The 136553-nt window shown below is 46.2% G+C and overlaps 1 protein-coding gene and 1 pseudogene across 4 annotated transcripts; one reads left to right on the top strand and one right to left on the bottom strand.

Moving 5' to 3' along the window:
* Positions 1–38564: 38564 nt before the first annotated feature.
* On the top strand, positions 38565–69982 carry LOC148043179 (uncharacterized; annotated as a pseudogene). Its single transcript, XR_015698269.1, has 5 exons — positions 38565–38738; positions 60624–60795; positions 61231–61607; positions 61651–61902; positions 69828–69982. The product of XR_015698269.1 is annotated as an uncharacterized LOC148043179 (transcript).
* Positions 69983–70522: 540 nt separating this feature from the next.
* OCRL (OCRL inositol polyphosphate-5-phosphatase) lies at positions 70523–103094 on the bottom strand. Of its 3 annotated transcripts, XM_087728143.1 has the most exons (25): positions 102898–103094; positions 99528–99598; positions 99088–99167; positions 98133–98171; positions 92095–92205; positions 91910–91999; positions 90811–90963; positions 88912–89032; positions 88664–88834; positions 87935–88036; positions 85338–85452; positions 85113–85229; positions 83644–83831; positions 82674–82785; positions 81538–81647; positions 80819–80954; positions 79074–79184; positions 77859–78024; positions 77189–77424; positions 76716–76739; positions 75027–75143; positions 74275–74359; positions 73132–73259; positions 71506–71617; positions 70523–71397 (listed from the first exon to the last, which is right to left on the bottom strand). In XM_087728143.1, exons 1-25 carry the CDS (start codon positions 102940–102942, stop codon positions 71273–71275), a joined length of 2865 nt encoding a protein of 954 aa, XP_087584269.1. In that variant the 5' UTR covers positions 102943–103094; the 3' UTR covers positions 70523–71272. The 3 variants fall into 3 exon arrangements, with proteins under 3 accessions (XP_087584269.1, XP_087584271.1, XP_087584270.1); XM_087728145.1 differs by lacking the exon at positions 98133–98171; XM_087728144.1 differs by lacking the exon at positions 76716–76739 and having other exon boundaries at positions 102898–103093.
* Positions 103095–136553: the final 33459 nt, after the last annotated feature.

Here is a 136553-nt window from a genome sequence, read left to right as displayed (position 1 = left end):
TCTCACAATGGTGCGAGGTTTAAGAACATAGCCCTTATAGGCAGCATCCTGAATAACGGGAAACGAGCTTCCTATAATCTTCTCCGCTGTTCTCACCACTCTCTGTAGGGACTTTCTATCTGAGGCCCTGCGGCCACCAAACCAAATGGCGATGCAGTTTGTTAAAACACTCTCAGTCATGCCTCGGTAAAATGTGGCCAGGACAGAAGGAGAAAGATGTGCTCCAATCATCGGACGCAGGAAATGCATCTTCTTAAAAACCTCCAACGTTGGAGCACCCCCAACTTCTGGAGAAAAGCCATTAATTGTTCCATCAGGAGATTTCTCCTGGCATTCCAGCAGGTGGTGTCTTTTCAGATGGGTAGGCACCAGACTGCTACCTCTCATCTGTCACCGTCCAGCAATCCCATTAGGGTTGTATTTTGGTCAAGCTGGATGCATTCTCTTCCTATTGGAGAAGAAGACAAAATCTGCAAGATATAATGTTTTTGTGAAGGCAGTTCAGTGGAGTCTTTAAAACCACATGCCCCACCTTTCTTCTTTCTATAGGGAACTAGTCGATAACCTGGTGTTGCCCAGGTATTTATTTTTAGGGGGAAAATGTCCAGACCAAATGTAATTTCTAATGTTGGATTTTCCCTCTTATCAAAGGGAGCCCCCTTGTGGAGTACCGTGAAGCCGTTACCATGTCAACTGCACTGCGCTGTACAGTAGAAATCATTTTATGGCAGAACAGTAGAAGCCATTTTAAGGCACAACAGGCTGTATCTTAACAGAACAACCCCCAAGGGGTGTTAGGGGTTTCTTACCCCACAGTATTTGTCTCCAGAGAGTAAGTCATCTGTGTACCAAGTTTGGTTGCAATTACTCAAGGCGTTCCAGAGTTATGCTGGAACGAACACACACACACACAGAGCCATTTTTATATAGATTCCAGATACCTTTTACATTTTCTCCTATCTTGAGGAATTTCCTGGTAGAGAGCATGACTTCATTGTCACCTCAGACACATCTTTCCAGCCCCCTCCCCCAATTTTATGTCTCTATAGGTTGTCCTCAACGTACGTCCACAACTGAGCCCCAAATTTATGTTGCTAAACGAGATGCAGTTTTGCCCCATTTTACACCTTTTCTTGCCACGGTTGGTAAGTGAATCGCTGCAGTATTGTTAAGCAAGGAACTCGGTTGTTAAGTAAAATAAAATGAAAGAAATAAAAATCATAAAAAGAGAAATAATAAAATAGTACCGGTAAAATGGCCACAAGTCGCTTATTTTTCAGTGATGTAACTTTGAATGGTCACTAAATGAACTGTTGTAAGTCAAGGACTACCTCTAGTTGTGTGGCATGGTTATCCTCAGTCCGTCTGAGCAAATATACTAATTTCTTTTCTTTATAATTCTTCATAATTTCATATAAGAGCCATGGTGGCACAGTGGTTAGAGTGCAGTATTGCAGGCCAATTCTGCTGACTGCCAACTACCAGGATTTTGGTAGTTCGATATTCACTGGCTCAAGGTCGACACAGCCTTCCAATCCTTCTGAGGTCAATAAAACGAGGACCAAGAGTGTTGGGGGGCAATACGCTGACTCTGTAAACCACTTAGAGAGGGCTGTAAAAGCTCTGTGAAGCGATATATAAATCTAAGAGCTATTGCTAGATTGCCCCCTCCCCATTAGCACTTCAATCGTCTTTCCCAATGTGAAAAACAAGCGATTCTTTTACTGATCTTATTAGGAGAAATAGGACGACATGCTCACCGCCTGCTGCACGATACAAAGGGGAGTTAATTAAAATCACATGTAAAAGAAACAAGATTAAACAATGTATTTATTTATACAAATTAGAGGCCCTCCACATAAAAATTCTGGGCAGCTAGGAGAAAGAGAGGAGAGCCACTATAACATATCTCCTTTTTTCCATATATATTTTTGAGCCAGGGATGGGGTGTTTTTCCTTTTAAATTTGTTTTTAACACCCTGTTTTCCCGAAAATAAGACCTCCCCAGATAATAAGCCCAATCAGGCTTTTGAGTGCATGCGCTAAAATAAGCCCTCCCCGAAAATATTGCAACATAGCAGCAGCCATGAGGTGACCACGCTTGCCGCCTCGTGCACCTCAAAAATAATAAAACCTCCCCGAAAATAAGGCCAATGGCTTATTTTGGGGGGTCAAAAGACCCTGTCTTAATTTTGGGGAAACGTGGTAGTTGTCGTATTTTCCCCTTCCACCTTCACTCTGGCCTAACTGTCTTTCGTTTACAATAATGTATTATTTTCCCTTTTTGTTGTTTTGCCTTTTCTTTTGGTTCTTGTTTTGTTTTACCTAATTAAAACAATAAAATCAGGGAGGGGGAAAAGACGGGGGCCAGCTTGCAACTTTAAAAGCCAAGAAGCAAGAGTAATTAAGAACACAGATCATATAAATGTTGGAAGAAAACAGAGGCCTCAGAGATTTTGTAAAACATTATACGGAGGCTCGACATCCATCCTAACCAAAATCTCAGACGACAGGACTCAGAATTTTAGCCACGTTTTTGACCTTAATTCAGGGAGAAAGATATGGATCTGTGGGGAGACCCTGTTCCAGAGGGCAGAGAAGCCAAGCATCCTACATCCCAATACATTAGATTGCAGGTAATCCTCGATTTACGGCCAAAACCGAGCCCAACATTTCTGTTGCTAAGTGAAACATTTCGTAAGAGAGGCTTGCCCCATTTCCCGATCTTTCTGGCCACAGTCGTTAAGTGAATCACTTAAGTTTTTAAGTTGGTAACCTGGTTGTTAAGTAAATCTGGCTTCGCTAGTGTCAGAAGGTCGCAAAGGAAATCATCTGACCTTGGGACATGGCAACCATCATAATCATGAGTCAGTTTCTAACCACCCAAATTTTGATCATGTGACCATGGGAAAGCTGCAATGATCATTTATATATATATAAACGTGTGTTTGTGTCTGTGTACGTGTGTGTGTGTGTTCCAGCATAACTCTGGAACGCCTTGAACAATTTCAACCAAACTTTGCACATGGATGACTTACTCTCTGGAGAAAAATACCGCCGGGGACAAGACACCCCTAACAGCTTGGAACCAGCAGCGACCCAGACCTGCCATGTCCCTGAACTGGTTTTCTTGGTGCCGCCGTCTTGTTTTTGCCTTCTGCGCAGAGCAATTTCTGTTGCACTGTGCATGCATGCATAGCACACATCAACCGCGTAGCACATCCCTGACTGAACAGGCAGTAGCAGCAGCCGGAACCTGGCTAACATCCCTCAGGGTGTGTATTCTGTTAAGATACGGCCTGTTGTGTCGTACTGCCATATTGGCTTCTACTGTACAGCACTGTGGAGTTGCCATAGGGGTGTGTGTGTGTGTGTGTGTGTGTGTGTGTGTGTGTGTGTTCCAGCATAACTCTGGAACACCTTGTGTAATTGCAACCAAACTTGGTACACAGATGACTTACTCTCTGGAGACAAATACTGTGGGGGGTAAGAAACCCCTAACACCCCTTGGTGGGGTTGTTCTGTTAAGATACAGCCTGTTGTGCCTTAAAATGGCTTCTACTGTACTGCCATAAAATGATTTCTACTGTACAGCGCAGTGCAGTTCCCATGGTAACGGCTTCACAGTATTCCACAAGGGGGCTCCCTTTGGTAAGTGGGAAAATCCAACATTAGAAATTACGTTTGGTCCGGACATTTCCCCGCTATGAATAAATACCTGCTAGTAATCAGCTAGTAATATATGAAAAATGGCCATAAGTTGCTTTTTTCAGTGATGTAAATGGTTTGATTGGTCACTAAATGAACTGTCGTAAGGCAAGGATTACCTGTAGATGCGCTACCCGTCTATCCTCAGCCAGTCTGAGCATATATACTCTTTAGCACTTCATATATTAGGAGAATAGCACTTCAATCGTCTTTCCCAATGTGAAAAACAAGCGATTCTTTTACTGATCTTATTAGGAGAAATAGAAAGACACACTTACCGCCTGTTGCACGATCAAAAGGGCAGTTAATTAAAATCACATGTAAAAGAAACAAGATTCAACATTTATTTATATAAATTAGAGGCCCTCAGACTCCCTAGAAAAATTCTTGGCTGCTACGAGGAAGAGAGGAAAGCCACTATATAACATTTCCCCCTTTTTCCCCTATTTTTTTCTACTGCAACCGTCGTAAATACGAGTCAGTGGCCAAACGGCTGAATTTTGATCATGTGACCGCAGGGCTGCTGTAGGTGTGAAAAACAGACATGTCACTTTTTTCAATGTTGTTACAACTTTGCTTAACTCTGCCAAAAGAAAGAGCATATAGCCAAGGCTGTGGTTTTCCCAGTTGCAATGGATGGCTGTGAAAGTTGGACCATAAGAAAGGCTGAGTGCCAAAGAATGGAGGCCTTTGAACTCTGGTGCTGGAGAAGACTCCTGTGAGTCCCTTGGGCTGCAAGGCGATCCAACCGGTCAGTCCTAGAGGAGATCAACCCTGACTGCTCTTTAGAAGGCCAGAGCCTGAAGAGGAAACTCAAAGACTTTGGCCACCTAATGAGAAGGAAGGACTCACTGGAGAAGAGCCTCATGCTGGGAACGATGGAGGGCAAAAGAAGAAGGGGATGACAGAGAATGAGGTGGCTGGATGGAGTCACTGAAGCAGTTGGCATGAGCTTAAATGGGCTCCAGAGGATGGTAGAGGACTGGAAGGCCTGGAGGAACATTGTCCATGGGGTCACAATAGATTGGACACGACTTTGCAACTAACAACAACAGTAACTTCAAACTGTTACTTAAATGCAGTTTTGTAAGTCGAAGATTATGTGAGGATGATGGTTGCAATGTTGGAAGATCTGAAGAGCCAGTTTTGGAACCCATCATCCTGGGTGAAAATCCATCAAAGTGTTTGCCAACCCTAAGAATATATTACAAAGATATCTTGTTGATAAGTAATTTTAATAAGGAAGTAATTAAAAATTGGTATGTGTATATATGTATGTATGTATGTATGTATGTATGTATGTATGTATGTATGTACGTACGTACGTACGTACGTACGTACGTACGTACGTACCAGGGGTGGGTTTCTCGCCCCGTTCCAACCGGTTCGGTTGGAACGAGGCCGGCGGCGTCCTTGCGCATGGCGGTGCGCGCCGCGCACATGCGTACTAGCATCTGTGCGATGCTCCAGCTGCTCTACATATGTATGTAGTAACTATTTAGAATATTTTGTTGAAAAATGAAGGAATAATATTTCTGTTTGAATGTATGATGTACAAGGAAAATAATGAACATAAGCATACTCGATAGTTGATTGGTAGAATTATGCATAATTGAAAACAGTGATATACAAATATAAATGGTTGGTAAATCTCTTTCATATTGGGATTTGTGATTATATAAAGGTATACTGTTAACAAATAGACAATCAAGAATGTAAGGGAAATAGGTTTATTGGAAACAAATAATACTAATTGTAATTGAACATATATTGTACAATGAAAGCGAGATATTTAGTTATACTAGATGAAAAATCTGTGATGGTAAATGCTATTTGAGAATGTGGATGCAAAAACACTTGTAACCAAATGACATGCTATATGTGATGATGGTTTTTTTTCTTTTTGTGTGTGTGTTGTTTGTTTAATAAAAATAAAAATTTATTTTAAAAAAAGTGTTTGCTAAGAATAAACACCAACTTGATGGCTCACAACTCTCCATCAATTTAAAATGGATTACGGTTTTTCAGTTCTGTCTGGGGGGTCGCTGTGGATTTATCGGTGTACTTTAATTGTGTTGCGAGGGTCCTGTTTGATCATTTTTGTATGTATACGTATATTTATAATATACTATATCTGTATCTCGCAGGATAGTGGGTGGCCCGTTTCTTTCTATTTACCGAGCGTAGCCTGCTTTCCTTCCGAATCCATTTTCAAGTCTGCACAAATGGCCTTTATCACGGAAGGCTTTTAGGGAGAACATTGCAGTGAAAAATCAAAAGAAAACAAAAGTCGAAAGAATATATTTTTTTAATGCAAATGAAAGAGTTGCTGAGAAAAATAAAATAAAGCGGCTGGGTTAAAAGGAAGCATGTGGCAATCTGCGCAACACACCCATAAAAACAGAGTGAATTTGCTGCTATATCTAATCCAGTGGTGGATTGCTGCAGGTACGGCCCGATATGGCCCTACCGGTAGCGGCCAGGAACAGCTGAGAGCGTTCCGGTACGGTGTCCTGTTTGGCCCAACAGGCTTGTGCACGGACGGGCCGCGATCAGTGTACTGGTAGTGACGGTAAGAGCAACCCATCACTGATCTAGTCCTTGACTTATAACAGTTCATTTTAGAGACCCTTCAAAGTTACAAAGGGCGCTAAAAAAGTGACTTATGACCATTTTTCACACTTACGACCTTGGCAGCATCCCCATGATCATGTGATCAAAATTCGGATGCCTGGCCACTGATTCATATTTATGACCGTTGCCGCGTCATGTGATCCCCTTTTGCGACCTTCTCACCAGTAAGGTCCACGGGGAAGCCAGATTCACTCAACAACCGTGTTACAAACTTAGCAAGTGCAGTCATTCACTTAACAACCGTGGCAAGACAGGTCCACAAAACGGGGCAAAATTTACTTAACGAATGTCTCGTTGAGCCACAGAAATGTTAGGCTCAATTGCATTGGTAAGTTGAGGACTTAGCTGTATGTCAATGACCGGGTTAAGCCTCGTGGGATGACAGTTTGATAACGCTTTATGGATGTGCTGATTGCTCTTCTTATCTCTTTTTCTGAAAAGGAAAAAAAAATTGGCAATTTCAGGGAGTTAAAAAAAAAGTAAGGGCAGAGTCCTTTCAAAGGGCAAATAATTACACAACAGTCAGCAAAGATTCTTCTTCTTCTTTTTAAAATAGGTTTTATTCAACATTTTTACCTTTAAAAACCTAGAAAAAAAACCACACACACAAAAAGAAAAAAGAAGACAAACATAACAATATAAAATAGCTGTACAGCCTTCTGTAACGGCGTTGATGTTTAGCCTTTGTAGTTCTCCATTCGGCATTGCCTTCCTATCGATTTTAAGTTCTGTAATAGTGTAACAACAGCTGTACTAACATTTGTAATAATATTACAATGTTCATATCACCATTATATTTACATTGTGGTCAATACTTTAAGTGTGATAGTAATTAGTAACATCGGCCCATTTTTAATCTTCTAATTTTATACGCGATGGTATGATTTTGTATCTTTTAATGTTTAATATTGGAAGTGGCAATATTACAGGGGATCAGAGGTGGTATTCAGCCAGTTCAGACTGGTTCGCCAAAACTGGTAATGGAAATTGGGTTCACCGACAAATGCGCGCATGACAAAAGCACGCCGACAAAACCGCGGCGAGAAAACAGCAAGGTCGAAATCGCGCCGACAACAGCGCGCCGACAAAAGCGTGCCATCAACAAACAACACGAAAACAAGGTAATAACCCCAACCCTAACCCTAACCCTAACCCTAACCCTAACCCTAACCCTAACCCTAACCCTAACCCTAACCCTAACCCTAACCCCAGCCCCAGCCCCAACCCTAACCCTAACCCTAACCCTAACCCTAACCCCAATCCCAACCCCAACCCCAACCCTAACCCTAATCCTAACCCTTACCTTAACCCTAATCATGCTTTTGTCGGCGCGCTGTTGTCGGTGTGCTGTTGTGGGTGCGATTTAGACCTCGCGGTTTTCTCGCCGGGGTTTTGTTGGCGCGGTTTTGTCGTGCGCGCATTTGTCGGGTCACGTGGAAATTGTGGGTGGGCCTGCCCACTTGCCCTGTCTCTATGCCATCCTACTAAGGCACATTTTTGAGGCCGGGCGCATGCGCTGAAGGCTCGAGCGCGAGCAAAGAACATGCACGGAAGGCCGGGCTCATGCGTGGAAGGGGCGCGTGCCCCCTCGAAGCGAGCAGGCGCGTGGGGAGAATCGTTGGTAACAAAATGTGAAACTCACCACTGCAGGGGACCGATGATTCTGCCACCCCCAAATGCTGTTCTTTTTTTGTCTTTTAAAAAAAAAAAAATACTTTAAAAAAAAAAAAAGAAGGATGGAAAGGGGCGTTCGCAAATGTTTTAAAAACAAAAATGTTAATAATAAACCAATGTGTAAGCTAAAAAGGTTATTAGGAGGCCAGATCGAATCCTCCCATGGGAGAATCCAGGTGTTGTCAGCTGCAATTGCAGGCTAGGAGGGTAAAATTGAGGGAGTGAAGGCCACATTAATTCCCTTACTGCTTGTCTGTTTTCTTAGAAAGCCTGAGTCAGCTTACACCAAGGGCCTTCCCTTCCTTTTATGCCCTGGGAAGGTGATTAGAGCAGAGGTGGCTCAGTGGTTAGAGTGCAGTACTGCAGGATGCTTCAGCTGACTGCTAGCCACAGTTCGGCAGTTCGAATCTCACCAGGCTCAAGGTTGACTCAGCCTCCCTTCCGAGGTGGGTCAAATGAGGACCCAGATTATTGGGGGCAAGAGGCTGACTCTGTAAAACTGCTTGGGCAGGGCTGTAAAACGCTGTGAAGCAGTATATAAGTCTAAGTGCTATTGCAGGTTAACTCTGCCCATTGTCAGGAGTTCAATCCTGACCAGCTGAAGCTTGACTCAGCCTCCCATCCTTCCGAGGTGGGTCAAATGAGGACCCAGATTATTGGGGGCAAGAGGCTGACTCTGTAAACCGCTTAGAGAGGGCTGTAAAAGCACTGTGAAGTGGTACACAAGTCTAAGTGCTATTGCTATTATTCTGGGTGAGAATAGTTGGCCCAGAATTATCCTGATAAATTGGGACTCGAGTGACTTGTAGACTGGGTGTCAACATTGATACAGTCACCGCATTGGTGACAGGAAGGGCATCCGGCCAGTAAACACTCAGCTCCAGATTCCACCCCGCAAGGGATTATGGGGTTCATTAAAAGAGGATGAGGAGAAAGTCCACTCAGGTTTGTGAGACCGGACTATCTTCAAAGCAATCCCTTAATCCAAGAGAGCCACCATTTCACTTGCTCAACCGCAGGCCTGAACTAGGCGAGCATCGTTACGTGCGTGGGCCACCTCTGGGAACAGCCTTCCTTCGGGTACCATCCGGGATGCGGTAACCATGAGAACAGGACACTCGGCTCCCTATTGGCTCCCGGGCTTGGCATCCTTAGCTCTGCGGCTTCCAAGCTCTAGATTTGCTTGGAGAACAGCCCAAGAGGGAGGGAGAAGGAAGGGCCAGCTCATGCTCCAGGTCTCTCCTGGGGTTTCCATGGCCTTGTTCCAGGTTTTGGGAGGCAGGGCCAAGATGCCGCCTCGATTATGTAAGAGCCTTCAACGCTCATCAAAGGGGAGCCGACCTATCTCGCCTGCAGGCCAGCGCCAACAACCTACCTCTCCCTTTTGAAATCTAGCAAAGTCAGCTGTTTTCCCCCCCGTTCCACAGGCTGTGCCAAGGCGCTGGCACTCAGGCAGACAGCTGCTGCGCTTCCCCCCCCCCTTCCAGGCATGGCAAGCCTTACTCAGAGGTTCCGCCTGGGATACTCTATCCTTCCCCCCCCCTTTCCTCCCCTCCCTCCCCTGAGGAAGGCTGTCGTGATTTTGCTAACGTGCAGGAATGCACGGACCCGCCGAGGAGTTTCTAACAGCCACATCCTGCCGTTAGCAACACATTTGTGGCCAGTGAGCTTGGTGTTTTCGCCGCAGTGGCTAGAAGCCATGTAGGGATCCGTGCCAAATATGTTTCTTTGCTCAGAACTTCCCGCTAGCCTGAGATAAGAACTGCTGGCAACTTTAAGAAGGTTATTTCAGGGACTTTCCCTTATGATCTCTCTCTGATCGTTTGCGGGTCATTATATTTTTGCTCCAGAGCCGTAAGTATCTGGCACCAGAAAGAACTATGATACCCACCGTTGTTTATTTATTTATTTAGTTTGTCAAACATGTACAGGATAGCAGGCATAAGTATAAACATGGACAGGAGCAAAGGAAGTGAGTAGAAATAAATGGGGACAGTAGGACAGGGATGGAAGGCACGCTGGTGCTCTTATGCACGCCCCCTTTACAGACCTCTTAGGAATGGGGTGAGGTCCCCAGTAGACAGTTTGAGGTTGAAGCTGTGGGGGCTCTCCTCCTCCTCTTCTTCTTTCTCCTCCTCCTCTTCTTCTTTCTCCTCCTCTTCTTCTTTCTCCTCCTCCTCTTCTTCTTTCTCCTCCTCTTCTTCTTTCTCCTCCTCCTCTTCTTCTTTCTCCTCCTCCTCCTCCTTGCAAACCTCCCTCCCTTCCATCACTGATAATGATTCCCTAGTTTGGTCATTAAACATCTGGAAGAAAACAAGCAAGTTCAGAGAGTGCAGAGTCATTGTTTCTTTTAATAAAGTTTTTTTATTTTTTATTTTCAAAACAAACACAACACATAAAATCTTCCTTTTTTACATACTGTAGAAAGTGTATCAATTGGTTACAAAAAGGCTTTCGTGCATCTCTTCCACAGTCATCAAGCATAATTCATATTAACTCAAGTATTTTAACTCAGATATTTATACATATTACCGTCATCATACCTCCATTTTCATTTGACTATAGTTGTTTAAACGTCCTTGATCATGAAATATACCAAGATTTAATACATAACCACATACTGGCATTTCATTTACTATTTCTAAAATCCTCCAATGACACTAAATCCTTATATCCTATTCTAGCAAAACATCCATAATATTTAATAACAAAGTTTTCTATCCTTCTTTCCAAATCACTGTTTACAATTTACATCTCATTTCTTTATATTGTACATATACATATATACATACATACACACACACACACATGTTATCATTATCCCTCCTTTATTTGACTATATCCTGCATCATATCATTTCCCCCCCTAGTAATCAAGGCTTAACTGAATCTAACTTAATTCTTTTTTTAAATTATTATTATTAACCTTTATATAAAATCCAAAAGGGATTCTAATCTTCCTTTCATGGGTGCCATTCAATATTCATATCCAGTTATTACTTATCATAACACTACACATTGTATACATTATTATCATCAATTATTTATTTAACTATATCTATTATCACTAAATTTCGCTAAGTTTAGCTAGTTTCAAATTATACTCTTCCATCTATCAACCAGTCCCATAGTCATTGTTGTTGTTGCCCTCCTCCTGCTCGGTTTCTCTATCATGATTACTTTCCACCATGGAGTCTTTACCTCTGGAGAAGATCTGGCCAGCATGTTAAGTAAGCTCCCTGTTGGGGAGAGCGAGTACGTTCAGAGAAGCGTTGTGAGAGTTGTGTTGGAGAACACACAAACCAGCATACAGAGACACTGCAGTTTAAATAGACTTTTACTTTCATGGAAATAGACGTATCAGAGTCCATCAAACAGTCCAAGTCATACACGGATAAGACAATCAGTCAGCAACGTCTTTCAGTTAAGGGATAATCCAAATAACATAGTCCAGTATCATATAATCAGTTCGGCATTCAAAGTTTGCTAGCAGTTGCAAAACTTACAATAGCTTATGGCACTTTCTAACAGCCAGTTTCCAAAACACTCAGATCAGATCAGCCCAGCATCTAGCGAAAAGAGAGCTAACAGTCGTTCTGGCTCCCTCTTATGGCCGATTGAGGAAAACAGCAACCAATCACATTTTACAGTATGATTGAAAGGAACAGGTACAACATTGTTACATGATTTATAGATTGCCAACCCAACCGTTAGATTATATTCCTAACATTGCCAATGAGAAACCCCAACAGCAACTGATTACCCATGCTCTACTTTTCCATGGGAGACGTCTCCCAACTCCGAAGAACCAACCAATTGTGCATGGCAGTTTCCCTTCCTCCCCGTCACTTCCCAGGCTTTGATGTCGATTACCTGGGCTACATCAAAGTAGCTGGAAAGGCACAGCAGGTATGAACATGAAACGTGATGCCGCTCAGGAGCTGTGGTGCATCAGAACTGGAGAAGTAGAGGGATAAAGAGGCCTTGCACACATTGTCTGACTACAAAACCCAATCTCCTGTGCAAGGATCAGGGAGAAGAGCAATAGGAAATACAGCCAAGAACATCTGGAGGCTACAAGTCTCACATGCTTTAGAAATGGGGTGAAATAACAAACTGGGAAACAAATACATTTTTTTTGTCTTTTAAAAAGAGCTCTTCCCTCACTGCAAGCATGGACTGATATAACCACATCCCGATTTCATTCCGTGCCAGTCCAGCAGGTGGCAGCACCCACCAAGCCTTGGCTGATCTTGAATCTAGCCCACTTGTCCTTGTTAGTATTTGGATGGGAGACAAACAAGCGATCTTAGTGTTGGAGAAAGTTCCAGGAAGTAAGGTAAAGGTTCCCCTTGCACATATGTCCTAGTCGTTCCTGACTGTAGGGGGCGGTGCTCATCTCCATTTCAAAGCTGAAGAGCCAGATATCTCTGTGGTAACGTGGCCGGCATGGCTAAATGCCGAAGAGGCACGGAACGCTGCTACCTTCCCACCAAAGGTGGTTCCTATTTTTCTACTTGCAATTTTAGATGCTTTCGAACTGCTAGGTTGGCAGAAGCTGGGACAAGTAACGGGAGCTCACTCGGTTATGCAGCGCTAGGGATTCGAACCACCAAACTGCTGACCTCTTTGATCAACAAGCTCAGTGTCTTAGCCACTGAGCCACCTCATCCCTCTACCAGGAAGTAGGCAAATACAAACCCCTCCCGAAACCTTCCCAAGAAATTAGGCGGTTATGTCCACCTTGCAGTAAAGACCTGGGTTTTAGTTCAAGGGACTTTGACTACGTCGGGATCGCTCTGGGCTGTTCAACACACCGTCTTAAGGCAAAATTGAGAATGCTGACACCATCCATCTGGAACCCCTTGAGCAAAAAATATAGGACACAGCTGATCTTGCTTGCTAAATTGTTGATCTGGCAAATTACAGATTAACAGAGTTGGAAGGGACCTTGTAGGTCATCTAGTCCAGCCCTCCTCTCCGCCCAAGCAGAAGACCCTAGATACACCACTTCTGACAGATGGCAGGCCAGTCTCTTCTTGAAAGCCTCCAGGGATGAAGCCCCCACGACTTCTGAAGGCAACTTCTGTTCCATGGGTGGATTGTTCTCACTGTCAGAAAAATTCTCCTTGTTTCCAGGTTGAATCTCTCCTAGGTCAGTTTCTATCCATTGTTCCTTGCCTAGCTTTCAGGTGCTTTGGAAAATAGCTTGACCCCCCCTCCTCTCTGTGGCAGCCCCTCAAATATTGGAAGACTGCTATCCTGTCTCCCCAAGTCCTTCTCTTCACTAGACTAGCCAGGCCCAGTTCCTGCAATCATTCATCGTAGGTTTTAGCCTCCAGTCCCTTAGTCATTTTAATTTGACAGATTAACCGAGTTGGAAGGGACCTTGTAGGTCCTCTAATCCAACCCCCCACCCCCGCCCAAGCAGGAGACCCTACACCATTTCTGACAGAGGGCAGTCCACTCTCTTCTTGAAAGCTTCCAGGGATGAAGCTCCCACAATGTCTGAAAGCAACTTTTCTTCCATTGTTTGACTGATCTCACTCTCAGAAAAGTTCTCCTTATTATTTCCAGGTTGAATCTCTTCTTGTTCAGTTTCCATCCATTCTTCCTTGTCCGGCCTTCATTAACTCGGTAGATTTCTGTAGTCTGCTAACGAGGCTGCTAGATTCAATCCGGGGGAAGAGTTTTGTAGAGCTGCAGAGTGGCTTGCTTCAAGGTCTCGCAAGGTTATCCTCCAGCGTCTTTCCTTAAGGCTGACATTGGGCCACCTGCTTTTGAGCTGAAGGGCTGGACTTGACAAGAGAGAGACAAGTCCAGCTGGAGGATGTGCGGCTCGACAATCTCGCCCTCCCCTAAGAACGGCGGCTGGCGTGCCACAGGGCCCTGCTGCAGCCAAATCGGCCCTTTGCAACATGTTGTGTCTATTTAAAAAAGTGGAAATGGATAAATTAACGATGGGACTAAGGGAGAGAGAGGAAACAAGAGTATTGCAAACATGGAATAGGTGGTATAATTGCCTAGAAAAGAGATTTAAAATTAATGCATAATGAATACATAGAAAGTATAACAGAAGGAAACGATGTATATTAACAGAGAGTAACAGAGGTGTAAATGTTGTATATATTATATAAATGAGTAACTATGAAATAAAGAGGTATACGTATAAAACAATAGAATGGAAAATTAGAGATTAGGAAAAAAAATAACCATAACGGAAAGGTGCAAAAGTGTCCCGGTGATTTTAATGTTTAAAAAATGTTGCATAAAAATTATTTTTTTTAAAAAAAGTTGCATTTTGCATCTATTGAATAGCTGCATCTCCCTGACGTCTCTGGAGTCCTGTCTGTTTGCAGGAGAGGGGAAAAAAAACACTCAGTCACTGCTGGAACTTTTTCCCCTTCTCCAAATTGTTTGGTATTCTGTTTTCCTAGAATCCCCGAAGCAGGAATGACATTGGCTCCGACGCGGAGTTTCTGGAGAAAGGAGCCAAGTTGTTCAGCAATCTGTGGAAGCTGAAGAAGAGCCAAGAAGGGATTTGCAAAGATTGCTGGAAAAGAAGAAGAAAGGACGAAGAAGAAGAAGAAGAAGAAGAAGAAGAAGAAGAAGAAGAAGAAGAAGAAGAAGAAGAAGAAGAAGAAGAAGAAGAGGAGGAGGGAGCAACAGCGTGGGGGCCCTGTCATCTTTCATCTTGAGATAGGCCAGAAGTGAAACTAAGTGCTTGGATCATTACAAAAGGAGGAGGCAAACCGTTTTGAACTAAAACTTAGTTTCTGTTTGCCATGATTTTGCTCTCGACGTGCCAGAATCTTTCTGGGTAGGGGAAATAATAAAGCCAGTGCCCCTCACCCCAGGAATACACGAGACAATTGGCCCCTCTCCCAATGCAGGTAGTCCTCAACTTATAACAACAGCGGAGCCCAACATTTATGTTGCTAAGTGAGACGCTCCTTAAGTGAGGTTTGCCCCATTTGACAACTTTCCTTGCTGCGGTTGTTAAGTGAATCACTGCAGTTACATGGTTAGGGGCCTCTGGCTTCCCCCTTGACTCTGCTTGTCAAAGGTCGCAACACTATTCACGACGGTCAAACAATGCGACCGTCATAAACAGGAGTCAATTCCCAACAGTGAAGTTATCATTGCAAAGGAACTTAATTTTGATTTTCGCCAAACACTTCCATTTCCTGGGCAAGTCGTGTGGATGCCTAAAGGCAGAGCTCTCGCCTCACCATCAGGAGGCTGTGAGTTCGAGCCTAAGTAGAGGCAGATATTTCTCTCTCTGGGAACAATGAACAACAAAACTCTGCATTGGCAACAGGACGGGCATCCGGCCAGTAAACACTTAGCTCCATCCAGTTGCTGGATGGGATGGAGCTAAGCAGGTGGAGGAAGAGGTTTTACCGGGTCAGCCTTTTGGCCCCAAACAATCTGGGTCCTCATTTGACCCATCTTGGAACGATGGAAGACTGAGTCAACCTCGAGCCAGTCAGGATTGAACTGCTGGCAGTGGACAGAATTAGCCTCCAATACTGCATTCTAACCACTGCAGGGGTGGGTTTCTCACCCCGTTCCAACCGGTTTGGTTGGAACGGGGCCGGCGGCGTCCTCGTGCACACGCGTAGTGCACGCATGCGTACTAGCGCCTGTGCGATGCTCCAGCTGCTCCTGGAGGATCGTGCAGGCGCTGTATGCGTTCTGCGCATGCGTGGAAGCGCAGAACTCGTCAAAACCGGGTAAGAAACACGGGCGGGCAGGTGGATCCTTCGGCGTTCCCGGAAGTTACTTACTTCCGGGTTCGCCGACCAACCGGTTCGTGGGGATCGCCGCGAACCACCTGAAACCCACCCCTGAACCACTGGAAGGAAGGAAGGAAGGAAAGGAAGGAAGGAAAGGAAGGAAGGAAAGGAAGGAAGGAAAGGAAGGAAGCTATAGCATTTAAGAATTATATACCACTTCATAGTGCTTTAAAGCCCTCTCTAAGCAGTTTACAGAGTCAACATATTGCCCCCAAACAATCTGGGTCCTCATTTTATCAACCTTGGAAGGAAGGAAGGCTGAGTCAACCTTGAGCCGGTCAGGATCAAACTCCTAGCAGTGAGCAGTGAGTTAACCTGCCAGTACTGCATTCTAACCACTGCACCACCAGAGCTCCTAAAGCTCTTAGACTTATGTACCGCTTCACAGTGATTTTCAGCCCTCTCTAAGTGGTTTACAGAGCCAGAATATTGTCGTCCGTCCCCCACATTTTGGGCCCTCATTTTACCCACCTCGGAATGGTGGAAAGCGGAGACAAATTTGAACCGGTCAAGATCGAACTGCTGAACTGCTGGCAGCTGGCAGTGGGCAGAATTAGCCTGCAATACTGCATTCCAACCACTGCGCCACCATGGCTGGTGGTTGCAAACAGAGGATTTGGCCGTGAAACGAGAACTATCGGTAAAATGGAAGGATGAAGCTGAGGGTTAGAATGGAAGCACATCCCTGAGACAGAGCAAGCTGCCAATGCTTGTTTGTGCAAGATAGCAGAGAAAGAGTTACTGGCATCCTGATGCTTGCATTTTAACATTTTCCATAGTCGCCGATCTCAGTAAATGACCGAAACCACTCTCTTTATTCCTTCAGGAGGCCTCGGATTCTGCGCCGATGCTAAGCAACATTTCCTTGCTAAAAAGGAACAGCAGACATATGCTAAAGAGATCGAACATATCAACAAGCGCAGAAAAGGGCATCTCCGAACAGCATTAGGCAAATGTTGCCATCAGAGAAAAACACATTTTGTTTTAATATAACGAACCATCAATGGTAATAACCTGACAACCTATCAGCAGGACCGACCACTAGGTGGCACTGCAATCACATTGGAGTCGTTCCCACAATCCTCCGACTTTACAGTGGTGGCTGCTTGATAAAATTGTGTGTGTGATTGTGTGTGTGTATGTATATATGTTTTTTTCTTTTGTCAAAGCATAAATGTGCATGCGTGTGTGTGTGTGTGTGTGTGTGTGTGTGTGTGTGTGTGTGTGTATGTTACATTTTTACTGATGAAGAAATAAAGGGACACTAGTATAGATCTGTTTCAAGCTATTTAGCTCTCATCAGCTAGCCGTACCCTTGCTGGGATTCGAACCTGGGCTGCTTACATATTAGACAGTTGTAGTAACCTCTAAGACACAAGTTCTCCTCACTTTATCAGCTGAACCAGGGGGGAGGTTAAGTGTTTTTTCATCTTCTGCCAGATCACCTGGTTTACCCAAATATATATGGCCATTGACCAACCTTCAGAAGGGTGGACTTCAACTCCCAGAATTCCCCAGCCAGCAAGGAGAAATCTTCTGAAAGTGATGAGAGCAGTCCACCCATGGAACAGAAATTGCCTTCCGAAGTTGTGGGAGCTTCATCACTGGAAGCTTTCAAGGAGAGGCTGGATTGACATCTGTCAGAAATTGTTGGGCTAGATGACCTACAAGGTAACAATAGCAATAGCAGTTAGACTTATATACCGCTTCATAGGGCTTTCAGCCCTCTCTAAGCGGTTTACAGAGTCAGCATATTGCCCCCAACACAATCCGGGTCCTCATTTTACCCACCTTGGAAGGATGGAAGGCTGAGTCAACCTTGAGCCGGTGAGATTTGAACAGCCGAACTGCAGAACTGCAGTCAGCTGAAGTAGCCTGCAGTGCTGTATTTAACCACTGCGCCACCTCGGCTCTATAAGGTCCCTTCCAACTCTGTTATTCTGTTATTATTCTATTATTCAGAATTTGTGGGCATTTCATCATGGAAACTTTCAAGAAGAGGGTGGGCTGCCATCTATCAGAAATGGTGTAGGGTCTCCTGCTTGGGCTAGATGACCTTTAAGGTCCCTTCCGACTCTGTTAATCTGCAATGTTGTGCGACAACCTTGCAAAACTGAGCAAGGCAACGATTGGCTACAATTCCTTCCTAACTTTCATGATGACGAAGCTGGAATTTGAATGGTATCTTCCTAACAGAGCTGACATCAGCACCTTGGCCAGCTGCCCTGAGAAAGACCCTTCCTGATATCCTTGGACCTCACTTTTCCTGGTCTAGACCCCCCCCCCGGCTGCTTTGCTTTCAAATTACCCACAATGCCTCTAAGATCAGATCTCCTTCCGTGGCATTGTGTGAAATTTAACAGGAGAGTAAATGTCTATAGAGGGACTCAGTGGCTCGGAGGCTAAGACGCTGAGCTTGTCGATCAGAAGGTTGGCAGTTGAGTAGTTCGAATCCCTAGCGCCGCGTAACGGAGTGAGCTCCCGTTACTTGCCCCAGCTTCAGCCAACCTAGCAGTTCGAAAGCAGGTAAAAATGCAAGTAGAAAAATAGGAACCGCCTTTAGTGGGAAGGTAACAGCGTTCCGTGCGCCTTCAGGCATTTAGTCATGCCAGCCACAGGACCACAGAGAAGTCTTCGGACAGCGCTGGCTCTTCAGCTTTGAAACGGAGATGAGCACTGCCCCCTAGAGGCGGGAACCACTAACACATATGTCTCTCTGCCCCACTGTAGAAATGGGCATGCATGAGCCATGTTGGTTTTTCAACTGCAAAAAACATCTCTCTTCTTTTTTTTTGGGGAGGGATGGAGAGAGAAGGCTGGGCAGTTGGCATTGCCATGGCAACACAAGCTCCAGGTTGGTAGGGACCAGCATCACCATAGCAACAGGGAGATAAATGTCTCTTTTCCTCCCTTGTCATAATTAAAAGAGCACCCTGAAACTGGTCATTTCCCAGGTTGCCATTGGATATATTAATGCTCCTGTTGCTAAACTGATCCCTTCTCTACCTTATCCTCCCTCCCTCTCTTTCTCCTTCCCTCCCTCCCTCCCCCTCTCCCCCTCTCTCTCTGACACACACACACACTTGTCCTTGCTTACTTGTCTCTGTGAAGAGGTGAAGCTTTCCTAGTGTTCATTTTATGCCAGTAAAGTGGATTGTGTTAAGTAGCAAATTCCGAACTGCATGAATAGCTCGGCCTAGGAGAGAGAAGCAGGCTGCCTTGCTCCAGGCGCTCAATTTATGTAATTACTGAGAAAATGCAGAAAAGGCCCTGGAGGTGGGGCAGGCTTCTGTCCAAAATAATCACTCAAATTAGGTCTATTTTAATTTTTGTGAGACACTTCAAAACCACTTCCAGAAGTCTTTTGAAGAGAAGCCGACCTCACTGTTTTCCTGCAAAAGTTATTTAGGGCAAAACTTTGCCTTTTTTCCATGTTCCCCTTTGGATACTCCCCCCCCCCCGCCCAAGCCCTTCACAGGCCCAACCATGTTGAATTGCTGTGTTTTATCCCACACAACAACCCCATCAGGTAGCCACTTGCCTTTTGAGTTGCTTAGGAAAAAAGCTATTTTTGGAACGAGCTCCCCGTGGAGATTTGGACCCTCACCACCCTCCAGGCCTTCCGCAAAGCCCTTAAAACCTGGCTGTTCCGACAGGCCTGGGGCTAATGAGTTTTTTGTCCCCCCCTCGAATGGTATGGTTGTTGAGTGTTTTAAATTGTGGTATTGTTTTGTTCGTGTTCTTTTTTCTTATTTGTACCCCCCCCCCCGACTTGGTTGTGAGCCGCCCTGAGTCCCCTCCGGGGAATAGGGCAGCATAGAAATATAATAAACTCAACTCAACTCAACTATTTTCACAGAATGGCCTCAGAACAAGGGCACAATCTTCCCTGCTTTTGTCCTTGAGATTGACAGATTCGAGCGTTTTTCTTTTTCTGTCCTCTATGATTTCTCTCCTTTCTTTTTTATTACCAGCTCAGAAAAAAAAAAGAATAGGAAGGAAAAGGGGGAAGGAAGAAGAGAGGAAGGGAGAAAAAAGTAAGCAAAGAAGGAAGAAAAGTAGAGAAAGAGAGAGGAAAGAAGGGAGAAAAACAGGAAGGAAGGAAGGAAAGAGAGGAAGGATGCAAGGAAGAACTGAAAGAAGAGAAAGAGGAATGAAGGGTGAAAAAGAGAAGGAAAGAAAGAAACAAGAGGAAAGAAGTTAGGAAGGAAGGAGACAGAAACGGAGGGAGGGAAAGAGGAGGAAGTAAGGAAATAGAGGAAGGAAGGAAGGAAGCAACCAAGGAAGAAAGAAATAAAAAGAGGAAGGAAGGGAGAAAAAGAGAAGCAAAGAAAGAAAGAAAGAAAGAAAGAAGGAAAGAAAGAAAGAAAGAGGAGAGGAAGGAGAGAAGTTAGGAAGGAAGGAAGGAGAGGGAAAGGGAAGAATGGAGGAGGAAGGAAGGAATGAAGAAAAAGAGGAAAAGAAGAAAGGAGGGAGGAATAATACAGACACTTGCTGGATATGGTAGGTTGCAAAGAAGCCTTCGGGTGTTATTATATTTTCAATCCAATCCTCGTGGTGAAAACATATATGTCCAAATCCCAGAAAAATCCTGCTGGAATTGAGTGAGGCCGTGTGCTTGGCCTAGCTCCTTCTATGAGATATGAATTCTATGACTACAAGCCTTTTCCTAGGTGGCCTCCGGGCCTTTCATACAGGAAACATTCAATTAAAGATGCAGGAGGGCCGCTGTCCTTTTGAATATGGGTGAAAGGATGGGATTAGTACTTGGAGGAAAGAACGCTATGAAAATAAGTCCTAATTAGAAGGTAGAACTTCATTTGTTAGTGAAAGAAAGAAAGAGAAAGAAAGAAAGAGAAAAAGAAAGAGAAAGAGAAAGAAAGAAAGCGAAAGAAAGAAAGAAAGAGGAAAGAGAAAGAGAAAGAGAAAGAGAAAGAGAAAGAAAGCGAAAGAAAGAAAGCGAAAGAAAGAAAGAAAGAAAGAAAGAAAGAAAGAAAGAAAGAAAGAAAGAAGAAGAATGCAGATAGGCCCATGAAGTTACCTTTCTCCCTATCACAAGATGAAGGAGAAACTGAGTTTGCGTATCATGTTTAATTTAAATACAGCTTAAATGAAATCCTAAATAGCTGCTTTATCCTTCAGGCTAAGCCAAACAGAAGCCCTACTGCATTAGCAATAAGAATCTGGTTTATTTCTCAGTCCTATCATGATGATTTATTTCACTATTGCCTGTCTTCTAGGGCTTAAAAGCCAGTGTAACCTTTTGCTTTTTAAAAGAATAAGGGGGGAAAAAAGGAACAGGCACAAACAAACTGTTGTAAATCGAGGATTACCTGTATATCCCAAACTACAAAGAAATAAACACCTGAGACTGTTTGAGAGGCTCTCTTCCAATTATGAAACTCTTTCCAACATCCGGACCTCCAGCTGATTTTTGTGCCTAGGCTAGGACTAGAACTCACAGTCTCCTGGTGATTGGCCCAAAGTCACCCAGAAGGCTTTTGCGCCTAGGCCAGGACTAGAACTCCCAGTCTCCTGATGATTGGCCCAAAGTCACCCAGATGGCTTTTGCGTCTAGGCCAGGACTAGAACTCACAGTCTGCTGGTGATTGGCCCAAAGTCACCCAGAAGGCTTTTGCGTCTAGGCCAGGACTAGAACTCACAGTCTCCTGGTGATTGGCCCAAAGTCACCCAGAAGGCTTTTGCGCCTAGGCCAGGACTAGAACTCCCAGTCTCCTGATGATTGGCCCAAAGTCACCCAGAAGGCTTTTGCGCCTAGGCCAGGACTAGAACTCCCAGTCTCCTGATGATTGGCCCAAAGTCACCCAGATGGCTTTTGCGTCTAGGCCAGGACTAGAACTCACAGTCTGCTGGTGATTGGCCCAAAGTCACCTAGATGGCTTTCATGCCTAGAACAGGACTAGAACTCCCAGTCTCCTAGTGACAGGCCCAAAGTCACCCAGATGGCTTTCATGCCTAGAACAGGACTAGAACTCACACTCTCCTAGTAACTGGCCCAAAGTCACCCAGATGGCTTTCACGCCTAGGCCAGGACTAGAACTCACACTGTCTTAGTGATTGGCCCAAAGTCACCCAGCTGGCTTTCGTGCCTAGGCCAGGACTAGAACTCACAGTCTCCTGGTACTGGAGCTCGTCCTTGGAGGGTGGGGGGAGAGAGATCAGGACTGCTCGTCTTTTACCTGGCTGGGATCGGAGCCATGAACCTGCCCCTCTGGGGTTGAACACAAATGTTTGCCTCCCCTACCCCCTCTGGGAGTGCGGTGAAAGTGACATAAATCGCCCGGAGGCTGGCAGCCTAAGTGGCGGTTTCATTCTATTCCCTCAGCAGGGGAATGTTATCAGATTTTCCAGTTACAACTCGGGGAGGGTTGCAAATAAGGATTCCCTAATGGGAGCCTGAGAATGACGTTGTGAGGCTCGGCTGCAGCCGTGTCGGCAACGCAAGGCGACGGGAGTTATTGTGCAGGGAGAACACAACCGAGGGTGTGTGCATTTCCCTGCCTGTCTACCTTAGTCTGCAAAGACTCATCGCTTGGAGCCAAGTCAGAGGTCGCAGCCAGCTGGGGCATAGGCCATGCTCAGACGGCCCACGTTGAGAACTAGCCTCTGGGAAACGGCCTTCTTAGAAACTTGGCTGGCTGCTGTTTAATCTCCATTTATCTCCAGTTGGTTTCTACGGTTGGGGTACCTCGGAGGGAAGAGCGGTGAGGGTTCAGAAAGGGGTTCATCACATAGGCACACTGTTGGAAAAACCCAGAAACCCCCGCAGAAGATACCACAATCAAAAAAATGCCTGGATTGTGATGAGAAAGTGATAAGGGAAATATTAGAATGTGCAGAAATGAACAGATTAACATTAGCATTTCAGGAGAAAGAGCAAAGTGAATATTACATGATTTGGGAAGCTTTTTAGCAATGGCGGGAGAAGAAAAAAGGAGTTTGGAAATGAAGAAAGCTAAAAAATAAGTTGACAATACACTTAGAGAAATAAATAAGATGAAAACAGAATGTGTATGATGAGAATAATGATGTTTAATGTTGATATGATATTATTACTAGAAGATATTAAGAAGAAAAATGGAGAGTTATATAACGTTTAAATGCTCAATATATTGTAATGCTAAACTTAGGGGAATAATGGTAATATGTATGTGAAAGATGTGGCAAAAGATGTTGCTCAGAGATGTTTGTGCCCAGAGCACACATTACATAAGGAAAGATGGAAGGTTTATTTTTGTAATTAAGAAATAATAAAACTCTTAAAAAAATTCTGCAATGTGCAGAGATGGATAGGTTAAACCTAAACATTAAAGAAAAAGAAGATTCGGGTTCTTTCATAACGTGGGAACTATTCTATAAATGGTTAAATGATAGACGTTGAGGTTAGAGGAGGAGAATTAGGTGAAGTATGGTTGAAAGGAGGAAGAAAAACAGATGAGTAAATATTTTTGACGGTTATATAATCAATACTATAATGGAGGGTAATATATGTTATAATGCCTTGTTTTCCCCAAAATAAGACCTCCATGGATAATAAGACCTCCACGGACAATTGGGCTTTTGAGCGCATGCACTAAAATAAGCCCTCCTGGATATCTATATCTATATCTATATCTATATCTATATCTATATCTATATCTATATCTATATCTATATCTATATCTATATCTATATCTATATCTATATCTATATCTATATCTATATCTATATATCTATATCTATATCTATATCTATATCTATATCTATCTATAATCTATATCTATATCTATATTATCTCTATTATCTCTCTCTCTCTCTCTCTCTCTCTCTCTCTCTCTCTCTCTCTCTCTGTCTATCTATCTATCTATCTATCTATCTATCTATCTATCTATCTATCTATCTATCTATCTATTTATTTATCTATCTATCATCTATATCTATCTATCTATCTATCTATCTATCTATCTATCTATCTATCTATCTATCTATCTATCTATCTATCTATCTATCTATCTACTTACCTACCTACCTACCTACCTACCTACCTACCTACCTACCTATCTATCTATCTATCTATCTATATTGCAACTTGGACACCTATGTTGACACTGTTCAACAGTAAGGAAATATATGATATAAAACAATAAATAAAAAAATAAAAAGGTGGAATCATTCACATTTCAAATCCCCCCCCCCCAACACCCCCGGATGTGCTGGCTGAGACTGGAACAGGAGAGTTTTTTACATACATTCTTGGCTTTGTTTTTCCATTGTCCCAAAATACAAAAATGCCAACAATGCTTCCCTGCAGCTTGACACGGGCCAAAAATCAAGCTGAGGACAGAGAAGACTGGGTCATTCTGTGAAGGGGTTCGGGCTAGGCTTGATTGATTTAACTAGGATTTGTCAAAGGAACGATCGTTCAACCATCAAGCTGAGAACAGGCACAACTGGGAAATTCTCGGAAGGAGTGTCACCAGCTAAGCTTGATTTTTTTTTTAACTGTGATTTTCCAAGTGGACTGTCATTTAGGGTTCTGTGAAAAGCCACCCAGCAGGGTCATAGCTACCAATAATTATTATTAATAATGTGAGAGGTCCTAGTGGACAACCATTTAAATATGAGCCAGCCGTGTGCAGCAGCTGCCAAAAAAAGCCAACACAGTTCTAGGCTGCATAAACAGACGGATAGAATCAAGATCACGTGAAATATTAATACCACTTTATAATGCCTTGGTAAGGCCACACTAGGAATACTGCATCCAGTTTTGGTCACCACGATGTAGAAAAGATGTTGAGACTCTAGAAAGAGTGCAGAGAAGAGCAACAAAGAGGATTAGGGGACTGGAGACTAAAACAGATGAAGAACGGTTGCAGGAACTGGGCATGGCTAGTTTAACCAAAAGAAGGACCAGGGGAGACATGATAGCAGTGTTCCGATATCTCAGGGGCTGCCACAAATAAGAGGGAGTCAAACTATTCTCCAAGGCACCTGAGTGTAGAACAAGAAGCAAATGGGTGGAAACTAATCAAGGAGAGAAGCAACTTAGAATTAAGGAGATATTCCCTGACAGTTAGAACAATTAATCAGTGGAACAGAAGTTGCCTCCAGAAGTTCTGAATGCTCCAACCCTGTAAGTCTTTAAGAAGATGTTGGATAGCCATTTGACTGAAATGGTATAGGGTTTTCTGTCTAGGCAGGGGGTTGGACTAGAAGACCTCCAAGGTCCCTTCCAACTCTGCTATTGTATTGTATTATTAGAAAATATTGGTATCGCTAGCCGTCGATTAATTCAGGGCAGCCTTCCTAATCAACTATATGCCCTCTCCACATGTTGGAAGAGCTTTATAGCTCCCGTTGCCTTAAGAAAGTTCAAAACTGCAGGCCCCTTCAGCTGACTGTTATCTGCAGTTCAGCGGTTCTAATCTCACCGGCTCAAGGTTGACTCAGCCTTCCATCCTTCCGAGGTGGGTGAAATGAGGACCCAGACTGTGGGGGCGATATGCTGACTCTGTAAACCGCTTAGAGAGGGCTGAAAGCCCTATGAAGCGGTATATAAGTCTAACTGCTATTGCTATTGCTAAAACATTCTTAAAGATCCATTTCATCCTGGGCACCCTTTTTTTTTTTAACTATTACCATCTGGCAGACGGTTCAGGATAATAAAAAAAAACAAGGACAAATAGGCTGAAAAACAGCTTCTATCCCAGGGCAGTAACTATATTGAATTCTTCTGTACAGTGTAATATTAATGCAATATCAGAGGTTTTCAATTCAATTGTATAGGATGTGAAGGATGTGTGTTTTTGTTTTATTTTTATAGTTTTCTTCGCGGCTGTATGTCAAATACCACCCGTACACAAAGCTAAATATGGATAGAGACATGCACCCTTGTGTTCTACTAAACGGTAACTCTTTCTGGATCCATCATGGACAGTCTGAGGTGTTGGATGTCACTTCCCATAATTCCCAGCCAGCTCCTCTGGGGTATAGTTTAGTTTAGTTTACTTTATTGTCATAGCCCCTCGTACAGCGAAATTAAATACTGTTAAGAATATAATCTAACGGTTGGGTTGGCAATCTATAAATCATGTAACAATGCTATATACCTGTTTCTTTAAATCATGCTGTAAAATGTGATTGGTTGCTGTTTCCCTCAATCGGCCATAAGAGGGAGCCAGAATGACTGTTAGCTCTCTGTTTGTTAGATGCTGGGCTGATCTGATCTGAGTGTTTTGGAAGCTGGCTGTTAGAAAGTGCGGTGAGCTATTGTAAGTGTTGAAACTGCTAGCAAACTTTGTGTACTGGACTGATTGTATGATACTGGACTATGTTATTTGGATTATCCCTTAATTGAAAGATATTGATGACTGACTGTCTTAACCATGTATAACTTGGACTGTTTGATGGACTCTGATACCTCTATTTCAACGAAAGTAAAAGCCTATTTAAATTGCAGTGTCTCTGTATGCTGGTCTGTGTGTTCTCCAACACAACTCTCACAATGCTTCTCTGAACGCACTCGCTCTCCCAACGGGGAGCTTACCTAACAAATACCATCATATTGAGAGCCTTCAATGCCAGAGGTCTCCAACCTTGGCAACATCATACTGAGTGCCTTCTATATCATACTGAGTGCCTTCTATGCCATCATACTGAGTACCTTCTATGCCAGAGGTCTCCAACCTTGGCAACTTTAAGACTTGTGGACGTCAACTCCCAGAATTGCTCAGCCATTCTGGGAGTTGACATCCTCAAGGCTTAAAGTTGCCAAGGTTGGAGACCCCTGTTCTATGTGACCCTGAATGGTCGTGCAGTTGTTTGTCAAGCTGGCTCCCTGTCCCTTTGCCAGCCATGACCATGCCGTCATAAAAAGAAACAAACCAGCGCATGAAGAAGAGCTGGAATGAATTGCTGGTAGCCTGGAGAATCCAAACTCCTTGCCAAGCACCTGTTCCCCAAAGCTGCCGTTTGGCCTCTGCCTCATCCTTCCCTCCCCTCCCAAACATTTACAAACAGGAAAACCAATTTCCTTGGAAAAAAAACATCTCGGTAGAGCTGTGGGGCTCATCTGGACATCGTTCTCCCTCGGATGGGAGTTTCTTCGAAGGCAAGCAGGATACTTCGCAGGTTGGCTCAAGGATCGTGCGCAAGTGACACATCCTCTCTTTGTTGGCTATTGTTGGCCTTCCGTCACCTGCCACAGCGGCTGAAGGCATGACTAAGGCCCTTGCTATGCATCTAGGAAACAGGATGCGCCGTGCATAGTCCATAGGGGGAAGGTAGGAATGTGGAAACCTGGAGGGGGGTGGGGGGGGTAGAAGCAGAGCTCCCCAGGACAGTGAAGAAAACCTCGTCTTGCAGAAGGAGGCAAAGCTAGATCAATCCCCTGCAGCAATGGAGAGTACAGATTGCAGACAATAGGATCTTCTGCAAGAGAGCCGGTGGTTAAGATACCAAACTGGAACATGAGAGACCATGAGTTCAAGTCCTGTTCTTAGACACGAAAGCTGTCTGGTTGACTTTAGGCCAATCACTAGGAGAATGTGAGTTCTAGTCCTGTTCTAGGCATGAAAGCCAGCTGGGTGATTTTGGGCTGATCACCAGGAGAATGTGAGTTCTAGTCCTGTTCTAGGCATGAAAGCCAGCTGGGTGACTTTGGGCCAATCACCAGGAGAATGTGAGTTCTAGTCCCATCCTGGGCACGGAAGCCAGCTGGGTGACATAAAGATTAATAGCAATATAGCAATAGCAGTTAGACTTGTATACCACTTCATAGGGCTTTCAGCCCTCTCTAAGCGGTTTACAGAGTCAGCATATTGCCCCCAACAACAATCCGGGTCCTCATTTTACCCACCTCGGAAGGATGGAAGGCTGAGTCAACCCTGAGCCGGTGAGATTTGACCAGCCGAACTGCAGAACTGCAGTCAGCTGAAGTAGCCTGCAGTGCTGCATTTAACCACTGCGCCACCTCGGCTCATAAACTAGAAACTTTTCTTTTGGGTTTCATGGAAAAATACTTGGGGAGAAAAATTGGAATTTTGAGGCTTTATAGGTTGACAGCAGCAAAACTACTTTATGCACAAAAATGGAAGGACATTTCAATCTCCACCATGGATGAATGGTTGCAAAAGTTGATGGAGTTTGCGGAGATGTTTCAATCTCTAATTACTTTTGTTTCTATTTGGAAATCGCGGCTCTGGAGCCACATGTGGCTCTTTCATCCCTCTGCTGTGGCTCCCTGTTGCCGGTTGGCACCACAATTTTGAGAGAAGCTCCCGGTTGGGAGCGGAGGGAAAGCACATCGTGCCAGGAGGAGACTATGGCAAGGGGCAGATTTTCCGGTCAGTTCCACAGTTGATAGCGCTTTCTGTTAGGACAGGTAGAGGAAAAAGGACGCTGTGCTACGTGGAGACTCTATGGTAGGGGTAATCGGACTTCCGGTCAGCTCCAGAATTAAACGGGAGGGGGCAGGCTTCCGGTTAGGACCTTTGTGGCTCTTTGAATGTTTAAGGTTGCTGATCCCTGCCTTAGACACCCCAGAAACTTTGGGGCGAGGTTCACCTTGTCCGTATTCTCCACTCCCCCAGATTTTAAAGCGGTGATGGATCGGGGAGAGGAATAAGTGTGGCTTTGATCCTTGTGTAATTAATGGTTGAAATGTTGACATCACAAACAATTTTAGGTGGGCTCTGTGTTCCCTGGGAGGTCTCAGCCATCTGAATCCAGCCTCTTGCGGTGGGGGGGTTGGTGTGGAAATACAAATTTGCTAAATGGCTGAAGAGTGGGAGTGGATCATATAGCTTGAGGCGGGAGAAGGAAAAGGTGATTGCTCACACTGCTGAGAAATGTGAGCAGGGTTAGTCTGCACTAGTAGTAGCAATGGCAATGGCAATAGCATTTAGACTTATATACAGCTTCACAGTGCTTTTACAGCCCTCTCTAAGCGGTTTACAGAGTGAGCCTATTTCCCCCCAACCATCTAGATCCTCATTTTATCGACTTCAGAAAGATGGAAGGTTGAGTCAATCTTGAGCCGGTCAGGATCAAACCACTAGCAGTAGGCAGAGTTAACTATAGCAATAGGATTTATACCTATATACCGCTTCACCGTGTTTTAAACCACTCTCTAAGCAGTTTATACAGAGTCAGCCTATTTCCCCCAACAATCTGGGTATTCATTTTACCCACCTCGGAAGGATGGAAGGCTGAGTCGATCTTAAACCGGTGAGACTCAAACTATCGAACTGCTTGCAGCTGGCAGTCAGCAGAATTAGCCTGCAGTACTTCATTCTAACCACTGCACCACCACGGCTCCTATAAAATAATAAGAAGGATTAAATAATAATAATAATACAGCCACACTACGTAGGTTAATATACATGGATATTGGAGAGAACTGCAAGAATCAGATGCTCAGGTGTCCCTCTGTCTAGTTGTCTTGGCATATAATGTCCTATGGCACCACGCTGAAGGAAAGAGCTGAAGTAGTTGATGTCCAGGATGTGAAAGTTCTGCAGATATCTTCTTAGACTCTTTCTGACCCATATAATGTACAGGTCTTCTATAGCGTACAATCAAACCGGTCAGTCCTAGAGGAGATCATCCCTGGCTGATCTTTAGAAGGCCAGATCCTGAAGAGGAAACTCAAAGACTTTGGCCACCTAATGAGAAGGAAGGACTCCCTGGAGAAGAGCCTCATGCTGGGAACGATGGAGGGCAAAAGAAAAAGGGGATGAGAGAGAATGAAGTGGTTGGATGGAGTCACAGAAGCAGTCAGTTTGAGTTTCAATGGACTCCAGTAGAAGACAGGGAAGACATCCAGTAGAAGACATCCATCTCAGGGTCATGAGATTCATCCCTCCTTCCTTGCTCCACCTTAGGTCCCCTCCTCTTTGGAAGAACTAACCAACACCCACAAATAAGCCCAATGTGGACCCACATGAGCTGGCTGGTTTCCAGCCATACTGTTGAAAACTCAGACACTGGACTCTCTCCTTGTCTTCTTAACCCAACAGCTGCTAAGCCCACCGGCTGAAGGCCACTTCCTCCAGCCTGAAAAAACCCTGGCCCCACTGCAGGGAAATTAAGGGAGTTATAGCCAGAACAGGAGGGAACTGCTGTGGATTATGGGTCCTTTGCCACCAACTCCCTGGTCACAATATCAAGCACCTATATCAAGCCTATTTAGGAAGGAGAAGAAAAATATTGTTTACAATTCTTTCGATCAGTCCTACAGGAGATCAACCCTGAAGGCCAGATCCTGAAGATGGAACTCAAATACTTTGGCCACCTAATGAGAAGGAAGGACTTCCTGGAGAAGAGCCTCATGCTGGGAAAGATGGAGGGCAAAAGAAGAAGGGGACGACAGAGAATGAGGTGGCTAGATGGAGTCACCGAAGCAGTCAGTGTGAGCTTAAATGGACCCCAGAGGATGGTAGAGGACAGGAAGGCCTGGAGGAACATTGTCCATGGGGTCGTGATGGGTCAGACATAACTTTGCAACTAACAAGAAGAAGAAGAAGAAGAAGAAGAAGAAGAAGAAGAAGAAGAAGAAGAAGAAGAAGAAGAAGAAGAAGAAGAAGAAGAAGAAGAATAGAATAGAATAGAATAGAATAGAATAGAATAGAATAGAATAGAATAATACTAGAGGAGATCAACCCTGACTGCTCTTTAGAAGGCCGGATCCTGAAGAGGAAACTCAAATACTTTGGCCACCTAATGAGAAGGAAGGACTCACTGGAGAAGAGCCTCATGCTGGGAATGATTGAGGGCAAAAGAAGAAGGGGACGACAGAGAAGGAGGTGGCTAGATGGAGTCACCGAAGCAGTCAGTGTGGGCTTAAATGGACCCCAGAGGATGGTAGAGGACAGGAAGGCCTGGAGGAACATTGTCCATGGGGTCGTGATGGGTCAGACATAACTTTGCAACTAACAAGAAGAAGAAGAAGAAGAAGAAGAAGAAGAAGAAGAAGAAGAAGAAGAAGAAGAAGAAGAAGAAGAAGAAGAAGAGAATAGAATAGAATAGAATAGAATAGAATAGAATAGAATAGAATAATACTAGAGGAGATCAACCCTGACTGCTCTTTAGAAGTCCAGATCCTGAAGATGGAACTCAAATACTTTGGCCACCTAATGAGAAGGAAGGACTCACTGGAGAAGAGCCTTATGCTGGGAACGATGGAGGGAAAAAGAAGAAGGGGACAGCAGAGAATGAGGTGGCTGGATGGAGTCACTGAAGCAGTCAGTGTAAGCTTAAATGGACTCCAGAGGATGGTAGAGGACAGAAAGGGCTGGAGGAACATTGTCCATGGGATCGCGATGGGTCGGACACGACTCCGCAACTAGCAACAACATAGTGTACGTGAAATATATTCTACATGAAACCCAACTAAAGGAACCCCCTCGTAGCTTAGCACCAGGTGGGGCTCACCCATCCCACCCCATGACTTCTGAAATTGGAGGAGGGTCACAGAGGCTCCATGGCAGATGTGCTGAGGGTCACACACCTCCCTCCCCCAAGAAGCAGCCGCTGCCCAGAGGTTGGGTCCCTTGGTCCTGACATTCCACAAGCATGATGCGCCTTGAGCCGGATTCCGTCTTGCATCCTTCCTCTTCAGAGTGTTTCCTTCTGGGTTTCCTGTTTATCCCCCAGATGCTAAGCCATTTGGAGAGGCCTCTTGAGGCCTTTAATGAGTCTATTTCTTCTCCCAACTTCTGCTGTCTTGGCTCTGGCCATCCTGCAGATGTTTGCATCACGGGAGGAATCTGCCAGCCGTTGCCAGCTAAGCTTGCAAAAATGCAACTCGCGACAATAACTTCTTTCCTCTCTTCGCGGCCGGCAGGTGTCCTGGTGCGCAGAAGTAACCCCCATCGACGTCGTTGTTTGAGGTCCCTTGTTGGGAACAATAGAAGGGCCAAAGCTGGGCATCAGCAAGTTTGTCAAAAGGAGAGGATTTCCTCATAAATTGGACCGAGTCATGATTTGTTCAGCCAGGTTGGTTTAAGGTAGACAGTAGTTACTGGCTGGGTTAATAGACTAATCAAAGTCCCATTTGGCTTTACGCAAGATGGAGATCGAGCCACTGGATTGCACCAAATGTTAGGCATCAATTCTGGATGAGTTCTTGATTTAGCAGAAGTTTCCACAAACAGAACAAGAAGTGTTGTTGTTGTTGTTGTTGTTGTTGTTGTTGTTGTTCTTCTTCTTCTTCTTCTTCTTCTTCTTCTTCTTCTTCTTCTTCTTCTTCTTCTTCTTCTTCTTCTTTCTTCTTCCTCCTCTTCCTCTTCCTCTCCTCCTCTTCCACCCATCTTCCTTCTCCTCTCTATATAAAACATATAAACAGTACTACTTCTTCCTTCTCCTTCTCCTCCCTTCTTACTCCTCCTTCTTTCTATATAAAGCTTTTATAAATTTTTCTTCTTCTTCTTCTTCTTCTTCTTCTTCTTCTTCTTCTTCTTCTTCTTCTCCTCCTCCTCCTCCTCCTCCTCCTCCTCCTCCTCTGTTTCTATAAACAGAACAAATAGTTTTCTTTTTCTTCTTCTTCTTTTTCTTCTTCTTCTTCTTCTTCTTCTTCTTCTTCTTCTTCTTCTCTTCCTCCTCCTCCACCTCCTCCTCTTCCTCCTCCTATGTTTCTATAAACAGAACAAATAGTCTTCTCCTCCTCCTCCTCCTCCTCCTCCTCCGTTTCAATAAACAGAACAAATAGTCTTCTTCTTCTTCTTCTTCTTCTTCTTCTTCTTCTTCTTCTTCTTCTTCTTCTTTCTTCTCTTCTCTTCCTCCTCCTCCTCCTCCTCCTCCTCCTCCTCCTTTCACTCCCCCCACTATTTTGGAGTGCCATTCACTGCATCATTAGTATTACTATTTATAAACTCCATGCTGCAAATCTTATACAAGGCATTCTTCCTTTCTCACACGTTTCATGATAAAAAATGAGTATTTCCCAATGCATCTGACTGGCTGCCAAATGGATGGACGAGCATAAACCAATGGCCGCAGGTCAAGGATTATTTATGTGCAAGATGCTACTTCTAAAAAGTTCAACAAGATATCTGGATGGAGCCAAGGGCTGTTTCAGAATCTTCACCATCTACCTTCCCCGTCTGGAAATACAATTGGAATACGTTCTGAGGCCTCCGCTTTCTTTGCTGTCACGTTGGCCAACAGATCCCATGGAGATGGGTGGCTTTCAGGGATCAGGCAGGGGGTTGGACTAGAAGACCTCCAAGGTCCCTTCCAACTCTGCTATTGTATGGTTTTTCTATCCGGCTCTTCGATCTCAACCTTCTTCCCTGCTGACTGCAGCTCTTTGGATGGAATTTAAAAATCAAGCACTGTGTTTTTTTATTTCTTTATTTTAACCTGGAGATAATCCGAGGCCGGCCTGATTCTGCTCTGGACTTCTTCACTCCAAGCTTGACAGTGCGACTTTGACGCCCAAGTAGTTCAATTCATTTCCATCTACCTTGGGATTCCAGCCGCATTCAGAGAAAGCACCAGATTAGCGTAAACATTTATGGAAGGCTCAATTTGCTGTTTATGAAAGCATTTCACGGGAGGTGGGGAAGCATTATGTCCAACAACAGTACCTCTGCTTTGCGGGGTCTGGAGCCTGCTTCATACGTTGGGCAATGCTAGTTTAGTGGCTAATCTAGTGAAGAGAAGGACCAGGGGAGACAGGAGAGCAGTCTTCCAATATTTGAGGGGCTGCCACAGAGAGGAGGGGGTCCAGCTATTTTCCAAGGCACCTGAAAGCCAGACTAGGAACAATGGATGGAAACTGAACAAGGAGAGATTCAACCTGGAAATAAGGAGAAAATTTTCTGACGGTAAGAACAATCGATCCATGGAATAGAAGTTGCCTTCGGAAGTTGTGGGAGCTTCATCCCTGGAAGCTTTCAAGGAGAGACTGGACTGCTATCTGTCAGAAATTGTGTAGGGTCTCCTGCTCGGGTGGGAGGTTGGCCTAGATGACCTACTAAGTCCCTTCCTGCTCTGTTAATCTGTTAATTAACCGATTAATCTGCCCATCATTCCAGACAGCACCACCCCGAATGGAACGAAGGGGCTTCTGCTGTAATCCATTCCAGGTTTTGCAAGCACTGAGCAATCCCACTTGCAGCGATTCACTTAACAACGGTGGCAAGACAGGTCGTGAGATGGGGGCAAAACTCACTTAGCAAATGTCTCGGTTAGCAGCAGAAATTTTGGGGCTCGAATGTATCCATAAATCAAGGACTAAAATGTCTCTTAAGAACAGAAACAGTAAATCGAGGACTACCTGTAATCAGTAAATGTGCTTGACCTCAGGAAGGGAAACTCAAAATGTTATTCTGGACCTTCATCATCATGAAGTTGAGAAACCACCTTTCTCGATCTGTATAGCCAACTTCAGCATTCCAAAATTAGCTCTAGTTTAGCGGTCAAAAACTGGTGGTCCATGGACCACTGGTGGCCTGCGAGAAAAAGTTGGTGGTCCTCAGAAAAATTATTTGCATTTTTTACATTGCACTAAATCAGGGGTCCTCAAACTATGCCCCCTGGGCCAGATATGTGCAATGAACGATTGTGTTGCTGCAGAGAGTCACCCCCTTCTGCGTCTTTTTGTGCGGGTTGGAGGGAGGCAGAAATTCTGACTTGGGGTCTGCGTCAGCCTCCTGGTGGGGGGCTTTGGGAGAAGGCTGGAGGGAAGTGCTGCTGGTGGCAAAGAGCCAGAGAGCCTCGTTCCAGTGGGACTGCATCATGGCTTGGAACTGGCTGACCATCTCAGCCTGCTGAGCCTCCAGGCGCCGGCACCTGGCCTTGCACTCCCGCAGGTCTTCCCTTTGCTTGGAAAGCCTATGCTCGTAGTCCTCAGTGAGGTGCTTCTACTGAGCCTCCTTCTCGGTCAGATCCAATTTGAACTGAGCTGTTTTGCCAACTCTTTCCCCTGGTGGCTGCTTAGCTCCAACAACTGCTTCCTGTTGGGGCCCTAAGGAGCCCGGGCGGGGCAGGCAAGGAGTGGCAAGTAGAGTCTGGCAAGACGCCCCTCAACATGAGTGACATTGAGTTGGCCACGCCCACCCAGTCACATGACCACCTAGCCACGCTCACCCAGTCTGTCATTAGGCAGATCATATTAGCGCTCCTTGGGATTTAAAATTACGGATTTAGTGGCCCCTGAGGTTCAAAATGTTGGGGACTCCTGCTCTAGATTGCCTTTTCACCTTCATCTCCAGAATGGAGGGATCATCCCTTTTCCAGCAGGAGATAAAACTGGCTCATCTATGAAAACAGAGGAGCCTCTTGTCAATTAGGTGGTATTTCACACGCGACTGGCTACACCAACTCCATGCGAGGTCAAAGCTGAGCTCCGTTGGGAAGGATGTGGTTTTGCAGCCTGCACGTACTCACGTCTTTTGTGGCGATGACACCAAATGCAGAGGCTTGTGGGGTGGGGGGGGGTGGGGGAGCAGAAGAAGACCTGTCTTTTGAAACCAAACATGTAGATTACCGAATGACTTGGCCTCCAAGTGTTCTTTCTTTGAGTTCAGCAACTTGAGTCAAGGGGCAAAATTCCTGGAAGCTGCCAAGTCGCGGATTGCAAAACGCTGGGAAGAGAAAGTTCAGGAACGGGGAAGATAGGAAGGATTCTGGAGAAGGGCCGATGAAATTTAAGATTTCTTTTCAGCCAATGGGAACTTTCTGGGATGTGCGAGGAGGGAAGAACAGATGTTTCTCCTGACGTTAAGGAGATCAAAGCCATATGGAAGTTTTTGAGATTCTTTTTTCCTCGTATATCAATATTTCTTTCCCCAAGATGATGAGAGCAACTTCTTCCTTTTTTTTTTGAAACAAAGTTTTTTATTTTTTATTACATATTTTAATTTCTTTTATAAACAAAGTGTTTTCCCGGGTTTTCCCACTTTACATCTTCTCTTATGTATAGTTCATTTTACATCATATTTTCATTTCACATTTCAGTCATCTTAATGTCTTTCCACGTTTTCCATATTAACTTTAATTTCTTCTTCATATATAAACAATAATTTTAATGCCTCTCCAAGTTAATCAGATTTAACACATCATTTCCATCTATTATTCTTTTTTGCTCTCAATGAACCTATATCCTCAAATTCAATTTTATATAGTTAATATTTCACTTAGTTAATTATCCACAATTAATAGCATTAATCTATTTCCCACACATCATATTAATTACATACCATTGGCTATATTATCAAATTTCATTCTATTCTACTAGTAAATCCTTTTCTTTCCTTTTCCTGGCTGCTGGGCTGAAAATAACGTGCCTTACTACTTTAAAAAAAAAAAAGACTTAGGAAGGATTGTGTTGTAAAGTTGCAAATTCTAAACCTAGTTCCTTGGAAGTAAATGCTGAATGAGCAACTGCTGAAAAGTATTGTTTGCATCTTCCTAAGAAAAGTGAAACCACGTAGAAGAAACACGGCTTTTAAAATAGTTCCTTCCCTCCACCTTATTCTTTTGCTAAAATGGCTTTGAAAATCTCTTATTGTTTTGCACAAAATGCAAGAATCACAAAAGTAGCTGGTTTCCCCCCCCCCCTTTGATCCCCAGATCAGGGCGGCTGGGTGTGGTTGCCTCTTATGCCCAATTGTAAAGGGGGCAGTTTGCACCCGTGTGCAAATCTTGAAACTTCCCCCAACAATGACACCCAATTATTGCAGCAAGGTAAGTGAAAACGAAAACTCTGGATTTTTGTCCTTCTGCAATGAACCCCTGGAAGTAAGAGTATAAATCCTAAAATAAGCTCAATATTTCTTCCCCATCCTTTCCTTCTTTATAATAATGGAGAGAAAGGAAATCTCAGCTTCATTGTTGGCAGCTTTCTCCCCCAACAGAACAGAACAGCAGAATTGGAAGGGACCTTGGAGGTCTTCTAGCCCAACCTCCCCCTCCCCGCTCAAGCAGGAGACCCTACACCATTTCTGACAGATGTCCTGTCCAGTCTCTTCTTGAAAGCTTCCAGTGATGAAGCTCCCCCAACTTCCAAAGGCAACTTCTGTTCCATTAGTTGATGGTTTCCACTGTCAGAAAATTTCTCCTTATTTCCAGGTTGAATCTCTCCTTGAACAGTTTCCATCCCTGATTCCTTGTCTGGCCTTCAGGTGCTTTGGAAAATAGTTTGATCCCCTCCTCTCTGTTGGCAGCCCATCAAATATTGGAAGGCTGCTCTCATGTCTCCCCTGGTCCTTCTCTTCACTAGACTAGCCAGGCCCAGTTCCTGCAACCGTTCATCGTAGGTTTTAGCTGATTCATCCCAGGAAAATAACCCCCCACATTTTGATCTGTCTGGCTCATCTTCGTTGAAAACAGCTTGTTTCTCCCATGTAGTGAGTTGTTGGCAGCACGTTTCTGCACTGGATTGCTGCACAAGACTCCTTTCATCTTTCCTCCAGTAACTCAAGGCAGGAGATATGCTTGTCGACTTCCCTTTTTACTTCCCAACAACCCTGTGAGGCAGGGTCATCCTGAGGGGACCAAAGTCTTGGCTGAAGTGAGTGTTGGGAGCGGATTGACGATTTCGATCTTGGGGTTTGTTAGAAACTGACAAGGAACCATGGATGGAAACTGAACAAGGAGAGATTCAACCTGGAAATAAGGAGGAATGTTTTCTCAATGAGAACAATCAACCCATGGAATAGAAATTGTCCTTGGAAGTTGTGGGAGCTTCATTACTGGAGGCTTTCAAGAAGAGACTGGACTGCCCTCTGTCAGAAATGGTGTAGGGTCTCCTGCTTGGGGGGGGGGGGGGGCTGGACTAGATGACCTACAAGGTCCCTTCCAACTCTGTTCATCTGTAATCCCAACTGGATACAGTGATAAGAAAACAGAACAGCTGCGGCATCTTGTTTTCCCAGGCTAGGGAAAAAGCTCCATTGTTTCTAGCTGGTGCTTGGCTTGACCCAACAATCTGCAAAGGCTTTCTCTGCCTGTGTTGTGATTTGTTTAAACAGCAGCAACAACCGCCACCAAATCACCACAACCTGTAGAGTGTGCCCTGCCCCTTTGGAGGTAAAGACAGAAGGCAGGTCTTTGCATGGGGCAAAGGGTCCATGCTTAAGCCCCTTACACCAGCCTGGGGGGGGGGTCTCCAGGGAAGCGGGGGGGGGGGTGTCTCCAGGGGAGGACGGAGGAGGCAAAGGAGACTGGCCCAGTCCACTGAGACCCTCTTGACCTGAAACTACCGTTGGGGGGACGACTCACCTCTCAACAGGTGAGAAGGTTCCTGGCATAGAGAGGCTCCACGAAGCGGGAGGGGGTGCGTGAAAAAAGGGGTAGGTGGGCATGGCTTGGGGAAGCAGCTTAGAGTTTGGAAAAACGGGCGACTAAAAATAATTGTCCCAAATCTTACGAAAACCAGAATTGTCTATCTGGAGCCAGGAAGCACCCCTCAATAGGCAGATCTAAAGAGCTGTGTGTGTGTGTGTGTGTGTGTGTGTGTGTGTGTGTGTCTGTCTGTCTGTCTGTCTTAGAAATGAGAAGGAGGGGGCGCGATTCTGGCGGGCACGATCCGATCCCTCTTGGCCGGGGTCCCGCTTCGGTGGGTGGTTGCCAGGGCCGGCGAGAGGGAACTCTCGCCTGGCGGGGGCGTCCCTGGCGGTGGCGGGAGGCGCCGCCGTGCGAGCGGGGGGCGGGTGGGCGGGAGGAGGGGTGGGGGGCGTGGAGGCAGCCACATGACCGGGCGGGCCGCCTCCAGGCTCCGCTCGGCTACAAATGCAGCCTGGCGGCGGCTGGAGCCACCAACCGACCGCCTTCGCTCGCTGCCTTGGCTTGGCTGGGCGCTGCAGCTGCTGCTGGCGCGGGCATTGCCGTGGCGGCCGCGTGGGCGCGATGGGCGTGCGGCGCTGGTTGCTGGCGCTGCTCCTGCTGCTGTGCTTGGCGCTCGGCTTGGCCTCCAGAGGTGGGTGGCTCGTGCCAGGCTGGTGTGAGAGAGACAGAGAGAGGGTGAGAGTGAGTGAGTGAGAGAGTGTGTGTATGTGTGTACTGTCGCGCTGCCGTCGGGGCCATCTGCCCAGGGATGGGGGATTGTGCCAGGCGCGCCTCCACTCCTCCTGGGGTCAACCTCTGACTGGCTGGGGCAGGGACGGGACGGTGGATGGGTGGGAGGAAGGGAGGGAGGGCAGCCTTACCAGCGCCTGATCCAACCGGCTTGCCCCCAGCGAGGGCAGCGCCGGACGACGCCTGCTAGCCCCAGCCCCGGCCGGCCGCTCGCTCCTCTCCTCCCCTCTCCCCGTCTCTCGAAGGGCAAAAGGGAGCCCGGGAGAGCCTGGCTGGGAGGGAAGGAAAGAGGGAGGGAGCCGCGCCGCCTCCAGCCTCTCTTTCATGGTCTAGCTCTAGGCTCTCCTGCTTGAGCCAGGGGGCTGGACTAGAAGACCTCTAAGGTCCCTTCCGTCCCGCGAAGGGCAAAAGGGAGCCCGGGAGAGCCTGGCTGGGAGGGAAGGAAAGAAGGAAGGAGCCGTCCCACTTCCAACACTCTCTTTGATGGTCTAGCTGTAGGGTCTCCTGCTTGAGCCAGGGGGGTGGACTAGAGGACCTCCAAGGTCCCTTCCAGCTCTATTCTCTAATAAGAAGTTGCTGGTTTCAAAAGGGCCCATTCCCTGGAGATCTCTCGCCTGGAGAGGAGGAGGAGGGGGAGGCTCGACCTGTTGAATGCCTGCCGTTCGCGGGATTCGGGAAGGGAGCGGGCGGGGACCGGTTTTTGGAAAGGGGAGAAAGAGCGGACTCCGAGCGGGCAGCGGGGACTCCAGCAAGGCACCTGCGGCGCAGCCAGGTAACGGGGGAAGACCTCTCTGGAGGGAGGCGCGGCGCCGGCCCATCGGAGCCGGACACGTCCCTCTCTTGGCGATGGGGCCAGGGAGAGGGCGGCTCTCCCCCCGCGGCTCTCCCCCGGGGGCCTTGCAGCTGGAGGACAGCTCCGCCGAGCCTACACAACAGATTGCGGGATATGGGGAAGGCCAGGCAGGCCTGGAGAATCGGGTGGGTGGGAAAGGGTGCCTCTGAGCCTATGCAGAGCGCGCTTGGCGCCTTCCATCCACGCGCGTGCTGTGGAGGGAGGCCGCGGGCGGGAGAAGAAAGCGCGGCTTCTCCTTCCCTGTTTCGCTTTTGTGACCTTCACGCCGCCGCCCGGCTCTCTTCTCCGACCTTTTCGATCCCTTCCTCTCCCGCCCATGCCATGTTTGGGATCCTCGGCGATCCTTTTTGCCAGGCGCTGCAACAGAAGCAGCAGCGGCAGCGATGGAGAGAAAGAAACACACCCCCCCCTCTTCCGAAGAGAAGAGCTGGAAAGTTTTTGGGGGGGGGGGGGTCACACACGCAACCCTTGCCGGGGAGGCCTTCGGTGTGTGTGTGTGTGTGTCTGTGTGTGCCCTTTTCCTCCGCTGGCTCCTGTCACTCAAGGTTGCGGATCGCAAGCTGGCATGCGGGACGCATCGCAATCCGTCACTGAATGTGCCCCCCTGTGTCCGATTTCAAATGTGCTGCGTAAAAACGCCGTTAGAATCTCACCCATTCCAGTGGATCACCGTGGATTTTTCGCGTTGACCCAGTTTGGACTGTCTGATGTTAGCTTTGTTAAAAAGGCAGCTAGGATTTCACCTGGGCAGGTGACTCTCTTTTCTCCTAACTCTATATGTTTCTCCACTCAGCCTGAATCCAAATCCATCTTCCATTGATTCATTGATTGATAGATAGATAGATAGATAGATAGATAGATAGATAGACAGACAGATAGATAGATAGGATAGATAGAAAGAGATAGATAGAAAGAGATAGACAGACAGATAGATAGAACAAGATAAAGACAGACAGATAGATAGATAGATGATAGATAGATAGATAGATAGATAGATAGATAGACAGACAGACAGATAAATAGATATAGAGACAGAGAGACAGAGAGATAGAAAGAATGAGATAGATAGATAGAAAGAGATAGACAGACAGACAGACAGACAGATAGAACAAGATAAAGACAGACAGATAGATAGATAGACAGACAGACAGATAAATAGATAGAGATAGAGACATACAGACAGATAGATAGAAAGAATGAGATAGATAGAAAGAGATAGACAGACAGACAGAACGAGATAAAGACAGATAGTTAGTTAGATAGTTAATTAGATAGATAGATAGATAGATAGATAGATAGATAGATAGATAGATAGATAGATAGATAGATAGATAATAGATAGATGATAGATGGAATTCTTTATTAGCCAAGTGTGATTGGTCACACAAGGAATTTGTCTTTGGTGCAGATGCTCTCAGTGTACATTTAAAAGACAAGATACATTCATCAAGAATCATAAGGTACAACACTTAATGATAGCCATCGGGTACAAATAAGCAATCAGGAAACAATCATTATCAATATAAATCCTAAGGATACAAGCAACAAAGTTACAGTCCTGCAGTCATAAGTGGGAGGAGATGGGTGATAGGAACGATGAGAAGAAGAATAGTAATAGTAATGCAGCCTTAGTGAATGGTTTGACAGTGGTGAGGGAATTAGTTTTTTTAGCAGAGTGATGGCATTCGGGGAAAAACTGTTCTTGTGTCTAGTCGTCTTGGTGTGCAGTGTCCTATAGTGTCATTTTGAGTGTAGGAATTGAAACAATTTATGTCCAGGATGCGAGGGCTCTGTAAATATTTTCACGGTCCTCTTTTTGACTCATGCAGTATACAGGTCCTCAATGGAAGGCAGGTTGGCAGTAATTGTTTTTTCTGCAGTTCTAATTATTCTCTGAAGTCCATATCTGTCTTGTTGGGTTGCAGAACCAAACTAGACAGTTATAGAGGTGCAGATGAGAGACTCAATCATTCCAGTTACAGTTTAGCATTGGGGGATGGGGGTGGGTGGGGGTTGAGCTTTGAGAAATTATCAGAATTGGCACACTTGGAGATTTCAAACCCTTGCTTGAAGTTGGCTTAAAGTCCCAGCCGGTTCCCAGTGGAACCCATTTTCTTAGAGTGGATGAGATATTATTCAATTAATATGGAATTCTTTATTGGCCAAGTGTGATTGGATACACAAGGAATTTGTCTTTGGTGCAAGTGCTCTCAGTGTACATAAGGAGAATAAAATACATTCATATGAATATCTCTATCTCTATCTCTATCTCTATCTCTATCTCTATCTCTATCTCTATCTCTATCTCTATCTCTATCTCTATCTCTATCTCTATCTCTATCTATCATCTATCTATCTATCTATCTATCTATCTATCTATCATCTATCTATCTATCTATCTATCTATCTATCTATCTATCTATCTATCTATCTATCTATCTATCTATCTATCTATCTATCTATTCACAACCCCTGGTACATAAGGAGAATAAAATACATTCATATGAATATATATATATATATTGGTATATATACTGGTAAGCCCCAATTATGGGAGGAAGCTAACTGCTTCCATCATCTGTCAATCGGCTCGTCACAAGAGTCCATCACGACAGAAACCCAATATTTTTACTGTTGCCTTTGTTATATTTGCAGTTGCAGTTAATTGGGGCTTACCAGGGGTTGTGACTCTAAATATATACCTTCTTCCCTGGCTTCAGCTGATAAGGAGGAGACCTGTGGCTTAATGGCTAAGACTTTTGCCTAAGATGCAATACAGCACAGGTTTGAATCCCAGTAAGGGTATGGCTAGCTGATGAGAGCTAAATAGCTTGAAATAGATCTATACTAGTCTCCCTTTATTTATTTATCAGCAAAAATAAAAACACACACACACACACACACACACACACACACACACACACATATTGTCATATGAATGTATTTTATTTTATTCTCCTTATGTATATATTAATGTATTTAATTAAAGATATCATTGGAGATTTCTGCCTTTCTCTGGCAGGGTCTTGCGATGGTAGGAAAGATTAACAATACAAGATTTATTTATTTATTTCTTAATGTTAAATTAAGACAAAATAATACAATCTGGGCTGCGCATGGGGGAAGGGGAAGGGCGAATTGTGTTAGAATTAAATAGCCCCATAGCTGATGTGTAATGGATTATTTAAGAATCTTTGTCCCAGCACTTTGCAGTAGGCTCAAAACAGACAGCCCTTGTTTAATGGCTGTCTTGTTTAATGACCATTCGCAGTTGTGATGGTGACCAAAAAAAACCCAAAAAACTTTAGGGCCAATCTTCTCATTGATAACTTCGTATGTCAGAGCTGGAATCAAATTGCAGTGTTTTAATTAGTGGGCTGCTTTGCTTAATGACCAAATGGCTGGTCTCAGTTGTCATTAAAGAAGAACTATCTGTATTACGACTCCTACATGGCAAACATGGAAGTGAATGAATAGTAGAAGTGAGAATTGAACTGGGGACCGGCCTGGTTGCTGTATTCCTGCAAGGGCTTTGTTGTTGTTAGTTGCGAAGTCGTGTCCGACCCATTGCAACCCCATGGACAACATTCCTCCAGGCCTTCCTGTCGTCTACCATCCTCTGGAGTCCATTGAAGCTCACACCTACTGCTTCAGTGACTCCATCCAGCCACCTCCTTCTCTGTCGTCCCCTTCTTCTTTTGCCCTCCATCTTTCCCAGCATTAGGCTCTTCTCCAGTGAATCCTTCCTTCTCAAGGGTTTACTTGGGTGTAAATCCCACCAGTTGTAGTAATTTGTTATTACTGTTTTCTATGTTCCCCCCCCCTCCAGGGATAGCATCCTTTCTGCAGGAGGGCCGACTGTCAGCCTCTATCTCGCTTGCTTGCTATCAGCTGGCATAGTAACGGGGAGGGAGGGGGTGCATGGTATTTGGGAGGGGAAGCCTGCTGGTGGAGAAATCTTGAAAAGGGGAGTTTTGTTCTCACCATCTTCTGCAAATGCTGAAGGTCCGTGTTTGGGTTTGACCAAGGCCAATCACCTCTGCATGCCAGCTGGATGAGGCTACTGAAGATGCACCCCACATGACACCCTTGGGGGTTGGAGATTGGACATTGGGCTTGGGTAATTGGGGGAGGGATTTGGGTAACTTTTGATATGTACAAGTTCGCGTCTTTTTGCCAAGGTGGCGCAGTGGTTAAATGCAGCACTGCAGGCTACTGCTAGATCAGCAGGTCAGCGGTTCAAATCTCACCGGCTCAGGGTTGACTCAGCCTTCCATCCTTCCGAGGTGGGTAAAATGAGGACCCAGATTGTTGGGGGCAATATGCTGACTCTCTGTAAACCGCTTAGAGAGGCCTGAAAGGCCTATGAAGCGGTATATAAGTCTACTGCTACTGCTATTGTCTCAGATCTTGCTTCACTTTTGCTGTTTTCATTTCATATCCAGTAAAAGTACCTTTTCTCTAACCAATTGGAGTTGGGGGTTGAATGAGGCACACCTGACAACAGATTTATTCCTCCAAAAATTCTTGATTGGCTCTTGATAGCTGGCTGCCCTGGTAGAAAGATGGCACTTTGGAATTTGGGCACAAAATGATTGGGAATTGTTGCAGCACTCAAACCGGGAGGCGCAGAATCCCTGCTGCCAGGAATCGCCCAGGATGAAGAAACAGGAGGAAGCATTTGAAGCAGAAGAGAAAAAGGATTGGATTTAATCCAGGGTTGTGGGGGGAAAAACGTGATGCTTAACAAGGAAAAACTGGATATTTTTTTGCATGTGGTGAGGCCAACAGTTTTACGTCTAAGCAAGTCCTTGCAACAGGCTTTCCAAACCTTTGTGGGTCAACCTGTGTGCAGAAAAAGGGCCTTGGCTTGTGCAAACCTGCTGGATTTCGTGCAGTGTGTTCCCCTTGGGGTGTGGTTGTGGGACTGCCCCTGTCTTTCATCAACGCTGCCCTATTGTAGCTCCGGGTTGTAAAGCCTCCTACAAGCAGGGGTAAGGGCCATTGGTATTTGTGACCTGGCTTGGAACAGGTCACGGCTGATTTCTCCCAGGCAGCCTTGCCTTCAGACCAAATAGCAGTCTTTTTGGTTGAAGATGTTTGAGATATAACTCCGATGGCGTCAAGGATGTAACAGAATGACAGAGTTGGAAGGGACCTTGGAGGTCTTCTAGTCCAACCCACTGCTCAGGCAGGAAACCCTATATAATTTCAGACAAATAGTTGCCCAATCTCTTTTTTAAAACTTCCAGGGTTGCGGCATTCATAACTTCTGGAGGCAGGTTGTTCCGCTGATTAATTGTTCTCACTGTCAGGTAATGTCTCCTTAGTTTTCTCTCCTTGATTAGTTTCCACCCATTGCTTCTTGTCCTGCCCTCAGGTGCTTTGGAGAATAGCTTGACTCCCTCTTCTTTGGAGCAACACCTGAGATATTGGAAGACTGCTATCATGTCTCCCCTAGTCCTTCTTTTCATTAAACTAGACATACCCAGTTCCTGCAACCGTTCTTCCTATGTTTCAGCCTCCAGTCCCCTAATCATCTTTGTTGCTTTTCTCTGCACTCTTTCCAGAGTCTCCACACCTTTTTTTACATCGTGGCGACCAAAACTAGATGCAGTGTTCCATTTTATATCTAAAAAGGGCCGGCATTGGGGGCTATTCATGATTCCAGCTTATTAATTAAAATGGGTCGATGATGTGCTGGATTAAGAGGCTCCCTCCTGTGGCTTCAGAGGGAGGTGAGTAGCCTCTGCACATGATGCACATTTGAACCGAGTGAATCAGGGCACAGGCGTCTGCAGGAGGCAAGGAAGGGCGAGTGATGTCCCACGACATCTCACAGCATTGCACAAGTGGCACACGTTATGTAATTTGCCTGACGTGACACGTGGGTGCCATCACTGGGACTTGCGCCAGACAGTTTGGGGCAAGAGAGAAGACATTCTGTGGGCTGTGAATTTGGAAGGGCAGCCTAGAATTTTTCCCAGACTGGGTTGCGTTTACAAAAACAATATAAGGAATCTAGAGTCCTTTGATAGGCTGGGAAGATGGTGGAATCTAATCCACATGAAGGCTTAATGCCTTCACAAACTGGTTAGTCTTTATGGCGTTGCAAGACTTGTTATTTTAAGCCGCTTTCGTCCCGGGAGCTTACAAGCATTAAAACCTTGGAGGTGTGCGTAATTGGAGTTGCACATTCTAATGCAGCTTAGCATGGAACAAGAGAGCGATGGGATTCTAGTGGATCAGGTTGGATTCACACGTCACGTTAACCTGCCCTCTTCGCCTTTCATAAAGCCTTTTGGGAGAACTCGGCTAATGGTGGCTTATTCAGCCAAACATGGCTAAGTCATTGCTTAATGTGGGTCTGTCACCATATACATGGTGACGCAGTTGCTTCCATGCTTCCTTCTGAGGTTGAGAGGCGATCACCAGTTCTCAGTAATAAGACCTTGATATGGCTTTCAAAACAATCATTTTAAAGCCATATTCCCCCATCCTAAAGTAGGTCTTTTGAATCTCAGACTTCAATCTCGGTAGGAAGTTTGTGTTACGGCCATCAACCCATCTAGGATTCTTCTGTGAAGCTCACAATCACAGTCCAGAGAAAAGAGATTTAGATTTAGATTTATTTTATTTGTATGCCGCCCTTTTCCGGGAGGGACTCAGGGTGGCGAACAACTCAAAGGGGGAAAAGAGGGAACATAGAACACAATACAAGTGATTAAAATAACCAAGAATCACACAGCCACACAGGTCGAGAGGGGAGGGGAACTCATCAACCCCAGTCCTGCCGGCACAGCCAGGTTTTGATGGCTTTCCAGGCCTGGAGAGAGGTGAGGGTCCGAATCCCTGCGGGGAGTTCGTTCCAAAGGGCCGGAGCTGCCACAGAGAAGGCCCTCCCCCGGGTGGTAACCAGATAACATTGGCTGGTGGACGGAACCCGGAGGAGGCCGACCCTGTGCGATCTAATGGGTCTTTGGGAGGTAATTGGCAGCAGGTGGTCTCTCAAGTACCTAGGTCCAATACCATGAAGGGCTTTATAAGTTACGACTAGCACCTTGAAGCGTATCCGGAGACTGATCGGTAACCAGTGCAGCTCGCGGAGGATAGGTGTAACGTGGGTGTACCGAGGTGCACCCACAATCGTTCGCGCGGCTGCATTCTGGACGAGTTGAAGTCTCCGAATACTCTTCAAGGGCTGCCCCATGTAGAGCGCATTGCAGTAGTCCAGTCTTGAGGTCACGAGGGCATGAGTGACTGTTGCGAGTGCCTCCCGGTTCAGGTAGGGACGCAACTGGTGCACCAGGCGAAGAGCAGAAAACCTTATATGCACAAATACGTTTCTGTGAAATAGAATAGAATAGAATCCTTCATTGGCCAAATGTGATTGGGCACACAAGAAATTTGTCTTTGGGGCAGATGGTCTCAGTGTACATAAAAAGACAAGATACATTCATCACAAATCATAAGGTACGAGACTTAATGATAGTCATAGGGTACAAATAAGCAATGAAATCATACTAGGAAACAATATAAATCGTAAGGATACAAGCAGCAAAGTTACAGTCATACAGTCATAAGTATGGGGAGATGGGTGATAGGGACGATGAGAAGATTGATAGTAATAATAATGCAGACTTAGTAAATAGTTTGATAGTGTTGGAATTATTTGTTTAGCAGAGGGATAGCATTGGTGAAAAAACAGTCCTTGTGTCTAGTTGTTCTGGTGTGCAGTGCCCTATAGCGTTGTTTTGAGGGTAGGAGTTGAAACTATTTATGTCCAGGATGTGAGGGGTGTGTAGATATTTTCACAGCCCTCTTTTTGACTTGTGCAGTGTGCAGGTCCTCAATGGAAGGCAGGTTGGTAGCCATTGTTTTTTTTTGCAGTTCTGATTCTCCTCTGAAGTCTGTGTCTGTCTTGTTGGGTTGCAGAGCCAAACCAGACAGTTATAGAGGTGGAGATGACAGACTCAATCATTCCTCTGAAAAACTGAATCAGCAGCTCCTAAGGAATCTTGTTCTGCAGTTCATCCCAAGAGTGGGACTAAACCAGGGGCCTCCGAACATGGCAACTGTGGGCTTCCCCTCCCAGAATTCCCCAGCCAGTCATTTCTCCCATGAATTGAAAGAAGGAAGGGGTTCACCACGTCCCACCCACCCACCCCCCGAAAGAAAACAGAAATTCGATTCCAGAAACAAAAAGCACCTTTTTGTCCTGTGGAAATTAAGCGCCGTTTCCCTGCAACTTCCCTGCAAGTAACCAATTTCATTGCATTTAAGTACAACGACAATAAAGATTATACTTATAAGTTGCATCAAAGGTTACATGGGCCATTGATGAAGCAAGACAATATTTAATGTTCAAAAGTTTTATTTCTTTTAAAACAAACATTTCATCATTCCTCAATCAGTAAGACATCGAAGTACAATTTTTTGTATGTCAAAATAATTCTAGTTTAACACCAAATTCTTGTCTAGCCTAATGCATACCCCTCCCTCCCTCCACCCTCCCCCCAACCTCCCTCCTCCTTCCCTCCCCCCGACTTCCCAGAACCCGTACACGGTATGGATTTTTAACAAACACAGTCTAAAATCTATTGAGAAAAAAGAAATAAAGAAATTAATGACATTCTGCATTGACCTTAGCTTCTTCTTGCTGAACTAACTTTAAACAATTTAAATCATTTTAGATCTTAAGCATAGGCTAACTGGAATTTCTTGGTCCCATATTTATTTTGTATATAGTCAATCCATTTTTTCCAGTCTCGTTTATATCTCTCATTTGAGTGATCTTTAAGATATGCCGATATTTTAGCCATCTCGGCTAAGTTTGTAACTTTCAATGCGTGACCCGTCAAAACCGCGGAGGACAAAATCGCGCTCGACGAAAGTGCGCATTTGACGTCATCATAGCGCGACGAAAAAAATTAAAAATTGAAATAAAAATAAAATTAAAGCAAGCCGATTCACATAAAGGTAAGGGTTAGGTTTAGGGTTAGGGTAAGGGTTAGGTTAAGGGTTAGGGTTAGGTTAAGGGTTAACGTTAGGTTTAGCGTTAGGTTAAGGGTTACGTTTAGGGTTAGGTTTGGGGGGGTTAGGGTAAGGTTTTCGCTTTATTTTTACATTTTTCGATCACAGCGCGATGTTTTCGTCGCGCTGTGATGACGTCAAATGCGCGCTTTCGTCGAGCGCGATTTTGTCCTCCGCGGTTTTGTGGTGGAACCCTTTCAATGTCCATTCTTGAGTTGTAGGCAAGTCTTCCTTCTTCCAGTATTGCGCCACCAACAGTCTTGGATGAAGCAAGACAATATTGTCGCATTGTTGTCCCCCTCATTTCCCCCCCCCGTCAGCTCGGGTTCAGCTCAGATTTCTCCTGCTGGTCCTTTGCTTTTAAAAAAAAAGAGCCACTGAGGATGCTGTCAGCAACATCTTGAGTGGGGCTGCGTGTCAGGCGGATGTTTGCCGCTACGGGGGTCTTGCCCGTTGGCGCCTGTTGACAGGAACATGATTCTCTTCCTCCTCTCCCCCCCGCCACCAATAACCGCTTGGACAAAGCGCTTTTCATGCCCGGAACAAACCCCGTGCTGTCAAGGCTGGAGGGCCGGAGGAGCAGAGCCAACCGAAGTGCCATCTCCGCCGTAGGGTACCCACCAGCCTCTCATGCCAGGGTAGCAGTTGCTAGGAAGGGTTTCTTGGGGTCCCCGCATGCGTTAAGATAGCTGGGTTGGAGAGGTTGCCCCACTAGAATTAAAGGGATCAATAAAGGGGAATATATGTAGCTTGGGGTTGGATGGAGGGGTCCTTGGCGCTCTCGGAGCTTGGTGGTTTTCTTGCAGACGTTTCATTACCCATCTAAGTAACATCATCAGTGCTAGAAGGGGGTGGGTTGTGGTGTAAAAAAGCAGAAAGGGAGGAGGAGGAAGAAGAGAAAGAGCAATAAGGGAGAGGAGGAGGAAGAGGAGGAGGAGGAGGAGGAGGAAAAGGACTGTAGGGTCCTTGGTGTTCTCTGAGCTTGCTGGTTTTCTTGCAGATGTTTCATTACCCATCTAAGTAACATCATCAGTGCTAGAAGAGGGTGGGTTGTGTTGTAAAAAAGCCGAAAGGGAGGAGGAGGAAGAAGAGCAAGAACAATAAGGGAGAGGAGGAGGAGGAGGAGGAGGAGGAGGAGGAGGAGGAGGAGGAGGAGGAGGGGAGGAAAAGGACTGTGGGGTCCTTGGTGTTCTCTGAGCTTGCTGGTTTTCTTGCAGACGTTTCATTACCCATCTAAGTAACATCATCAGTGCTAGAAGAGGGTGGGTTATGGTGTAAAAAAGCAGAAAGGCAGGAGGAGGAGGAGGAGGAGGAGGAGGAGGGGGAGGAGGAGGAGAAAAAGGACTGTAGGGTCCTTGGTGTTCTCTGAGGTTGCTGGTTTTCTTGCAGATGTTTCACTACCCATCTAGGTAACATCATCAGTGCTAGAAGGGAGTGGGTTATGGTGTAAAAAAGCAGAAAGGCAGGAGGAGGAGGAGGAGGAGGAAAAGGCTGTAGGGTCCTTGGGGTTCTCTGAGGTTGCTGGTTTTCTTGCAGACGTTTCACTACCCATCTAGGTAACATCATCAGTGCTAGAAGGAAGAGGAAGAGGAGAAGGGGGAAGAGGAGGAGGAGGACAATGCCTATGGGGTCCTTGGAGCTCTCTGAGCTTGTTTTCTTGTAGATGTTTCATTGCCCAACTAGGTATCATCATCAGTGCTAGGGAGTGTGGGCTTTCCTCCCTGTTTATATTCAGTAGTTTGTTCAGATAAACAACCTAACAGATAAAAAAAGGCCTAATCAAGGAACTCCCCAGGACAAAACCAAAACCTGCAGTGCAAAATACTGAATATAAACAGGGAGCAAACCCCACACTCACTAGCACTGATGGTGTTACCTAGTTGGGTCATGAAACGTCTGCAAGACAACCACCAAGCCCAGAGAGCACAAAGGACATCTCAATGAAAAGGAAACCCCACTGACTGGGAATTGAGAGAGCTGAACTCCCAACAAGGCTGGAGCTCCCGTTTGAGGGAGGCTCCTCTTTTTAAAGCTGGCACAAACCGGTGTATTTTTCCTGACTAGCCTGGCCTTTGATCCCCCTTGTGTTTATCGGTCATTTTCTTGCTGGGGACTGTAAAGACCTTGACCTCTGGAAAAGGCCCAGTGTATTTATGAAGTTGAATCAACAGCAATGTTGGCATTTCGTGAGCTTTGCCATAGCTGGCACATCCCAGGCGAGCCGAGGGAAATTCAGTGGTTGAAAGCCAAAGCTGAAAGGTACGGTCAGATTCAGACTAAATAAAAGCAAAGGTTCCCCTCGTGCATATGTGCTAGTCGTTCCTGACTCTGGGGGGCGGTGCTCATCTCCGTTTCAAAGCCAAAGAGCCAGTGTCTCCGTGGTTATGTGGCCGCCATGACTCAATGCCGAAGGGGCTACCCTTGAAAAGCGTTCGGAGACTGCAGCTAGTCCAGAATGCGGCCGCGCGAGCGATATTGGGTGTATCGAGGTACACCCACGTTACACCTATCCTCCGCAAGCTGCACTGGCTACCAATTGGTCTCCGGACGCAATTCAAGGTGTTGGTTATTACCTTTAAAGCCCTACATGGCTTAGGGCCAGCCTACCTTCGAGACCACCTACTGCCACATACCTCCCAGCGGCCTGTAAGATCCCACAGATTGGGCCTCCTTCGGATGCCGTCAACCGGACAGTGTCGGCTGGCGGGCCCCCAGAGGAGAGCCTTCTCTGTGGCTGCTCCGACTCTTTGGAATCAGCTACCCCCAGAGATCTGGGCCATACCCACTATTATGGCCTTCAGGAAAGCTGTTAAAACCTGGCTGTTCCGGCAGGCCTGGGGCTGTTGACCTCATTGTTGAGGTCCAGCCCCGATTAGAATGAATGTATGTGGTTTTATGATTTTTTTTTGATTTTTTTTATTTCATATATACATTCACAATTATATGATCTCATAACTGTTATTAATAATATGTATTTATAACAATTTTTCCCTACTGTTGACAATATACTTGAAGATTGCTTTTTTAATATCCCATAGATCCATCTTATCTTACAACGGTCCTACTTCTTCCCTCCCTCCCTCTTTCCTTCCCTCATTTCTTCTCTCCTACTCCCCTTCCTTCCCTCCCTCCTTCCCCTTCCCTCCTTCTCTCCTTCCCTCCTTCCTTCCCTCCTTCCTTCCTTCCCTCCTTTCTTTTCTCCTTCTCTCCTTCCTTCCCCCCTTCCTTTCCTCCTTCCTTCCCCCCTTCCTTCTCTCCTACATTCCCGGTTTTATGATTTTAAACTGTCTTTTTTTCCTTTTTTTCTTTCTCTTCTTTTTCTTCTTTTTGTAAGCTGCCCGGAGTCCTTCGGGATTGGGCAGCATATAAATTTTAATAATAAATAAATAATAAATAAATAAAGGAGCACGGAACTCTGTTACCTTCCCACCAAAGGTGGTTCCTATGTTTCTACTTGCTTTTTTACGTGCTTTTGAACTGCTAGGTTAGCAGAAGTTGGGACAGGTAACGCAGGGGTGGGTTCCAGGCAGCTTTACTGCCGGTTCACTCCTGTGCACGCGCGTGCTGGATGCGCGCTGCACACGCATGCACATTACAATTGAAATTGTTCTGTGCTTGTGCAGAACTTAAAAACAAGATGGCGGCACTCACCGGGGAACCGGTTCGGGGGCGTGGCAGGCTTGGGTCGCTGCCTGTTCCAGCGACCCAGGTTGCCGTACCACTACCGGTTCAGCCGAACTGGTAGGAATCCATCCTCTGAAGTAACGGGAGCTCACTCCATTATGTAGTGCTAGGGATTCGAACCGCCAAACTGCCGACTTTTCTGATCGACCAGCTCAGCGTCTTCGCCACTGAGCCACTGCATCCCTTCAAACTAAAATAACATCCAGGAAATACTTCATTGTTGAATTAGTCCGGTTGGGGACAATTCAGGAAGCCAAGCCTGAGGGGTTGTTGGGCCTTCTGCCATGGCTACTGGAAGGCTGGTCTCAAAACGGCCCACAGGAGCCAGCCTTGGGTTCAGGATGCAGCGAATTCCTTTGGTTTGAGTGCGAGAAATATGTGCGAAAAGGAGGGAAGAGATAGCAACGGGGAATTTGCTGAGGGGTGGGTGGGTGAGAAGGAAAGATTTCCTGTGGGATCTCTTAGATCTGGAGTCCGTGACTGGATTCACACACAGGTAGCCCTGGACTTTACGACTGATCCTTTGGGCATCATTTGAATTTGGAACCGCACTGAAAACAGGGTCCTTGGACCAGTATTTATTAATGTTGCAGCATCATGTGTTCAGGATCCGAGTGATTGGAAACCAGCAGGGATTTCTGACGGTTTAGGATTAGTCTAGAAAGAGACAATAAGGTGGTGTTACAACAGGCGCTAGGGATGGTAAACAAAGCAATCCAAACTGTACCTTATAACCTTTTAAATGAAATTATAATAGTATAAAAATGGCAAAGAAAAAGAATAACTATGTGAATGTATACCTATAATTGTATGTAAGAGAATAAATGACAGTAAGAAGATAAAGCACAATATAGGTAAACAATATTTGGTTATAAATAGCTAAGTATAAATAAATATAGAATTGTACATAAAAATGGATAACGAATAAGGGGACCAGGAATGCAAGATAGAAATGTATAGAAGGGAAAACACTAACTGTAAAGAAACCGATACGGAACTGCTGTATGATATACGATGGAACTTCTTGTTCCTATGTTGTTTTAAGTCATGTGTTTGTTTTTGTTGATGTGTTTATGTGTTTTTTAAAAAAATGTATATATATATAAAAAGTCTATGATGTAGGGGATGCAGTGGCTCAGAGGCTAAGACGCTCAGCTTGTCGATCAGAAAGGTCAGCAGTTCGGCGGTTCGAATCCCAAGCGCCGCGTAACGGAGTGAGCTCCCGTGACTTCTCCCAGCTTCTGCCAACCTAGCAGTTCGAAAGCACGTAAAAATGCAAGTGGAAAAATAGAGATCGCCTTTAGTGGGAAGGTAACAGTGCTCCGTGTGCCTTTGGTGTTTAGTCATGCCGGCTACATGACTATGGGGACATCTTCGGACAGCGCTGGCTTTGAAACGGAGATGAGCACCGCCCTCTAGAGTCGGGAACGACTTGCACGTATGTGCAAGGGGAACCTTTACCTTTACAATACAGTGTAGGGATTAAGGTGCTGGGCTCTACTTGAGCATGAAGCTTTCTGGGGTGATTTTGGCCCACTTGTTCTCAGCAGTTTATCTAACATAGTTGTCATAGTGGACAAATAAATAAATAAATAAATAAGGGAGTCTTACCTGCACATCCTTTCTCTTTGCCTGGGGTTTGAAAAGTTCCTACAGGTTATACTCTTGACCAACGCACCAACCTGGAGAAGGTTGATGTGGCAAGTGATGAATTAATTGATGGACAGATCTGGTAGAACCTCATGTGCCGATGGAGAAGTTAAGAAAGAAAGATCTGGCGTCTGACCGGAGTATTTCTCCTTCAAAACAGCGAGGGGAACCTTTACCTTTTAAGGATAAAAGGAGTGGCTTTGCAGCCAGGTTGTAGATTCCTTGCAGTTTACAATGGGTAGAAGCCAGTGGTGGGTTTCAAAAATTGTTCGAACCTACTCTGTGGGTGTGGCCTCCTTTGTGGGAGTGGCTTGCCGCCCATGTGACCAGATGGGTGGCTTGCTGCCCATGTGACCGGATATGAAGATGCCGATGACACTTGTCAGAACCACCTTAAATTACCTCACACACAGCACTGGCATGCATAAGAATATGATGTAAACTTGATTTTTAAAAGGCATCTTTGGTTTGCGTTAAAATAACTTCAACACACGCAATGTTCTGATTGCACCACAAAGGCAGTAGTTATCCTTACCTTTCACAGAGGCACTGAGTTTTATAAATATGAGCATGATAGTGTAGAATAATCATATCCAAGGACCAGTGGTGGGTTTCAAAAAATTTTGGACCCTCTTCTGTAGGTGTGGCCTGCTTTCCGGGTCCACTGGTGGAACCTCTTCTAACCGGTTCGGTAGATTTGACGAACCGGTTCTACCGAATAGGTGCGAACTGGTAGGAACCCACCTCTGGTAGAAGCTGTCGAGAATCTTGAACGGAAACCCAGTGTAATACAGGTTTCAAGCCCATAACTCTGAAACTTTTAACTTTAAAACCTAAATTTTGTAATTTTAAACCCACAAAGAATCTTGGAATGGGGATGAATCGGCAGTAACCCACCTCTGAGTGGCATGTCTTGCCTTCAGAAATTTTGGGCGCTCCATTGCTGGAGGCTTTTAATGACTCGAGAGCCATTTGTCTGAAATGGTATAGGCTTTAGGGTTTCCTGCCTGAACAGGGGGTTGGACTAGAAGACCCCACAAGATCCCTTCCAGCCCTGTTCCCTTCTTTTGATGCATAGAGGGAAGGAAATGGTGGGATGGAAGATGGTTGCAGGAACTGGGCATGGCTAGTCTAGTGAAGAGAAGGACCAGGGGAGACAGGATAGCAGTCTTCCAGTATTTGCCACAGAGAGGAGGGGGCCAAGTTGTTTTCTAAGGCACCTGAAGGCCAGACTAGGAACAATGGATGGAAACTGAACAAGGAGAGATTCAACCTGGAAATAAGGAGAAATTTTCTGACAGTGAGAGCCATCAACCAATTCAACAGAAGTTGAAGAGACTGGGCTGCCATCTGTCGGAAATGGCGTAGGGTCTCTTGCTTGGGCTGAGGGTTGGACTAGATGACCTTACAAGGTCCCTTCCGACTCTTTTAATCTGTTATCTTCTTCCCCCAAAAGACAGGTTTTTTTTTTCTAGGAACCAGAGTTCCTTGAAGCTTTTATTCCAGTTTTTAATCTCTTCTGCCCTTCCCACTGTAGAAATGGGATCGGTGACATCACAGCAACATACTCCAATGAGGAACCAATTTTGGTAGCCTCCGGGACCAAAGACTCCTTTCCAGCAGAGGGGGAAGAGCCTCCTCAGGCTCCAGATTGGTGCTAGCTAATAAAGAGGGCCCCAATGATTTACAGAGGGCTGGCCTACATCTTCTCTTTCCGATTGTGAAATCAAAGCGTTGGGGGACTCTTCATTCCTTGAAGGCAGCAATTTTTTGCCATTCCCAAAGCTGCAAAGGAGGACAGGAGGGAAATCTCTAAAGGGGAAAGATCGGGTGGAAGGGGCTGACCGAGGAGACAGGTTTTTTAGTACTTTTTATAACTCTCCTCTCTCCTGTCCAGCCACGACAGCCCAAAGTGGATTTATGCAGCTCCAAGACAGCCGTTTCCTTTTTTCTTTTCCTCTTAAAATGTGCTGGCCAGCTCCTGTTTACAGACTATATGCCTGTCACATAGTGGTGGGCGTACAATTTTGGGTGCTAACTATTGGCTATCAAAGCTGGACGGATGGAAAAGAGAGATGATTTCTATCCAGAGATCTTTGCTGTGAGTGGGCCATTTCATGCATGCAAGGAATCTTTTTAGCATCAGCAACTGAGAAAAAAAATAAGCTTGCATTGGTCAATACTCTTGCACCAAAAAGCAAGAAAGTTAAGAACCTGTAGGCAGGACAAGAAACCTTGGATGGGAAGCTTAACCAAGGAGAGAAGCCGCCTAAAACCAAGGAGAAAATTCCTACAGCTGTGAGAACAATCAACTGGTGGAACAAATTGTCTCTTGGAAGTTGTGGGCTCTCCATCAGTGGAGATTTTAAAGGAGAGATTGGACAGCCATTGGTCAGAAATAGTATAGGTCTCCTGTGAGAAGAGGGGGCTGGGCTAGATGACCTCCAAGATCCCTTCCAACTCTGCTGTCTATGGAGATTCTCAGTCATCCAGGCAGGGCCGGATTTAGATGAAAAGAGGCCCTAGGCTATTCCACTTATGAGGCCCTTTCACCTCCCATTTTTAAGTTTGTAAATTACATGAGAGACAATAAAATACATCATTACTGTGATATATATCAATATATATCAATATATATAGCTGGCCTCCCGACAGATTGCGGCTCTGCTCTGCGGCAAAGGCAGCGAGGCCAGCCGCCTCCCCTGCTGCGCTCAGCTGCCTGGCTCGGCCCCCTCACCTTCACCTGCCTGGCTGCTGGTGGGCTCCGCGTCGACGGGGCGGCTACTGGGAGCGGCCGCGCCTCTCGCCCGACCGCCGGTGCCGGGAACGTGGGCGGGCTCCCCAACTGCCGCGGGGCTGGAACGATCTTAACCAATACATTTTTATGTTTGTTTATTAGTCATATGCGTAGAATTTCTCCTTATTTTCGGTTCAGTGTTTTAGTGTTCACTGTTTTTAGAATAGTGTGATTTTAATTTTGCTAACAATTTGAATCCTCTTGATCTTGAGGCCCTAGGCTGAAGCCTAGTTAGCCTATAGGAAAATCTGGCCCTGCATCCAGGTCATGGTTGTCCCCAGGGTGCTCCTCCCCCCAAGAGGTAACTGGAGTTTCTGGTGTTTTTTGTTTGATTTTTGAAGACGTTTTGCTTCTCATCCAAGAAGACTTTTCAGCTCTGACTGGCTGGTGGGGACTGGAAATTTGCAGACTACGGAAAAAATTGCAGACTACAGGAGCCGTTTTTTGCTTCAGTTTGAGATGCAGAAGAATGGAAATCACCAGCTGTCTGCAAGGAGTAGGAATCTTTCCATTCCCCACCATCCAGTCAGAGCTGAAGAAGCTTCTTGGATGAGAAGCAAAATGTCTTCAAGGGGAAACCAGAAAGCCAAAGTTGCCACTTGAAAAAGGCACCTTGGGGGAACTTCCAACTCTGTTACTGTTATACCAGACAAGATAGAGTTAAAGATGAAAGATCCATGAGAAGGACATTAAGACCAGTGTTGGACTGGAGGAAGTGTCTTTCTGGCATTAGCTTGTTTTCTGAGGTTTTGGTTGCCGCCTGGGATGTGTGTTGCCTGTTACTTGTTTTATTTTTTTTTAAAGTATATTTTTATTCTTTTTAAACAAAACAACACATACAAAACAAAGCAAGAGAAGAAGAAAAAAACCCCAACTTTCCTACATTTCATCAAGCATGTTGTTTGGTTACAAGTTTTTGTGCATCAATTCTTAAGATTAAGATTAACATCACTAGTTTTGCATTAGACATAAATGGATATTTTGCTGTCATTGAGCATTATGTGTTCAAATCAGAGGTGGGTTCCTACCAGTTCGTACCTATTCGGTAGAACCAGTTCGTCAAATCTACCGAACTGGTTAGAAGAGATTCCAACAGTGGACCCAGAAAGTAGACCACACCTACAGAAGAGGTTCCAAAATTTTTTGAAACCCACAACTGACAGAGAGAGAGAGAGAGAGAGAGAGAGAGAGAGAGAGAGAGAGAGAGAGAGAGAGAGAGAGAGAGAGAGAGAGAGAGAGAGAGAGACTGACAGAGAGAGTGAGAGAAAGAGAAAGAAAGGAAGAAATAAATAAATAAAAAAAGAAAAAAGAAAGAAAAAGTGAGAGAGATGAAAGAAAAAAGAAGAAAGGGACAGAGAGACAAAAGGAAGGGAAGAGAGAGAGAGAGGGAGGGAGGGAGGGAGAGAGAGAGAGAGAGAGACTGACAGAGAGAGTGAGAGAAAGAGAAAGAAAGGAAGAAATAAATAAAGAAAAAAGAAAAAAGAAATAAAAAGAGTGAGAGAGATGAAAGAAAAAAGAAGAAAGGGACAGAGAGACAAAAGGAAGGGAAGAGAGAGAGAGAGAGAGAGGGAGGGAGGGAGAGAGAGAGAGAGAGAGAGAGAGAGACTGACAGAGAGAGTGAGAGAAAGAAAGAAAGGAAGAAATAAATAAATAAAAAAAGAAAAAAGAAAGAAAAAGAGAGAGAGATGAAAGAAAAAAGAAGAAAGGGACAGAGAGACAAAAGGAAGGGAAGAGAGAGAGAGAGAGAGAGACTGACAGAGAGAGTGAGAGAAAGAAAGAAAGGAAGAAATAAATAAATAAAAAAGAAAAAAGAAAGAAAAAGAGAGAGAGATGAAAGAAAAAAGAAGAAAGGGACAGAGAGACAAAAGGAAGGGAAGAGAGAGAGAGAGAGAGAGGGAGGGAGAGAGAGAGAGAGAGAGAGAGAGAGAGAGACTGACAGAGAGAGTGAGAGAAAGAGAAAGAAAGGAAGAAATAAATAAATAAATAAAGAAAAAAGAAAGAAAAAGAGAGAGAGATGAAAGAAAAAAAGAAGAAAGGGACAGAGAGACAAAAGGAAGGGAAGAGAGAGAGAGAGAGAGAGAGGGAGGGAGAGAGAGAGAGAGAGAGAAAACACATGGCCAGCAAGCCACTCCCACAAAGGAGGCCACACTCACAGAGTAGGTTCCCAAATGTTTTGAAACTCACCACTGGTTCAAATTACCATTAATATTCTTTCCTTTGTAACAATCCTTATTTCCTTGAATTCATAATTATCTATCAAATAACAATGAGTCTTTAAAGTATTATAATATCACCTATCTCCAAGGAGAAAAGGAAGAAATTAGAACAAAGAATTCCCATTAATTTATAATATATCACTTGTTTTATTTTAATGTATTTTTTAAAAAGAAAAACCTGAGTAGCAATGCCCTCACACCCTCAAAGGCCTTCGTCGTCTCCCTTAGCTTCAAAAAGTCTTCTTTTTTTGGCAGACACTTTTGGGAGATCGAATACAGGATGACGAGATGTAACGTCAACTTTGGCCTATGCGGGCACATGAAATTTATTATTGGGGCCATCACAGGTCACGCAGATGCTTAAAACTTGTCAGTAGGGCTATGATTAGTGCATGGATGCCAGAAGACCCTGCGAGACTTTTACATCAAAGTAAAATGCAACTTCATGGTGCTTCCAATGCATGGTCTCATCTGTCAACTATTTGTGGTTATTGAACAAAACAGCGTACAAATTCGGTCAACTTCTTCCATAAAACCACCATCTGTTTAACAGACAACAACGGTATGGCTGCATACGAAATGAAAGCTACCGTATTTTTCGGAGTATAAGACACATTTCTCCCCCCCCAAAGAGGGTGAAAATTTGAGTACCTCTTATACACAGAATGTAGCCCCGCCCACCTGGCACCCTCCCACCCTTTGACTTCTGCCTCCAAGCAATTTGCCTCCTTGCAGCAAACAGCAAACTGCCTGTTTCAGTTTCAGCTTGATTAGCACAAACAGCTGATTGCCTCCCAAAGATCAGCTGTTTCAGGCTGCAGGGATTGCCATTGCCTACTGCCGTCTCTGCGCCCCGTTTTCGCCCTCTATTTTTGGCCTCCGCATCCCATTTTTGGCCTCCGCATCCCGTTTTTCAGCCTCCATATGTACATTTTTGGCCTCCATGCACCCCATTTCCACCTGTTCTGATCCCCGCTGCCTAAAAAAGGGTGGAAAATGGGGCGCATGAAGGCCAAAACGGGCGCAGAGACGCCAATAGGCAATCGCAATCCCTGCAGCCTGAAACAGCTGATCGTCGGGAGGCTGATCCAACTGACAACCAGCTGCTTCTACTAAACAGGCTCTGCTGAAACTGAAACTGAAACTGAAACAGGCTGTTTGCTGTTTGCTGCAAGGAGGCAAATTGCTGGGAGGCAGACACAGATTTTGGTCCTTGTGCTTATCAGGCTGTGCTGAAACTGAAACTGAAACAGCTGTTTGCTGTTTGCTGTAAGGAAGCAAATTGCTGGAAGGCAGAGGCAGATTTTTTTTCTTGTTTTCCTCCCCAAAAGCTAGGTGTGTCTTATACTTTGGAGTGTCTTATTCTCTGAAAAATATGGTAACTGAATACATGAATGAGTCCGGTTCCAGGAACTTCTGCTCTGGACTTGCGACCATCTGCCGACTGTCTTGAACAAAACCTTGAATTCTAGAATTTGGGGGAGACTAAATTGATCGATTCCCGGTAGAGAAACTATTCCCATGATCGGCTCATTCTTTGTCTTCTTCCTGCAGGTCCAGTCTCTGAAGTAAGGGATGGGAAGGAACTCACGGAAGGAGACACAGTGAACATGGTGCACCCCAAAGTGATCCGGAGTGCTGGGGGGCAAAGGCACAATGCCTGGCGGAGGTATCGCCGTCCTCGCCCTCGTCTTTCACATAAAGGACCCATGCCTTTCTAGCACAGGTAGGGAGAAGGTGGGAGACGGGTGATGGAAGAGGAGGGTGGACACCAGGGACATAATGTGAGGGGTTGGACTAGGTTGACTCAGCCTTCCATCCTTCCGAGGTGGGTAAAATGAGGACCCAGATTGTTTGGGGGCAATAGGGCTGACTCTGTCAACCGTTTAGAGAGGGCTGTAAGGGCACTATGAAGCGGTATATAAGTATATATTGCTATTGAAGTCATTTGCTAGTTCCAAGAGGGGCCTGCTAAATGATTTGGCTGAGCCCCTTGGATTCCAAAGAGATCATTCAACAGTCTTTATTTGGTCCTTATTTCTCCACATCCGTCGCTACAGTTTATGGACTTGCCTTCTCCGAACAGCCAAGGGTGCGATGTGGATGGTGGCCGGATGCCTCCAGGATGGTTCTAACTTGCTCTTTTCTTTGATCTTTACAGGATCAAGGACTGCTTGGGAATGACCCGCCCTGTTGTGTCCTCTCCGCTTGATCAACTTTGCTTGTAAAGGGCTTCCATCCATGGCAGAATTGGAACCAGCGCTCTCTGCCCCCGGGAAGCCCCGAGTGGGAGGGAGGGAGCCCGCCAGTCCAGCATTTCCGCCTTCTGTTGTCTCATGGGGCCTCCTGCTGAAGCTGGTGACACTTCTCGGATTCTCCTTTCCCACCGCCAGGCTAAGCTTAAAAGGATGCTGAGGAGGACCCAGAAGGCGGGGAGGGTAGAGAGGAAGGACGGAAGGAAGGAAGGGAGGAAGGAAGGAAGAAAAGGAGGGAGGGAGGAAGGAAGGCGTAGCATCGCTCTGCCTCTTTGCCGCAGAAGTTAGGCGGCCTGTGGGAGAACAGCCTCATGTCCCGTCCCCCCCCCTAGCTGGTTTGCAAGGCCTTCCTCGCCAGTGGTGCCCTTGGAGTCCAAGGCCCTTTGGCCAGTGAAAAGCACTTTTGATAGATCATCAGCACACACACACCCTCCCAGGTCAGCCCTCCGCCCTCCGCCCCCTTTTGCATTCCTCCCATCACAGCATTCCCAAGAGCAGCGTTTCCATGATGGCTCAAAACCCAGCCTTATAAACAGCTTCCCCCTTTTTAGATGCTTAAGCTGAGCTGCTACATTTCTGTAAGACTTACGTAGAGCCACTGGCAGGGGTGGGTGCAGGGGTGGGTTCCTGCCAGTTCTAACCTCTTTCTATAGAAGAGGTTCCACAAATCTACAGTGCCGCTTAGAACCGGTTCCAGCTCCCTCCCGCCGCCCGTCCGCACATCATCAAGATGAAGAGCGAGAGGAGGAATTCTGGGAGTTGAAGTCCACAAGTCTTAAAGCTGTCAAGTTTGAACATCCTTAGGGGTTTTTTTCCTAAAGGGTTAGGGGTGCAAAGGTCTTGTAACGTGAAAGCTTTAAGACTTGCGTGCTTCAAATGCCAGAGTTTCTGAGCCAACATTTTGGTTGCTAAGCAAGTGCGTTGTTAAGTTGGTTTCACCACATTTTACAAGTTGGCCACGCCTAACCAATCACATGACTGCCAAGCCACTCCCACCCGGTCACATGGCTGGCAAGCCATTCCCACTTGGTCACATGGCCAGCAAGCCACTCCCACAAAGCAGGCCACACCTACAGAAGAGGTTCTAAAAATTCACTGGGTGGGAAAGGAGACAGGCCAGGTTGGGGTGCTGCATCCTGCACCTACATTTCTGCGGGACATCTTGGGAAGCCTCAAGCCTAGTCTTCCTCGGTGCAAAACGGGACATCCTCCCCTGTGTTTCTCTTTTTTTTAAAAAAAATATATCACGCAACACTTTCCCGCACAAGACCATCCGTGTGCCTTCCCCCCCAAACACACATACCAAGTTTTACCCGACCGAGATGGGCCCCGTTTCATACAGTCTTCTCCACCCTTCATCCTGAGCCGGGATACGATCTCTTGCTTGAACCTCACCCTTATTTTAAAAACAGTGGCAGCTGCAATGGGCCGGAGGACAAAGCCCCATCCCTCGAGAGTCCAAAGGAGAAAACCCCGTGGAAATCAAGAATAGACAAGTTAGCTTCAAACCGTGTCCTTTCGGTCAGTGGCTTCCTGCGACTGCTTTTTCCGCCTCTCTCGCCGAGATGGGCTAATAAGATGGGCCTACCTTGCCGGGAGGTTTGTCGGCGTGTCCGAAACAGATGTGGAAGCTCTTTCGATGCATGAAATGCGCCCTCTAAGTAGTAGCGTTGCAACTGCGTTTTGGGGCTTGGAGGAACCTTCTCACCAAAGACCACTGCTTGGGCTTTTTCCGCACCTTGCAAAACAAAAATTCCCTGGGTTGTAAAAGAGGTTGCCTGCGCTCTTCTTGTTTTGCACTTGTGTGGGTGGGGTGGGGCGGGGTGGGTGCGTGTGTGTTGGGCCACGGGGAGGGGGCTGCGCAGAAGGCCAGGCTGGCAGCTCCCATCTGTGTTACTTTTTTTTTCCAGGTGGCTTTTCTTTGTAAAGAACACTTAATTTATACCAGCTAGGGATGCCTCCTTGCTTAAACCCTTGTTGGTAACTGGGTTACCAGTGTGTGTGTATCTGTAAAGATTTGTTCTGTGTAAATATAGCTTTATAATAAAGAGATACGAAAGAAATAAAACCTTGGGGTTTTTTTTGGGTTTGGAGTCATAAGACGGTCTTTATCTCTTCTCTTCTCCTCCCTTCCCTCCTCTCTTTCTTTGCCTCTTCCCTTCCCTCTTCTCCTCTCCTTCCTTCCCTCTCTCTTCTCTTTTCCCACTCCCCTTTCCCCTTCTCTCCCCTCCCCTCTTCCCTTTCCTCTTTTCTTCCCTTCCCTTCCCTTCCCTCTTCTGCTCACCTCGCCTTTCTTCCCTCTCTCTTCTCTTTCCTTCCCTCCTCCCTTTCTTTCCCTCTTCCCTTCCCTCTTCTCCTCTCCTTCCTTTCCTTTTTCTTTCCCCCTCCCCTCTCCTGTTCCTCTTCCCTTTCCTCTTCTCTTCTTTCCCTTGTTTCTTCCCTGCTCTTCCCTCCTCTCTTTCTTCCCTCTCTTCTCTTTCCTTCCCTCCTCCCTTTCTTTCCCTCTTCCCTCCCCTCCTTCCTTTCCTTCCTTTTCTCCCCCTCCCCTGTTCCTCTTCCCTTTCCTCTTTTCCTCTTCCTTTCCCTTTTTTCTTCCCTGCTCTTCCCTCCCCTCTTCTGCTCACCTCTCCTTTCTTCCCTCTCTCTTCTCTTTCCTTCCCTCCTCCCTTTCTTTCCCTCTTCCCTCCTCTCCTTCCTTTCCTTCCCCTTCTCCCCCTCCCCTCTCCTGTTCCTCTTCCCTTTCCTCTTCTCCTCTTCCTTTCCCTTTCTTCTTCCCTGCTCTTCCCTCCCCTCTTCTGCTCTCCTCTCCCTTTCTTCCCTCTCTCTTCTCTTTCCTTCCCTCCTCCCTTTCTTTCCCTCTTCCCTCTCCTTCCTTTCCTTCCCCTTCTCCCCCTCCCCTCTCCTGTTCCTCTTCCCTTTCCTCTTCTCCTCTTTCCCTTTTTTCTTCCCTGCTCTTCCCTCCCCCCTTCTGCTCTCCTCTCCTTTCCTCCCTCTCTCTTCTCTTCTCCCCCTTCCCTTCCTCTCTCCTCTCCTTCCTTCTCCCTGTCCTTTCCTCTCCCTTTATTTCCAATCCAATCCTTCCCTTCTCTTCATCAGAGAGGTCAAGGATGCACTTGGCTGTTATAAATATTTGTCCACCTCTGTCTGGAAGGCCTCAATTCACATAGAGACCCACAGCATCTGGTTCACACACCACCTTCTCCATCTGGCTGATTTGCGATGCTGCCTTGCTGCTATCAGGGGGTGAAACCTTTGTCCAACCGTGTTTGGTAGCCCATGAACTGTGTCACAGGCAACAAACATAGGTTGTCCTTGACTTAAGAACCACCCATTCAGCAACCCATTTGAATGCACAATGGCACTGAAAAAAAATTACAACAGGTCCTTGCACATATGACCATTGCAGCATTCCCATGGTCAACAATTGAATGCCTGGCCACCAGCATGTATTTCCAACATGGTTGCGGCATCCCAGAGTCATGGGATGCCCATTTATGACCTTTCCAGCAACTTCTGCTAAGTAAAGTCAATGGAGGTGTGGGGTGGGGGGGGAGACTGGATTTGCTTAACAACAGTGTGATTCAGCTATAGGGATTCACTTAACAATCAAGGCAACAAGAGTTGCAAAATCTGGAGCTACTCACTTGCTTATCAACAGAAATTCCAGTCCCAAATTCTGGACTACTTGTAAAATAAAATCTTCCAACAACTTCTACCACCACCTCCACCACCACCTCCTCCTCCCCCCCCCCCTCCTCCTCCTCCTCCTCCTCCTCCTCCTCCTCTTCTTCTTCTTCTTCTTCTTCTTCTTCTTCTTCTTCTTCTTCTCTTCTCCTTCCTTCCTTCCTTCCTTCCTTCCTTCCTTCCTTCCTTCCTCCTCCTCCTCCTCCTCCTCCTCCTCCTCCTCCTCCTTTTTCTTTCTCCTTCTATTGTACATGTACATGATTCTGGTAGTAGCTAACATACCAGTAGATGAGCTGAGCTCTGTGTATTTCCACATTCGCACAGCGTGTTGTTAGATCCACTAAGAGCCCCCCTTGAGTATGTTGGTTTTACATTTAGCCATTCCAATTCTCAACCTATTCAGGGTCCTCCAAGTAATATAAGGGAGGCCAGATCCTTCAGCCATATCCTCCTTCAATGTTATTCCTTGCTCGCTGATCTCCTTCCCCCACCTTTTAATTCAATTTTGGTCCTTGTGTATCCTCAATAATGTTTTTCCTCAAGAATGCCATAGAACAAACTACCTGTTGTGGTAGTGTAACTCACAAGCATAGTGTAAAGATAAGCGTCTAGCTATAGTTCTGCAGAATGTCCAAATATTCCTTTGTCAAATCATCTTGCAAGCTGTGGGTGGCATTTACCATTTTGTTGGTGGTCTTCTCCTTTCTTCAAAATGTCTACAAGTGTTGACCTCACTCCAGCACAAGCGGTACAACTTAGCTAGGCTTCAGGCACACACCCATCTCTATTGATTAGATTAGAGTTGGAAGGAACCTTGTAGGTCATCTAATCCAACCCCGCACTCAAGCAGGAGACCCTACACCATTTCTGACAGAGGGAAGTCCAGTCTCTTCTTGAAAGCCTCCAGTGATGAAGCTCCCACAACTTCCGAAGGCAGCTTCTGTTCCATGGGTTGATTGTTCTCACTGTCAGAAAGTTCCTCCTTATTTCCAGTTTGAATCTCTCCTTGTTCAATTTCCATCCATGATTCCTTGTCTGGCCTTCAGGTGCTTTGGAAAATAGCTTGACCCCCTCCTCTCTGTGGCAGCCCCTCAGATATTGGAAGACTGCTCTCATGTCTCCTCTGGTCCTTCTCTTCATTAGACTAGCCATGCCCAGTTCCTGCAACTGTTCATCATGTGTTTTAGTCTCCAGTCCTCTAATCATTGTGATTGCTCTTCTCTGCACTTTTTCTAAAATCTCATCTATGAAGCTCTCCAACCGTAGCTTAGGTTAATTCAACAGTTTTTGGCATTGTATTATGATGGCATTCCTTGTAGGAAAAGGCCAAGGGCTTAAGAAATAAAGAAATCCAGATTTGGTAGCTCGGGAAGCCAAAAGAATATCTCGGACAGAATTATGCACACTAATTATGTGGCTCCATCGTGCTTGAGGTTGTGTACAAGAATATCTGAACAACTTTAATAGACTTTGAGGGCCGTTTGACCAAAACTTCAAAATTCCCACAATTAAAGATAAATGCTGCATTTTTCTTTTTCTTCTTTGAAACTGCAGATGTGCCGTTCTGGGTTTAATCCCATCAAGCAGCTGTTTGAAAACACAACAGGAGAAAAAATGGGGGGGGAAGGGGAAGTTATTTTCAAAAAAAAAAAAATCTAATTCAACTTTTGCTTGACCTAAATTTGAACATGGACAAGTGTAAAAAAAAAAAAAAACCCAGGTGTCAACCTTGAAATTATTGGGGTTTGAGTCTGTTAATTCTAGGACAGGGGCATAAGGAAGGAACTTCCACTTGGTGACAAACTGGTATCGTTTACAACCCATCGAGATGATTCAACATTTCAGGATCAAAATTTTGAATATCTGCCTTCGTTGAGTTTGTTACACTCAACAGACTTAAAAAAAAGAATTTCATCCTGGCTCACTGGGATGAAGTATTTGCATGCCTGATGGGAGAAATCGTCCTCCCACCTAGGTTGCTGGGAAAAGGTGCTTCCCAAATTTATGGTGATTTTCTGTATGTTCATTAGAGGCCTGGGGGTTAAACCAGGACAGAGAGAGCGAGAGTGAGAGAGAGAGAGAGCAAGAGAGAGAGAGAGAGAGAGGGAGGGAATGAGAGAGAATGAGAGAGAGAGGGAGGGAGGGAATGAGAGCGAGAAAGAGCAAGAGAGAGCCAGAGAGCAAGAGAGAGAGAGAGGGAGGGAGAGAGGGAGGGAATGAGAGAATGAGAGAGAGAGAGGGAGGGAGGGAATGAGAGAGAGGGAGAAAGAGGGAGGGTAGATTTTGACACGGGAATGGAAGCTTTTCTGATTTGTGGAATTAATGGGCCACAATTTGGAAAATAGAGGGACCAGCTGCTGCAAAGACAGATGATTTTGTGTGTGTGTTTGTGTGTGTGTGTGCGCACTCGCGTGTGTGTTTCACTTAGGGAATTCCATCTGAAAATGGGAACTCCAGTTTTCTTTCTTCAAATGCTCAGAGCTCCATCTTGTGGCGAGTCGTTTTATTCAGGAGCTGCTTCTACAAGATTTTCATCCAATTTAGGGATTAAGATGAACCGGAGTTTTCCAAACGAAGACCGTCGGGGGGAGAAGTGTGGGTTTTAACGTTCGGATGAATTCCAGACAATTAAGAGTGCAGCCAATCATGGTTAAAGCATGGCCTAGCTACCACCAGGAGCCAAGCAGGGTTTTGTGCATTCAACCTCCTTGAGATACAAGAGCATCTACGGCAGGGGTGAAATCCAGCAGGTTCTGACAGGTTCGGGAGAACCGGTAGCGGAAAGTTTGAGTAGTTCGGAGAACCGGCAAATGCCACCTCTGGCTGGCCCCAGAGTGGGGTGGAAATGTTTCAGTTTCAGTTTAATAAAATTTGTATGCCGCCCACTCCCATTGGGACTCTGGGCGGCTCACAAGCAAGATAAAAGCATTTTAAAAAGTTAAGAAAAGATACAATTTTTAAAATTGATGGAGATTTTGCAGTATCCTTCTCCTGCCACGCCCACCAAGCCACGCCCACAGAACCGATAATAAAAAAAAAATGAATTTCACTACTCATCTATGGAGATGCTCAATCATCCAGGTCACGCAGAAGTGGTATTCAGCTGGTTTGGAATGGCTCGCCTGAACCGCTAGTGGAAATTGCAGGGGGGGGGCGCCAACACCAACACCCCCCTCCCCACCCTGGCTCTATGCACGTTTTCCAGCCAAAGCACATGCACAAAAGGCCAAGCACATGCGTGGATAGGGCATGGGCGAGTGTAGTATGCATGCTTGCGAACCGGTAGAGAAAGTAAGTGAATACTATCCCCGTGGTCCCGAAGACTTTTTTTGAGATACAAGACTTCTCTTCCAAACAAAACGTGAGGCTCTGTGCACTCACACAAATGCCTGTCTTTTTTAAGAAGATGGCCAATAGAACCCAAACGGAATCAAGTGTTGTGGCTCACCAGCAGCCAGCAGAGCTGGTAGTAGATTTGGACAGTGAGGAGGTTGGGGAGGAACATGGACCAGTCCTGGAGTCTGCGGAAGGCTCTGATGAGGGCTCTGTGTTGGAGGCAGAGAGGGGGCCAGGACCATCTGACAGTTATCAGCTCCCTTTAGAATCAGACATCAGTGGGGCAGAGGAACAGCTGGAGCCTGTTCCCAGTGTGCACATGCGCAGAGTTGCCAGACGAAGGGAACAGCTAAAGAACAGGGGTCGACTTGGGAGTAAGGCCACAGGTGGATGATGAATGGCCCCACCCAGAGGAAATAAAAGTGGAGGGAAAGGAGAGTGGAGTTTGCAGGAGACAATTAGTTCGCATAATTGATTCCTGACTCTCCCAGAGACTTTGTTAAGTTTTGCAGATATCAGCCTGGCAGCTCTCCAAGCCAGATAAGGTCTGTGACTGTAAATCCTCCCTTGAAAGACTTTTCTGGATGTGAATGAGCAGAATTCACAGTCAATTAATAAAAGGTTTTTTTTTTTTTTGTCGGGACAAGAAGTTTGCTTCATGCTCTTGGGAAGCCTCAGTCAGAACGGCGAGGAACAATGAAGGTGCTAGAGTGGATTGCCTTGGGGATGCAGAATTTCCTCTTTGACTTTCCGGATATCACTCTGCTCAGTCGATGCCCCAATTTAGCAAGCGATGAAATTCAAGAGCACAGAGTGCGTCAAGACTTATGGTGTTTCTAAGGCCACCGAGATTCAGCCATGGGGAGAGCTTGCAGGAGACACTGTCATGGCAACGGTAGGGATTTCATGTTGCTTCTCTTCAGTCTCTCTCCCCCCCCTCTCCCCCAGAATCGCTCATCCAAAACTTCGATGGGGCTGGTCGCCCTTTGCTTGAATTCAGGACTTGCGGTTTGCAAACAAGGAGAAGCAGAGAAGGGAGGACCGGTGTTATGGCCTGCCAGCTGCCAGCTGAGCTAGGGGCAGACTCGGATGGTGAGGTTGGGGAAGGGCTTGGGCCAATTTTGGAGTCTGGGGAAGGTTCTGATGGATGCTCAGCGTCAGACGCAGAGATAAAGCCAGGGCCGTCCGGCATTTCCCGGAGCCTCAGAGAGGCTTTGAAATTTCTATTTGAAAGAGACATTCCTAGATTTTGGTGAGGCAGGAAAAGACTTGGGAGGTTACAGCTCCCTTAAAGGAGTCTTGATTAAAAGCATTGTGTGTGTGTGTGTGTGTGTGAACGGAACTGGAAGAATAAATTGCACCTGTTATTCCTTCCCATCATTTCCAGTCCTTCTTCCCAGATTCATGGACTGACCTTTTCCCTCCCAGCGCCCTCACCCTGCCCTTATATTAGAAACCCTCCTTCGTCTGAAAAATTTCCAAGCATTGCAAGGAAGATTTCACACAGACCTGAAGTCTGGCGAAGCAGAAATACCAACTCCCCCCCACCCCACCTCCGCTAACTTTGGGTATTCCAACACCGTCTTCTACCTGGAGGAAGCCAACATGCTTGGTCACTTGGGACCTATCAGAGGCTGAAACATACGAAGAACGGTTGCAGGAACTGGGCATGTCTAGTCTGATGAAAAGAAGGACCAGGGGAGACATGATAGCAGTCTTCCAATATCTCAGGGGTGCCACAAAGAAGAGGGAGTCAAGCTATTCTCCAAGGCACCTGAGGGCAGGACAAGAAGCAATGGGTGGAAACTAATCAAGGAGAGAAGCAACTTAGAACTAAGGAAAAATATCTTGACAGAGAGAACAGTTAATCAGTGGAACAACTTGTCTCCAGAGGTTGTGAATGCTCCAACACTGGAAGTTTTAAGAAGAGGTTGGATAACCATTTGTCTGAAGTGGTGTAGGGTTTCCTGCCTAGGCAGGGGGTTGGACTAGAAGACCTCCAAGGTCCCTTCCAACTCCCTTATTCTATGCTATGCTATGCTATTTCTAATTCTAATATTTCTAATTCTATTTCTATTCTATTCCCAAAATCTCCATTCCGGCATGGCTAAGGATCCCCAACAGATCTTTGGTGAAGAGATCCACATCTCCGCTTCTTGCCACCAAATACCAGGACGCTTTTTGCACAATGCAGATTTATTTTGAAACAACTTTCCCAATAAATTATACAGTTTAAAAAAAAAAGAAGACAGAGAAAGAGAGAGAGAGAGAAAAAAGAGTGAATATGGACAAAGTACAGAAACCTGAAGACGGAGAACTTGGAAAGACAAAGTTGCAGAACTTCAAGGGAAGGGGGAAACCCATCACCCGGTTTGTCCGTGGAGCTCGCTTGAAAGCAGGGATCTGCCGCTCCGACCTCCCCCTCTCCTCCCCCTCCTGTTTTGGCAGTGGTGTGGTGTTTTGCGAAATACAAGGAGTGCTACTACAGTGGGAGACCAGCTGAGCTGTGAGCAAGGGCCACAGATGGGAACAGACGACAGCTGAATTGTACAAAAGCAGGCGAAGAGATAAAGGGTGGGCGCCTGGCTCGTCTTCCCAAGAGAGAAAAGATCCTGGCCCCCTTCGCTACTCAGGGGATAAGACCGGTGGAACAAAAGGCGAGGAAATACAGTACTAGACTGGGAGTGGACGGAACTGTTACTGCGTGCCGGCCAAGATCAGCAAACCGGATCGTCTGCTAAATCACCAGGGACTTTCCTGCGTCGACAACCGGCGACCGGCACAGATGGAAACTTAGGAACAAGGAATCGCGCGCAGTGTTGAAAAGCATCGTATCCCTGTTAATAACTGTCCCGGGGCCCGTAACAACTGGGCCTTCCTCTCTCCTCCCTCGCCGCTCAGCTGGCTCACGGCATGCATGCCAGGTCCTCAGTAGTCGTCTGGTCCAAACAGGAAGGCCAGGATGAAACTGTTGGCTCGCTGGCGGTCTTGCAAAGTCTGCTTGGACACCAGGTTGGGTGGAGGCCTCAGCAGGAGGCTGGCAAAGAGGGTGGCTGGGAGGAAGCAAATGTTCGGGTGAGACGAAGGGGTTGGGGGGAAGAGCGGGGGGGATGGGGGAGGGGAGGAGGGAGGGACGCCCCGTCCACCCGGTTGTTTCTCACCTAACATGTTGCCGCTGACGTTGTTGCTCTCGGAGTATTTCAGAAGTTCACGCAGAAAGGCCATCACGTAGCGGAAGACGTTCCGGTGGGAGCGTGGCAACTGAGAAACAACCTGGAAAAGCGATAGCGATAGCAGCTTATATAGCGCTCCGTAGCGTTTGGCAGCCCCCTCGGAGCGGTTTACAAGGGTCAGAATTTCCTCCCCGCCAACAATCAGGTTCCTCATCTGACCAACCTCGGAAGGAGGGAAGGCTGAGTCAACCTTGAGCCCGTCAGGATTGAACTCCTGGCAGTGGGCAGAGTCAGCCTGCAATACTGCATTCTGAGCAAGGAAGGAATGGAGGGTAGGAATGAAGGAAGGAAGGAAGAAAGGAAGGGCAATAGCTCAAGACTTATATACTGCTTCATAGCCCTCTTACAGCCCTCTCTAAGTGCTTCACAGTCAGCATTTTGCCCCTCCCCAACAATCTGAGTTCTCATTTGATGGAAGGCCGAGTCAACTTTGAGCCCGTCAGGATTGAACTCCTGGCAATGGGCAGAGTCAGTCTGCAATACTGCATTCTAACCACGGAAGGAAGGAAGGGAGAGAGGCAGGAAGGAAGAGCAACAGCACAAGACTTATATACCACTTCACAGCCCTCTCTAAGTGGTTTACAGGCTCAGCATTTTGCCCCAACAATTTGGGTCCTCATTTGATGGAAGGCTGAGTCGGCCTCGAGCCCAGTGAGGATTGAACTCCTGGAAGTGGGCATAGCCTGCAATACTGCATTCTAACCACTACGCCACCACAACTCTTACAAAGGAAGGAGGAGTAAGAATTATGACCACAGCACTTATGTTGGAGACGTGTTAATGGTACGGACCCTCAATGCTTGGCCTCTGCGTACCGCACCCAGGAGGCAGTGGGACCCTCTGTGCCTATCCCTGGAGGGTCCGTACTGATACAAGGGGGGAAGAGTAAAAGAGGCAAGGGAACGGCTGGCCATATCCTACTTGCCCGGAAAAGGCTTGATCTCGCCGGGAAGCGTTTGGGGAGGAACATGGGCCAGTACTGGAGTCTGATGGGGGCTTTGTTCGGGGATGGGGCCATGGCTGTCTGACCGTTATCAGCTGCCTTCAGTGTCAGACATCAGTAAGGCAGATGAACAGCTGGAGCCTGTTCCCAGTGTGCGCATGCACAGAGTGGCCAGGCGAAGGGAACAGCTAAAGAACAGGGTCGACTTGGGCGTAAGGCCCCAGGTGGACGGTGAATGGCCCCTCCCATAGGGAATAAAAGAGGAGCCAAAGGGGAGTGGAGTTTGCAGGAGATAATTAGTTCATTCCTGCATTCTTGCCAAGTATTGTGGCGTCTTAAAGATATCGGCCTGGCCACTCTCCAAGCCTGATCAAGGTGGGTAATTGTGAACTATCTTGAAAGACCGTGGGAGAGGAAAGACTCTGATGGAGAGAAATGCAATGTACATTAAATAAAAGGAGTTTATCGAGAAGAGGACTCGACTTCGTGCTGCTGGGGAAGCCGATGTCAGGACAATGCCGCCCACAGGAAGGAAAACTTGGTCTCTCCATTGCTGAAAGTAGGAAACGTGACCAGGATGAACCGAGACCAATGACCGTTTGGGATCCTACCTGCCGGCAGAGGCGACTATCCTGGGAGCAGTCAAGGCAGCGCTGGTAGAGTTCATAGCAGATGACGGGCTCGGGAAGGGCCTCCAGGAAGATGAGCAGAGCTTCAGCCACTGAGTGATTGCTGCCAGCTGAAGGTCCTCCGTCAAGGAAGAAGATGGTCTGCCACTATCTACACCAGGGGTCACCAACCTTTCGAATCTCAGTGACCACTAAATTCATAATTTTAAATCCTGCGGACCACTAATATGACCTGTCTAATGACTGGCTGGCTGGGCGTGGCTAGGTGGTCATGTGACTGGGTAGGCGGGGCCAACTCGATGTCACTCATGTCGTGGGGTGGCCTCTACTCGTCCCTCCCCTCCCAACCATTCCTGACCTGCCCACCTGGGCTCCTTAGGGCCCCAACAGGAAGCAGTTGTTGGAGCTAAGCAGCCACCAGGAGAAAGAGTTGGCAAAACAGCTGAGTTCAAATTGGATCTAACCGAGAAGGAGGCTCAGTAGAAGCACCTCACTGAGGACTAGGAGGATAGGCTTTCCAAACAGAGGGAAGACCTGCGGGAGTGCAAGGTCAGGTACCGGCACCTGGAGGATCAGCGGCTGAGATGGTCAGCCAGTTCCAGGCCATGATGCAGTCCCACTGGAACGAGGCCCTCCGGCTCTTCACCACCAGCAGTGCTTCCCCCTAGCCTTTGCCCAAAGCCCCACACCAGGAGGCTGAAGCAGACCCTGAGTCGGAATTTCTGCCCCTCTCCGACCCTGAAGGGGGAGATTCTCTGCAGCAACACAAGCGTTCATTACACTGTATACTGCAAAATCCCCATTCCTTCCCCACCAACCTGCTTTCCAGTTCCGTCCTCCTGTGCAGGGCAATGGAAGAAGACCCAGCCGATCAGCTGGGACTCCAGAGGCAGAGAACAGATGGGGGCGGGGCCAGCCAGAAGTGGTATTTGCCTGTTTTCTGAATTATTCAAAATTTCCGCTACCGGTTAGCTAGAATTGGTCAGAACCGGCTGAATACCATCTCTGGTGATAACTTGAGGACGATCTGTACTCTGGTTAGGGAGACTTGAGGCATCAGATAAGAGGAAAACGGAGCCCAGACTAAATCTAGCTGTTTGGTCCTCTTCGCCAGGAAAAGGATACGGATGGACTCCGGGATGCTGGTGTCCAGGCACTCAATTATATCCTGTAGTTCGTCTTGCATGCCGGGGGTTTGGAACAGATCCTCCTGCCAGAGAGAAGCCCCCACGTAACACTCGTGTTGGACCCATGAAACATGCTAGGACATCATACAGGCTTGCTCGCCTTTGATTCAACCTGCTGGGGTTATTTCTAAGCATCGTGATTCGTAAACCACAGTGTTAGCTTAGTTGCGATGGGCAAAATTAGCCATGATCTATGGCAGAAACGGCAGCGTTTTCATTGCCAAATGAAAACTTCATTTGTTAGCCAAGATGAACAATCATCATCTCCTTTTAATGACCCCCATAATCCCTTGCGAGGTGGAGTCTGGGTCACTGAATGGAGCGGATTGTTTACTGGCCTGATGCCGTTCCTGTCGCCAATGTGGAGTTTTGTTCAGCAGATATATTCTCATTGTGCCCAGAGGTAGAAATATCTGCCTCTACCTAGGATTGAACCCACAGCCTCTCGTTTGTGAGGGGAGAGCTCCACCTCTAGGCCACTGCACTACTTAGCCAAGACTAACAAGGATGATGCATAAAACCATGCGTACGTAGACCAGGTGTCTCCAAAATTGGCAATTTTAAGACTTGAGGACTTCCAACTCCCACAAGCTGAAGTTCAATTCTGGAAGTTGAAGTCCATAAGTCTTAAAAGTTCCCACATTTGGAGACCCCCCCCACCCTCCGGCTTAGATGGTTCCTGAACCATACCTGATGGCAGGCATTCTTGAAGAGGTGGTCCACCAGGAGCCAGATCTCCTTGGGTATGTGCAAAGGTCGATCGTTAGAGTCTTCATCTTGAGGCACCATCTTCAGAAGGGACTTCTCCTGATTGGAAAGCGAATGGATTGGCATCAGAACCTCCAACTACTTGGAGGGGCTTATTTTATGTCTCCCCACTGAAAGCTCAACTGATGGCATCTTTTGTTCTGACCCAGGCGTCACCAAATCACGAAGCAGACTCCTTGTCCCGACAAAACCCCTTTTTAGTAAGTTCGTGTGAACTCCTCTCATTCACACCCAGCAAAGTCCCGGCAAACAGTCTTCCAAGGGTGAATTTACAACCACAGACCTTATCAGGCTTGGAGAGCTGCCAGGCCGATATCTTCCAAACGCAACGCTGTACAGGAAAATACTTGGCAAGGAGTCTCTGAGAGTCACGAACAAATCTTCACACTAATTAAGCAAACTACCATATTTTTCGGACTCTAAGACGCACGGAGTATAAGATGCACCACGATTTTGAAGAGGTAAATTAAAAAAAAAAGTTTTTGCACTCTGCAGGCCTCCCAAAACATCTGCACGCCTTTTTTTTTTTTTTTTTGTGAAAAACGGGGCATTCCTAGGCTTTGGGAAGCCTGCAAACTGACTTTTATAAAAAAACAACAACAGCCCAACAACCAGATCACACCACTAACACGTATCCCTTTTTGGCATTTGTGTTAATAGATCCCTTGTGCATCTATTGCAGGTAGTCCTCGAGTTACACAACAGTTCTTTTAAACACCGTTCAAAGTTACAAGACTATTGGAAAAAAAAGTGACATGACCATTTCTCACATTTTCGACCACTGCAGCGTCCCCATGGTCCCGATGAAAATTCAAACTCTTGGCAATTGACTCATATTTACGACGGTTGCGGTGCCCTGGGGTTGTGTGATCCCCTTTTGCAACCTTCCGACCAGCAATGGGGAAACTAGATTCTGCTGAACAGCTGTGTTACTACCTTAACCTCAGTGGTGGGATTCAGCCGTTTCGCACCTATTCGGGAGAACCGGTTGTTAACTTTCTAAGCAGTTCAGAGAACTGGTTGTTGGAAGAAATCTCCTTTTGCTTCCCCCCCCCCTTCTTAATCCTGTAAGGAAGGCAGGAAGGAAACATTCTGGTGTTGTTTCTAGCCTAATCTTGATTGCCCTGCTTACAGAAACTGCCTCTCCGGTTAACCCTTGTTACATTGTAACAGCTAAGGCAAAAGCGCCCATCGACCCGAGTGGCCACGCCCATGAGTTGGCCACGCCCACATGGTCACATGACCACTGAGCCACGCCTACCCAGCTGGTCATTAGGACAGAGAACTGGTTGTTCAATGATTTGAATCCCACCACTCCTTATCCTCTGCAGCGACTCGCTTAACAAAACTGTGGAAAGGTGGTACAAAAAGGTCTCGCTTAGCGATGGAGATTTTGGGCTCAACTGTGGTCGTAGGTCGAGGACTACAGATACACAATTTCAATCTTCTCCGCAGGCACCGCCACCAAGCTTTGTGTTCCCCATTGCCCCATGCTTCAAGCTTCAGTGGAAAACCCTGCATTTCTCACCAGGTAGTGTCCCTTGTGCTGTGTTTCCCCCTGTTTCCCCCCCACCTATCGAACAACCGTGACGGCTCCCCAGCCCTATTTACCTTTTCCAGGTAGCTGTCCTCTCCCTGAGAGCACATGGAGGAAGCAAGAGGCGAAAAGGAAAAAGACGACAAAAAAAAAAGAGGAGAAAAAGACACAAAATGTGTTAACTGGCACGAGTCCAAAGCGTGAAGGAAGGAACCCAACCATCTACAGGGAAGTCAGAAGCCAGATGGTGGGAAAATGCACGCGATAAAAAGCGAAGCGCGGGAAGGGAAGCTCGGGTTAAAGGGCAGATGGAAACAGGACAGCTGCTGGATCCACTGAGGAGAGCGGGATTTGGACAGCACGACAGGAAAGCAAATGCAAAGCTGCAAGATGCCGGTTGGGAGGGTTGAAGTCCCCTCTGCGGCTGGCAGGGACGAAAGGGCGGAGGAGGTTCAGGCAGGTGGGAGAAGGAAGCGAGATGCTCCACTGAATTCAGCTACCATCCAAAATCCCCGGAGGCTCCACCCCCACCCCCCCAGCTTCCTACCAGGTCGATGAGCTTGGTGACGGGAACTTCGCGGATGGGCTGCCTCATCCGGCAGAGGGCTTCCAAGGAGGTGCCGAAGCAGCTGGCCAGGTAGTTGCCGCTGATGGTGAGGAAGTAATCCTTGCCCCGGTCGAGGTGAAGGACCAGGATCTCCTCGATCTTGTCCTCCCCCGAATTGAGAAGGGTCACCGCGTCCTTGCTGACGTAGACGTCCAAGGAGATGTCCAACGTCTCCTCTGGCAGGGAGGAGAAGACCCGTGAACCAGAGGTGGTATTCAGCCAGTTCTGACCGGTTCTGGAGAACCGGTAGTGGAAATTTTGAGAACCGGCAAACAGGCTGGCCCCGCCCCACAGCCTTCCAGCTGATCTTTCGTTGCCCTGAACAGGAGAATGGACTGGAAAGCAGGTTAGTGGGGTGGGCAGGGAACGGGGATTTTTCAGTATACTTCCCCCAGGAGTGGGAAGGGAATGAGGATTTTGTAGCATCCTACCCCTGCCACGCCCACAAAGCCATGCCACGCCCACAGTAAAAAAAAATTGAATCCCACCACTGCTGTGAACTCTTCAAGACCGAATCTTGAAGGTGGACGCGGCTCCACCATGAAGAGGCATTGGGGTCCGGGGGTGCAGAGAAAAAACCCAGAACTCCAACCTATTTCTCAAGACTCACCTGGCTCTAAGTACCCTTCGTTGGGTTCGGCACGGAGCCAGGGTTTGCAGTACTGCGTGTCGTTGAGCTTGGGGATGAAGGAAAAGTGGCAGGGGACTTGGCCGTTGTTTGTGATCTGGAATTTCTCCTTCTGCAGTTGCCGGAACTTCACATTCTCAAAAGAGAACTGTGGGCACAGAGGAGAAGAAAACAAAAGAAGACACCTGAATACTTTTCAGCAAAAAAAGGGAAACCGTTCCGGACAACAGAATTGGCTGCTATTTTTAAGTTTACACAAGAAGGATATTTGGTTCACACAAGCACTTCAGGAATTTGCCTTCCTCTGAAGAATTGGGGTCTTTCTGGGGTCATGACCCGACAAAAGCGTGCCCGACAACAGCGTGCCGACAAAACCGTGTCGATAAAACCACAATGTCGATAGAGCACCCACAAAGGCGCGCCGACAGAAGCGCCATTACGGTTAAGGTAAGGGTTAGGGTAAGGTTAGGTTTACAGCGCGCTTCTGTCGGCGCACTTCTGTCCTCATTCTTCGGCGCGATTTTGAACTCTCGCTTTTGTCCCTGCGGTTTTGTCGGCGCGCTGTTGTCGGGCGTGCTTTTGTCGGTGAACCTTCTGGGGTAGGTTCAGGAGTGGGCTGCTGGGGAGTTCGTAGGGGGTGAAAACCTCTAGCTAAGATTTTGTGCAGTTTGGGGAACCCCCAAATCCCACTCCTGGTTGCCTCGTCCTGCCCTTCCCAGAAGTCTCCACGTGACCCGTTTTGGATACAGGTAAGTGCAGGGCATGCGGGGAGGCTCAGGGAGGGGGAAAAACGGGTCTACTGGAAGTTCAGGATGGCTGGAAACGGGCCTGCTTCCAGCCTCTAGAGGGCCTCCGGAGCCTGAGGAGGCCATTTTCACCCTCCCGGAGGCTCGAATAAAGCCTCCAGAGCCCAGGGAGGGTAAAAGTGCCCCCCCCCCCCAGGCACAGGAGGCTGACTAGCCCACGTCCACCCAGCAATCGGGCAGAGAACACCTTGCTAAAATTTCTGAAGCCCACTCCTGGCTAGGACCCCCTTGGGGGCAGATGTTTCCTGCAGATGTGTTGGACTCCATTCCCAAGGTCACGCATGTTAAGAGATTTATGGGAGTTGAAGTTCAATTACATCTGGAAGACAGATGTGTGGCTGAAGAATTTCGCTCTTAAGGAAGGAAAGAGGTAATCCCCCCCCCCCCTTACCTCCCTCCTGCTCAGCTCCACTGATGGGAGGAAGTCATTCTCCATCCTGTCCATCAACCGAACAATGTCCTCAAATACTTTCCGGTACCGTCGGTCATCTACAACTTTCACCTATGGGAAAACCAAGATCGTGTTATTGGAAGAAAGGACTTCAATATGAGCTGAGACATTTCACTTTGACCGAGCTCTGCCCGACTACCAGAGTTTCCGGCGAGGACTCAGCACTTCTACCACCTGGCCTTGTAGAAAAGCAAAAAAGGTTGTTTCCAGGGAGGCTTTGCTAACTCTTGTGTTCTGACGCGGCTCCCAAATACGACAAGCTCTCTGTAATTAACTACGGTAAAAGGAAAAGGTTCCCCTCGCACACAGGTGCTAGTTGTTCCCGACTCTAGGGGCCCTTTCACAGCCGAAGAGCCAGCGCTGTCCGAAGACATCTTTGTGGTCCTGTGGCTGGCATGACTAAATGCCAAAGGTGCACGGAATGCTGTTACCTTCCCACCAAAGGTGGTTCCTATTTTTTCTATTTGCATTTTTACATGCTTTCGAACTGCTAGGTTGGCAGAAGCTGGGACAAGTAATGGGAGCTCACTCCATTGTGCAGCGCTAGGGTTTCAAACCGCTGAACTGCCGACCTTTCTGATTGACAAGCTCAGCATCTTAGCCACTGAGCCACTATGTCCCTGTAATTAACTAAACATTTCCTTTATTAGCAGCACCAGCCCAGGGTCTCTCTATCTCTCTCTCTCTCACTGAGTCTCTAAGTCCCTGTGGAAAGCTACACTCGCTCTTTTCCCCCCTGAAACGACCCAATGCACTGGAAGTCTCTCTCTCCCCATACTCGCAAAAGAAGTCCTGGAAGGTGGGCTCGCGTTCTTCCAGCAGCACACACACACACACATACGCTCAGAAAGCGCTGCAGATTCCAAGAAGAATTCTGATAATTTTCAGATAGGATTCGGAAGTGAGGGCTTTCAGTGGCAGATTGGCAGGGAGATGAATAGTTGTCTGCCATACCTATTTGTTCCGCACCCTGTGGAATGACCTACCCGTAGAGATCCGGACCCTCCCCACTCTCTCGGCCTTCCGAAAAGCCACTAAAACCTGGCTGTTCCGGCAGACTTGGGGCTGTTGACTTCATGTATGAGGTCCAGCCCCACCCAGATTGAGTGTATGGTGTGTTGTTTTTAAATTGTTTCTTTTTAAATTGTTTATTTTAACCCCTTACTTTAACTTGTTTCTGTAAGCCGCCCAGAGTCCTACGGGATTGGGCGGCATATAAATTTATTAAAAGTTAAAAGTTAAAAAGTTAAAGTATTCGTCTCCGTCCCCTGCATTTTATCCCCAGAGTTAGGGTGGGACTTAGGTAGCAGCAGTGGCTCTTCTGTCCCCAGGACCGGCCCATAGATTTCCACTGCTCTCCTCTCCTCTGCACATCTGTGCATCAGGCATTGGGCTCAGCTGTTCCTCCTCTTCTCATCAGCCACTTCCAGGGCTGTTGACTCTCCGTCTGAGGGCTGACAGACGGCCCAGGCTCTGCCTCATGTCTCCGTCTCTCTCTGACAGCTCCATTTCCTCTTCCCGCTCGGAGCTCTCAAATTGCCTTGATGCTTTTTCTGACTCCCATGCCTCCTCCTCTGATTCGGCTACTGGAGGGGCCAGCGGCCGACAGGTTACCGCACCCTATAATACAAACCACCTTCAAGCAGGGACCACACCTCAACAACTGAGCCACTGAATAGAATTACCCCTATGAGGAAGAGGGAGCTGACGGGCTTGTGGTCGCTTGTTTTTAGTTCCATGTGGCTGCGGTATTGGAGCTGGTTGATGTTGCCTCCCCTCCAGAGAATCCGGTCGCACCAAGCGGGCACACGGCATTTTCCACTGGAAGGAGAGAGGATCAATATCAGGGATATTCTGGAACGCTGCAGGATGCTCATTATCCTCCGTGGTCTCCGGAGTAAAAAAATTGCAATTCATGGGATCCACCCTTCTATGGGATCTATCTTCTCATTTCCCCCCCCCCCCCAAAACCCCAACAACTTTTGTACAAGACCATTCTTACCTGGATTGAACTATTGGAGTGAGATTCTTACCTGGATTTAACTATTGGGGCGAGATTATTACCTGGATTTAACTATTGGGGTGAGATTCTTACCTGGATTTAACTATTGGGACGAGATTCTTACCTGGATTTAACTATTGGGTGAGATTCTTACCTGGATTTAACTATTGGGACGAGATTCTTACCTGGATTTAACTATTGGAGTGAGATTCTTACCTGGATTGAACTATTGGAGTGAGATTCTTACCTGGATTTAACTATTGGGGCGAGATTATTACCTGGATTTAACTATTGGGGTGAGATTCTTACCTGGATTTAACTATTGGGGTGAGATTCTTACCTGGATTTAACTATTGGGGCGAGATTCTTACCTGGATTTAACTATTGGGGCCAGATTCTTACCTGGAATCCCAGCGATCTGTTTTAGAGTCATATTTGTATGTGGGGATAAATTTGATTTCGCCTTCTGTGAAGTCGGCAAAAGCTGCTTTTTGGGTACGCTGAATATTCAGCTGCAGGCAAAAGGCAGTCAGTCAGTCAGCTGCTGTCACTCAGACCGTCTAGTATTGACAGGGAGGGCCATGAAAAACTTGTGTGTGCCTGTCACATGACTTTGGTGTGGGTGGGTGGGTGGGTGTCAACCACCCTTATTCAAAAGGCAGGAGGCACATCATGGTGGGTCTAGGACAATTCTCCATGGCCAACCCACCATGGCGAACGTTCCATTGCCATTTCGTCCAGAGGTGGGTTGCTGCTGGCATTACAGCCGGTTCAGTGTGTGCGTATTTGATCATAAATGCAATGTGCAGAAGCAAAAAACAAGATGGTGGCGCCGTAGGAGAACCGGTTCGGGGGCCTGGCAAGCCTTGGTTGCTGCTGGTTCCAGTGACCCAGGCCGCCAAACTACTACCGGTTTGGCTGAACCGGTCCGAACCAGTTGGAACCCACTACTGATCTCGTCACAGGGCAATTCACTGAGGGACGAGAGTTACTCTAATATCAAATAAATGGTGGAATAGAATCATTAAGGAAGGGATGCAAAAGGAGGGACAGGATGTGAACGGCAAAAATTGGAATAAATTTGTACTGATTTTAAATAAATAAATGGAATTGTTAAGTTGTCCCGCAGAGAGTTGGCTGTGGTGAATTGTCCCGTTCCTCATTGTGTTGCCTCTCTTTCTCTTGGAGTAGGAACATTGAAAAGCGAAGAGTTTGGTGTCTAGGCATGTAAGAAACAGCTGCTGGCCACAAAACAATGAAAGGAAGCTTAAACTTCCAAGCAGCCAATAAAAAGCTGGACTTTAATGAATGTAACCCAAGCCTTTGCACTAGCGATACACGTTAAGATAACAAAATGAGTTCCAGACGGCACAATCATCACAATGTGCGCAAATCGTATGATTAAACCACGGGATGAAAGGCGGTCTGAAGGCCTGTCTGATGGGGGAGGACCCATATCCAAAAGGAAGGGATAGATATTTCAACTTTAAAAAGAAGAAGCAGCTCCAGGGAATTCCTCCCCACCTTTCCCTTCTTACCTGGTCAAATGTGAGCAGTTTCTGGAGCTCGTTTTTACTGATTAGATTTTTTACATCATTGGAGTCCGGGAGGCAAAGTCTGTAGTTCAGATCTCCCAGCCAGATGACAACACTGAAAGGTATGAGAAAGAGCAGAGAAACGATTAAGAGCCGTGGTGGCGCAGTGGTTAGAATGCAGCATTGCAGGCAGCCTCTGCTCACTGCCAACAGTTCGATCCTGACGGGCTCAAGGTTGACTCAGCCTTCCACCCTTCCGAAGTGGGTAAAACGAGGACCCAGGTGGTTGGGAACAGTAGGCTGACTCTGTAAACCGCTTAGGCAGGGCTGTAAAGCACTGTGAAGCGGTATATAAGTCTAAGGGTTATTGCTATTACAGAGTCCTTGATGTCGCCAATGTGGAGTTTTGCGTGACCCGACAAATGCGCGCCCGACAACAGTGCGCACACAAAATTGCGGCGATAAAACCACAATGTCGACAGCGCGCCGACAAAGGCGCGCCGACAGAAGCGCAATTAGGGTTAAGGTAAGGGTTAGGGTCAGGGTTAGGTTTAGGGTTAGGTTCAGGGTTAGGTTTAGAGCGCGCTTCTGTCGGTGCACTGTTGTCGGTGCGCTTCTGCGCTCATTCGTCGGCTTGATTTCAAACTCGCGGTTTTCTCCCTGCGGTTTCGTCGGCGCGCTTTTGTCGAGCGCGCATTTGTCGGTGAACCGGAGTTTTGTTCAGCAGATATATTCTCATTGTTCCCAGAGATAGAAATATCTGCCTCTACCTAGGATTGAGCCCACAGCCTCCCGATTGTGAGGCGAGAGCTCCACCTCTAGGCCACCGCACCACTCATGGCTTGGGCTTCAATGATTGTGTGTTACTTCACTGAGCCAACCGTGTCCCTTTCTTCTTTGCTTCAACGGAATCAATAATGCAGCCCCCGTGGACTTCTCTCCCCACCACGCGGATCCCGCCTTTCGGACGCACTCGTGTTTCATGATGGTCAGCTGGGGCAGATTCTGGTCGGGAACCTGGAAGCTCATGCGGGCGCAGATGTCCTTGTAGTCTTGATTGCGCTGCTCGAAGTTCTCCACGTGGGCAGCCAGGTGGGAGTTGACGATGCAGAAACTGGTGTTGTGGAAAACAAACCTGACGGCCACACCACCTTTGTTGCCCTGCAGAAGGACGGACAGAAGCGAGGGGAGAAAGGAAGAGCGGAAGGAAAGGGTCAGTTGGAGGGTGTTCTGACCTAGGCTTCACCAAATCACAAAACAGACTCCTTGTCCCCAAAAAACCCCCTCTTCTTATTTGGTTAATGTGAATTCCTAGAATTCACATCCAGAAAAGTCCCCGGCAAACCGTCGTTCAAAGGTGAATTGCGACCACAGACCTTATCAGGCTTGGAGAGCCTGCCAGGCCAACAGTTTCCAAACCAGAGGTGGGTTCCTACCAGTTCACACCTATTCGATAGAACCAGTTCGTCAAATCTACCGGACCGGTTAGAAGAGGTTCCACCAGTGGACCCGGAAAGCAGGCCACACCTACAGGAGAGGTTCCAAAAATTTTTGAAACCCACCACTGCTAAAGGGTTAGAGGTGCAAGGATCTTGTAACTTGACAGCTTTAAGACTTGCATGTTTCAACGCCAGAGTTCCTGAGCCAACGTGACTTGAGGAGGAATTCTGGGAGTTGAAGTCAACAAGTCTTAAAGCTGTCAGGTTTGAAGACCCCTAGTTTTTTTTTCTAAAGGGTTAGGGGTGCAAGGATCTTGTAACTTGACAGCTTTAAGACTTGCATGCTTCAATGCCAGAGTTTCTGAATAGCTACTTGGACCGACCTAAGTACTAATTCATAATTTCATATCCAGTCACATGGGCGACAAGGCACTCCCATCCTGTCACATGGGTGGCAAGCCACTCCCACAAAGGAGGCCACACCCACAGAGTAGGTTCGAACAATTTTTGAAACCCACCACTGTTCCAAACGCAACGTTGTAGCAGACAATGCTTGGCAAGGAGTCTCTGAGAGTCATGAACCAATCTTCACACTAATGAATTGTCTCCTGCAAACTCCCCTCCCCTTTCGCTCCTCTTTATTTCCTCTGGGAGGGGCCATTCACTGTCCACCTGTGCCTTTACTCTCGAGTTGGCCCTTGTTTCTTAACTGTTCCCTTCTCCTAGCAGCTCTGCACATGCACACATTGGGGACAGGCTCCCGCTGTTCTTCAGCCCCACTGACCTCCAACTCCGAAGGCAGCTGATAACTGTCAGCCGGCCCTGGTCTCCTCTCTGCCTCCGACACAGAGCCCTCATCAGAGCCTTCCCCAGACTCCAGGACTGGCCCAGGTTCCTCCCCAACCTCCTCACTGTCCGAATCTGCCGCCAGCTCTGCTGGCAGGCCACAACAGAGGGTGACAAGAGACAACCTGGGCCGCCCAGCATCGAGGGCACTACTCACCATCTTGCCCATGATCCCGGTGCCAACCGTCTCTGCCACCACGTCTTTGATGGAGTCGATCTGCTCCTTCCGGGCGAAGATCAGCAACATCATGCCAACCAGGCGCACCAGCTGCACCTGCAAGATTCGAGATCCTAGAAATGGATCTGCTCTGCTCACAATACCGGCCCTGATCTGAGGAGCTGTCCGGCCTGCTTGCCCTCCAATTGAGGGAATTGGACTTACTTTCCTGTACTTGGCTTTGCGGTGTAAAGCTTTCTCCACAGCCGTCAGCCACTCTTGCTCTTTGTTGGAGTCGAAGTAGAAGAAGGCTTCGGTGCTCAGGTCCAGCTCCTGGAAACTGGAGGGGAGAGTTCACTTGAGAGACCGCCTGCTGCCAATTACCTCCACTCGACCAATTAGATCACATAGATTAGGCCTCCTCCGACTTCCATCAGTCGGTCAATGTCGACTGGCAACTACAGGGCGGGGCATAACCTTTTCCTAGGGGGTCACAGCAACACTTGTAATAACAACACAAATAATTCATACACCATTCGAAAGCCCATCAAAAACTGAGTTTATTGACACGATTTAATAGTCAGTATGACCACCATTAGCCCTTCGAACAGCATTCAAACGAGGTGCCTCTCGAAAGGCAATGCATTTTATTCTGTCAATGATCCTTTGTTCTTCCGAATTGAATTTTCCAGCCATTCTTAAAGCAAATTTAACATTTAATAGCTCATTCAAATCAGTTTTTTATGGGCTTTAAAATGAGGTGTCACGGAAGTTGTAAACTGCTGTCGATCTTGCTGTGACCCCCTAGGAAAAGGTTATGCCCCGCCCTAGAATTGCAAAATAATGACTGTTTGAAGATTTGTTGTGTTCTTATCCACCTCGTTTGAATGCTGTTCGAAGGGCTAATGGTGGTCATACTGACTATTAAATCGTGTCAATAAACTCAGTTTTTGATGGGCTTTCGAATGGTGTATGAATTATTTGTGTTGTTATTACAAGTGTTGCTGTGACCCCCTAGGAAAAGGTTATGCCCCGCCCTGTACACGGAGAGCCTTCTCGGTGGCAGCTCCGACCCTATGGAACCAACTCCCCGTGGAGATTCGTACCCTCACCACCCTCCAGACCTTCCGCACAGCCCTTAAAACCTGGCTGTCCCGACAGGCCTGGGGTTAAAGATATTGACCCCACCCGAATTGTATGAATGTTGTGCTTTTAACGATGTATTGTTTCATGTGTTTAACATGGTTTGTCCTCCCTCCCCCTGAACTGTGAGCCGCCCTGAGTCCCCCCAGGGAAAAGGGCGGCATACAAATAAAATATCTATCTATCTATCTATCTAGATGCTGAGCGTGGCCTCAACACCCCAACAGTCAGCTCATCATCAGCCATCCTGGGCTTGAAGAGCCCTGGTGGTGCAGTGGTTAGATTGCAGTATTGCTATAAAACAATAGTCTAAGTGCTATTGCCATTGCTGCTGTTGCTACTGTTCTTTGAAGAAGAGTCCTTATTGCAGTCAAGACTAGTCCAGTACTGTCTATCTGTCTTTCCGTCCGTCCGTCCGTCCGTCCCTCCATCCATCCCTCCATCCATTCTTTCCCCAGGGAGCTCAAGATTAACATTTATACACGGATACTGCTTCCCTTCCCCTGCGCCTTCCCTCCCTTCCTGGAGGAAAGCGGACCCTTACGAATCCTTTGCTTCTGGGTTATCGTTTAAGAATCCTAGGACATAATCCTGGGGATTATTTTTCTCTCTGGGTCCAGTTTAAAGCTAATGATTGCTGTGAACAGAACTGGAGTGAATAAAGTCTCGGTTAAAAGTTCAGAGGATCATTGGAACTGCAGAAAAAACAATTACTGCCAACCTTCCTTCCATTGAGGACCTGTATACTGTACGAGTAAAAAAAAAAGGGGGCCATGAAAATATTTACAGAGCCCTCACATCCTGGACATAAATTGTTTCAACTCCTACCCTCAAAATAACACTATAGGGCCCTGCACACCAGAACAACTAGACACAAGGACAATTTTCTCCCCAATGCCATCACTTTGCTAAACAACTAATTCCATCAACACTGTCAAACTATTTACTAAGGCTGCATTACTATTACTATTAGTCTTCTCATCGTTCCTATCACCCATCTCCTCCCACTTATGAGTGCAGGACTGTAACTTTGTTGCTTGTATCCTTAGGATTTATATTGATATTGATTGTTTCCTGACTGCTTATTTGTACCCTATGACTATCAGTAAGTGTTGTACCTTATGCTTTTTGACGAATGTATCTTGTCTTTTTATGTACACTGAGAGCATCTGCACCAAAGACAAATTCCTTGGGTGTCCAATGCACTTGGCTAATAAAGAATTCAATTCAATTCAATTCTATGTTCTATTCCATTCTATTATATTCTATTTATTCCTTATTCTATTCTATTCCTTATTCTATTCTCCTCCTTATTCTATTCTATGTTCTATCCCATTGTATTCTATTTATTCCTTATTCTACTCTATTCCTTATTCTATTCTACTTATTCTATTCTATGTACTATTCTGTTCTATTCTATTTATTCCTTATTCTATTCTATTCCTTATTCTATTCTATTCTTTGTTCTATTTCATTCTATTCTATTTATTCCTTATTCTATTCCTTATTCTATTCCTTATTCTATTCCTTATTCTATTCTATGTTCTATTCTATTATATTCTACTCTATCCTGTTCTAAAAAACAAAACATGGAACAAAACCAGAAACCGAACCAGCATGGGGGCGAAGATCAAGCAAGAATGGTCCTAATAAGGTTCTGGTCCCTCTTGGGATCTCACCCCACACAATATATGTCTGGAGGCTCCGGGTCCGAGATCAGCCAAGGCTCCAAACTCCCGTCTGGCGATTGCCCGTTGACATTCCACGTCCCGATAAAAAACCTGCAACATACAGAAGGAAGCGGAGGGGTTGAGGCAGGGCAAATCCCTAGAGGTCAGAGATCATGAGCCCAAGAGCAAGGAAGATGCCTCCTCAAAATCGAAAAGGCAGGGTAGATCAGTAGCAACGCAAACGTGAAGCTGGCACCTCTGGACTCACAACCAATAATGCAATGTGCCCCGCGCCCCCACGCATGCGACCTCCCGCCCCGCATGTGACCCGTGGCCCCCTGCGCATGCGCACGCATCTCCCGCATGAGCCCCGCCCCACCGCATACCCAGCAGAGACCTGAAAATCAGCTGATAGGTGGGAGGCGTGCGTGCATGCGCAGTGGAGGTGAGCTGGGGCGAAGGCTCGCGTGTTGGCAGAGAGGGCTCTGCGTGCCATCTATGGCATGCGTGTAGGATCTCCCGTTTGGGAGGGGGGGTTTAGACTAGACGATCCACAAGATCCCTTCCAACTCTGTTAATCTGTTATCTGAATCAAGCTTCTTGGGTGTGTGTGTGTGTCTCACTCCTTCCCCCACCCTCCACCTTTTCTTTGAAAATGGACCGGTGATGTTGGGAGCCGAAGTGGAGGCCCAATTCTCCCAGGCAAAGCTCCAAAGGTGCCTTTGGCGCAGCCCTCACCTGAAGTTCCGGATGTTGACGTACTCTTTCTCCCGCTTAAGGACGTAGTGCTTGATGAGCCCTTCCCTCTGCCCGGATTGCGTGGTGGGGGAGGATGGCGCAAAGAACGTCCGCATGGTGTTGCTGCCTTTGGGGGGCTCCTTGTTGGCGCTCTCCTTCTCGCGGGGGTATCTAAAGAGGAGACGAGGCATGGGGTCAAGCTGCCCTCTGAAGCTGAACCCAGGGCGCCCATCTCTGAGATGACTTACGACCGGCCGGGAGGCTGGGGGGGAGGTGGGGGCTCTCGGCGGGCACTCATCTGCTGGTTCTGCAGGTTCCTTTTGTTCTCCAGGCTTATGGCGCTGAAGTTATCCTCGAACCCCAGAAGGCCTGAAAACAAGGGTGAAAAAAAAATAAATCAAAATATCCTTCAGAAGCCTTAGAGGAAGTTCAACAGCAGAATGGAAGAAATAAGGCCAACTAAGAGTTTGTTAAAGCAGTGGCTCGGTAGTTAAAATGCTGAGCTTGTCGATCAGAAAGGTCGGCAATTCGGCGGTTCGAATCCCTAGTGCCACATAACAGAGTGAGCTCCTGTTACTTGTCCCAGCTTCTGCCAACCTTGAAAATACAAAAAAAAAATGCAAGTAGAAAAATAGGAACCACCATTGGTGGGAAGGTAACAGCGTTCCGTGTGCCTTTGGCGTTTAGTCATGCCGGCCACATGACCACGGAGACGTCTTCGGACAGCGCTAGCTCTTCGGCTTTGAAACGGAGATGAGCATCGCCCCCTAGAGCCGGGAATGTCTAGCACCTATGTGCGAGGGGAACCTTTACCTTTTAAGAGTTTGCTTCTATTTTTTTATTTTATTATATCAAATATAAAATACCAAAAAAGAAAGAAAAGAAAAGAAGAAATTAAGGGCAGGAAAGGAAACAGGAAAAGGGGGTGTGAGATAGAAGGGGAAAGAGAAAAAAAAGAAGAAAAAGGGGCATTGACTCTAACTCTTCCTAGCTCAGTACAAGATAAACATGCTCCAGCCTCAACTTTTCGCTTTGACACATTAATATATAACTAGCCATTTCTATAACACCAAATCTTTCTAATCAACATAACCAAGATCAAAGTTTCAATTTTTTCCCCCCTTCACAAGCAAGCACAAATCCCAGAAGTGAATTTCCAAAGAACGAATTTTCCTCTTTAAATAAAGTAATTAAGTTAACTATTCCTCCTTTATCTTCCTTGCTATGGGGAAAAAAATGTGTTCTTTCTATTTGCAGTAATCTTTATAAACTTTCACCATTTTATAAAGGTGACTACCTATTCCTCCCCCCCCCCCCCAGCACCATTGCCACCTAACTTCCTCCTGGGTGCGGCCCAGATTTTTCCAACTTCAATTTCCTCTCCCAGAATTCTCAGCGTATCTGTTCTGACTGAGGCTTCCCAAGAGCATGAAGCAAACTCCTTGTCGCGACAAAAAACCCTTTTATTAATTGACCGTGCATTCTGCTCATTCATAGTCAGCAAAGTCTTTCAAGGGAGGATTTATAGTCACAGACCTTATCTGGCTTGGAAAGCTGACAGGCTGACATCTGCAAAACTTGGTAAGAAGTATCGGAGAGTCACAAACCAATTAAGCGAACTAATTGTCTCCTGCAAACTCCACTCCCCTTTTGCTCCCCTTTTATTTCCTCTGGGAGGGACTATCCATGGTCCACCTGTGGCCTTACTACCAAGTCAACCCCTGTTCTTTAGCTGTTCCCTTCGTCTGGTAACTCTATGCATGCACCGACTCCAGCTGTTCGTCTGCCCCACTGATGTCTGACTCTGAACGGTTGATAGCTGTGGGACGGCTCTGGCCCCCTCTCTGCCTCCAAGGCCTTCCCCAGACTCCAGGACTGGCCCATGTTCCTCCCCAACCTCCTCACTGTCCGAATCTGCCGCCAGTTCTGCTGGTGGGCCTTAACAGTGCCCTTGACAACTGGGGGAATTCTGGGAGTTGACTCTCAAGACATCCAGAGGATTTCCAGGCTGTTCCGGGGATGCTCTGGAAACCCAAGGCCACCTCTCTTCAGGAAGCGAGAGCAATTTCTGCATTCAAGACATATTTGCTAAAAACGAACTTGCACGGGGGGGGGGGGGGGAGTGTGCAAGACAGGTAGATCTTTACCTGCAGGAAGAGGCTCCACGGGCCCCGAGAGGCCTTTCACTTGGCGCCAGGAGGGCCCAAAGTCAGGAAGAGGGACTTTTGAGGAGGCCACAAATTCAGGGAGGGAGGGTTTTGGGGATCGCACAAATTCAGGAAGAGGTTGATTTAAGAACGCTGGAAGAAAGAGACATCTGTGTCACCTCCAGCTGTGGTCATCCCCCATCGAGGTTTCATTAATGACATCACATTTTTCACCATTTTATAAAGGTGACTTCCTATTCCTTCCCCCAGCACCATTGTCACCTAATAATTTCCTTCTGGGTGCAGCCCAGATTTTTCCAACTTCAATTTCCTCTCCCAGAATTCTCAGCATATCTGTTCCGACCGAGGCTTTCCAAGAGCATGAAGCAAACTCCTTGTCCCGACAAAAAACCCTTTAATTAATTGACCGTGCATTCTGCTCATTCATAGTCAGCAAAGTCTTTCAAGGGAGGATTTATAGTCACAGACCTTATCTGGCTTGGAAAGCTGACAGGCTGATATCTACAAAACTTGCCAAGGAGTTTCGGAGAGTCACGAACCAATTAAGCAAACTAATTATCTCCTGCAAACTCCACTCCCCTTTTATTTCCTGTGGGAGGGACTATCCATGGTCCACCTGTGGCCTTACTCCCAAGTCAACCCCTGTTCTTTAGCTGTTCCCTTCGTCTGGCAACTCTATGCATGCGCCCACTGACTCCAGCTGTTCGTCTGCCCCACTGATGTCTGACTCTGAAGGCAGTTGATAGCTGTGGGACGGCTCTGGCCCCCTCTCTGCCTCCAATGCCTTCCCCAGACTCCAGGACTGGCCCATGTTCCTCCCCAACCTGCTCATTGTCCGAATCTGCCGCCAGCTCTGCTGGTGGGCCTTAACAGTGCCCTTGACAACTGGGGGAATTCTGGGAGTTGACTCTCAGACATCCAGAGGACTTCCAGGCTGTTCCAGGGATGCTCTGGAAACCCAAGGCCACCTCTCTTCAGGAAGCGAGAGCAATTTCTGCATTCAAGACATATTTGCTAAAAACGAACTTGCACCGGGGGGTGGGTGGGGGGGAAGCGTGCAAGACAGGTAGATCTTTACCTGCAGGAAGAGGCTCCACGGGCCCCGAGAGGCCTTTCACTTGGCACCAGGAGGAGGGCACAAATTCAGGGATCGGGGGTATTGAGGACGCTGGAAGAAAGAGACATCTGTGTCACCTCCAGCTCTGGTCATCCCCCAACCGAGGTTTCATTAATGACATCACAAGGAACCGGAAGCAGCATCACCTTTCTGGACTCTTAGCACCTCGGCAAGGAATTCCAAGCATTGCTCCTCATCGGCAATTTCAAACAGACGCTCTGCGGTGCAATCGCCCTGCAGACGGATCTTGCAACCAGCTTTGAAGCCAAACACAAGAGAAGGACATGTGTCAGGAAACAGGCGTCTGGGCCGATAAAAGTCCAAGAACGGACGTTAGCCGATCACAATTTACTTTAAAAGGATAGAACGGGGGATGGGATGGTTAAAAGACAGCGAAGGAAGAGGAAAAGGCCACAGCAGGTTTTTTTTGGGGGGGGGGAAAGCACCAGCTTTGCTCAAAATCGGGAGCGGCTTTGGGGCTGCCCTTGGAGATCAGAACACCGAGGAGCAGGATACGCTCTGATCCGTCGCTCTGGAAAACGCATGACTGCGGAAAAAAAGAAAAGAAACTAGACCGGGATTAGACTGTGAGCTGTTGTGGAAGATCCTGAAGTTGTGGGAGATCCTGAATGGAACATCTGAATTAAGATACAAATTTGGGATAGGTGTCTATGGTTGATCTACTTGGGTGAAAAGGCTCAGATATCCCTGACAGACTTAATCTTAATTTTGCAAAGCTTCTTCTCCGGTTAAGGAATGAGGTGGCTCTGTGGCTAAGACGCCGAGCTTGTCGATCAGAAAGATTGGCAGTTTGGTGGTTCGAATCCCTAGCTCCCGTTAGTTGTCCCAGCTTCTGCCAACCTAGCAGTTCGAAAGCATGTAGCCGAGGTGGCGCAGTGGTTAAATGCAGCACTGCGGGCTACTTCAGCTGGCTGCAGTTCTGCAGTTCGGCTGTTCAAATCTCACCGGCTCAGGGTTGACTCAGCCTTCCATCCTTCCGAGGTGGGTAAAATGAGGACCCGGATTGTTGTTGGGGGCAATATGCTGACTCTGTAAACCGCTTAGAGAGGGCTGAAAGCCCTATGAAGCGGTATATAAGTCTAACTGCTATTGCTATGTAAAAATGCAAGTAGAAAAATAGGGACCACCTTTGGTGGGAAAGAAACAGCATTTATTCATGCCGGCCACATGACCACGGAGACGTCTTCGGACAGCGCTGGCTCTTCGGCTTTGAAACGGAGATGAGCACTGCCCCCTAGAGGCGGGAACGACTAGCACATATGTGCGAGGGGAACCTTTACCTTCTCGGGTAACATTGTATTGCTAAACTAGGGCAGTGTTTTTCAACCTTGGCAACTTGAAGATGTCTGGACTTCAACTCCCAGAATTCCCCAGCCAGCGAATGCTGGCTGGGGAATTCTGGGAGTTGAAGTCCAGACATCTTCAAGTTGCCAAGGTTGAAAAACACTGAACTAGGGCATATAAAATGGAAGGGAGGAAGGAAGGAAGAGACAAGGGAGGGAGGGAGGAAAGAAGGGAGGGAGGGAGGTCAAATAATTTCTGGTCAAGAATGAAAGAATCCTTTTGCTTAAGTTCACAGTTTGAATTAACCAGCAAAATCTCAAAGTTGCTTTACCTTCCCCATTAGTACAATCCAGGAACTATGCTTATCAGCTTTGCAATAAATCAATATACAGAATACTCTTTGAACCAGGGTTTAATAGCTTGCCTTGCTCCCCCACCCCCCAACTAAGAGATAAGCAGAAGGGCTGCTTGTTCATTTAACTGTCATCTTACTAACTGTCATGTACGATAATACACACGCGACCTTCGGAAGCACTTTACTTGCTTAATGAATAAATTCCAAAGAACGGTTAAAAAAAAAAAAAGAAGAATGGGAGGGAGGGAGGGGAAATGAGATTTTTCTGCATCATATAAATACCAAAACATTATTTAAGGAAGTCAAGTGAGGTTAGCTCTTGACATATAAGGAAAGGTATGTGCAAAACCGGTCTGGAGAGATTTAATCTACTGCCTTTCCCTTCCTTGCTGCTTATAGACTAACACCATCCTTTCAAACAAACATGTGCAACAGGCATTGGCTCAGATGCTTCTCTGATAGTTGGTGAGCTTTTTTTTTTTTTAGATTCCCCCCTCCCCAAAAGCAGCAAAATGAGTTCTGCAACATCCCTTTCGGATTCCTTAAAGCAATGGTTCTCAACCTTCCCAATGCCGCGACCCTTTAATACAGTTCCTCATGTTGTGGTGACCCCCAACCATAAAACTGGTGTCTCGGTTCCTAAGACCATCGGAAATATGTGTTTCCCGATGGTCTTAGGCGACCCCTGTGAAAGGGTCATTCGATCCCCCAAAGGGGTCCCGGCCCACAGGTTGAGAACCACTGCCCTAAAGGAAAAGGTTCCCCTTGCATATATGTGCTAGCCGTTCCCGACTCTAAGGGGCGGTGCTCATCTCCGTTTCAAAGCGGAAGAGCCAGCACTGTCCGAAGACGTCTTCGTGGTCATGGGACCGGCATGACTAAACGCCAAATGCACACGGAACGCTGTTACCTTCCCACCAAAGGTGGTTCCTATTTTTCCACTTGCATTTTTACCTGCTTTTGAACTGCTAGGTTGGCAGAAGCTGGGATAAGTAACGGGAGCTCACTCTGTTACATGACGCTAGGGATTTGAACAACCGAACTGCTAACCTTTCTGATCAAGAAGCTCAGCGTCTTAGCTACTGAGCCACCGTGTCCCCCCCCCCCTACGTCTGAACAGTTCCCCTGTCTGGATAAAAAAATTGCTCTTCCCAGGCACTGTTTGGTTGGAGGAAGGCGGGGAGGGACAGGTTTCAGATCGACAAGCTCAGCGACTTAGCCACTGAGCCACCGCGTCCCTTCAGATCCTTAAATTCTCAAAATCCCCCCCCCCCACTGGGGTCTGTAGGATGCTTTTTTACATTTATTTTACACTCCGGCTTTAGAGGGAGAGAGGGATCCTTTCAGAGCTCCTCAGCCAAGAGCGAGATAAGACACCAATCTCCACCCCAACCAGAATTTGCAATTTTATCACCGTTTCCGCCGAGCCGACGCCTGAGTGAGAGAGACTTTGCAGAGGCATGCAAACTAAAATAGAAAATATCATCTGCAATATTATCTGCTTTAAAAAAAAAAAAACCAACCTGGACATCAGGCTTCACTGCCTGCCCTTTTCCACTCCAAGGTTAAAAATCACCACCACCACCACCAAAAAAGCCAGTGGCTTCTTCTTCTTCTTCGCTATTACAGAAAGGAGGAGAAGCCTTTTGAGAAGACAGAAATCCAGAGTTCCTGGCTTCAGATGAGTGGGCCATTCTGCAGAGCGTGCAAAGGTTTTTTGGGCATGACTAGCTAGAGAGATGATATCGCTCTAATGGCAGAAAGAGAAGAGGAACTAAAGAACCTCTTAATGCGGGTGAAGTAGGAGAGTGCAAAAGTTGGCTTGAAACTCAACATTAAGAAAACTAAGATCATGGCATCCGGCCCTCTCAGGTCCTGGCAGATAGATGGGGAAGAAATGGAGGTAGTGACAGATTTTATTTTCCTGGGCTCCAAAATCACAGCAGATGGGGACTGCACCCAAGAAATTAAAAGATGCTTGCTCCTGGCGAGGAAAGCTATGGCAAATCTAGACAGCGTACTAAAAAGCAGAGACATCACCCTGCCAACAAAAGTGCATATAGCCAAGGTTGTGATTTTCCCAGTTGCAATGGATGGCTGTGAAGATTGGACCATAAGGAAGGCTGAGGGCCAAAGAATGGAGGCCTTTGAACTCTGGTGCTGGAGAAGACTCCTGCGAGTCCCTTGGACTGCAAGACAATCAAATTGGTCAGTCCTAGAGATCAACCCTGACTGCTCTTTGGAAGGCCATATCCTGAAGAGGAAACTCAAATGCTTTGGCCACCTGATGAGAAGGAAGGACTGGAGAAGAGCCTAATGCTGGGAATGATTGAGGGCAAAAGAAGAAGAAGAAGGGGACAACAGAGAAGGAGGTGGCTGGCTGGAGTCACTGAAGCAGTCGGCGTGGGCTTAAATGGACTCCAGAGGATGGTAGAGGACAGGAAGGCCTGGAGGAATGAAGCGAAACGTCTTTAACAGGAAAACAAGAAAGTCCAGTTGCCTCCTGAAAAAGCACCTTTGGGAGACTGAGAATTAGACTGGGAGTTGGCTAAGCTGCATAAACAGGTGTCTCTCTGGAATTCAGAGTTTACACTTGCAGGCATCTTCAGAAGCAACCACAGTTTTGAGGTTTTATTTATTTTTATCCTGCCTGTTGTTGTTTTTATAAATACCTCAAGGCACCTAATGCTCTTTCTTCCTCCTATTTTCCCCACAACTCTCTCTGGTGAGTTGGGCTAAGAGACAGTGACTGGCTCAAAGTCACCAAGGTGGCTACCATGCCTGTGGCAGGACTAGAACTCACAGTCTCCTGGGGATTAGGTAAAGTCACTCAGCTGGCTTTCATGCCTAAGACAGGACCAGAACTCACATAGTCTCCTGGGGATTGGCCCAGATTCACCAGCCAGCTTTCATGCCCAAGATGAGACTAGAACCCAGAGTCTCCTGGTTTCTAGGCCAGTGCCTTAACCACTATACCAAACTGGTTGGCAGGCTGTGACGAAGAATAAACCCGAGAAGCTACTAATCAAGTTAAGAAGGTCAGTTATAAGTGGGCCTCTGAAAGGATCAATAATTTCATCCAGTTCATTTTTTCAATTTCTCTCTAAATAAGAGGCAATCAGGCTGACAGGTGTCCCCAATTCACTCTTCCGTCTCCTGAGACACCCAAAATGGCGTTGCCGAATTTACTGGGAAAAATGCTGATTTCAGCAGAGCGATTTGCTTTCCTTTTTGCGAGAGAGATGCAAAAACCCAGGATTAAAGCTTATATGGACTCTCTCCCAGCACAAAAAAACCCAAAAGAATGCATAAAGGCTGTCCGCCTACCCTCAAAAAGGAGGGGCAAAGTTTTTTGGAACTGCCCCCCCCTGGCATCAATGTACCATCACTAAGAGCCTCTTGAAGGTCAAGGTTTTTTTTAGAAAAAGGAAAATAGGTTGTCAGCCTCCGTACGTTTTTCCACCTTTGTTCTACATCATGTACCCTTTACCAATTCCATTGCTCTGAACTTTCTGAAAGATTTCACAGAGAGAGAGATAGCGAGGGAGGGAGGGAGGGAGGGAGGGAGGGAGAGAGAGTTCTGATCTCATGTAGCTTGTGATGCCAGCATTCTGGAATACCATTTTTTTTCCAGAAAAACACATTAGCTTGTTGTTAGTTGTGAAATCTTGTCCAACCCATCGCAACCCCATGGACAACATTCCTCCAGGCCTTCCTGTCCTCTATCATCCTCTGGAGTCCATTTAAGCTCATGCCAACTGCTTCGGTGACTCCATCCAGCCACCTCATTCTCTGCTGTCCTCTTCTTTTGCCCTCCATCATTCCCAGCATGAGGCTCTTCTCCAGTGAGTCCTTCCTTCTCATTAGGTGGCCGAAGTATTTGAGTTTCCTCTTCAGGATCTGGCCTTCTAAAGAGCAGTCAGGGTTGATCTCCTCTAGGACTGACCGGTTTGATCACCTTGCAGTCCAAGGGACTTGCAGGAGTCTTCTCCAGCACCATAGTTCAAAGGCCTCCATTCTTTGGCGCTCAGCCTTCCTTATGGTCCAACTTTCACAGCCATCCATTGCAACTGGGAAAACCATAGCCTTGACTATACGCACTTTTGATGGCAGGGTGATATCTCTGCTTTTTAGTATGCTGTCTAGATTTGCCATAACCTTCCTCCCCAGGAGCAAATATCTTTTAATTTCTTGAAATTAAAAAAAAAAAAGAACTCTCTCTTAATTCTCTCCCTGGATTGAAAGTAAACAGAGCTATATCTATGTAATCACACCGGAGGTCTGTTTCCTGATTTCAACCCATCCTTGCTGAATTTTATAGCATACTTTTGGTTCTCTCTATAGTACCCAGACAGAGCAATAAAACAATGGCCAAATATTCCACTTTTCCCAGAAAACCTCTAGCCAGGCAGCAGAAGGCAGAAAAGAGAGAAGAGCAGGACAATGAGTCAAGGAGGAAAGACAACACGTCAGCTTTCAGGGAAGTCTATTTCTGACACCATTTTCTGAGGAAAGACGACTCACAATTTGTGGCTATGTCGATCAGCAAAGTTTCTTCGGCCTCTAGAAGGAAAAAACAACCACCAAGAATCAGAAAACTGCAAAAGGCAAAGATATCGTAGGAATTTTTCACTTGGGCTAACTAAGGGGGGAACACAAGTGGTTGGGGACCAGCTTGACAAAAATCTTGAAGACGCTCCGTCAAGTGGTAGACTTTTAATCCTGGTTTGCAAGAGCTCAGCACCTGGATTGTGTTTTATAGGTAACTAGCCGATAACCTGGCGTTGCCCAGGTATTTATTTATAGGGGAAAATGTCTGGACCAAATGTAATATATAATGTTGGACTTTCCCCTTACGAGAGGAAGCCCCATTGTGGAGTATCATGAAGCCGTTAACATGGCAACTCCAATGCGCTGCACAGTAAAGCCATTTTATGGCAGTACAGTAGAAGCCATTTGAAGGCACAACAGGCTGTATCTTAACAGAACACAGACCCCAAAGGGGTTTTAGGGGTGTCTTACCCCCACAGTATTTGTTTCCAGAGAGTAAGTCATCTGTGTACCAAGTTTGGTTGAAATTGCTCGAGGTGTTCCAGAGTTATCACCTTTTTCTCTGAAGACGTTTTGCTTCTCACCTGAGAAGCTTCTTCAGCTTCTCTCAAAAGCCGCTTGTGCTCTCAGCTCCGAAGAAGCTTCTTGAATGAGCAGCAAAACCTCTTCAAAGAAACACTAGAAAGTCCAGCTGCCGCTTGGAAAAGCACCTTTGAGACTAGCGCTATCAGTTCATTAATCAAGCAAGGGGCACTCCCTGCTATGTTTCCATTGGCACAGGATTTATGGTTGCATAAAACTCCGGCCAGCATCTCTGGTTGCCAAGGTCCAGATTCTGTTTGTGGTTTTGATTTTGACACTAACCTTTCCTGGCTTGCAGGAAACCATGAGTCATCAAACCAGAAAGAAAAGAGACTTTGAATAATACCTTGCACACATTTAAAACGGTCGTTGACTGGAATGTGTTCTTGAATAGGGTGGTCTGTCCCCTGTGAGCTTATAACCAACCTGCAATTTAAAAAAAAGTGATAAAGTTAGAGGCACAGGAAGGAAACGGAGGGAAGTGTGCAAACATTCTTCATTTTGCCCTTCCAGGCAAAAATACTACGCGTGGGATGATTCACACACACAGACATACGCAAACGGGAATGGCATTACAGCATTTGTCCAAACACGAAAGACTACACCGTGATTTTCTGTAGTGCAAATGGGGGCTACATTCTGGCTGGGGAATTCTGGGAATTGAAGTCCGCACGTTTTAAAATGTGCCAAGGTTGGAAATACTTCCATAGGCTACCAGTGCAAGGATCTGGGTACAGATATGTAAGCAGTGGCGACAGAAATGTTCACCCTTCCCTGGGGACTTACTCATATTCTCCACCACGTTGGACCAGGGTCAACTCACACGGCATTTGCTGACCTGCGTTCACCTCCACGCCCTGAAGACCAGTTAAGGAAAAAGGAAGAGCAAAAAAGCAAGGAGCGCAGGACTGCAGGCTACTTCAGCTGACTGCTAGCTGCAGTTCGGCAGTTCGAATCTCACCAGGCTCAAGGTTGACTCAGCCTTCCGTCCTTCCGAGGTGGGTAAAATGAGGACCCAGATTGTTTGGGGGCAATAGGCTGACTCTGTAAACCACTTAGAGAGGGCTGTAAAAGCACTATGAAGCGGTGTATAAGTGCTATTGCTATTAGGAACCCGAGTGGCACAGTGGTTAGAATGCAGTATTGCAGGCTAACTCTACCGACTGCCAGCAGTTCGATCCTGACCGGTTCAAAGTTGGCTCAGCTTTCCATCCTTCCAAGGTGGGTAAAATGAGGACCCAGATTATTGGGGGCAATAGGCTGACTCTGTAAACCACTTAGAGAGGTATGTAAAGCACTGTGAAACAGTATATGTCTGAGTGCTATTGCTATTGTCCGTCCTTCCTTCCTTCCTTCCTTCCTTCCTTCCTTCCTTCCTTCCTTCCTTCCTTCCTTCCTTCCTTCCTTCCTTCCTTCCTTCTCTCCCAGTGGCTAAAATGCAATATTGTAGCCTAACTCTGGCCACTGCCAGCAGTTCAATGCTGACAAGCTGAAGCTTGACTCATCCTTCCATCCTTCCGAGGTGGGTAAAATGAGGACCCAGATTGTTTGGGGGCAATATGCTGACTCTGTAAACTGCTTAGAGAGGGGGTGTAAAAGCACTATGAAGCGGTAAACAAGTCTAAGTGCTATTGCCATTTCCAACCGGCAGAGTCTCCGTATCTGGTTCTGTTCTCCTCTCCCCATCTTATTCAACCTCTGAAAGAGGATAAACTTCAGAGCCTTGCTGTGCCAGCTCCCCCCTCCCGCAAGCGCCTTGAGGAGGAACATTTCACAAAATGTTCCTTAACAGGGAGAGCGAGAGAGGTACAAGCCAAAAGATTTGACCTGAAAAAAAAAAAGAAAGCACTGTTGTACACTTGCTAGAGTACAGTGGTTGAAAAACACTGCACCGCCATCAGTTCTGAAAGCAGTGTGGTTACGGGGGAAACCAAACACGTTGGTTTCTGACTTCTATGCTTTGAACCAAGATCTGCTGGGTGCTAATCTACCAGCAGGAGAACCATTCCCCCCCCCCCCTGTTTTAAGTCCAGTTCATTTTCCAACAGCAATCCCAGCCAGGTGTTTCCTGAGAAACTCATCTACCTGCAGGGGAAAAAAAAAAAAGCTTTCTCGACTGACTGCCTACGGCATCCGAGAGTATAGAAACGAAACTGCTGAATATGGAGATGTGCTCCGTGGCTCGCATACTTTGGGGATTGTGATTTTGGGAAAATGGACTAGAAAAAAGTAGATGATAGATAGATGGTAGTTAGGTAGGTATAGATACTGGTAGATAGGTATATGGATAGCTAGATCAGGGGTCACCAACCTTTCGAACCTCAGGGACCACCAAATTCATAATTTCAAATCCCGTGGACCACTAATACGAATTTTTAAAAAAGATAAATAGTGTTTAGTGCAATATTAAAAAAAAATGCAAATGATTTTTCTGCAGACCACCAACATTTTCACCTGGACCACCAGTGATTCCATGGCCCACAGGTTGGTGACTGCTGAGCTAGATGACAGATAGATCGATACATAGATGATAGATCGATAGATGATAGGCAGACAGAAACAGAAATAGGTAAATAGTTTGATTCATTGACATTGATAGATCGATAGAGATGACAGACATAGATATAGATGATAGAATAGATTGATAGATGATAGACATCTAGACAGAAATAGAGATCGATGGATGATAGATCAATAGATGATAGACATAGATAGAGATAGACAAACAGACATAGACATATAGAGATACAGATAGATAGAAACAGAATAGAAGAGCTGAGGAAAGTACAAGAAAGGGAAGACAACAGATAAAAGAGCCGGAGCGGATCAGAAAAATCCTAGAACCTCCTCGGAAGAGATACACTTTATTTCTAGAGGTCTAAAGAGATCCAGATGCTGATCAACATCTTTCTATATTCACCAGACCAACAGCTGACTAGATAACCCTTTGATTCGGTACCCATCTCTGTCCTATGGTGAGAACAGCTCTCTCAAACCAGACTTTTAAAAACTGGGCTGAAAACATGAAAGTTCTGAGTGGCAGAGCCCGGATGTTTTGCTTTGCCATCCATTGCAAGGATTCCCCTTCCCAGCCTCCCGGATCAGCAGCAGCAAGGACCACACAGCAGCGCACCGTTTGCAAATCAATTAGCCTGCTAGAAGGAGGAGGAGGACAACAACAACAGGAACCTGGCAAAGGCTTTGAAATGCTCCTCGGCAAGCAAATTTGGGTCTGGGAAGGCGATTCTGGCATTACCCTAGCCTTAATACCATGGGGGTTCAGATGCTGGCAAGTCCCTCCTGGACAGGCCACTCGAATGACCCAGGAAACTGGCCTGGGGGGAAAAAGAAACAGGAAAGCAGGGTGCCCATCGTCCCCTGCCCATCCACAGGAAAGCAGGGTGTCCATCATTCTCTCCCAGCCCGCAGAAAAGAAGGGTGCCCATTATCCAGTTCACAGGAAAGCAGGGTGCCCATCATCCCCTCCCCAGCCTGCAGAAAAAAGGGTGCCCATTACCCAGTTCGCAGGAAAGCAGGGTGCCCATCGTCCCGTTCCGAGCCCGCAGAAAAGGATGCCCATTATCCAGTTCACAGGAAAACAGGATGCCCATCGTCCACTCCTGAGCCAGCAGGAAAGCAGGATGCCCATCATTCCCTGCCCAGCCCCCAGGAAAGCAGGGTGCCCAGAGTCCACTCCTGAGCCCGCAGGAAAGCAGGATGCCCATCATTCCCTGCCCAGCCAGCAGGAAAGCAGGGTGCCCATCGTCCCCTCCCCAGTCCACAGGAAAGCAGGGTGCCCATCGTCCCCTGCCCAACAGTCCACTGGGTTTCAAGAGGAAGTACTTTTGGAGGAAGCAATCAGGGCAATCTTCCAAGCCATTTGGCCCCGAACATCATTCCCCATTTCTGGGCTGCTGTAAGGACAGCCGGGCCTCTCCCCCCACTCCTGTGCCCCCCAATCCTTAAATGGGGGGGGGGGCGACTCCAAAGCCAAGAGGAACTGATTTTAAGGGGGGGGGCTCCCCCTCTAGCTGCCCTTCCCAAGACAAGGACAGAACTTGCCCTCCCCGTTTAGACACCCACCAACCAGCACCTCACAGACACCCCCCCCCGCCCCATAACTGACCCCCACCCCAACCAGCTCGGCTAAGGATACGGCGAGGGTCCTCTTCCCGGGGGCGGGGGTCGCCAGAGGGTCCATGGAGGCGGCTAGGCCCCGTGGCGGGGCAGGGGATGCTCGTTCCCGGGGGGCTGAGCTGCCCCCCCACTCCCTCCCCACCGCGCGCGCTCCCGACTCGGCGGCGACCTTCGGCGACGCGCAGCCCGCAGAAGAAGGGAGGAAGGGAGCAGAGGAGCGCAAGGGCCGGAGGGCGGCCAGAGCGGCGCCGCTTCCGCCCGGCGGTGGGCGGGCGACTGAGGGCAGCGACCTCTGCCGGGCGGAAGGCGCAGGCCGCCCAACAGCGGGAACGCTTGGCTCTCGCTTGGGGTAGAAGGCGGGAGGCTGAAGGCGCATGGGGTTTGTAGTAGAAGGAGAAACATGGGAAATGCGGGTGCAAAGGATAGCGGAGAGTATCGCCACGGGGGAGCTGTTTCCTTTGGATTTAGATTTATTAGCTTCCCCCCTTCCCCCCCCCCAAGGCCATAATGAGTAAAAAACCGAACAGATAAGAGGTTGAAAAAGGAAGTGAAAAAAGGAAGAAAACGTAGAATTATGATTTCCGCCCGTTTTTCTATTGAATAAATTGCCCTCTTACTCCCTTCATCCGCCTTTGACCTAGTTTATCCTCAAATCTCTTAAATCAGCTTCTCAGTTAAAAAAAAAATCTTATTAGGTTTTCCCCCTCACCCCCCTCGGCCAAAGAATTTACCATTTCCACAAATTGGGTTAGTTTTATCATCCCGCTTGTGGACCTCCAATTTTATCAATGTGACTTTGTTTATTTATTTAAATGCTTTTTTTAAATTGGAAATTCTACTCTATTCCGAATGCTATTCTATTCCTTATTGTATTGTATTGCATTGCATTGTACTATATTGTTTCTGTTTCTGTTTCTGTTTCTATTCTATTCCATTCCACTCCTATTCCTATTCCTATTCCTATTCCTATTCTTTATAGTCTAATCTACTTTCCCTATTCTATTCTATTCTATTTCCCATTCCTATTCTATTCTTTATAGTCTATTCTATTCTATTCCATTTAACTCCTATTCCTATTCCTATTCGTTATAGTCTAGTCCACTTTCCCTATTCGATCCCATTCCATTCCATCCCATTCCATCCCATTCTACTCCTATTCCTATTCTTTATAGTCTAATCTACTTTCCATATTCTATTCTATTCTATTTCCTATTCCTATTCTATTCTTTATAGTCTATTCTATTCTATTCCATTTAACTCCTATTCCTATTCGTTATAGTCTAGTCTACTTTCCCTATTTGATCCCATTCCATTCCATCCCATTCCATCCCATTCTACTCCTATTCCTATTCTTTATAGTCTAGTCTACTTTCCCTATTCTATTCTATTCTATTCTGTTCTATTTCCTATTCCTATTCTATTTTTATAGTCTAGTGTATTTTTCCTATTCTATTCTATTCCATTCCATTCAACTCCTATTCCTATTCCTATTCTTTACAATCTAGTCTACTTTCCCTATTCTATTCTATTCCATTCCATCCCATCCCATCCCATTCTACTCCTATTCCTATTCTTTATAGTCTAGTCTACTTTCCCTATTCTATTCTATTTCCTATTCCTATTCTATTCTTTATAGTCTAGTCTAATCTAGTCCTAACTGTATTCCTTTTTCTACTCTGCTCTACTCTAGCCCTAATTCCATTCCATTCCATATTTAAAGGAAAGGGTATACAGGTAACACGTCCATTCTTCACCTTGAAAACCTTCCTATTTTCTAAAAGGCTGGTTTTTTTTTTTAACCACGCTCTGTTGAGCAAGCCACCGAATCCAAACCAGTGCGACATCGTGTGAAGCCTATTTTAGCACCCCAAACCCACACACGCACCGTGGACAGAAACAGAGGAGACCCCTGAAGGTTTGTTGGGCCACGAGTAGTAACTCCCGGTCGGTCCCTCCTTAGCTTTGGTGAACTTAACGGGAAGCACAATTTACGCTCGGGGAAAATCCTCCAGGAGCGGCTGCCAAAGTTAACATTTTAAATTTCCCATTTAATTAGAGTCGGTGATGGGTAAACCAGGCGCTTCATCAGCGGCGGCAAGGGAGGCTGTAAATTTCCACTCCATTCGGCCTGCTTCAGTGACTCTGGAGATTACAGCTCCATGAATATGAATGAAATTCCATTATGTGCCATCAGGGCCAGGCGGGGTGGCGGCAACGGCTGCATCGCTCTGCCCGAGACTCTGAGCCAGCCTTGCCCCTCCTGTGGCAGGGGATCCTGGAGAAACTTCTGCTCCGGGGATCGAGGGTGTTTCTACTCCTTATGGACTCTGCCCTGGTGAAGCAGAAGGACCAGCCTTGGCCTACGGTGGGAGGGGGTTGGTCCCAGTCAACAGCGTTGGGTTCTTGATTACAGATAATGGGGCAGTCCTGATATTCATGGGAGACAAAGCTTTCCATGGATCGCAGGAAATCATAACTAGGGCTTGCAGTGGTTAAGGTCATAAGACATCTTTTGACCTCTGGTGCTATCTCCATGGATGAAAAAAAGTTATAGCTGGTCCAGAATCCCTTCCTCCCTCCCTCCCTCCTTCCCCTCTCCCACCTTCTTTTCTTTTTCTCCTTCCATCCATTAGTTTATTCCTTCTCTTTTATTTTACATTGTTCTCTTTTGTTTTTCCTTGGTTCCTTCCTTTCCCCCCTCCTTTCATTCTCCCACCTTCCTTCCTTCTCCTTTCCTCCATTCTTCCCTCTCTTTCATTTTATATACTTCTCTTTCATTTTCTTCTTCCTTCCCTCTTTCTCACTCTCACTCTTCCACCTTCTTTCCTTCCTTCTCCTTCCCTCCATTTCCCCCTCTTTCATTTTACATACTTCTCTTTCATTTCCTTCCTTTCCTTCCCTCTTTCTCACTCTCACTCTTCCACCTTCTTTCCTTCCTTCTCCTTCCCTCCATTTTCCCCCTCTTTCATTTTACACACTTCTCTTTCATATTTTCCTTCCCTCCTGCCTCCCACCCTTCCTCCTCCTTTCTTCTCTTTCCTTCCCTTCTTTTCTTCTCTCTCTTTCATTTTACATCCTTCTTTCATTTTTCCTCCCTTCCTTTCCTCCCTCCCTCCTCTCACTCTCTCTCCTCCTTTCCTTCCTTCTTCCCTCAGTTCTTTTCTTCCCTTTTTCATTTTACTTCTCTCATTTTTTCCTTCCTTCCTTCCTTCCATTGACTCATCCTTTTTCTTTATATTTTGTCAATTACAGGGGAAACCAGAAAATCCAGGCAGTTCAAATGAGTATAAAGTGGGATCCTGCATGCTCTCCAAGGTTGTTTTCTTGCAGATGCTTCATTACCCTAACTAGCTAACATCATCAGTGCTAGTAAGGAGGGCTGTTTGCTCTCATTATATTTTCTGGTGTCTTGGCTGTCTGTGTGGGTAGGGAGGGTCTTAAGTGATTCTTTGGTTGGGCTGTTTACTGATGGTGCTTTGGCAGATTGGAGTCTCATTTACTTGATTGTTGATCTGAGTATATTGCAAGCTTTATTGCAAGCTTAAGCTCTACAAGAATCTGACCAACTAACGGTCAAAGGGGATGAGCGGGGGATAAGAAGGGCATTCCAGGTTGGCTGGACTTTGCTCTCTTGTGGGTACACCGGGACTCTTGACTTAGGATGCATTTGACCCCTCTTTCAGGCTCAGCCTAGTCATCTCCTACAGATTGGATGTTTACTGCATTGAAAATCCTTCATGAAAATAAACAACATTGCATTTGTCAAGGGAAGCCACGTTGTGTAATGCCACTAGGGGGCAGTATGCCCGAAGACATACATGCATGTGAAAATGGCTAAACATTAAAGAGTGTTTTTTTTTTAATGTGCTGCAGACGGTTGCAGAATGAAGCATGCACCAGCAGTGCATTGAATCCCCTGTTTTGCTAGGGCATTGATTTATTCTGGGTTCTTGCCCACCAGATATCCACCGGCCCAAATCAGTAAAATTGCAGAAACCTATCCTTCCCCCACCAACCTCTTCCTCCAACCAAACAGTGCTTGGGAAGAGCAGTTTTTATCCAGACAGGGGAATTGTTGAGAAGTTGAGGGGGTGGGGAAAGGACCTAGTGACTCAGTGGCTAAGACGCTGAGCTTGTTGATCAGAAGGTTGGCAGTTCGAATCCCTAGTGCCGCGTAACGGAGTGAGCTCCCCGTTACTTATCCCAACTTCTGCCAACCTAGCAGTCCGAAAGCATGTAAAAATGCAAGTAGAAAAAGAGGAACCACCTTTGGTGGGAAGGGAACTGTGTTCCGTGCTCCTTCGGTGTTTAGTCATGCCGGCCACATGACCACGGAGACGTCTTCGGACAGCGCTGGCTCTTCGGCTTTGAAACGGAGATGAGAACTGCCCCCTAGAGCTGGAAATGACTAGCACAGGGGACAAGTGAGGGGAACCTTTACCTTTTAATTAATTAAGTAAGTAAGTAAGTAAGTAAGTAAGCAAGCAAGCAAGCAAGCAAGCAAGCAAGCAAGCAAGCAAGCAAGCAAGCAAGCAAGCAAGCAAGCAAGCAAATATATGTTAACCTTTCAAAGAAATAGTCAACGTAACAGACTGAACCAAAAAGCATTTGATTTTGTTTGGACCTGAATCTGAAGGAAGAGTCAAAGAATTCAGACTTCCTGCTTCTTCTTGACAAGCTCAAGAATTCAGTAAATGGTTCCTTCGATGCTAGCAACAACAACAACAGTAACAACAAAAATCAACAAAATAGCATAAAACATGGAAAAAAAGTGTCTGGTTTAGGATAGCATCATCTTAGGGCTCCTGGTGGTTTATTCTAATAAAGCTTTAGGATTTGAAACCTGCTCTATATTTTTCAAACAGGGCTCATTTGCATCTAATAGACCTACAGAGATTTGGGCCATGGACAGATAGCATAACTTCTCAGTCAAGAGAGACAACTGAAAAAACTATCTCAGATGTCTGGATGAGCAATGTGACATCTTCTCCAGACAACACAACCAGACCTCTTCTGTAGGGATACAGATTGCACAATCTTGCAGTCCTAGTATAGGGATGTAGGGGTGGGGGTGAGTGGGTCTTGGGGGGATGATCGTGCAGGAGTGTGCACCTCTCCTGCACCGTCCCCTAGAGTCGGGAATGATTGGCACATGATGTGCGATGGGAACCAGGGGGGGAGAAAGGGGCATTTTCTTGCTCTTTGCTGATTCTGCCTCTTTCGAACAGCTGCTGCTTCCTAGAAACTTAGCCCGTTCTTCCTTCCCCTCTGAGTTTCGCCATCATCCCAGAGTCTGCATTCGCGGTTCTCCCCTCTCTTGATATCCGCCCACCCATCCAGCTTCTCTTTGTGTTTTAATTAAATCTCCCTCCCAATAGCTGCGTCCAAAGGAGGAGGGATCCAATTAACTTTATGGAGCTTTAATGCGACTCTCTCTCTCTCTTTTTTTTATTATCATCGGTCGACGGGCGGGCAGAGGGGGAGCTGATAGAGAGTTTTATGGCGTCTGTCTGGAGGAGACCATGTCTCTTTAAATGCCGCGGGCTTACGAGGGCGATGGGAACATCTGGTGAGAAACTCCAGGACAGGTGTTCCCGATATTTAAAGCCAAGCAATGCCCTGTGGATATCTGTTAGCTAATTTTAGGTTGCCTCTCAGAAACTGGTCCATTTTTTACAGATGCTCTTAGGTGTGTGCCGTCTCCAGCCTAGGCTGATTCCAATTTGACCTCCCATAAATCTTAGTTTTCCTTTAAAATTAAAAAAAAAGCAAGATTCTATCGTTTAGTGCCACTAGCCAAGTTTATTTATTTTGAGTCGTGGTTGGGGCAGTGGTTCGAATGCAGTACTGCAGCCTACTTCTGCTGATTGCCGCCTGCCAGCATTTCAGCAGTTCGATCTGGACTGGCTCATAGTTGACTCAGCCTTCCATCCTTCCGAGGTGGATAAAATGAGGACCTAGATTGTTAAGGTCAGTATGCTGACCTTGTAAACTGCTTAGAGAGGGCTGTAAAGCACTGTGAAGTGGTATATAAGTCTATTGCCCTCCCTCCCTTCCTTCTGTTAGAAGGGGCTAATTCAGGCTAATTAGCCTGAATTAGCAGGCTAATTCAGTTCACTGCCAGGAGTTCAATCCTGACTGGATCTGGACTGGCTCAAGATTGACTCAGCCTTCCATCCCTCTGAGGTCGGTAAAATGGGGACCCAGATTGTTGGGGGGAAGTAGGGTGACTCTGTAAACCAATCAGAGAGGGCGGTAAAAGCACTATGAATGGTATATGTCTAAGTGCTATTGCCTTTCCTTCCTTCCTTCCTTCCTTCCTTCCTTCCTTCCTTCCTTCCTTCCTTCCTTCCTTCCTTCCTTCCTTCCTCCCTCCCTCCCTCCCTCCCTCCCTCCCTCCCTCCCTCCCTCCCTTCTTTCCTTCTTGATAGAATGCAGCATTGCAGGCTAATTCTGCCCAATGCCAACAGTTCACTCTTGACTAGCTCAAGGTTGACTCAGCCTTCCATCCTTACGAGATTGGTAAAATGACCCAGATTGTTTGCGGGGGGTGTGTGTGTGTTAGCATGCTGACTCTGTAAACTTTAGAGTGGGCTGTAAAGCACTGTGAAGCGGTATATAAGTCTAGGTACTATTGCTATTTATAAAATTTATCAGGCCTCCTGACTCGTGATGACTCCAGGCAGCTTACAGAAACAAACCCCCTAATACAAAATACAAAATCACATTTTTAGGCCTTTTGATAGGTTGTCAGGGTGGGGGCCAATCTTTTCTACGCAGGGATGATACTCCGCAGGGAAGGGGCCAACACGGAGATGGCTCTTCTTCTTTGTCCCATTACATAGACCTGTCACATCTCCTAATTGTGCCCTCTGCAGGAAGGAAGAGCATCTCTGATGATCAGGATCTCCACCAGGAACCAGATACCATATTTTTCGGAATATAAGACGCACCGGAGTATAAGACGCACCAAGGTTTTGAAGAGGCAAATTAAAAAAAAGTTTTTGCATTCTGCAAACCTCCCCAAAAGGCCCATTTTTGCAAAAACGGGCCCATTCTCCCCCCCAAAGGCATGAATAGCCTTTAGGGGGCTTGCAGAGTGCTCCTGGGGGGGGGGGGGTGTGAGCAAATAAATGGCTCGTTTTTCACAAAAACGGGTCCATTTTTTGTAAAAAAAAGGGCATGGATAGCCTTTAGGAAGCTTATAGAGTACTCCTGGGGGCTGGTAAAATTGAGCAAAAAACAGGACGGTTTTTGCTCATTTTTGCCCTCCCAAGCCCCCAGGAGCTCTCTGAAAGCCTCCTACAAGCTACGCACGGCCATTTTGGTGAAGGGGAGGAGTTTCAGGAGGCAAAAAATGCTGTATTCAGTGTAAAAGACACATCCAGATTTTCAGCCTCTTTTTTTCAGGGAAAAAGGTGCGTCTTATACTCTGAAAAATACGGTACTTCGTGAAGGTGGGGCTGGTGGCCCCGCTTATGTGTGAAATGCCATGGTGTCCCTCATTAATTCTCTCGCTAATCAAACTTCTCCTCTGCAAAAGGGCAAAGCGTGGGCATCTCACAACCACCCATCAGTTTGCCCTGTGTGGAGAGCTGTGCTATTAAGGCAAGGCTTAGCTTGACAGAAGATCTAGCTAGAGCATGAAGAAATTAGCACCGATGCCTTGGGGCAAATAAATATTTTAGTCCTCGGTGCTGAAGCTGACTTGTAGCGCACGGACTCCAGGATATTTAATGTAAGAAGACCCTTCTCATCACTGTGTCTGTCAAGGGGATTTCTTGAGGGTGCCTTCAACACCAATTATTTCCGCCTGCCTCTGTAAGATTCATACCCTGCTTTCCATTACAAGAATTAGCAAAGCTGTTTATGTTAAAAGAGTTGTTACCATCAGATCAAAGAGACCCCTGTCATGTTTTAAACACCCAAGAATAATAAACAAATGATTACTGAGGAAACTAGCAAAAGAAGACAGAGGGGAATTTAAAAGAAGGCTGGGATACATTTGTGTTTTAGTTTATTGTGCAAATATTTCAAATCACGTGCTGGGCCAGACCTGGGATGTCTACTGGGTATGTCAAAAAATATTTTTTTTACAACTCTTTGGCCACCCCTGTGATTTTGTGACCATGCCTTGCAGACAGCTCTGAGATAGTTTTAAAGAATCGAAATTTGGATTTCCTTTGCTGAACAGAGGTGTCAAACTCCCGTCAGATATGGCCCACAGGGCCGGCTTGGAAAATGTAAGGAGCTACTCTGCATTGCTTTGGCCCAGTCTGTTGTGGCCTGCCAGCGGCCAGCAGAGCTGGCAGCAGATTCGGACAGTGAGGAGGTTCGGAAGGAAGATGGGCCAGTCCTGGAGTCTGGGGAAGACTCTGATGAGGGCTCTGTGTCGGAGGCAGAGAGGGGGCCAGAGCCGTATGCTAGTTATCAGCTTCAGAGTCAGACATCAGTGAGGCAGATGAACAGCTGGAGCCTGTTCCCACTGTGCGCATACGCAGAGTTGCCAGAGGAAGGGAAAAGCTAAAGGACAGGGGTCAACTTGGGAGTAAGGCCACAGATGGACAGATGGCCCCTCCCAGAGGAAATAAAAGAGGATGGAAAGGGGAATGGAGTTTGCAGGAGACAATTAGTTTGCTAATTGTTTCCTGACTCTCCGAGACTCCTTGCCAGGTTTTGCAGATATCGACCTGGCAGCTCTCCAAGCCAGATGAGGTCTGTGACTGTAAATCCTCCCTTGAAAGACTTTGCTGGATATGAATGAGCAGAATTTACAGTCAATTAAAAAGGGTTTTATTGTGGGAAGTCCAAACACCAGTCTACCCAGTGCAAAGAGGAAACATGCTAGCAGTTTGGGGAGTGGTGACAAGCAGCCACGCCTTGATTATATATACTTGTTGGCAGGATGATGTCTCTGCTTTTTAGTATGCTGTCTATGTTACGTATTCAGCTCCGTGCCAGAGGAGGGAGCCGCCCTGGATGTGATTGGCTAAGCCATCTGACAGGGGGGTATTTAAGGAGCTGTCAGATGGGGAAACCTCTCTTCTGTTCGTTCGTAGTTTAAAGCAGTTGCGGCTAGCTAGTGATATTAATAAAGCGTTTGAACTAAAGCTGTTTCGTCTCATTTGTCCACACCCACCTCCAATGTCCACAATATTGAACAGTCTAGATTTGCCATAGCTTTCCTCCCCAGTCTAGAATAATACAGCTCCTTGAATCATAAGAAAGAAACAACTTTAGGGTGGTGTTCTGACCCCCCTCCTCCGTCCAGGAATGAAAGCCAAAACCCATGTAAATAAAAAGGTTTCCTTTAATCAGTCAAGACTCTCGTTGGCTGCAAGCCACATAAACAAAGAGATAAGCACTCTGGCAGCAAGTCCTACAAAGCTTGGCAGCAATGCACACAAACTCTGGCAGCAATCCAGCCTGCTAAGTTTGTTTTTGGTTAGTCCTTAACGTGAACGTTGACTTCTGCAAAAGGGCGTGGCACAAGCAGTCTCTTTTATAATCAGGAGAGGATCTTAATAAGCATCAACTGAGTGTAATCATTTCCTATAATTATGCAGTTGTTCCTGCCGCCGAGTAGTCCTTCAACGGCGTGCATCCCGAAACAACTCACAAGTGTTTTCCTGATCACTCCCTCTGATCCAAGGCTCCAGCGCCACCTGGTGGCCAACCAGTCTCTCCTCGCCCTGCTTGGAGTCGGCACCCTGTCCAGGGTCCTCCACCTCCTCCAGGGCTGACTCATAAGACCCCTCGCTGTTGGAGTCTGGCGGCAGCTCCAACGGCACCTGCCGGGCCACAACAGGTAGTGATTAGCCTGCATAATTAAATCACAAATTTTCCGAAGCATGGCTGGGTTCACACAACCAGGAAGTCCAACGCAAAGGAGCTATCTTGTGGCTTAGTGCCATGTGTGAACTCGGCCACAAAACTTTTTAATTAAAGGCATCCACCAGCTTGGCCTGTCTCGTAGGAAGATTCCCAGAGAGGGGAAAAAAATCAATACAAGAACTCTGTAAATGTGTGTCTGTGTGTGTGTGTTGGGGGTCCGCAGGAACATGGGAAAACGTGGCAGCATTTAAAGCCCGCTCATCAGAGATGCTATTTATAGAAACAGCAGCACCGGTAAGCCCTAATTGGTGCCACGGCGGCTTCGAAGGGCACATTCATTGTCAGGAATCTTTTGCAAACAGAGCGATGCCACCTTAGCTGTTCAGCTGGGAAATGCCATCTTCCAAAGAATGGGTCATCCAGACGAAGGTTGACTCCACCGAGGTGTCAGATAAAGCAAACGAGGGAAACAGCCAAGAAATATCCAAGCCCCCAATTAAAAAGAAAGGAAAAAAAAAAAACAATTGCAAATCCAGCTCACAAGTCCAGGGTGATACACCACCAGCTCTTCAATATACCCTTCAGTGCTGTTTCCTAAAAGAAGTGGAAAAATGGACTACCATATTTTTTCAGACTATAACACACACCAGTGTTTAAAGCGCACCAAGATTTCGAAGAAGTAAGTAAGAAAAAAAGTGTTTTCACCAAAATGGGGGCATTTTTGCCTTCTCCCAGCCCTGCTGAAGCCTGCAGAGTGCTCGGGGGGGGGGGGAATGGCCCGTTTTTCACAAAAATGGGATGCGGGGCAGGGCTTCAGGAGGCCAAAAATGGCTGTATTTGGTGTATAAGATCCACCAATATTTCCACACTCTCTTAGGAGGGGAAAAGGTGTGTCTTATACTCTGAAAAATACGGTATTTTTGCCTTCCTTTTTCACTCCAAAACCCTCTTGTGATCTCTGCTTCAGCACATAGATCAGGGATGAAATGCAGTTAATTCTGATAGGTTCTGGAAAATCGGTAGCGGAAATTTTGAGTAGTTCAGAGAACCGGCAAATACCACCTCTGACTGGCCCCAGAATGGGGTGGGAATGGAGATTTTGCAATCTCCTTCTCCTCAGGAGTGGGGAAGGAATGGAGATTTTGCAGTATCCTTCCCCTGCCATGCCCACCAAGCCACGCCCACAGAGGCGGAAGTAAAAAAATAAATGAATTTCACCGTTGACATGGATGGCATTCTTGGTTGAAACACAGCAAGTTCTGGAGACGAACCCATTTACAATCAAATATTTCAGTTCTCTATGATATGCTTCCGGTATAATTCCCAATAAAAAGATCTCTGATTTAAAGTCTATATGTTTTTGTATCATTTTTTTCCAACCAAGTGTGGATTTTAGTCCAATATCTCTTAGCTTCTATGCAAGTCCACAGGGGGAGGAGAATTCTTAAACGGGAGGAGAAAGATTGAGAGAGAGGAATGATGGTTGCTCTTGAGCTCAGAACATGAGAACTGGCTTGTCTCTGTGTTTGCAAGGCAAGAAGAGCATGAAGCAAACTCCTGGTCCCGACAAAAAACCCTTTTATTAATTGACTGTGCATTCTGCTCATTCACATCCAGCAAAGTCTTTCAAGGGAGGATTTATACCGGTGCCACTGCTTGTGACAGGAGGGCACGTGGCACGCCACACCAGTGGTGCCACTTGTGGCAGGGCACCACGTGATTCGTGCCTGTGCTATGGCTCACGGCAGGATGCTCCACGGTGCATTGTGCCAGTGCTGCCACTTGGGGGTGCAACGGTGCAACGTACCACCATTGTAACGCTCTCTACATGGGGCTGCCCTTGAAGAGCACCCAGAGGCTTCAACTGGTCCAGAATGCGTCTGCGCGGGTTATCATGTTACACCCTTTTTAGGCGGCCTGTACTGGTTGCTGGTTGTCTTCCGGGTGTGTTTCAAGGTACCAATTATGACCTTTAAAGCGCTCCACCTACTGCCACCGGTAGCCTCCCACCGTCCAGTGCGATCCCACAGGGTTGGCCTCCTCAGGGTGCCGTCGGCCAGACAGTGTCGGCTAGCGACCCCCAGGGGGAGAGCCTTCTCTATGGGAGCGCCTTCCCTCTGGAATGAGCTGCCCCCGGAGCTTTGCGTAATCCCCGACCTCCGGTCCTTCCGACGTGCCCTAAAAAGTTGGCTTTTCCAGCAAGCCAGCCTGGCCTGAACAAAACAAAATAAATTATTGATCATTGTTAATTTTAATCAATTTTTTTAAAACATTATTTATAGTTTTTTTAATCTTTATTTTTTAAAATATACTTTTTTATTTTCCATTTTCATAACATATAATCACATGTATACTATTACATAGTCAATATCCTATTGTATTAAGTAGTAATTACATCAGTTCCTCTTGCCATCAATACCCAGAAAGATAAAAACCCATTATTAGCTCTTCTGCTCTCCATACACCTCTTTCTTCTGCCTCTCTCCTACCTTCTTTCTTCCCTCCATCATCCTTTTCTACCCTACTTCCCCTTCCTTTCTCCTTCTCCTCTCTCTTCATTCCACTCCTCCTTTTCCTCCTCATCTTCCTCCCTTACCCTCTCTCCTATCCCTCTCTTCCTATCTTTCTTCTCTCCTCTGTTTCCCTCTCTTCCTCTCATTGGTGTATTTCAGCTTCTGAGCAAACTCCAATCTATGTTGATGGTATTTATGCTTCCATATCAATATGCTTAACATATCTTAGTTTTAAAGAAAAAATAAGAGAAAACAGTATACATATGCAATCATATTACTTTAAAATCTAACATCCCTCGTCAAGTCTAATATATATTCCTCCCTCCCCCCTCCACCCAACCCCCCCCCCCCGAATTTTTTAAAAATGTTATGGTTAATCCTAATTGGGTTTGTTTGGGATATTCTATTTAATTTTTGAAAACTTTTGTAATATGTGTATTTTTAATGTTGTACGCCGCCCTGAGTCTTTGGGAGAAGGGCGGCATATAAATCCAATAAACCAAACCAAACATGGGCTCCTGCCATGAGTAGTGGCACCGGCACGAGCCACGTGGTGTCTTGCCACAAGGGCCACAGAAGAAGTTGGACAGTGGCGCGACAGGTGTCCTAAGGTAAGCAGGTAAGACATCCCCCCAAAAATAAGACCTAGTGCTTATTTTGGGGCCCAAAATAAAATAAGACTGGGTCTTATTTTCGGGAAAACACAGTAGGAGGGAGATGGATGGTGAACCTGAAGCAGATGGATCTCCCTGTGTGCGAATCAGTCTTCTGATCTCTCTTCAAATTGGGACCACAAAGGTTGGCTGCTCCAACTTTTCGGAAACACCAGCTTGTCTTTCTTCTTCGCCTTGTAAAATGTCTCCATTTACTTTCCCTTCATCTTCATCCCCGAAGGCTGGCAGAAGGTCAACCTTTTCCTACTTTGAGATTCAGGGCTGGAGAAGGGAAACCTTGACATTCTCACTCTTCTTTGTAGCCAGGTGAAAGCAGCCCGCCTCTCACGGACTGGCATTTCGGAGAGCTTTGCTGCTGCCTCTGTGTCTGGAGGCTGCTGAGCAAAGGTTAAATGAAGCGTGGAAGAAGATCTGAGGCCAGGTGGGCAGGGAGAGGCAGAGAGGGAGAGGGAAGCTTAGCCAAGGAGTGGGTGGTCTTGTTCTGAGCGAGGCTTCCCAAGAGCCTGAAGCAAACTCCTTGTCCCGACAAAAAAAACACCCTTTTATTAATTGACTGTGAATTCTGCTCATTCACATCCAGCAAAGTCTTTCAAGGGAGGATTTACAGTCACAGACCTTATCTGGCTTGGAGAGCTGCCAGGCTGATATCTGTAAAACTTGACAAAGTGTCTTGGAGAGTCAGGAACCAATTAAGCGAACTAATTATCTCCTGCAAACTCCACTCCCCTTTCGCTCCTCTTTTACTTCCTCTGGGAGGGGCCATTCATTGTCCACTGGTGGCCTTACTCTCAAGTTGACCCCTGTTCTTTAGCTGTTCTGGCAACTCTGCGCATGCGCACACTGGGAACAGGCTCCACCTGTTCGTCTGCCTCACTGATATCTGACTCTGAAGATAGCTAATAACTGTCAGACAGCCCTGGCCCCCTCTCTGCCTCCAACCCAGAGCCCTCATCAGAGCCTTCCCCAGACTCCAGGACTGGCCCATCTTCCTCCCCAACCTCCTCACTGTCCGAATCTGCTGCCAGCTCTGCTGGCCGCTGGTGGGCCACAACAGGTCTTCGCATCTCGAGATGATCTCAGAAGCATCCTACCATTTTGGCTGAAGGTCATAGCAATGGTCTCCATATACAGGATGCCCTTCAAAGCATGGAAGTGCTCTTCAATGGGGACATGTTATAGAGAATCCTGGACCTATGATCGTTTGTTTTACCACTGTCCAAAGTTACAAAAGCACTGGAAAAAAATGACTTATGACCCATCCTCCTACTTATGACCAAGGGTTACAGGATACAAAATTTGGGCATTTGGCCATTGCCATGTATTTTTTGACAGTTGCAGCATCCGGTGTTTATGTAGTCACCATTTGTGATCTCAGTCAGCTTCCAACAAGAGAGAGAACCAAGGAAGCTTAACGCCAAAGAAATGCAGGATAGATAGGTAATTTGTGTCAAACAGAGCCGGAAGGGACCTTAAGGGCCTTCTAGTCCAACACCTACTCAAGCAGGAGGCTAGGTAGGTAGGTAGGTAGGTAGGTAGATGGATAGATAGATAGATAGATAGATAGATAGATAGATAGATATGATAGATTGATGATAGATAGCTATAGATAGATAGAGACAGAGATAGATGATAGATTGATGATAGATAGATGATAGATAGATGATAGATAAAGATAGATAGATATAGATAGAGAGATAGATAGAGATAGATGATAGATAAAGATAGATAGATATAGATAGAGAGATAGATAGAGACAGAGATAGATGATAGATTGATGATAGATAGATGATAGATAGATGATAGATAAAGATAGATAGATATAGATAGAGAGATAGATAGAGACAGAGATAGATGATAGATTGATGATAGATAGATGAGAGAGAGAGATGATAGATAAAGATAGATAGATAGATAGATAGATAGATAGATAAAGATAGATAGATAGCTAAGATAGAGAGAGATAAGATAAGAGATAGATAAATATGAGAGATTCTCTCTCTCTCTCTCTCTCTCTCTCTCTCTCTCTCTCTCTCTCTCTCTCTCTCTCTCTTACACACATATACACATACACACACACGGAAAATCCATGGAGGAAGCTGGATTCAGTTAATGACTGTATGATTCACTTAGCAACTGTAGTGATTCACTTAACAACCATGGCAAACAGGTTATAAGATGGAGAACAACTCAATGAAACACCACTTTGCTTAGCAACCAAAATTACGTTCCCAATGACGTTCATAAACCCAGGGCTACCTGTCCACATTTGTCAGACCCTGTTAGAGAAACCTGTTAGACATCTACCTGCGTCCCCAAAATCTAATAGACCTGTTAGACATCTACCTGCGTCCCCAAACATAATAGACTTTTCATCCAGCCTTCTGCTTAGTACTGCCGATTTTAGCCTTTCAGAGGACAATACAAGCAGATCATTATTTCAACAGCCTCTAATAATCATGAAATCATGAAACGGTATTTTTGGAATCGCTATACCTATTTCAGTTTTTTTTTTTTCAAATTTGTGCCCCGCGGAAGTGCAGTCCTGGAATTTCCAGCTGGCACAGAGAGAATATTCTGTCGTCTTGCACTGCTGAACCAAAAAGGGCATATGTTATGTTCTGCAGGAGAAGACATTGGTAATCATTAATGATTCATCATTTGGGCAAATTTATACAGACAGCCACTGGGATTGTGTTTCTCCGAAGAAATAATTCACAGCAGAAAAAATATACAGGCAGGGCCTGTCCATAATACATTGGCTAGGTTCTACTATTGGTTTTCAATGCGCAAAGCTTCTCTGAAAAAAAAAATGTCTTCACTCAATCAATCAGAATAGAGCTGGAAGAGACCTTGGAGCTACAGATTACAGATTTCAAGAGTTGGAAGGGACCTTGCAGGTTATCTAGTCCAACCCCCCACCCAAGCAGGAGACTATACACTATTTCTGACAGATGGCAGTCCAGTCTCTTCTTGAAAGCTTCCAGTGATGAAGCTCCCACAACTTCTGAAGGCAACTTCTGTTGATTGGGTTGATATCTCTCACTGGCAGACTTTTTCCCCTGATTTCCAGGTTGAATCTCTCCTTGTTCAGTTTCCATCCATTCTTCCTTGTCTGGCCTTGGAAAATAGCTTGACACCGTCTTCTCTGTGGCAGCCCCTCAAATATTGGAAGACTGCTCTCATGTCTCCCCTGGTCCATCTCTTCACTAGACTAGGCATGTCCAGTTCCTGCAACCATTCATCATATGTTTTAGCCGCCAATCCCCTAATCCTCTTCATTGCTCTTCTCTGCACACTTTCTAGAGTCTCAACATCATTTTCATAGTGTGGTGACCAAAACTGGATGCAGTGTTCTAGGTGTGGTCTTACTCAGGCTAACATTCCAGACAGATGGCTTTTCTTAAAAGTCTCCAGTGATGAAGCCCCTACAATTTCTGAAGTCAAGCTGTCCCACTGGTTAATTGTTGTCCCTGTTACAGGGGTGGGTTCCTGCCAGTTCTAAGCTCTTCTATAGAAGAGGTTCCACAAATCTACAGTGCCGTTTAGAACCGGTTCCAGCTCCCTCCCCCCACCCATCCGCACATCATCCAGATGAAGAGCGAGAAGAGGAATTCTGGGAGTTGAAGTCCACAAGTCTTAAAGCTGTCAATTTTGAACACCCCTGGGGTTTTTGTTTTCTAAAGGATTAGGTGTGCAATGATCTTGTAACTTGACAGCTTTAAGACTTGCACACTTCAATGCCAGAGTTCCTGAGCCAACATGACTGGAGGAGGAATTCTGGGAGTTGAAGTCCACAAGTCTTAAAGCTATCAAGTTTGAACACCCCTGGGTTTTTTGTTTTCTAAAGGGTTAGGGGTGCAAGGATCTTGTAACTTGACAGCTTTAAGACTTGCGTGCTTCAAATGCCAGAGTTTCTGAGCCAACATTTTGGTTGCTAAGCAAGAGCATTGTTAAGTGAGTTTCACCACATTTTACAAGCTGGCCACGCCCACCCAGTCACATGGCCAGCAAGCCACTCCCACCCGGTCACATGGTCAGCAATCCACTCCCACAAAGCAGGCCACACCTACAGAAGAGGTTCTAAAACTTTTTGAAACCCACCACTGCCCTGTTAGGAAGTTTCTCCTAAATTCCAAGTTGCTTATTTTCTTGATTAGTTTCCCGGAGAGAAGAAAACACTTCTAAGTTGAAGGATGTCAAGACTTGGACAGGGCTTAGTAGCAGATTAAAAATCTCAGTTAAAGCCAAATGTGTCTTTCATATTTGGATAGAAGTTGAGACTTTGGAAAAGGCTAAGAGAAGAGCAACTAAGATGATCAAAGGCCTGGAGGCTCAGCCATATGAAGAATGGCTGCAGGTTTTGGGTCTGGCTAGTCTAAAGAAAAGAAGAATTAGGGGAGACATGATAGCAGTCTTCCAGTATTTGAGGGGTTGCCCCAAAGAAGAGGGGGTCAATTATTCTCCAAAGCACCAGAGGGCAGGACAAGAAACAATGGTTGGAAACTGATCAAAGAGAGAAGCAATCTGGAATTAAGGAGAAATTTCCTGACAGTGAGAACAATTAACCAGTGGAACAGCTGGCCTCCAGAAATCGTAGGCGCTCCATCCCTGGAGATTTTAGGAAGACACTGGACAGCCACTTATCTGAAATAGTATAGGCTCTCCTGCTTGAGCAGGGGGCTGGCCTATAAGACCTCCAAGGTACCTTCTAGCTCTATTCTATTCCAAGTTTACAAAATTCTGGTAAGAAGGCAAGGATAGAGGGAGACGCAGACTGTCCTCACGATATATTTATTTATTTGTATCTTGCTTTTGTTATTTTTACAAATAGCTCTGTGGGAAGTTATCACCCAGCCCTCTCCCAGAAAAATGAAATATCCTAGGAAATATTGAAAAGGCAGAATATTTCTCTGGATGTGAAAAGAAAGAAACATGCTTTAAAAGAATAGTTTCCTGTAGCTTCCTGCCCATCCACACTTTGTCAATAGGCTATTGGGAACGCTAGGCTAGCCCACTTTACATAATAAAGACTTCCCCACTGCAGCTGCAGGGGGAAGGGATATTACTCAACTCTCCACATGGCATCTGAGAACTCATCTATACCTGGACTCATCACAGCCTAGAGAGTAGCCCCCTGCATGGCACCATGGGAGTCTGACAACCAATCAGAATACATTTTTTACACAGGAACAGGAAACAGAGAGGTGGGACTAAACAGGGTATAAAAAACCTAGCAAGCCCCTTCTACAGCCCTTCTCTTCTTCTCCACCTACATTGAAGCGTGTGATCACCTTTTCTGTACAGGGCTCAAGCCATGTGGCCCTGTCCAACAATAAACCACCTTTCCAAGCAGCCTCCATGTCTCCAGTGTCTTCTTCCCCACTTGGAGCTGAACCCAGAAGGACATTTCTTTCAACAGCTCACAGCGGTGATCATGCCTAATACTCCTTCCTCCTCCTAATTCCCATATAATCAACAAGAACCTTGCGAGTTGGGTTGTGCTAAGAGAGAAAGCACAAAGCTGGCACAAAGTCACCCAGCTCGCCTTCATGGCTAAGTGGACTAGAACTTACGATATCCTGGCGATTGGCCCAAAGTCAACCAATGGGGTTAAGGTGGGATGAGAATTCAGTGTCTCGTGCTTCTAGCGTAGAGCCTTTACCGCGGGCCTAAACTGGCTCTCGATGATCAGTTGCTTCTTGTTTTGGTGGCACCTATCTAGGTGAAAGGTAAAGAGAAAGGTTCCCCTTGCACATATGTGCTAGTCGTTCCCGACTCTACGGGGCGGTGCTCATCTCCGTTTCAAAGCTGAAGAGCCAGCGCTGTCTGAAGACATCTCCGTGGTCATGTGGCTGGCATGACTCAATGCCAAAGGGGCATAGAATGCTGTTACTTTCCCACCAAAGGTGCTTCCTATTTTTCTAATTGCATTTTTACGTGCTTTCAAACTGCTAGGTTGGCAGAAGCTGGGACAAAGAACGGGGGCTCACTCCGTTACACAGCGCTAGGGATTCGAACTGCCGACCTTTCTGATCGACAAGCTCAGCATCTTAGCCACCGACCCACCTTTTTATCTATCTAGGTAGCAGTTGACTTTTCAGCCGGTTAGATTTTGAGGGACTGGGGGAAAAGGACTGGATTGGGGAGCCCTTGGCATTTTGGTGGCATTTTGCTGAATTGGTCGGCATTTGGCAATGCCAGCTGCCTCTGCTGAGCCTCCACATTTGGGAACTTGGCAGCAGTAGTTGTTTTTTTTTAACCTTGTAATTCTTTTTCTCATTAAAATTACATACAGGTAATCCTTGATTGATTCATTGGGTGGTGGTTTGAAGTTGCTGAAAAAAGCAACTTTAGCAACCAGTCCTCTTTGTAACATTATGTCCTCGTGTTCACTGGATCAGAATTCGTGCTTGGCAGCCGTCATGGATTTACACCAGATTTAAGTCATGTAATCACCATCTGCAACCTTCTCAGATGGGTTCTATTCAAGCGAAGTCAACGCGGGAGCTGTATTTCCTTAACAACCACAGGATTCGCCACCAGGAGACCTGGTGGTGCAGTGGTTCGAATGCAGCATTGCAGTCTAATTCTGCTGACTGCCAGCAGTTCAGCAGTTTGATCCTGGCAGACTCAAGATTGATTCAGTCTTCCATCCTTCTGAGGTTGGTAAAATGAGGACCCAGATTATTGGGGGTGATAAGCTGACTCTGTAAACTGCTTAGAGAGGGCTGCAAAGCACTGTGAAGTGATATATAAGTCTAAGTGCCATTGCTATTGCTATTGCCCTTCCTTCCTTCCTTCCTTCCTTCCTTCCTTCCTTCCTTCCTTCCTTCCTTCCTTCCTTCCCCCCTCCCTCCCTCCCTCCCTCCCTTCCCTTCCCTTCCCTTCCCTTCCCTCCCTTTGCTTTGAATGCAGTATTGCAGGCTAATTCTGTTGACTGCCAGGAGTTCAATCCTGACCGGTTCAAGGTTGACTCAGCCTTCCATTCTTCCAAGGTCGCTAAAATGAGGACCCAGATTGTTGGGGGGAAATGCTGACTCTGTAAACCGCTTAGAGAGGGCTGTAACAGCATTGTGAAGCGGTATATAAGTCTAAGAGCTATTGCTATTGCTATTCACTTAACCCTGGTAATTCACTTAACCAGTGCTGCAAAAAGGGTCATCAAATTGGGTGTGACTCAACTGTCTCCCCTAGCAACTGAAGTTCCAGTTCCAATTGTGGTCATACGTCGAGGACTACCTGTTTATAAAACTCATGGAACAACAGATTACTTATATATTGATGTAAGCTTTCAGGGTCAGTACCTGTGGAGCTTCGGGGTTAGTGGCCATGGCTTGGACAACAGATTTCCCGTTGTTTCCCCAATAAAGGTGTGATTGGCATCTTTAGAGGCACAAGCAGCTGATAGTGTCCTGTCTTTATGGCCAGGTATTTTGACTCCTGACTGGTCTTCAGTGAAGCTGGTTTCCAGTTGATGCACCGCTAGGGTTCAGCCTTAAATAGGAATCCACCTTAATGTTTTTAGGAGCTGTGACTGCCAGAAAAGAGATTGCTTGTTTACTCTCTTCCTTGCCTAACAAGCTGCTTACATTCTTCTTGAATTCTCTGTCTTTGATTCTTGGATTGCATTCAAGCCTTCGTTCCTGTTGACCAGGTACAGCTTAATAAGACGGGGGAATTTGTGTGAGCTCCCACATTGCGCTAAAGCTGGCTTTCTCTCATCGTCGTTGGTGGGTTCAAAGCAGTGGTGGGTTTCAAAATTTTTTTGAACCTACTCTGTGGGTATGGCCTCCTTTGTGGGAGTGGCTTGCCGGCCATGTGACCTGGAGGGAGTGGCTCGCCGGCCATGTGTTTTCTTTCTCTCTCTCTCTCTCTCTCTCTCTCTCTCTCTCTCTCTCTCTCTCTCTCTTTCCTTCCTTTTGTCTCTCTGTCCCTTTTTCCTTTTTTTCTTTCATCTCTCTCTCACTTTTTCTTTCTTTTTTCTTCTTTCTTTCTTCCTTCCTTCCTTCCTTCCTTCCTTCCTTCCTTCCTTCCTTCCTTCCTTTCTCTTTCTCTTTCTCTCTCTGGGTGAGTCTATGTGTGTGTGTGTGTGTGTGTGTGTGTCAGTGGTGAGTTTCAAAAATTTTTGGAACCTCTTCTGTAGGTGTGGCCTGCTTTCCGGGTCCACTGGTGGAACCTCTTCTAACCGGTTTGGTAGATTTGATGAACCGGTTCTACCAAACTGGTGCGAACCCACCTCTGGTTCAAAGCCAAACTCAGCTGTAAATAAGGAAAACGTATAACGACTTAGCGCTGGGTTCGCTAAAATGTTTAGTTTACTTGATTGTCATGTTCTGCTCATCTTACAAAAGAATTAAATGCCATCTTCAGTGTACATTATAACTATAAAAATACAAACACACATCCTTCACATGCTATATAATTGGTATTGAAAACCCGATATTGCATTAATATTGCACTACACTGCAGGATTCAATATAGTTATTGCCCTGGAAGCTGTTTTTCAGCCTATTTGCCCTTGTTTTTATTGCCCTGTACCGGCTGCCAGATGGTAATAGTTAAAAAAAAAAGGCTGCCTAGGAAGGACTGGGGAATGACATGATAGCATAGTGCCCTAGTCACCTCAAGGCTGGATTACTGCAACACGCTCTACATGGGGCTACCCTTGAAAAGCATTCGGAGACTGCAACTAGTCCAGAATGCAGCCGCGCGAGTGATATTGGTTGTACCTAGGTACACCCATTCTCTGCCTCCCGAGTCCCAGCTGATGGGGAGGAAATGGGGATTTTGCAGTATCCTTCCCCTGGAGTGGGGAGAGAATGGAGATCTTACAGTATTCTGGAGAACCGGTAGCAGAAATTTTGAGTAGTTCGGAGAACCGGCAAATACCACCTCTGACTGGCCCCGCCCCCATGTATTCTCTGCCTCCCAAGTCCCAGCTGATTGGGAGGAAATGGGGATTTTGCAGTATCCTTCCCCTGGAGTGGGGAGAGAATGGAGATCTTACAGTATTCTGGAGAACCAGTAGCGGAAATTTTGAGTAGTTCGGAGAACCGGCAAATACCACCTCTGACTGGCCCTGCCCCCATGTATTCTCTGCCTCCCAAGTCCCAGCTGATTGGGAGGAAATGGGGATTTTGCAGTATCCTTCCCCTGGAGTGGGGAGAGAATGAAGATCTTACAGTATTCTGGAGAACCAGTAGCGGAAATTTTGAGTAGTTCGGAGAACCGGCAAATACCACCTTTGACTGGCCCTGCCCCCATGTATTCTCTGCCTCCCAAGTCCCAGCTGATCGGGAGGAAATGGGGATTTTGCAGTATCCTTCCCCTGGAGTGGGGAGGGAATGGAGATCTTACAGTATTCTGGAGAACTGGTAGTGGAAATTTTGAGTAGTTTGGAGAACTGGCAAATACCATCTCTGACTGGCCCAGCCCCATCTATTCTCTGCCTCCCGAGTCCCAGCTGATCGGGAGGAAATGGGGATTTTGCAGTATCCTTCCCCACTCCAGGGGAATGGAGATCTTACAGTATCCTTTCCCTGCCCTGCCAACCAAGCCATGCCCACCAAGCCACACCCACAGAACCAGTAGTAAAAAAATTTGAATCCCACCCTTGGATCCCACTGCAAATTCTGGCTTGTACGCAAATGTGTGCGTTTGTGTGGAGGGGGTGCAGCTCTTCCAATGCACCATTGTTGCTACTTTATCATGCCATGGTTTTAGTCAGTCTGTTCAATCTTCTTGCAGCAGCCAACTAGGTAGTTATTATTATTATTAATCAGTGAATGGTGGTTTAGCCTTTGGAGAATGATCGCAAATATTGGAAGAAGCCACTTAAAAACAGGCTCGTTTTCAAAACTGAATTTCTAGACCTTTGCAGTCAGAATCCGAAACAAATTCCAGTCCTCCTCCCCCACCACAGGCCTCATCTTAATTCTTCACCGTGACAAATGAGGGGCGAAACCGGCAACTTATCAAGGATGCTGAAAGCATACGTCCTACAGGTAACCACTTTCATCACAATGGCTTCCCATTGTAATTTTGCAAGCGCAGAGACACAATTGCGGAGCCCGTTGTGATCAATGCTTCTCTCTTGCCCGATGGGTTCATTTGAAAGCACTTAATAGCAAATAGCGTACACATCGCCATCTGAAAACGCCTATTATAGAGGCATCTCCTCTTACGGACTCTTCTCTTATCACAGCTTTGCCAGCCTGCAGTCTGGAATTGGAGTTGTTTCACCTCATATAGTGTGGGTCCTTGAGAACAGCGAAGTGGGTGGCTTAGATGGTTGGGCCCGTCAACCAGTGATGGGTTTCAAATTTTTTTGGAACCTACTCTGTGGGTGTGGCCTCCTTTGTGGGAGTGGCTTGCCGGCCATGTGACCTGGTGGGATTGGCTTGCTGGCCATGTGTTTTCTTTCATTCTTTCTTTCTGTCTCTCTCTCTCTCTTTCCTTCCTTTTGTCTCTCTGTCCCTTTTTTCTTTTTTTCTTTCATCTCTCTCTCACTCTTTTTCTTTCTTTTTTCTTTTTTCTTTATTTATTTCTTCCTTCCTTTCTTTCTCTCTCTCTCTCTCGCTGTTTCAGTCTGTTTGTCTGTCTGTCTGTCTGTCTCTCTTCCCTTCCTTTTGTCTCTCTGTCCCTTTTTTCTTTTTTTCTTTCATCTCTCTCTCACTCTTTTTCTTTCTTTTTTCTTTTTTCTTTATTTATTTCTTCCTTTCTTTCTCTTTCTCTCTCTCTGTGTCAGTCTGTCTGTCTGTCTGTCTCCTCCCCCCTCTCTCTTTCCTTCCTTTTGTCTCTCTGTCCCTTTTTCTTTTTTTCTTTCATCTCTCTCTCACTCTTTTTCTTTCTTTTTTCTTTTTTCTTTATTTATTTCTTCCTTTCTTTCTTTCTCTCTCTCTCTCTCTCTCTCTCTCTCGCTGTTTCAGTCTGTTTGTCTGTCTGTCTGTCTCTCTTCCCTTCCTTTTGTCTCTCTGTCCCTTTTTTCTTTTTTTCTTTCATCTCTCTCTCACTCTTTTTCTTTCTTTTTTCTTTTTTCTTTATTTATTTCTTCCTTTCTTTCTCTTTCTCTCTCTCTGTGTCAGTCAGTCTGTCTGTCTGTCTCCTCCCCCCTCTCTCTTTCCTTCCTTTTGTCTCTCTGTCCCTTTTTCTTTTTTTCTTTCATCTCTCTCTCACTCTTTTTCTTTCTTTTTTCTTTTTTCTTTATTTATTTCTTCCTTTCTTTCTTTCTCTCTCTCTCTCTCTCTCTCTCTCTCGCTGTTTCAGTCTGTTTGTCTGTCTGTCTGTCTCTCTTCCCTTCCTTTTGTCTCTCTGTCCCTTTTTTCTTTTTTTCTTTCATCTCTCTCTCACTCTTTTTCTTTCTTTTTTCTTTTTTCTTTATTTATTTCTTCCTTTCTTTCTCTTTCTCTCTCTCTGTGTCAGTCTGTCTGTCTGTCTGTCTCCTCCCCCCTCTCTCTTTCCTTCCTTTTGTCTCTCTGTCCCTTTTTTCTTTTTTTCTTTCATCTCTCTCTCACTCTTTTTCTTTCTTTTTTCTTTCTTTCTTTCTTTCTTCCTTTCTTTCTCTTTCTCTCTCTCTCTGTGTCAGTCACTCTCTCTGTCTCTCTGTCTCTGTCTCTGTCTCTCTGTCTCTGTCTCTGTCTCTCTCTCTCTCTCTCTCTCTCTCTCTCTCTCTCTGTCTCTCTCTCTGTCTCTCTCTCTCTCTCTCTCTCTCTCTCTCTCTCTCTCTCTCTCTCTCTCTCTCTCTCTCTCTCTCTCTCTCTCTCTCTCTCTCTCTCTCTGTATTTTTGAAACCTCTTCTGTAGGTGTGGCCTGCTTTCCGGGTCCACTGGTGGAACCTCTTCTAACCGGTTCAGTAGATTTGACGAACCGGTTCTACCGAATAGGTGCGAACTGGTAGGACCCCACCTCTGCCGTCAACCTAGAGAATGAAAAAGGAAGCCTGAATTAACATTCATGAATGTTTTATCGCAGGCGTTTTTCATCGCCCATCATCCCAAATCAACAGCAGCCCTTTTTCTGTCTTGAAATGAATTGTGCATCATACTTTATTCATCAGCATTTGGGTTTTATTTCATGGGTCATGACAGAAGTGAATTATGCATTTTGACAAAAGTTCTGAGCTTGCGATAACAAATGAGGAGACGCCGCTTGGCGATCCTCTTGGTGGCCTGCTTGGACCTCAGCTGTTCGGTTTATCACTGGATGCCTTTCCTTGATCTCATCCTTTTAACATGACCCGACAAATGCGCGCCCAACAACACCGCGCCGACAAAACCGCGGCGATAAAACCGCGACGTCGACAGCATGCCCACAAAGGCGCGCCGACAAAAGAGCGCTGACAGAAGCACGATTACGGTTAAGGTAAGGGTTAGGGTAAGGGTAACGGTAAGGGTAACGGTAAGGGTAAGGGTTAGGTTTAGGGTTAGGTTTAGGGTTAGGTTTAGGGTTAGGTTTAGGGTTAGGTTTAGGGTTAGGTTTAGGGTTAGGTTTAGGGTTAGGTTTAGGGTTAGGTTTAGGGTTAGGTTTAGGGTTAGGTTTAGGGTTAGGTTTAGGGTTAGGTTTAGGGTTAGGTTTAGGGTTAGGTTTAGGGTTAGGTTTAGGGTTAGGTTTAGGGTTAGGTTTAGGGTTAGGTTTAGGGTTAGGTTTAGGGTTAGGTTTAGGGTTAGGTTTAGGGTTAGGTTTAGGGTTAGGTTTAGGGTTAGGTTTAGGGTTAGGTTTAGGGTTAGGTTTAGGGTTAGGTTTAGGGTTAGGTTTAGGGTTAGGTTTAGGGTTAGGTTTAGGGTTAGGTTTAGGGTTAGGTTTAGGGTTAGGTTTAGGGTTAGGTTTAGGGTTAGGTTTAGGGTTAGGTTTAGGGTTAGGTTTAGGGTTAGGTTTAGGGTTAGGTTTAGGGTTAGGTTTAGGGTTAGGTTTAGGGTTAGGTTTAGGGTTAGGTTTAGGGTTAGGTTTAGGGTTAGGTTTAGGGTTAGGTTTAGGGTTAGGTTTAGGGTTAGGTTTAGGGCTAGGTTTAGGGCTAGGTTTAGGGCTAGGTTTAGGGCTAGGTTTAGGGTTAGGTTTAGGGTTAGGTTTAGGGTTAGGTTTAGGGTTAGGTTTAGGGTTAGGGTTAGGGTTAGGTTTAGGGTTAGGTTTAGGGTTAGGTTTAGGGTTAGGTTTAGGGTTAGGTTTAGGGTTAGGTTTAGGGTTAGGTTTAGGGTTAGGTTTAGGGTTAGGTTTAGGGTTAGGTTTAGGGTTAGGTTTAGGGTTAGGTTTAGGGTTAGGTTTAGGGTTAGGTTTAGGGTTAGGTTTAGGGTTAGGTTTAGGGTTAGGTTTAGGGTTAGGTTTAGGGTTAGGTTTAGGGTTAGGTTTAGGGTTAGGTTTAGGGTTAGGTTTAGGGTTAGGTTTAGGGTTAGGTTTAGGGTTAGGTTTAGGGTTAGGTTTAGGGTTAGGTTTAGAGCACGCTTCTGTTGGTGCTCTGTTGTCGGCGCACTTCTGTGCTCATTTGTTGGTGCAATTTTGAACTTGCGGTTTTCTCCCCGCGGTTTTGTCGGCGCGCATTTGTCGGTGAACCTTCTTTTCATCCTTTTGGTTTCGTTATTTCTGGAGGAGAAAGCAGATATTCGGACAGCACCCAAATGGTAGATGTTCGTAGTGCACAGACATCTTGTCTAGTCTCTTGGTGCATCACTTGAATTCTGAATTGAAGGCTCAAACAAGGTTGGGAAACTGCTAGTTAAGCTGGAAGGAGGGAGTCAAGCAGGGACCTAGCTTGGAATCCTTACACAGCCTCAAGGGGCATAATCCCTCTTGCTTAAGTAATTAAGAAAATAGTACAATGCGTAGAAATGGATAGAATAACGCTCTCTATTAAGGATAAAGAAGAAACAATGCCTTTTGATATGGAATGCATTTCATAAATGGCTAGACAACAGAAACAGGAGTCAGAAAGGAGGAGATATAAAAAGAGGAAATGTGAATGTGAAGAGTTGTTGAAGAAGTTAAGTATTATTGGTATTATATTATTGTATTTTTAATATTATTATGATGAATACAACAATAAATATGTGGATTATGATTGTTTAAAAATAACTGTACCCAGATTGCACACTAGTCAATGGAATTTGAATGTTCCAGAGCCCTCAGCAGAGCCTTCCCCAGACTCCAGGACTGGCCCATGTTCCTCCCCAACCTTCTCACTGTCTGAATCTGCTGCCAACTCCGCTGGCTGCTGACCGGCCACAACAGTTGTGTTGTCTTGGTATGGAACAAGTCAATCCAGTTCTTAAACAATTAGCAACACAACACTGGTTGTGACAACTGTGGTTGTGAAGAGAAATATAGACCACCTAGGAATGTCCGACACCTTTCTTATTTGAGTCCTCAGCCGCTTGATTGCTCCGGTTTGAGAGTTCAAGCGAGCAAATCTTACAACTTGCGTCCATACTAGAGGTTCCCTTGTTCCACTTCTTCTTTGAACCTACTCTTTGAAATGGGGGGAAAGACTCCCTTGGCACCAGTCAAAGAGCTCTTTGCAATGGGGTGAAAGCTCCCTTGGGCTCCCATAGCCAAAGTGACTCTTCTTGGCAATGGGAGCGATGCTTCCTTTGATATCAGTCACATTTATTATTGAGAACGGGAAAAAGCTCTCTTGGGATCCAAGAATGTCTGCTTTGGAGAATGGAAGGGACCTTCATCTGAGCAGTAAAGGCATCAGTGATTATTCATGGAAGGAAAGATCCTGCTGAGCCTGGTGGCCTCAGTTGTTTGCATTGGGAATAACGTTCTCCTGGGCATCAAGAGGAACTTGATTCCTATTGCAAAAAGCCCTTCCAGCCTATGTTTTGATTTAAGGGATGGGGGAACAAAAGATCACAGTGTTGTGGCCTGCCAGCAGAGCTGGCAGAAGACTCAGATAGTAAGGAGGTTGGGGAGGAACATGGACTAGTCCTGGAGTCTGGGAAAGGCTCTGATGAGGGCTCTACATCGGAGGCAGAGATGGGGCCAGGGCAATGGTGGGTTTCAAAACTTTTTGGAACCTCTTCTGTAGGTGTGGCCTGCTTTCCGGGTCCACTGGTGGAACCTCTTCTAACTGGTTCGGTAGATTTGACACACCGGTTCTACCGAATAGGTGCGAACTGGTAGGAACCCACCTCTGGGCCAGGGCCATCCAACAGTTATCAGCTGCCTTCAGAGTCAGACATCAGTGAGGCAGAAGAACAGCTGGAGCCTGTTCCCAGTATGCGCATACGCAGAGCTGCCAGGAGAAGGGAACAGTTAAGGGCCGACTGGGGAGTAAAGGCACAGGTGGACGCTGAATGGCCCCTCCCTTAGGGAATAAAGAGGAGCAAAGGGGGAGTGGAGTTTCCAGGAGACAATTAGTTCGCTTAATTAGTGTGACGATTTGTTCATGACTCTCAGAGACTCCTTGCCAAGCATTTTCTGGTACAGCGTTGCGTTTGGAAGATATCGCCTGGCAGCTCTCCAAGACTGATAAGGTCTGTGGTTGTAAATTCACCCTTGGAAGACTGTTTGCCGGGACTTTGCTGGATGTGAATGAGAGGAGTTCACATGAGCTTAATAAAAAGGGGTTTTGTCGGGACAAGGAGTCTGCTTCGTGATTTTGTGAAGCCTAAGTCAGAACACACAACCTGATTCAGTGTCAACCCTGAAGCTGATCTAACCGGAGCTATCTTGGAGCTTCAGTGTCACACACTGGAGCTGAGGGAAAAGGAGGCGGGGAGGATTAGAGATAGCTGGGTTTTGTAGCCAAAATAAAATATTTTCTCTTGGGAACCAAGGACATTCTCACACCTGGACCGTGGAAGGAGGATTGAGGTCACCAGGCAACCAGACAGCATCTTGATTGGACCATGTGACTTCTTGTTTGGGGTTGTGGGAAAACTTTCTCTTTTAATTAGGTGGGAAACTTCAGAGTTGGTTTTCACCAGATTTGTGCCAATATGATATCTCCAGTAAAGCTATTCTTTGAGGAATTCATCTGCCTCGGAGTTTTGCTTGCTATGGGTGTATTACTTGGAACCCTGACATTAAACCCACTCTGAAGGTTCCTGTGATTTGGGTCATTCTCTGGAAGAATATTCTGTCATAACTCCTTATTAGAAGCTTGATTAGATGGGAAGGTTTCCAACCTTAGTTCTACTGCTCCCGTAGGAAATGCACTTCAAGGTTAGGCGCAAATAACCGGAAACATTTGTTGAGTTCGAAGCACAGAAGGGTTGATTATTGCTACCTATGCACGAGAATCTAGTCAACTAAGGATCAAAACTAGATTGATGCTAGGTAAGGGCCAGCAGAACTCACAGGGAGCTAGACGTCGAGTTTCTTGTGGCAACGCAATGACTCCAAACTTATGACATGTTTAACTCCGCCTTCCAGCTCAGCCTGTTCTCCTGCAGTTCAGCTCATATTTGCAAGGCTGGTGTGGAGATGCCAACAGGTGCTGAAATAGTTTCACCTGCGGCTGCGTTCTTTACACAACTGGACAAGCTGTGAGAGAATTTCAACTCATCTCAGCTGTCCTCCCCCACCATATTAAACAGAATCCCAACCTATCAGCTGGAAGGAGGAGCAGAACTGGGTTTATTTACAAAATAGCCAGGCTGCAATGGGTGTTCTTCAAAGCTACTCATTGCTTTAATCCTAAATGAAAAGGTTGAGAATTGCCTGCGTTTGATATAAGCTCGTTTTGATGCTTCATTTTTCACAATGTCAGGTTTTGGCCTTTGGGGAACTGTATTAAGAGCCCTTTTTTGAGGATTTGCTAGGGAAAGCCAAGAGGCCAGCACTCCATCCCTGTTGGTCTGGCAGGGTTGAGTACACAATATTAAACCCATTACTTGCCCAGATCCAAAACTCTGACACTGATCAGCTGCCAGGGTGGAAGATTCAACAGAAAGGGGCAGTTTCTTCATAGCTGCAGAGTGCACAGTCCGCTAATTGTGAACTTTCTCCTTTCTATATTTGTCTGTTGGATGGGAGGACAAAGCGATGAGACACCAGCTAACACGACATCTTTTGCAAAAGGCTAAGAATAGCATCAGGTTCCATCAAAATTATTTATTTTGATGTGTCCTGGGGGGACCAGAAGAGATAAAATAAGAAATAAGACCACTAGAGAAAGAAACGGACATAGAACCAATCTTAAATTACCTATGGAAACAGCAAACAAAGTGGTTTCCTTACCTGAAGGGGATGTCGTGGGATTCCATACCATGCAAGGCATATACAAAAAGAGGAGAAGGTGAAAGAATATGAGGGAGACCGAGAAGAAGATGGAGAGACAACATCAAAGACCATTAAACATCAATTAATAATAGCTGAGGCCTCTAGAAGGACAAGAGCCAGAACTTTGTATCTTCCCTAACATCTGAAGCAGAGGAGGAGGAGGAGGAGGAGGAGGAGGAGGAGGGAGAAAAGAGGAGGAGAAGGATGGAGGAGGAGGAGGAGGAGGAAGAAGAAGAAAGAAGAAGAAGAAGAAGAAGAAGAAAAGAGGAGGTGGAGGAGGAGGAAGAAAAAGTAGAAGAGAAGAGAGGAGGAGGAGGAGGAAGAAGAAGAAGAAGAAGAAGAAGAAGAAGAAGAAGAAGAAGAAAAGAGGAGGTGGAGGAGGAGGAGGAAGAAGTAGAAGAGAATAGAGGAGGAGGAAGAAGAAGAGAGGAGGAGGAGGAAGAAGAAGAAGAAAAGAGGAAGGGGAGGAGGAGGAGGAAGAAGAAGTAGAAGAGAAGAGAGGAGGAGGAAGAATAGAGGAGAAGGAGTAGGAGGAAGAGGAAGAGGAAGAGGAGGAGGGGGAGGAAGAAAGAGAAGAAGAAGAAGAAGAAGAAGAAGAAGAAGAAGAAGAAGAAGAGAGAAGAAAGGCAAATGGATAGAGTAAGGGAAAAAGTAGGTAGAGATAATCCTTGATTTAACAACCACAATAGGGACCAGAATTTCTGTTGCTAAGCACGTTGGTCGTTAAGTGAGTCGTGTCCACTTTTAGGACATTTCCCCCACAGTTGTTAACGGCACCTGTTAGGTAAATTATATGGTCATTAAGCAAATCCTACTTCCCTGGTTGACTTTGCTTGCTGGAAGCCAGAAGGGAAGGTCACAAATGGTAATCAGATGATAATGGGATGCTGTAACCATCATAAATACTAAGTGCCCAAATATTCTGATAATATGACCTTGGGGATGCTGTGATGGTCAAGGACCAGTCAAAAGTCACATTTTTTCAATGCCGTTGCATTGGTCAAATGGTGGAGGGCTACCTCTACGGTCAAAGGAAAAAAAATAGTGTATCCAGAGTATAAACTGTACTTCTCTTATCTCCTTTTTTTGGGAAGTTGATTTCTCACATCTCTTTCAGCTTCACCTACATTTTCCAGCCTTAACACGGCTAGATTTTAATTTTAATTTAGGTAGGCAGGAGTGCGCCAGCTGCATCTCTTTCAGAAGCCAGAAATGTTCGCTAGATGAAGACGTGCTCATAATCCTGTTGTTTTTCTGCTGTGTCACAGGATGTAAGATAATATTATGATCCACGGGGGTGCTGGCATCAGAAAGAAAGACCTCCTTCCCTGACTATTGAAATAAGCAGGATCCAAAATCCAGATACTGGGATTTAAAGAGCCAGGTAAATTTAAAAAAAAAGAGTCAGATATCTGTGAGAGGTTTCAATGATGTGACGCGAACGGCTCTTAATGGAGTTTTATTTAGCATTTCATGCAAAGGCAGCCTTATCTTCCGAAACATCAAAAGCTCTAATAATCCTGCTGTGTGGATTATAAAAGACCCCAAAAGCAGCTTACAAAACCTGTAAAAGATCATAAAAGCAAGGCAGCCAACCCCCCCACATCCAGAGAAAACCAATTTCAATCACAAGGGTAGCGTTCAAGTAAGCCCAATGAAATGAAAACGCTGCTGTTATTTAGAATAGAATAGAATAGAATAGATAGAATAGAATAGAATGGAATAGAATAGAATGGAAAGGAATGGAATGGAATGGAATGGAATGTCATCTTTGGGACAAACATGATCTGGATGGCTTAGAATCTCTATGGACTTTTAGCTATGCAGTTTGGGATGAATGCCTTTGGAATGATCTGGGAGTAGGAATGGATTTCCAGAGGAAAAAATTGCAGACTACAGGAACCATTTGCACCACTCAGGTGACCCTGAGGACACTGATAAATCTCCAAGTGGCCTCAACGACCCTCTAAAAGGATGCAAAGGACCAGCTGTCTGCAAGGAATAAAAATCCTTCCATTCCCCACCATCCTGTCAGAGCTGAAGAAGCTTCTTGGATGAGAAGCGAAACACCATCAAAGAAAAACAAGAAAGTCCAGTTGCCTCCTGAAAAAGCACCTTTGGGGAAACCATGTGTCAGCGTTCCAAGTATCATGCAGAATTAAATCAGAGTCCAAGGCAAAACAATCCTTAAAGTTCCAATTTAATAAGTCAGACATCTTAGCACATCTGTGAAATCCCAATTCTGGAAGTTACATCGGATTCCCACCCAGTTGAAAGTTCATGATCTTGTCCGCACACCCACAAATCCATCACATGGTCCAATCTTCTTCTTCCACGCTGGCATCTCAACCCAGCTGGTTCCGGTCAGGAGCAGAGGTGCAGAGGCAAAAGATGACCTTGGGCTTCTAGAAAAGAATGACAACAACACATTCCACAATTCTACTCCTTTCTATTCCCTCTCCCAACTACTACGCTAATGAAATAGCATAATGAAATAAGAGAGAGAGTGGCAGGCCAAAGATCCTAAAAGGGATATAACTGCAGGCCTGACACCATGACCTGGAGGACTGAAAATCTCTAGAGACTTTTAGCTATGCTATTTGGGATGAAAACCCTTGGAATGGTGTGGGAGTAGGAATGGATTTCCAGAGGAAAAAATTGCAGAGTCCAGGAACCAGGAGCACCACTCAGGTGACTCTGAGAACACAGATAAACCTCCAAGGGCCTCAACGACCCTCTAAAGGGATGCAAATGACCAGCTGTTTTCAAGGAATATAAATCCTTCCATTCCCCACTATCCTGTCAGAGCTGAAGAAACTTCTTGGATGAGAAGCAAAATATCTTCAAAGAAAAAACCAGAAAGTCCAGTTTCCTCCTGAAAAAGCACCTGTGAGATTCTCCATTTTTCTTCACCACGGACTCCTTTTTAAATACCTTTTGAGGTGAGAGGCCATGACCATGGACCCCCAAGACTTAACTCAAGATTTCAATCATAACATTTCATCAAGCCTTCACGGATGCCCTATGATGACATCATGACTCCCCAGGGATCTGTGGACCATGGGTTGAGAACCACTGTCCAAGAGACACAGAACCAAAGAAATCTCCATTTGCAATTTAGGCTTTCTAAGTATCCATTATATTTGTGAAATTTTACATCAGTCGAGTAACAGGGCACCAATTATACTGACCCAGGAGGTATAATCAACAATCATATAGAGCAGGGGCATCCAACCTTGTCAACTTTAAGACTTGGGGAACTTCAACTCCCAGAATTGTGGACTTGTGAATTTCAACTTGTGGACTTCTTCAACAGGGGATGGTAGGCACAATGGTGCGGTTATGTACCCCCCACTTTACGGACCTCTTAGGAATGGGGTGAGGTCCACAGTAGGCAGTTTAAGGTTGAAGCTGTGAGAGTTTGAGGCTGTAACAAT

Source organism: Thamnophis sirtalis, unplaced genomic scaffold, assembly GCF_051295495.1.
Source record: "Thamnophis sirtalis isolate CommonGarterSnake01/CBP01778 unplaced genomic scaffold, rThaSir2_p1.2 scaffold_13, whole genome shotgun sequence".
NCBI lineage: Eukaryota > Metazoa > Chordata > Lepidosauria > Squamata > Natricidae > Thamnophis > Thamnophis sirtalis.
This window is presented reverse-complemented; position numbering and strand designations above follow the sequence as displayed.

Excerpts from the sequence above, each read along its gene's own strand:
- OCRL (XM_087728143.1), bottom strand. The coding sequence starts at position 102,942 with ATGGACCCTCTGGCGACCCCCGCCCCCGGGAAGAGGACCCTCGCC. Across the intron at positions 83,832-85,112 it reads CCGGGATCATGGGCAAGATG|GGCAACAAAGGTGGTGTGGC; the intron begins GTGAGTAGTGCC and ends GTCCTTCTGCAG. Across the intron at positions 78,025-79,073 it reads TGGAGCTGAGCAGGAGGGAG|TTCTCTTTTGAGAATGTGAA; the intron begins GTAAGGGGGGGG and ends CTGTGCCCACAG.